Here is a 124690-nt window from a genome sequence, read left to right on the forward strand (position 1 = left end):
AGGGCATAGAGGGGATGTAACCATATGTGTATATTTGCTTACTATTTCTTTTTTTTTTTTTTTTAAAGCAGAGGCTTTAACACACTGAGCCACCCAGGCGCCCCTGCTTACTATTTCTACTATTTCACCCTGACCATAATTTCTCAACCAGACCCCAAATTGGGAGCATTGAGGTTGTTTTCCTCTAACTTTTTTTTCCTTCTATTATAAATGATACTACGTTGACATTTGATTATTTTTTTTTCCACCATGGGTTGGCCCTCTACAGAAAAACAGTTGCTCTTTGGTTTGGAGATTGGACCCCGTAGAATTCCAAGTGGCTCTTCAGAAAGAGCTTGGGTTTCTGTGTCTGTCTGACTCGTGTGTGTGTGTGTGGGGGGGGACATCTTTCTGTGGGAGGATGACCAGCAGATTGCGGGTACACAATAAATACTAAGTGATGACAAGGTTTATGTATGTTGTGTATCTGTGGTCATGCACATATCCCTGCGTTCATCCCTGTTTTTGCTCTTGCATATTGAAAGTGGGTATTGTCTTTGGGCAAAGCTCTGAATAATTCCATATATGCGCAAGTCTGTGTGTCTGTGTCTGTCCATGTAGGTGTCTCTATGCAAGATATGTACAGCTCTGGATGTGCATGTCCATGCACCCACATGGTATCTGGCCTTACGAGTGTGTATTGTACACAAATCTGCGTGTGTGTCTGGGTGTGCACGTGTAGGTTAGGCCAAGTTTCTGGGGGGGCCGTGTGTCTACATGTCTGTGCGCGCTGTGTGGATCTGTGAGGGGGTCTCTCTCCGTGTGCTTCCTTGTGCCTGGCGAGCATACTGGGCCTGGGCTGTCGTGTGAGTGTGTGCGCACGCGAAAGGAGGTGTGCCTGGCTTGCTTTCCCCCTGGGAGCACAGAGGTGCCCAGGGCGGGGTGACGCACCCTCCCCGAGCTCCCCCCCCCTCCCCCGTTCTCCTGGGAACCGGCTTGGGAGAGTGAGTGAGACCGAAAGCAGACTGCGTCAGGAACACCGGCCCCTTTTGCAACCAGCCCAGGCCCCAGGCAGTTGGTAACCGCGGCTCTCCCAGGTCAGACCTGCCCACTGTATGTGGCTGCCAGGAGACCGGGCTCCCAGCAGGGCCGCACTGTCAGCGCCCTCCTTGGGCCTGGGCCAGATCCACCACAGTGAGCACGACTCAGCCCGCCGAGGGGCCCCATGAGTCATCCTGTGGCAACAGCAGGGAGTGACTTCCTGGGCAGCGCTGGCTGTCCCCGGGAATCACGGCTTTCTGCCTCACGTTGCTGCAATGCCCAGGTGGCCTTATCTCCTCCAGGATCACCTGCTGTTCTTACAACTGAACTTCTCCTCAGCTCCAATTTTCAGATGAAAAGACCGAAGCACAGAGCCCCCTGCTTAAGGTGAAGCCCGAGCTGGGCCTTGGACCTGGGTTTCCTAACCCTGGGTCCAGGCCTCTTTCTAGGGAGCCACCTAGGGCTCTAGGTTTCCGCCCCGTTAGCTCTAGAAATGATTCTCTTAGAGGGCAGGGCGGGGAGTTGTGGTTTCTGGGACAGACTCGGTTGTCCTGGGCTGGGGAGTGGGGCAGAGGGAGACAGGGTTCGAGGTAGGATGTGGGGGAAAGATGTCAGCACTGAACCAGGCCTGCTCTCCTTGTGTAATATTTTCAAGGCTTTCTCCATTGAACAGAGGATTTGTCCCATAACTGGAATGACCATGAAATTCATTGTCAGGTTCAGGATATTTTTGAGAATGAAGGGAGCTCTATTAGTCACCTGTCCTTATGGTCACCCGACTTGTGATCCCTTTGGAAGGCAGAGCCAGCGGTTGTCATCAGCAAAGAGGGCCTTAACCCTCACCTGCACCAGTCTGCCTCTCTCCCCAGGTGTGCAGATGACTCCCTGGCCCCTTGGCAATGAGGAATGTCGGGGGGCCCCTTGGGCCCAGTGGGGGCATAGAAGTTCCCTGGGCCCCTTGAAGCTGGCGGAAAATCAGCCAGCACAGACCCCACCCAGGGACACCTGACCCACAATGGCTTCCTCCCTCAGACCTGTGGCCATGCTCTGTGGCTTCTGCCCATCTGCTTCCCCTCTCCAATACTCTGAGGCAGTTGGGGAACAAGCAGAGAGACCACTGTCCTGGTGAGACAGGGGACCCTTGGTTCCTGGGGCACCACCCCACCCCTTCCCAATGGGCCATATGCTCTGCTGACGACCCCATCTCCCATGCGCACTCCTGTTTCAGCCCCATCCCTGACTTGCTGGGCAACTTTGGGCAAATTACTGCCTTCCTCCTTGTCTGAGTTTCTCTTTGTTGTGAAGTGGGGCTAATACTTTCTGCCCCTCCCTGGCTCCCAGGGGACCTGTGGGGATAATCAAGATAATAGTGGGGAGCTGATTTGGAGGAAGCTATTGAGAATCAAGCAAGAGGTATCAGTGCTAGCCCGTGTTTACATGGGTGTGGGCCTTGGGTTCCCAGCATCCTGGGGCCTGGGACCAGCCCTGACAGCTTCTTGGCCTGGCTCCTGGCTCCTTTGTCCCACTTCCAGAGAAAGGACAAAAACTGAAGCCAGGAGTGTCATCATCTGGAGAAAATGATGTCAGAGCAAAAAGTTTGGGGCTCAGGAATACTGGCTTCGCTTTGTCCTCCACCACTGGCTGTGCGACCTTGCACCAGTCACTGCCCCTCTCTGGGCCTCAATAACTTGACTCTGACAGCCTCCCTCCACTCTGCACTCAGGGATCCCAAGTCTATAATCAGAGGCCAGCATCGTGGTTTGGGGGATAGAAAGGACCTTGTCGTCTAGTCCTTTACTTTCCGTAGACTATGATGGACTTCTCTTTGAGGGTCACAGACTGATCCTGGTCAGTCTGATGAACTCAAGTCCTACACTGGTTGCAAAAGGGATCATATGGGAGAAGGGAAGGGGGTCAGAGAAAATCCTCTAGGAAGACAACCCCAAGTGAGTTAGTGAGTCAGCTTTAGAATCTGTTGCATGCCTGCAGTGTTTGATTTGCCCTGTACCTTTGGCCTCTCCCTCCATGTTTAAAACCTGGCACAGTCCTCTCTTACTCCCACAGCTGCCTATGGAAAGTGGCTCTTTCCCCCAGTCCTCACTATACCTGCAACTGCCCCCCGCCCCCGCCCTCACCTCCACTCTCCTCCTTCCTCAGGTTTCCACCTGGCTCCTGTCCTCATTTGGCTCCTTCCCGGCCCTGCTGGCCTTTGAAACTCCTCACCTTTGAACCGCTCTCTTCCCAGTCTCCCGCCCCCCACTCCAACCACACCTCTAACCACTACTCACTCCTCTGGGTCCTCTCCCTCTAAGCAAAGGCTCTGTCTCAGGGTTCAGAGTGTTTTTCTCCCCCAGAAGTCTCCCACCCTTCCATGTCTCCTCCTCAGCCTACTCCCAAATCCAGGAGCTCAGCCTTCTCCTCTGAGCCCAAACCCTCCCAACTGGAGTGCTTGGCCCTTGCCCGGACACACCTACAGCTGGGAACTTGCAGAGCTGACCCTGTGGCCTAGAGAATACAAAACTTGTATGTTTTTGCCTTGTTCCTGGCCTTTTTATTCATTTGACAGAGAGAGCACAAGTAGGCAGAGAGGTAGACAGAGGGAGAGGGAGAAGCAGGATCCCCACTGAGCAGGGAGCCTGATATGGGCCTGGATCCCTGGACCCTGAGATCATGACCTAAGCCGAACACACACTTGTAACCGACTGGGCCACCCAGGCCCCCTATTCCTGGTCTTTGTAAATGTTCCTTCTTGCTCTTTTTTGTCTTCTTCCTACTTTATACTCATGTTATTTCATATTTTATAGAGACTTTTAAGCTGTTTTTAAATCCTTCCTCAGGAAGGCAAGGCATAAGCAAACAAAAACTAAGTAACCAACGATAAAATCAATAAAACCAGTCTCTTTCTGGTAGCTGGGGGCCCCTCATCTTCTCTATGATTCTCTCGAGACTGCCCTGCCCACACAGCCCCGTTTCTGTGGGCAGCAGTGTCACCTGCCCAGGCTCCAAGGACAGAAAACCTGCAGACTCTACTGACTCAGTTTCTCCCTTTTCATACTCCAGCCTTCAAGTCTTGCAGCCTCTCCCTTCCCTAGATCTCAGAAGCTCTCTCCTCTTTTTCTTCCCCACTGTCTCCATCCCATCACAGAGCGGCATGGTCTGAAGGTTTGTTTCTTACTGGAATATACGTGGATACTTTTTCAAACCAGTAACTTTTTATTACAAAAGCAATAGACATTTCTTATAGAAAATGTAGAAAATGCAGGCTGACCAAAGGGAAACAAAAAACACCTGTAATTTTATCAATGAGAGGGAACATTTGGCTAAATACCCTTTTTTAGTTTTGTTGTTCTAAACATATAGCCACCCCCCCCCTTTTTTTAAACTCTGCCACAAGGAGCCTCTCGATTTCTTTCTTGCTTTATTTTCTTGGTCATCTTGGTTCCGGGATTCACTGATGGAACCCCCAGATGACCCTGCAGTTGGAGGTTAGAAAAAGCAGATGTTCTGGGGGACCCTGTGGGAGAGTCTGGACCCTACCCTCCTCCCCTCCTTCCCCCCAACCTGGCCTTCTAGGGTTGGGACTATCAGATAGGGCTACTGACAGCACCCCCTCCCAAGGGGAACTGGAAAGTGCCTTCCCAGGCTGTAGTTTAGCAGCTGGGTGGGGAAGGGAGGGGTCTTGTACAATAGGGCAAACCACTCCTGATTCAGGGTTGTTTTTTTAAGTGGGCAGGGATGATTTCAGGAGAAACAACTCATTTTGTCGGTGTTTATTGGAACTGTTGGGACCAATAAATTTTAGAGAAAACTCCCCAATATTGGAAGATAGGTTGGGTTAGAGGGGATAAGATGATGCAGGTCCCAAAGTTGAATGAATGCCAGGAGTGGTGGGCTGGATGGAGGCTATGGATGGCTCAGTGTCTGCCCAGCTCAGGAGGACCCAAACTCAGTGCCCGGATTGCTGTAGGAATGTGAGCCCCAGATTGCCAGTCTCCCAAGTTTTCGCAAAAAGCTAGAAAAGCAGATTTTTAAAAAATGAATTTTCTGAATCTTTAAATGTTAGTAACTAATCAAAGAAGCTAAACCGCTGTTTGCATCAAAGCATGATTGGCTGCCAGCATGGAAATTTTCGATTAGCTTTCCTTCACATCTAACGTACTTTACACAGGTTACCCTCATTTACTTGGTGTGGCTTTTCTCCCTCTTTCCCTCTCCCATCGCGTGACCTCTAGTGATATGAACTGCTTACCTAACCACTCCTTAAAGCTGAGTTTGAATCGTTCCTTCCCCGGCTCAAATCTGTCTTCACCAACATATTTACCAATATTGCCTCTACCCACCAAGCTCCTGGCTTTCCCTCTCAGGGTTTGAGTCAAATTGAGCAGCTCGTTGGTCAAAATGAGACCCATGGTCTTCACTGCCTGGCTTTTGCTCACTATGATTTGTTGTGCCTGAAACACCCACACCCGCCTGCTCATCTCTTTTTATAACTCCTCCATGAAGCCATTTCTCAACCTCCCTCTTAATTTTCATGGCTCGACCAGCCTCCATTTTATTCAACAGCCTTTTGTTAGACACCTTGTATCACCAAGCATAGCCTGGCATGGGGGACACTGAGGTAAAATAAGTCTCCATCCCTGGGGCACTTGACTGGCTCAGAGGAGCACGTGACCCTTGATCTCATGGTCGTGAGCTCGAGCCCCGTATTGCGTCAGAGATCACGTAAATAAATTAAATTACCATTAAGAAAAAAAAAAAAAAAAAGCCCATCCCCAGCCCTGCCAGAGGAGCCTCCTCCAGATGAGGGCAGACCTACACTACCACGGGCCATGTATGCCCCAGAGCTGTACACAGCGCAGGTGAGTGGAGAGGGCAGCAATGGGCTTTGGCTGGAGAAACAGCAAACACTTTTTGAGCCTCATCACGAGGTAAGTTGAGGCTTTCTGGGGGAAAGGCATTTGAGGTAGGGGCAACAGCCTGTGCAAAGGAATGGAGATGTGAAAGTTCTGAGAAAGGGTGGAGATGGAAAAGAGGATGGCTGGGAAAGTCACCGAAAAAAGAGATTTGGGAACCAATCTGTTTCTGACAGTATTTGCATTCTTTTTGCTTGCGCTCCAGTTTAAGTTCTAGAAGAGTGGAGGCTGTGTCTCAGCTTTTGTGGTTCCACACCTGCTGCCTGCCTGGGACTGTGTACCCTTGCTCAAACGCTTTCTGCAAAACCACAGCGCCTGGTAGTGGTGAGAGTGCCCCCTAGCGGCCCCTGTGCGATCCTTCTTCCCGTTGTCCTAGCTGACCGGGCAGTCCTCCCTGCACCCCTGATCTGCACCCCGGGGAAAGCACTTTGTCTGGCATCGTCTCACCTCATCTCCACCCCTCCCTAAGAGGGGGAAGTTCCTTTCTGTCCAGCAAATAATTAAGCATTTATTTTTCGTTGATCACTGTTGGAGGCATTGGGCTACAGAATTTCATGAGTCATTCATCACCTCAGCCTTGGAGGTGCTGCAGAGATCCAAGGGATAATGGAGGTTGTCCCCAGGGCTAGGGGCACTAGAGGAACCGAAACCTTTTTGAGTCTTGAAGGATGGATGAATGGCTGGCAGAGTAGGAAGCCAAAATTCAATATCCTTTGAAATGGGGGGGACCAGAGTAATGAGACTAGCCCCTGCCATCTATCTACTACCATTTACTAAGGTCATGGAGGGGATGTGGGGTCATGGAGACCCAAGACTACAAAGATACCATCTGTTGTCTCCAGAGTTCACAACCTAGAGGGAAGACAGATAAAGAGACAGAGAGAAGGGAGCACTCTCTGCTCAGGGCGTGTCTCCCACCTGAGCGAGCGTGGGAGCCTTTGGGGAAGAACAATTCGGCCAAAAGATGAGAAAGGAGGATGTGGTCCAGCTTGAGTGCGCGACAGTTACAAGAACACAGGAGGCTCATCCTGGGGTGCTAGAAATGTTCTGCTTTTTAAAAAGATTTTGAGAGAGCGAGCAAGGGAGCATGAGGGGGGAGGGTCAAAGGGAGAAGGGGACTCCGGGCTGAGAAGGAAGCTCTATGCAGGCAGGGCTCCATCCTGGGACTCCAGGATCATGACCTGAGCTGAAGGCAGTCACTTAATCAACCGAGCCAGCCAGGCGCCCAAGGTTCTGCTTCCTGATCCGGGTGCTTGCCTCCTGGGTGCATGTGGTTATGGAAATTCATGGAGCTGTACACTTCCAGGAGTCAAATATGTACCCTTACCTGCAATCATTTGTAGCCCCCAACCTTTCACATCTTCATGTTTTAAGATTTATTTAAAGAGATCATGGGCAGGAGGGGCAGTGAGAGAGTAAGAGAGAAACCCAAGCAGACTCCATTCCAAGCTTGGAGCCTGAAGCTGGGCTCAATCCCATGACCCTGAGGTCATGACCTGAGCTGAAACCAAGAGCTGGATACCCAACTGACTGTGCCCCCCAGGTGCTCCTCCGTGTTATTTTTCTGTACAGCAATTATTATAGTCCAAAAGTATCTCTTTGGTAAGACTAGGAGCCATGTTAGGATTTGAACCCAGTCCTTAGTACCTCTAGGACCCTGGGAACTCAGCTTTGCTGAGTCAGCGTCCTGGAAAATGGGGGATAATAATAGTACCTTCCCTCATCACGGGGCTGGGTGCCAGGCAAGAACTTAAGATACATAAAGCACTTACGCAATGCTTCCTGCATGCTTATTTTGACAACATCCGATTGGAGGTGTAGGGCACATAGAAGCTCAATATATAATTTGTTGAAGAAATTAATGAAAGCATGGGTTTTTTTTTTGTTGTTGTTGTTGTTGTTTTTAACCAAACAAAAACTGGCTGAAACACAGCGGGGTGTGGGGTGGAGTACCTCAGTTAAAGGCCCCTGGGCAGGAGCTCAGAGCCTGGGGAGCAGTTACACTCCTGTGAAGAGGCCAAAACTTCTCTGGTGGTGGGGTGCAGGGGAGACAGCAGTGACCTAGGCCCCCACACCAATAGGAGTGAAGACCCAGAGCTCAACGCCATGCTCCCTCCCTGCCCCTGAGTTCCCCACTACACACAGCACTCAGGATCTGCCCCAGCAACCAAGCAGGCTTGACAGGGCTCAAACCAGGAAGACATAATGCTACCAGGCAGCACAGCAGCCTCCCTGGGCCCCCTTCTTCCATGGCCCTCTCACCTCTCCCCTCTGGTGGTCAAACTTGGCAATTCTTTCCACCCTCAGGGGCTGCGGGGCAGTTTCGGGAAGGGTGGGAAAACCTGCTAAGCAGGGCGGCCAAAGCGGGAACCCGGGAACCACGGAACCGGTTGTACAGGGCGGTCCTATTCCACCGCCTCCCCTCTTCCCCAGCAGCCCTGTCCCTCTCCTGCCCCACAGAGCAGAGGCAGCAGCCTCACAGAACCAACCATTTTATTACCCTGTGGGTGGACTGGGGCCTGTGGAAGGCTGGGGAGCGGGTGGAGGTGTGATGCCTGAGAGCCTGGGGCATGTGGGGAGGACACAGCAGTTGCTGGCTGGCCGCGCCAGGCCTCATTCTTGGAGGAAGGGAAGAGGCAGCCTCTTTCCACTCCTCTTACCCATCCCCATGACATTAAATAAACAAAAAAAGCAACTTTACAGCGCAAAATATACAGGGACGTCCTTGACCCTAGGGTCTGTGCAGAGTGGGAAGGGGAGGGCTTGGGGGACCTCCAGTTTCTGACATTACCACAGGCCCCTTCCCAATGCCACAGGGTGGGGACAGGCCACTGTGACCAAGAAACAAAACTCCAACTTCTTCTGAAATCCTAGGCAAACAGGTCCATCTGTGTGTGGGACTCGGCTCAAAGGTTTTCGGCTCCTCCTAGACCCTGGAGCTTTGTCAGGAATGGGAGGCCTAAGCTTCATTGAGATGTCTCCCAGAGGGGCTAGAGCCCTGCCTCAGAAGCAGAGTGGGCCTGGGAACCAGGCTGTAGGAGTCTGGTCCCGCAGTTTTCCCTGGCCCAGGCTTCCATCTTGGTGAGGAGGAAGCAGGGCCAGGCAAGAGCTGGAAAGAGGCTGTGAGAGCCCCAGGCTCAGAGGGGCTGGGTGGTATGGTTATAGACCAGGTGCTCCGTGTCCTCTGTGGTGGAGACCGTAGAGTTGGCAGGGGTAGGGGGCTGAGGGTGGTGGTGCTGGCGGCGGTGGCCATATCTGTGGAGGCCCTTCCTCTGGTCCTTGAAGAAGCAGTAACCCAATAGGGCTGTCACCACCACGATGCAGGTGACCAGGAGGACTGCAATGGCCACCTCCACGGAGCCTGGGGGAAGAAGGGGCATAATGGAGGCGAGCTCCCAAGGCCTGCTCAGCTCTGATGCCCACCCCCACTCTGTGCAGAAGGACCAAGTCAGATGGATGCCAGGTGTGGAATGACCTCCAGCGAATGAGCAGCTGGGTTCCATCAGGAGCTCAAAGAAAGGCCTGGAACTCTGACGGTAAACGTATGACATGCACTTTCCCATGCTTCCTTCCTCTGCTTGTGGCTATGGGCACTCTATCCCTTTAGCCAACCTCAGGATCCTTCTCAACACAGGTTTCGGCAGTCAGCACTGATCACACGGAGCTAATCCACACAGGAGGACACCCACCCGTCCATGAGAGGGCAGACCAGGGCTCACCTATGTTAGGAATGGGGCTTTCCCGCCGGAGCCCAAAAACATCCTTCTCTACAAAAGGATGAGGAGAGAAACAAGTCAATACTCAAGGCTCTGAGACTCAGCTGCTCCTCAGCGCCCCAGACCACCCACTGCCACCCTCTGCCACCCTCCGCCACCCTCATTCTGGGTACTCTGATGATGAGCCAGGACTGGCCCAGGCCTGGAGACAGAGCACAGTGCTCTAGCTGAGCCCTTTCCCGTCCCCCCACCTGAGCCCCACTGCCCAGCTCACTGGAGACACCGCGACAGGACGCAAGACACTGCTGCTCCTCCTCAAAGTTGTTCTTGTTGCCATAACAGCCACCATAGGTAAAGCGGGCACAGCGTTCACTGAAGGGGTTGTAGTACCAGCGTGGAATGTTCTCCTGGCAGAGGCCTGTGTCTGGCAGGTCCACACAGTGCCCTGGGAGGGTATAGAGCAGGCCAAGGGGTGAGCGGGTCCATGGGGGGCCTCCCTGCTGCCATTCACCAGGCTCCACAGGGTCACTGCTTCCTGCCTCATGCTGAGACGCAGGGAGGGCTTCAGGGGGCCCCAGAAACATCTGGCCCTTCTGGCAGTTTTGCCAGAAACAAGGAAGACAGATCCTGGACAACAATTTCAGGCCCAGAAATACCCTCCATTGACTTGTGTAACTTTTTTATTGTTATTTATTTATTTATTTAATTTATTTTCATTTTCTTTCAGCTTTTCCAATTGTGTCAAGGTCTTGGTTTTTCTATCCAACACTGGATGGTCTATCTTTTAACAAAGAAGGCTCAGGGTCTGAGCCCTACCGGGGCTAGGGCTAAAATTTATTAACATTTTTTTAAAGATTTTATTTATTTGACAGATAGAGATCACAAGTAGGCAGAGAGGCAGGCAGAGAGAGAGGATGGGAAGCTGGGAAGCAGGCTCCCTGCCAAGCAGAGAGCCGGATTCGGGGCTCAATCCCAGGACCCTGGGATCATGACCTGAGCTGAAGGCAGAGGCTTTAACTCATTGAGTGACCTAGGCACCCCTATTAACGTTGTTTTATTATGGTTATTTTAATAGTTCATCTCGATTTGCAGCATGTAATAGTGGCTTTCAATGTATGCTAGTGAGATGACATTTCCTTTAATACATTAAGTTTGTTTATTTATAATACATTAAGTTTAAAAAGTACTTGACTTTGGGCACCTGGTGGCTCAGTTGTTTAAGCGTCTGCCTTCGGCTGAGGTCATGATCTCGGGGTCCTGGGATTGAGCCCAGGATACTAGGATTCCTGCTTGCTCGGTAGGAAATCTGCTTTTCTCTCTCTCGCTCTCTCTGCCCCTCCTTCCTGCTCATTCTCTCTCTCCTTCTCTCAAATAAATTAACTCTTAAAAAAAACAAAGTACTTGATTTATAGGAAAAATGCTAAGTAAATCACGTCTCGGTGATATACAGGCATGGTTCAATCTCTGAAGGTGTTAAGAGGAGGACCCATGCTTGGGAAACATGGAAATGAAAAGAGCCTAGTTGCCCACCAGCTTTCTACCTGCAGGGGACAAACCCAGCAGGCCCCTCAGGCACCCTGGAGCAGTGAGGGAAGACAGCAGTGCCCGCCTCTGTCCCGACCCTGGGCACAGGGGAGAATCTCACCTTTGTCACTGCGGAAGTGGATGTTCTGGAGCTCCTCAAAGCCATTGGTGTCTGCAAAGGTGAAAGGTCAGAGGCCCAGGCCCCACAGGGGTCTCCCCCGGGGTGCAGGGTGCACAGTGCAGGCCTCCCCCACCCTGGCCCACTGCCCCTCCCTCTCCTAGGCCTCACATTTCTCACAGGTGGCCTCGTCGGAGGCATCGGGGCAGTCGGGAGTGTCGTCACACTCCAGGAAGCTGTCAATGCAACAGCCGTTGCGGCAGCGGAACTCGGCGGGGTGACAGGTGCCAGAGCACACTGGGTGGGGCAGGATGGCAATAAGGGTGAGGTCAGGCTCAAGCACAGGTCACCAGGTACCAAGAGTCCATCATCGACCTGGCCTCCTCCACCCCAACATGGCATTGTGACATGTCCCCTTCTCCCCGACTGGCACCCCCGCCCCCCCACAAGCCCTCCCGCACACAAACTGGGCAGATCCTGACAGGGTGCTGGGCAGCAAGGGGTGGGACACTTGTGGTCCTTCCACATCCTATGAGGGCAGGAATGGGCTGGGCAAAGGGAGCTGGGGCGGCGACAAAGCCATGACCTGGCCGAGGTGAGGGGAATAGGGAAAGGAGCAAAGCTCACCCGGACCGTGCCTTTCCAGTGAGGGGCCTAGAAGAAAGAAAACAGATGAGTGAGAGGAGTCAGTGCCAGGTCCTGGCAGGGATGAGCTGACAGGGGCGCCTGGAAATGGAGGACTCCCCCGCCCGCGGCCCTGACCTTCAGAGAGACCACCCATGGGGAAAGTCACCTGAGCCCCAAAGCTACCCCATAAAGGCCCACCTTGCACATCCCTGCAGGCTAGCTTGCACTCCTCTTCCCGAAGATAGTTGTTCTTATTGCCCAAGCAACCTCCGTAAACGAAACTCTTGCAGATCTGTTCTTTGGGGTCGTAGTACCAGCGGGGGAAGGAACCGCGGCAGCGGCCCACCTTGCTGGACGCGAGGCAATATTCTGGGGGGAAGGGAAATCTTGTGAGGGGCCCCATCAACAGAGAGGGCTGGCTCCACGAACGGCCTCCCTACCCCCTCCCTCACCTTCTGTCTGCTTGGGGGATAGCACAGTAACTGTGACATTGGTCATGCTCTCTGGCTGGTTGGAATGGGCCGCTGTCAGCTGGAACACGTAGGTGCCTTCCTTGAGTCCCCACAGCTTCACCTGGTCCGGCTCATTCTTCTACACACAGGAAGAGCCATAAGGCTGGGACCCCCGGATGCCGTTGGGCTGCCCCAGGTCCTCCCTGCCACACAGCCACCCCCACAGGGAGGGCATAGGGGCTTGGTATTAAAGGGATCCTTGGCTTCTATCCACCCCACCCATCTGGAAACTCAGATTGGCCTGTGGCCCTGGAAAGGGGGCCCTGGAGAGCTGAAGTGGGAGTCAGGGAGCCAGTCCAGTGTCTCACCTCTACTCTGACATCCGTGTCACCCTGTAGTAGGTACCAATCTGTGTTCTCCATGTCCTTCAGCACCAAGGGTTCCTGGGGCTGCACCTTCAAGTCTATGCCTGCCCGGACCTTGGGGATCCGGGGCGCTGAAGAGGAAGGTTAAGGTCAGGTCAACTCTCACAGAATGGACCAGAGCTCTCCTGAAGGGGGCGGGGGACAATACGGAGCCACACAGGGGCTCAGTAGCATGCATAGGGCCCAGGCAGGGGCTCACAACTAAATCAGCATCCTGCCCTCTATTTAGATGTGTCTTTGGTATACTGAAGGCATTTTTTTTTTTTTTTAAGGATTTTATTTACTTATTTGAGAGAGTGAGAGAGAGAACATGAGCAGGGGAGAAGGGGCAGAGGGAGAGGAGAAGCAGGCTTCCTGCTGAGCAAGGAACCCAACACGGGGCTCAATCCCAGGACCTGAGCTCAAGGCAGATGCTTAACTGACTGAGCCACCCAGGCGCCCCCTGAAGGCATTTTTAGTGTAAAACCTGCTTCTGGAAGCAAAATACGGAACAGCATGTGCCATCTGATCCCAAATAAGGAAAAAATATACATGAGAGAGGAGCTTATTCCCATTTTCTGTAACAACCAGGTACTTCTGCTAACTGCTTTAAAAAGTTAAAGTAAGGGGTGCCTGGGTAGCTCAGTGGGTTAAAGCCTCTGCCTTGGGCTCAGGTCATGATCCCAGGATCCTGGGATCGAGCCCCGCATCAGGCTCTCTGCTCAGCAGGGAGCCTGCTTCCTCCTCTCTCTCTGCCTGCCTCTCTGCCTGCTTGTGATCTCTGTCAAACAAATAAATAAAAATCTTAAAAAAAAAAGAAGTTAAGTAACAATATTTTTTGAAAAGCCAAGTAAGTAACACTACTACCCCTCATTTTGTTGGTCTGGATTGCTGGCTGGGAAGGCCAGCCTGGTAGAGGTCTGAAGAACAGAGTCCTTGGGCAGCAACATGGCAAGCCTTGGTGTCCCAGAGCTCACAGCCATGGGAGGAGAGTGCCTGCCTCTGGCACTGCAGATGGACTCTGCCTCCCCTTACGAGGGGTCTCCAGGGAGTCACACCCTCCCTCAGTCTGACAATGCGTGTGCCTGTGGCTTCCCCCAGTCTCAAGTTAGGGGCTTGGGAGAAACAAGATCAAAGCAGGATTCCTGCCTATACTAGGATGAATGCTGGGACCCAAACTACATATCTATGTCTAACTCCAGAACTTGTCAATGTGACTTTCTCTGGAAAAAGGGTCTTGGCAGAAGCAACAAAGTTAAGCATCTCCATATGAGATCATTTGGGTTTAGCTGCCTAGGCCGATCCGATGACACATGTCTTTATAGAAGACAGAAGAAGAGAAAACAGAGTGAAGGGAAGCCGTGTGAAGACGGAGATAGAGATGAGAGTGATGCAGCCGCAGCCAAGAACACTTGGAGCCTCCGGGAGCTGGAAGAGGCCAGGAAGGCTCCTCCCCGACGCTTCAGGGAGACCTGGGCCATGCCAACACCTGGATTCCAGACTGTTGGCCTCCCGAACTGTACTACAATAAAATTCTGTGGTTTGGGGACGCCTGAGTGGCTCAGTTGGTTGGACGACTGCCTTCGGCTCAGGTCATGATCCTGGAGTCCCGGGATTGAGTCCCGCATCAGGCTCCCAGCTCCACGGGGAGTCTGCTTCTCTCTCTGACCTTCTCCTCACTCATGCTCTCTCCCACTCTCTCTCTCTAATAAATAAATAAAATCTTTAAAAAAAAAATTCTGTGGTTTGGTTTGTAGTACTTTGTTTCAGCAGCTACAGGAAGGGAGATGCTGCCTTTGAGGGGACTCCAGTCCTGATGGGCAGATGACACTGAGCACCAGGAAGCAACATGGGAGAAAAGACCAGTCAAGATGAAGCAATGCATGGTGCGTGTCCCAGACAAGGAAGCGGACAGGCCGAGCAGGAAGAGGCCACAGGAAGTCAGAGCCCCAGTGGACAGTGGAGTAATGAGTTTCTAATTTTTTAATTTTTGTCTTTTTTTTTGGTTTGGCCGTGGGGAAGAATGTGCTGTGCTATTGATAACAGCAGAAAACGTGAGCCAGAAAAAGGAGCTGGGGTTTTGCAAGGCAGGTCTGGAGGACAAGAAAAGGCCAGCGTGGTGAGACATACCTCAAAGGGCTCTCAATGAGGAGCCAGAGCACGCAGACACAGCAGAAATGACATTCAAACATTTAAGAACTGGCGCTACAGGAAGGGAACAGCCATGGCCATGAGCAGTGGCAGGGTCCTGGAGCCCAGGGCTGCACCAGACATGGACTTCCTAGATGCATGATCGAGGTCCAGGAGTCTAGAGGAAGGGGCCCTCCTGAGCTCCAGGATACAGCAAGTGATCCCTCTGTCCTGAATTACTGCCCCCCCTTTAAAAAAAAATTATTCATTATTTGACAGAGAGTGAGAGTACAAGCAGGGAGATAGAAGGAGAGGGAGAAGCAGGATCCCCACTAAGCTGGGAGCCCGATGTGGGGCTCGACCCAGGACCCTGGGATCATGACCTGAGCTGAAGGCAGCAGACACTTAAACAACTTAAACAACTGAGCCACGCAGGTGCTCCCCCCCTCTTTAAAGATTTTATTTATTTGTCAGAGAGAAGGAGCACACCCAGGGGGAGCGGCAGAGGGAGAAGCAGACCCCCCATTGAGCAGGGAGCCCAATGTGGGAATCGATCCTAGGACCCTGGGATCGTGACCTGAGCTGAAGGCAGATGCCTGACTAACTGAGCCACCCAGGCTCCCCATCTTGAATTACTTCTCTGAAGTGAGGAGGCCAGTGAGGGGACCAGCACAGCAGTTCAGGGCACATGCAAAGGGAGTACTCGGAATTAGAGGGAATGGAAAGGAGGATGTGGTAAGAATGTCGGACAGATGCTTCCATTATCTGACAGGCACTGGCAGGTGGAAAAGAAGTCAGGACGCAGACAGAAAGGAAACCCAATCTAGAGGGAACCTGGGGGGTTCAATCAGAGAAGCTGAACTTGAGGGAGGGAAGACCACTGAGAGGAGTGACCAGCGGGCAGCAGAAGTGTGCATGCGAGCTCCAGAGAGGCCAGAGATGGAGAGAGACATGGAGCTGGGTTTACTGACAAAGCTTCCAAGAGTTTAACTTAATCTGCTGGCAACCATATCATCTACAGTAGGAACTGACAAACTTTGGCCTGCAGGCCAGATCTGGCCCACTACCGGTTATACTTCTAGATGGTTGAAAAAAATCAGAAGATTAGTATTTTTTTTAAAAGAATTTATTTATTTATTTGACAGAGAGAGAGAGAGAGAGAGATCACAAGTAGGCAGGGAGGCAGGCAGAGAGAGAGGGGGAAGCAGCCTCCCCACTGAGCAGGGAGCCTGATGCGGGGCTCGATCCCAGGACCCCGAGACCATGACCTGAGCTGAAGGCAGAGGCTTTAATCCACTGAGCCACCCAGGCGCCCCAGAAGATTAGTATTTTGTGACACGGGAAAGCACCTAAATTTCAAATGTGCGTCCATGAACTGGAATACAGCTTTACCTGTTCGGTTACATATCGTCAACGGCTGCTTTTGCATTACAAGAGAGTGGAGTGGCTGGAACAAAGATTATACGGGCCACAAAGCGTAACATAATTCCTATTTGAACCTTAACAGGAAGTTTGCTGACCCTTGATCTAAGTCACCTACGTTCCTAACCATCATGCCACAACTGCATTCTTGCCCCTTTCCAGATCAGAAAACTGACACCAGAGAGGTTCAATGACTTGCCCGGGGTCACTCAGTTTTTGAACAGAAGAGTTGGGATCTGGACCCTGGTCTATCTGACTCCATAGCTCTTTCTAAGACACCATGCTGTAAGTCACCCATCTACTTAGAAGTGTGATTGTGACTACTTTTTATAATCTCAGGGTTGTTTTTAACTTAGGCAGTACATATATAGGATAAAAAATTCAAAAAGTACAAAAGAGGGGCACCTGGGTGGCTCAGTGGGTTAAGCATCTGCCTTTGGCTTAGGTCATGATCTCAGGGTCCTGGGATGGAGCCCCGCACCCAGCTCCCTGCTCAAAGCGGAGTCGGCTTATCCCTCTGCCCCTCCCCTCCTGCTCATACTCTCTCAGATAAATAAAATCTTATTTTTTTTTAAAGATTTTATTTATTTGACAGAGAGAGACAGCCCAAGAGGGAACACAAGCAGGGGGAGTGGGAGATCCACTCATACTATTTTGTGTATGTGTTTGTGAGTATCAAGAGAGATAGTACTGAATTCAGAAGCATGCGAGATTTCTTTCATGTGTTTTCCCACAGTATGTTTTGGAAATCATTCCATAGCAACATGGAAACAATTTCCTTTTTTTTTTTTTTTAAAGATTTTATTTATTTATTTGACAGAGAGAGAGAGATCACAAGTAGGCAGAGAGGCAGGCAGAGAGAGAGGGGGAAGCAGGCTCCCCGCTGAGCAGAGAGCCCGATGTGGGGCTCGATCCCAGGACTCTGGGATCATGACCTGAGCCGAAAGCAGAGGCTTTAACCCACTGAGCCACCCAGGCGCCCCGGAAACAATTTCCTTTTATTTCTGGCTGCACAGTACTCAGTATATGAATGCACCATAACTTACAACTTAATTAACAAGTACACCGGTCTCCTCGTGATTTAGATTCTTTCTTTTTTTCTTTCTTCTCCTCTCCCTTCCCTACTAAGAACTAAACCATACTGCCTCAGGTTTATTATTATTATTAAAACAGCATTACCATATCCAATTATAGGCTGTGTTGATGGACATTTAGATGGTTTCCAATTCTTCACTGTTATAAACAGTGAGTAACTGGCTGCTAAGTTGGTTTACACACATGTAAGTATGGCCACAAGATGAATTCCTGCAAGTGGAACGTGTTGGGGGCTACGTGCATTTCCTGGGGTTGGTGGTTGTTGTTGTTGTTTTAAAGGTTTTTTTTTTTTAAGATTTTATTTATTCATTTGACAGAGATCACAAGTAGGCAGAGAAGCAGGCAGAAAGAGAGGAGGAAGCAGGCTCCCCACTGAGCAGAGAGCCCGATGTGGGGCTTGATCCCAGGACCCTGAGATTATGACCTGAGCCAAAGGCAGAGGCTTAACCCACTGAGCAACCCAGGTGTCCCCATTTACCGGGTTTTTAAAAAGTTTTTGTTTATTTATTAATTTAAGTAATCTTCACACCCAACATGGGTCCTGAACTCACCATCCTGAGATCAAGAGTCGCACACTGTTCCGACGGAGTCAGCCAAGCGCCCCCTTTTACAGTTTGGATGGATATTGTTGAACTGCCCTCTAGTAAGGCTCTACAGAGAGTTATGTCAAGCGTTGAGAGTGAATTGAAAGGAAGAAGAGAAGGTAAAAGATAAGAACGCTAGTGGGAGGCTGAGTCACAGAGATTCCTCTTTGATGAGGTAGACTCACACAGGGTGGACCCAAGGGGGAAGACAAGGACACACAGGGCCAGTGAAGGGATGGGAGGAGAGAGCTTCCACAGAAAAGCATATCAGACACAGATGTGGAGTCCTAGAAGAATGAGAAAAGGAGGCCCTGGCTTCCCGGGGATGTGGGGAAACAGAACCAGAAGAGCAGGAAAGAAAAACCCCTGTCTGGGGGCGCCTGGGTGGCTCAGTGGGTTAAGCCTTTGCTTTCCGCTCTGGTCAGATCTCAGAGTCATGGGATCAAGCCCCGCATTGGACTCTCTGCTCAGCGGGGAGCCTGCTTCCCCCCCCCTCCACCCCCACCCCCGCCTGCCTCTCTGCCTACTTGTGCTCTCTTTCTGTCAAATAAATAAATAAAATCTTAAAAAAAAAAAAAAGAGTCCAAGAGGAACAGATTCTGGGGGTGACCTCTGAGAGACAAGGCCACAGGGGTGCCTCCCTTGTTACATTCTTCAGAAAGCTGAAGACAAGACACGTGCCAGTCTCCCTAGCAGACAACAGGCTAGCCCCAGTGGACAGTGGAGTGATGCGCCAGGCCTTGGGCCAAACCAGCCACATCCACCCAGCCCCAGGCCCTGGGAGCAAGGGGCAGATGCTCCACCCTTCTACTCCCTACTTCCTACCCCCTCAAGAGGACAAAGGGCCAGAGTGGCCATAAAGCCAGCCCCTCCCCCAGCTGCCTGGCCTCAGGACGTCTCCAGGAAACAGACTCCTCCTCCTAAGCCACTCCTCCAACAGAAAGAGGGGGAGGGCAAGTGAGGGGAGTGAAGGAAAGACCAGGGTGCTCAGAGGCCAAAGGAATCTGGACTGGACTGGCCTGGCCACAGACAGGGAAAAGGGAACAAGCTAACCCACCCTGTTGAGGATTTCTCTACCCTGTGCAAGAATCAAAGGTTTAGATGCCCCGAGCCTCTGTCCACCTTGCCTGCCTTGATCCATCTGAGCCTCCAGGATGGCTTTGTCCAGCTTTTTCCCACCTCCAACCTCTAGCGAGGCTCATCTGAGAAAGGACTCCTTGATACCAAATAGCTCCCCTCCACCCCCCAGAGCTCTGCAGCGCCCTTAAAAATGGCCTGGAGCTTACACTCCGTTCACACCCTACCCAGCTTCCTCAGTGACCCAGGAAATCCCCACTCCACCCTGTGTAGTGCAAACAGGCCAGTCTGGGGCGGGGGGGGGAATGGGGGGTTTCCAAATGAGGAAGGTTGGTCTCAAGACCAGGGAGCCCCAACCAGCTCATCTCCCTGACCAGAACCCAGAGGTTTAGGTTCGGGTTCTGGAGTGGGGCTCCCATGGACCCTCTATCAGAGCAGGAAGGCACAAGCAGCTCAGGTCAATTAGTGTCATCTCCACCTACACTCTGTGCCACTTCCTTGTGGAACAGGCTCAGGCCCTGGGCCAGTGGGATTCAGGTGGCCCAGCCTGGCCCAGAGATGGTACCCACTCTCCACCTCCCCCACCTGGAATTCTCATCCCACCGTTTCTCAGAGAGCCAGGACAGCTACTGCAAGGACAGGGAGAAGAGCAGGTCCTTAACCTGAGAGAGAGACACTGGCCCAGGAAAAAGCTAGACAGTCTCTTTTTCCACTTTCCAGAACTGAGACCACCCCCAGACTGAGCACCAGCCTAGTCCTAGCCCCCAAATTGCCCAGCCTCTGCTTCTGTTATCTCCTGAGCTATTTTGGGTCAGAGTGCTGGGTTTCTACCAGAAAAGGTGGTCTTATGCAGGAAAAACAACACGGGACTTTTGAAGATCCTGCCTGGGTTGAGTCCCACGTCTCCCATATATAAGCAGTGCTATCCTGGGCTAATTATTTAACACGGGAGTCAGTTTCCTAATCTAAAAAGTGGGCTGAAGACTAATAGCACCCTTTTCAGAAGTGGCTGTCATGAGGCTGAAGTCAGAGGCTGAGTGGTACAGCCATCAGTCAACTATCAAGTGCTAACAGAGGTTATCAGCTGTGACCCATCCCTGCCCTGGAGCCCCACCTGGCCAGAGCAGCGGAAGAAAAAATGGGGAACGAAGGTCTCTGGAGGGGCCCTGATCCCAGTGCACTGCTCAGTCCCAGGAAGAAGGAAGAGCCCCCACCTTGCTCTTATCCCTGGAAGTAAACAAGGCTACCACATCCTCAGCTGGGAGAGCCCTGCCTGGCTCACCGCGTCCACACACACCTGGACAGCTGACATCCCTCCCCTACCAGGTACACATACCAGTGGGCTGACTCACAGGGCAACCCTCGTCACCCCCACCCCAGAGCCTCTGGGTACTGTGCCCACAACACCATCCCTTCCCCTTTTAGGTCAACCCCTGACCAGGCTTGTCTTTTAGCTTCTGGGGTCTGGCCCTTTCTTCCAGACCACCAAAAGGCCAACAGATGGGGACAGGGGTACAGACAGAAGCCAACCTGTCCCTGCCTGGCAGCAGAGCCGACATCTTCCCCCAGGCTCACTCAACAAGGCCTCAAGGTGCCTAGAACAGTGCTTGGCAGGGGGTGCTTACCTAGTTACCCTGCGGCCTCCAGGCAACTCACTCCCTGACTGCGCATATCACGGTCAGGAACCAGGACTGGCAAGGAGCTGCCTCCTCTCTCCCAAACACACATCCAGGAACACCAGCCCATTCAACATCCTGAATTCTGGACCCAGAGTCTGGGCTCTAGAATGTTTCCCCTCCCCACTCAGATAGCCTGGCCTTTGTTTACTGCTTGTACTGCCTACTTCTAAGGAGCAGTCGGGGCAAAAAGAGACCGTCCTCCTTACTGCTTTCTGACGCTCGCCTTCCCCAGGACTCCGTGACCAACCCCCTTTCTAAGTTTCTCCAAATCCATCCCACCCGTTTCCCTCGTCCTTACCGCCAAAACCCTGGGTCCGTAGCTCGCGGTAGGACTGGTAAACTTCCCGCGTGAGGTAGTTGATGAAGCCCTCCCTGGGCGCGAACTTGCACACGAAGTTCTGCTCGTAGAGGCAGTTCATTAGGAAGCAGGCTGCAATGGCGTCCTCCCCGCCGTCGGGCTGCAGCTCCACCAGCGCCAGGTTGCAGTTCTGGGTGGTGCAGCAGGCGCGCACGCAGTCCCAACCGCGGCGCACGGTGGGGGAGCCCAGGAAGGTGGCCCCGTTGCTGACCGAGGCCTCGGTATCGAGCACGAAGGCAGGCACCCCGGCGGTAAAGCGCTCCAGACAGGGGGTTCCCGTGGGCAGCCCGGGGGGCGCGGGCGGCGGCCCAGCCTCGGTGCCCAGGAGGTCGAGCGCGCACAGGAGCCACACGGCGACTGCTGGGACGCGGGCCTGGGAGAGGCGGGCGCAGGCCATCATCCTCCCCTGGGCCGTCGCCATCCTCCCCACGGGGGTCACCTTCACTGCGCGGGCCTGTGGGCTCCGAGGGTGCTAGCGATCTGAAAGAGGGTAGGAGACGGGGAAGGAGACACACGGGATCAGCCCGACGCTTCAAGGGAGGCGAGCCGGCCGGGAGTTAAGTCGGGCGGAGGGCCGGGGAGCACCCCGCGCCCAGGGAGTGAGGAAGGGGACGCGGACCACGTCAAGCACACTCCGGGTGAGCCCGCAGCCCGACGGACGGTCAGATGGACGGCTAAGGAGCCCACGTACCCGGACACACGCAGCAGCGCGGAACAAAGGACCAAACATGCTCCGAGCCCGCTCCGTCCCCGCCTCGCGCTCCGGGGCCGGGGTTACCTGCGCAGGTGAGTGGGGTGGGGCCCGGCCTGCCGAGGTTCCGGTCCCGGCTTCCTGCGCGGCTCGGGCTGCCGCTTCCGCCCCGGTGCCGGGTGCGCTGGGGCTCGGCCTCCTCCTCTTCAGGTTTCTGGTGAAACTGAGTCAGTGCGGCCAGGGCGGGGCGGACATTAACCCCGGCTCCGCCGGTCCCGCCCACGCCCGGTGCGCTCCGCCAGCCCAGCCCCGCCGAGCCCCGCGGAACCGCCGCCCCGCGGCCCCCGACTCTCCCGCGCGGACTGCTCCCCGCGGGGGTTCCGAGCGGCGCCCCTCCGGCCTGCTCTACGTCCGCTCCGTCGAATTCAGGCTCGAGACGGGGTCCCGCGCCCCAGAAGTGCAGCCGGATCCCCGGGGGCCCGGACGCCGCCGGGACGCTGCAGCGAGGTCGCCCACTCGGGGGTCGGGCGCTCCGCGGTGGCTGCCTCCCGCCTCCCTTTCCGGTCGGGACAGTCATTCCCAATCAGGCCTGAGGCGCTGGTGAAGGGACTGGGGGAGGAGAAACCGGGGAAAGCCCGATGCAGACGATCTGGCGGGCGTCGTCAGCCCTCGGGAAATCATTTCCATCTCGTGGCAGGAAGAGATCCCCCGAAGCTGTGGGGTTGCACCTTAGATAACTGGAATCCGGGATGCCTGTTCAGCGTCACCGCCCTAGCCAGCTCCGGGAAGCCCTCCTTTCTGCCAGAGTGAGCAACTGAGGCAATTCCCTCTTCCACGCTTCCCTGTGGGACCTGCCGTGGCTCCATTGCGTTTGAGGCCCTTCCATACCGTGTATCAAGGCTTACGTTCAGGTCTCCTTCGGAGCTGAGTCCCTGTTAGCTCACTGGTCTGCTGCCTCGTCCCCTGGAGCACAGGTTCCCTCTTCTCTCCCACGAAGAAGCTGTTCCTGGTCAAGAGCTGGCCATTCTCTTCCAGCAGAATGCCATCCTTGAAAGCTAGAGATTCCAGCTCACCAAAGTAGTTTAGATAATGACCTTCACAGAACCGTGTGCTCCTTGAAGCCGAGAGTGAAGAACTCCTCTTAAAGACTATTCCTGCAGAGCAAGACGGGTCCTATTAATGCTCTCCCAAAAAAGAGATTCCACACCTTTTCACAATGACTTAACAAACCCCACCCCGTGGAACATTCTTCCTAATTTCTCATGTAGAGCAGCTTTACCTACTAAGTCCTGTAGCCAACCTGTTATTCATTTTACTGGCTGAACTGCAACATCCCCCAGCTGCCTACCTTCTGGGTGTTGGGGTGGGAATCTGTGGTCTGTCCCCCTTCTTTGGATTTTCTGCTTTTCTCCCACTGCCCCCAGCACAGTGGACATAGGGCAAGGATGTTATGCTGGGAGTGAAGCAAATGACTGTGCAGTTACTGGGAAGAAAGGATTTTGTTGTGAGTTGATTTTTGCCTTCCCCAGTACACTATACACACAAGAATCCTAACGCAGGAGACTATTACCTATGGTAACCATATATATATATATGTGGTTATATAGATCTATATCTATATCTATCTATATATATATAGATATATAGATAGATATAGATATAGATCTATATAACCATAGATTGATCATTACATCCATCCACACCATTATGAAAACCTATATTCATCAAGCACTGACAGTGCCCAGACCCTTAGGTTCCTAAGCACTTCCCAACATTGCCTCATATACTCAGACCAAGAAAGCAGGTATTATTTTTATCCCCAATATACAGATGAACAGGCAGGTTGTGACAGGTAATGTGGCAGGGGGCAGAGTGAGGATTGACATCTAGGTAAGCCAATTCCATTGCTAAACCATGGGCTTTATAGCACTTGCAGCTTTGACTTCAGCTGGCCCTTCTGCCCTCACCACAGAATTTAACTTGCCTGAAGCAAAAAATTGATTTTCAAGTGGTGAGCAAATCACCTTGAGGTAAGACACTAACCAGCACTCTTGACAGAGATGATTACTAATGCTCACAGGAACTCTGAGAACAGTTTCCACTTTGCAGAGAAGTTCGCTAGCTCCACTGAGGTCACAGAGTAAAGAGTGGGAGGCAAGGCTGGATAGGGGTTGAGTTGGTGGGCTTATATCTCAGGCCCCTGGGTTTAGTTATCATCTGCCATTTATTCTCTGTGTGGCCTTTGGTAAGTTAGTTAGCCTCTCTGTGCTTTGGTTTCCTTGCATACAATGTGGGGCTTCATAGGTTATTATGAGGCTTAAATGAGTTAACACAGATTAAACATTTGCTACCATGAATGCCCAGTAAGTGTTACCTGCAAAAAGTAACAGAGCCAAAATTTTATTCCAAGTCTCTCTGACATCAAAAACTACACTTTCCCACTACTAGGAGTGCAGCCATCTCCCAGCTCCCCGCCCCTGCTGAGTAGCTGTGTGAAGCCATCTTCCATCCTCATCTCCAGTTGAGCTGGCTGGCAGAGACCGACTGCACCTGCCAAGCCCCGCCCAAGATGCAGAATGGTAAGTAAATTTACAGGCTGTGTTTGTTTTACACCTTTACATTTTGGGGTGGTTCGTTATGTGACAATAATAATTGAAATAGAAGGGTAATACATTTATAGACTAAATTTTAGTTCTAATTAATGATCCATAAGCAATACATTTTATAAGTTTCAGCTTGGTTTTTTGTAAAGACTTACTTATTTGAGAGAGACAGAGAGGACGTTTGTGAGTGGGGCAGTGGGGAGGTGCTGAGGGAGAGACTCTTTAAGCTGACTGACTCCCCGCGGAGCTCAGAGCCTGATGTGTGGCAGGATCCCAGGACCCTGAGATCATGACCTGAGCTGAAACCAAGAGTCAGATACTTAACTGCCTGAGCCACTCAGGTGCCCCTAAATAAAATTCCAGTTTTAATGATCTAAGTCAAAGCCCATGACTTCTCTTGATAATGCAGAACCAACAAATTTTCATCAGGAATTTTGGGGAAAGTAATGTAATTCTTAAAAAAAAAAAAAGATTTTATTTATTTATTTGACAATCAGAGATCACAGGTAGGCAGAGAGGCAGGCAGAGAGAGAGAGAGAGAGAGAGAGAGGAGGAAGCAGGCTTCCCACTGAGCAAAGAGCCCAATGTGGGGCTCGATCCCAGGACCCTGAGATCATGACCCGAGCAGAAGGCAGAGGCTTTAACTCACTGAACAACCCAGGAGCCCCAGTAATGTAATTCTTTTCAAGGTGAGGCCGCTGTCATTGGTTCAGTCTTTATTTAAAGGGACAGGTTCTCTCAGATGATGCCTAAAAGGGGCATTTTTAAAGAATTCTACTAGTTTCAGAAATGCTCTCACAATATTCCAGTGTGATAGGGGGCCTCTAAATGGCCAGCAGTGGTCCAGACCTACATCATTCATTCCTTTATGTAACCCCCTCCCCTTGAGTGTTGCTGGGCCTAGCGACTGGCTTCTGGTGAGCAGAATACAGCAAAAGTCTCGGGATGTCACTTCCTGGTTTAGACTGCAGAAAGACTGTGACTTCTTGTCTTGCTTTCCATTTTCCTCTCAGTGCCCTGGCTCTAGTGGAAGCTAGCTGTCATGTGGCGAGTAGTTCTCTAGAGAGGTCTTTGTGGCAAGGAACTAATGTCTCTGACCAACAGCCCTGACCAGGAGCTGACTTGCAGCCTTCTGAGAATCCCTGACCCAGGCGAGCCAGTTAAGCCACCTGTTACAACGGTGATAGAGTAAATACTTACTGTTGTAAGCTGTAAAATTTGGGGGTAATTTGTTACGCAGCAATATATAACTAACATTAATTAACTGAAAAAATTAGGATATCATACTATAAACAGTTTATTTGGTACAACTTTCCAAGGAGCTAATATGACCATAAATATTAAACTCCCCTAAAATTTTATACATTCTTTGTCCTTATTGTTCCACATCTAGAAATTTCTCTTAAGGAAAAAGAAAAAATCATGGAATTCTAACAAAGGAATAGCTACAAGGATGCTTAGAACAGTGTTATTTATAATGGCAAAAAATTGGTAGCAGTCAGTATATCTAATAACAGGGGATTGAGTAACTATATCATGGAATTGCTGCTAATAGAACAGGTTGAAATCCATTAGTGAATCTTAAAAACAAACTGACTTGCTGTCAGCATTTGAAAAAATAAAATGAAATCAATTTGAAAATATCAGAGGGAAAAAAACAAAAAACAAAACAGACAACAAAAAAGAAAACATCAGAGGAAAAGTAAGTTTTGCTTCATAAGAAATTTCCATTTCATGTTTGTATATGTGTACATTGTGACAGTAAATGAATTCCTTACTCTGAGTCATGGTCCAAACTTTTAAACTCTGTAGTGTCAAAAAAAGATACATATAGGGGCACCTGGGCGGCTGAGTCCCTTAAGCATAGGACTTTTGATTTTGGCTCAGGTCGTGATCTTATGTGGTAGGATTGAGTCCCACATCAGGCTCCATGTTCAGTGGGGAGTCTGCTTGAGATTCTCTCCCTCTCCCTTTGCCTACCCCCGCCCCCGGCTCACATGCACACATGTACACTCTTTCTCTCTCAAATAAATAAATCTTGAAAAAAGCTATGTACAAAACTACTTAGTGGTACAAAAAAGTATGCAAAAGATATTAAATTATCAAACAGCATGCTTATGTTACAAAATAATCTAACTTCATTAAAATTTAAAACAAGCAAAGCTCTATGAAAAATGGAAAATAAATACACCAAACATATCATTCATATTTTTCTTTTTAAATCTATATTTTAAAATTTTCTACAACAAACATGTCTTCTTTAAACTTATTTCCTGAATAATAATAATAATGGTTTTTAAAGTTTCCCTAATAACTATGTATTATGTATTAGCATTTTCTCAACTATGTTATATATGCGTAGAAAAAAGACTGAAAGGAAATTTGCCAGAATGTCAGTTAGAAGTGGTGGTTTTTATGTGGTGGGATTGTGGGGAACTTTTAATGTTTTAGAAAACTTAGAAATATTTCTAAAATGAACATGTTTTTCTTTTATAATAAAAAATTTAAAAAATAATTTAAAGTAATCTCTACATCCAACATTGAGCTTGAACTCATGATCCTAAAATCAAGAATTGCATGCTCTGCTGACTAAGCCATCCAGGCTCCCCTATAAATAAACATTTTTAATAAGAGAAGGAAAAGAAGAGGCATTTTTTTTTTTAAGATTTTATTTATTTATTTGACACAGAGAGAGAGATCACAAGCAGGTAGAGAGACAGGCAGAGAGAGAGAGGGGGAAGCAGGCTCCCTGCTGAACAGAGAGCCCAATGCGGGGCTCAATCCCAGGACCCTGAGACCATGACCTGAGCTGAAGGCAGAGGCTTAACCCACTGAGCTACCCAGGCACCCCAAGAAGAGGCATTTTTATTTTTTTAAACTTTTTTTATTTTTAAAGATTTTATTTATTTATTTGACAGACAGAGCTCACAAGCAGGCAGAGGCAGGCAGAGAGAGAGGAAGGGAAGCAGGCTCCCCGCGGAGCAGAGAGCCCGATGTGGGGCTCAATCCCAGGATCACGACCCGATCCGAAGGCAGAGGCTTTAACCCACCGAGCCACACAGGTGCCCCCAGAAGAGGCATATTTTAAAAAGATTTTATTTATTTGAGAGAGAGCACACAAGCAGGGGGAGCAGCAGAGGCAAAGGGAGAAGGAGGCCCAAGGAAGCTCCCTGCAGAGCAGGGAGCCCAATGCCAGGGCTCAATCCCAGGACCCTGGGATCATGACCTGAGTCAAAGACAGATGCTTAACCGACTGAGCCACCCAGGTGCCCCAAGGAAGATGCATTTAAGAGCAGCGTAGTTCTGATGGTGTCTGCCTGTGGCCTATTTTATCCCACCAGTGGACCTAGGTCAAGCCAGGGAGTAGGGCAGACACCCTTACCTCTGCCCAGGCCGGCACCCTCTTTGTTTGCCCATCCTGACGTGGCCCTGCGGTCTTGGTGCTTTTTTCTTTCCATGTTATCTTGGGGCATGATTCCCTTATCTTGGGCAAACTAATTGACTAATGGTGACATGCATAGGCCAGTGAGACGTGTGTGAGTGCAGAAATGGAAGAATGTTAATAAAGAGCCTTACACATACATAATGGGCATAACTCATTTGTGTGCCATTGAGGTTCACGGGGGCCATTCTGTATGCTCTTGCAAAATCTCCCCAGCCTTCAGTTTACAGATGAGGAAACAGGCTCACAAAAGCTCCATGCGTGAACCTGTCTGTGTCCCTGTATGGGCGTCTATGAAGTTTGCCTATGTTGTGTCCCCATTACATTACCAAGTTCTATTAAATAGTACCCCCTAAGTAGTTCTGCACTGACCCCTTCTCACTACTGACAATACTACCTCCCCCAGTCAAGCCCTATAGCAGTGGTCTCCTAACTGATCTCCTTCAGACTTTCTGTACCCTCTGATTCTCTATTTAACAGGCAGGGTGAGATTTTGAAAATTTAAATCTGAACGTGTCAGCCTATCCCACCACTGTTGCTCAAGATTTTGCTGTGACTCCCAATGTGCTTAGGAGAGAGACAAAATTCCTTAATGTGGATCACAGGGCCCTGTGTAGATACCTCCACCCTTTCTGCCTCATTACTGTGTTTCCCTCCCTCCTCTCTGTTATAGTCCCATTGACCTTTTAATCCTTGTATTCAACATCTCCCTCCTGCCACAGGGCCTTTGCATTTGCTCTGACTTCTGCCAGATCCACTCCTGCTGGTCCCTGTGCCTAGTTAACTCCTACTCATCCTTTAGAACTCAGTTCAAACTGTTACCACTTGCTAGGTCACATCCTCAGTAGACATTCTTATAACACCTTTTACCTTTTTTTTTTTCAGATTACTAAATACAGTTGCAGCTTTACATTTCTTTGCTTAGTTGATTAACATTGGTTTGTTTTTACACTCCACTATAAGTTCCATGAAGGTGGGGACAGAGTTTCTTTTGGATCGCCAATCCCCAGGCCCAAGCATAATGCTTCGCCTACTATAGGACCTCCTAAAATCTTTGTTATTAAGTGAATGAGTTAATGAATGAACAAAATCCATTGAGTCTTCCGATCTGGTTCCTTTTCCTGAAAGTGCTCCTGAACTCTTCACAAGACAGGAAACAGAAGACGGAGGGAATGAGAATAATAATACCTGCCCCTCACAGAGTGTAATGGTCATCAAAGTAACACCTGAGTCTACAGGCTACATTTTATCATGTATTTATTTATTTATCAAAGATTTTATTTATTTATTTATTTATTTATTTATTTTTAAAAGATTTTATTTATTTATTTGAGAGAGAGACAGTGAGAGAGAGCATGAGCAAGGAGAAGGTCAGAGAGAGAAGCAGACTCCCTGCGGAGCCGGGAGCCCGATGCGGGACTCGATCCCGGGACTCCAGGATCATGACCTGAGCCGAAGGCAGTCGTCCAACCAACTGAGCCACCCAGGCATCCCGATTTATTTATTTATTTTAAAAAGATTTTATTTATTTATTTGACAGAGAGATCACAAGTAGGCAGAGAGGCAGGCAGAGAGAGAGAGAAGCAGGCTCCCTGCTGAGCAGAGAGCCCGATGCAGGGCTCAATCCCAGGACCCTGGGATCATGACCTGAGCCGAAGGCAGAGGCTTAACCTACTGAGCCACCCAAGCACCCCTGGCACCAAGGGTTTTTGATAGGATTGCCCTCTATCCCAGGACCCTAAGATCATGACCCGAGCCAAAGGCAGAGCCTTAACCCACTGAGCCACCCAGGGGCCCCACAGATTTTATTTATTTATTTGACAGAGACACGACGAGAGAGGGAACACAAGCAGAGGGAGTGGGAGAGGGAGAAGCGGGCTTCCCAGTGGAGCAGGGAGCTCCATGTGGGGCTTGACCCTAGGACCGTGGGATATTGACCCGAGCAGAAGGCAGATGCTTAATAACTGAGGCTACATTTTAGAGGCCTCCCCACTGCTGCTCATTTCCACTCTCTTCCACAGAGGCCCAGGAACGAAACCGCTGCAGAGAAATCCCTCAGCAAGCCTTTGGCAGACAGCCTCGCCAGGAAGGCAGAGAGCGAGAAGGCAAAGAAAGGAAGGGAATGGGGGCGCCTGGGTGGCTCACTCAGTTAAGTGTCTGCCTTCAGCTCAGGTCATGATCTCAGGGTCCTGGGATGGAGCCCGGCATCAGGCTCCCTACTCTGTGGGGAGCCTGCTTCTCCCGCTCCCTCTGCCCTGCCGCTCCCCCTGCTTGTGCTCTCTCTGTCAAATAAATAAATAAAATCTTAAAACAAATTAGAAAAAAAAGGGGGAGCCTGCTTCCCCCTCTCTCTCTGTCTGCCTCTCTGCCTGCTTGTGATCTCTCGTCCTCTGTGTCAAATAAATAAATAAAATCTTTTTTTTTTTTTTAAAGGAAGGGAATGGATGTTTCTTGAGAAGGAACTCTGTTTTGGACATCATATTTACATATATTAACTCATTTAATCTTCCCCCAAAACCCTATGTGGCAAATGAGAAAATGGATTCAAAGAGGTTGTGAAATGTGAAGGTTTATAAAACTTTGCAAAACAGGGTAAAAAGCTGAGTTTGAACTCAGATCTGTCAGCCTTCCTCCACAGTCTGGGCTTTTCCAGGCTGCTTTCCTGGGGTGCAGCCCTCAAACATCTCCCCGCCTCTGTTAACTTAGATCCCCAAAGTTTTTCATCATTAAAGACTCATCTATTAGAGGCGCCTGAGTGGCTCAGTCAGTTAAGCGTCTGACTCTTGGTTTCGGCTCATGTCATGATCTCATAGAGTGTTCACCCTCTCTCTCAAATAAATAAATCTTAAAAAGAAGAAGGCTCATCTGTTGGCTATTATCTAAAGCTCTCTTTCAGGAGTCAGTGTATGATGGTTTTAGTCGATACATTGGAAACAGAAACTCAATATTTTATTTGATTTTTAAAGATTTTATTTATTTATTTGAGAGAGAGAGAAATAGCGAGAGAGAGAGCACAAGTGGTTGGGGGGAGGGAGAAGCAGGCTCCCCACAGAGCTGGGGGCCCCACATGGGGCTCACTCTCAGGACTCCAGGACCATGACCTGAGCCAAAGGAAAACACTTAACTGACTGAGCCACCAGGTACCCTGAAACTAAGCATTTTAAAGGCAACTACTGCAAGACCTAAAGAGAAATTTATAAACAAATATTGGAATGTAGAAAGTAAAGGGGGATGACAAAGTTAATTTCCCATTCTTCATAGGGAGAAGACAAGAGATACTGTCTAGAATGGACAAATATATTATACAAAGGGATAAATGGTGATTACTGGAGAATTAAAAACAGAAGCTGTTGGTGGGGTTGCTTCTGGGGAGTGGGGCTGGGGAGAGCAGAGAAACTTCCATTTTTCATTTGTCCTTCTGAACTGTTTATCTTTTTTAAAAATGACAGTGTTTCTTCTGTAACTTTTGTAAAAAGCTTTTAGAAATTTTTGTTACAGGGCACCTGGGTAGTGCAGTCAGGTGAGTGTCTGACTCTTGATTTTGACTGGGTGGTGATCTCAAGGTCCTGGGATGGAGCCCAGCATCAGGCTCCACAGTCCGCAGGGATTCTGTCGATTCTGTATTCCTTTCCCTCTGCCCCTCCTGCTCGGCCTCTTATTCTCTCTCTCTCTCTCAAAAAAAAAAAAAAAAAATTTGTTACAAAAGACTGAACAAATAAACATACGCTTCCTTTAGAATGCAAGTACTGTATGTTTAGAGGTATTAGTCTCATTACCAGGGTAAAAGGTCTGCAGGTTTCCTTTGTGTCAAGAAGGACCTGAGTCAGGGGAGGGTCATGTGATGATAAACATGGCTTCCCAAGCAGTTGCCTCTGGGGAACTCACATGGGGGACGAGCTTGATTAATTTATCTTTGCAAGCACAGGGCCAGGCTGACAGAGAAGGACCTCTTTCCTTCCATATCCATAAGGCAGCTCACAATCAGACACACCCAGACACAAGAGGGTCCTGACCTGATGAGGGCCAGAGAGAACCATTCCTCTAACTACTCTGCCCCTGCCAGTGCTCCACTCTGAGCAAGAGCGCCTACCAGTCGGGGACCCTGCTCCTGCAGGATCCATCTGACTGCAGCTCCTCAAGGCCCAGGTGGATCTAGTCCCAGGAATATGGGATGCTGAGGGCTCTCAGGTGAGTGTGACTCCGGTCCTGTTCTACAACTGGCCATAGAGCACCGATCAGAGCCCTGCACCCCTCAGGACCTGAGCGTCCCTTCTTCCTCCCAAGGCATGGCACGTTCTTGACCATTGCTTATCTGAGGTTGAAATCACTTTGGGCTCCATTAGCTGCAAAAAGGAGGGCTGGGGCACAGCTCGGGCATGCCACTCAGTGGCAGCAAGGAGCCAGGAGATGGGCATTCCCAGCACCAGAGAAAGTCCTATTGATCTTTGACCCTCCGCCCTTCCCGGAGCCTTGGCCCTCCCTCTTTCCCCCTTCCTTTCTTCCCTGCTGGCCTCTCCCTCTGTTCAGCTCCTCACTTCCCTGGCACCCCTGCTCTGACCGGCAGTTTTTCCCAGGTCCTGGCTCACGCCAGTCCTTCCATGCTGTCCTCAAGCCCTGCTTCCTGCACATCTCCCAACCCCGATGGGGAGAACTCCAGTAAGAAGGTCCACTGGACTTCTGGGAGGAGGAGGACGTCATCCACAGACTTAGAGTCAAAGTCCTACGCCGACCCCTCCAAAGTGTCCAGGTCCCGGAGACCCAGCCGGCTGACGGTGAAGTATGACCGGGGGCAGCTCCAGCGCTGGCTGGAGATGGAGCAGTGGGTGGACGCGAAAGTTCAGGAGCTCTTCCAGGTGAGAGACACGGTGCCGTGGGTAGGGGGAGGACACTGGGTGCCAGGGAGAGAGCCTGCCGGGAGACGGCAGGAGGAGCTGGAGAGCCAATGTGAGATGCTCCCATAGAGAGAAAGTGTCTCCCAACAACTGACAATAGATTTGCAGTCCGGAAATCTGCCTCCCTCTGGTCTGGGCTCTGCCTCTAATGCTCTTCAAAAAATCTTTGCCAGGTTGTTTTAATATCCCTGAGACTAAGTTTCCTAATCTATAAAATGAGCCTGTCAATGCCTGTTGTATCTTCTTTGTGGGACATTTTGAAGCTCCAGTGAAACAGAAGAGCTATTTTTATTTATTTTCTGTCTTCCTCTCATCCTCAAAACATCTACATGTCAAGAGCTGCATTGTCTAGCACTCTAGCTATCAGCCATGTGTGGCCATTGGCCTTCAAATTAATAAAATTAAATAAAATGCCAAGTTCAGTCTCTCATTCACACTGGCCACATTTCAAGTGCCCCATAGTCCCACATGGCTAGTGGCTGCCATCTTGTCAGCACGGATAGAGAAACATTTCCGTCCTCTCAAAGTGAACAGCACTAGACTAGAATAAGTCCTCAGCCCTGGCTCTGACTGACTCCCCTCAACTCCCCCTGAAGAAAGGACAGGTCTCTGCCCCTTGTCACGAGACAGTGGCACTTTCTTCCTTAGGTAACTAAAACTCAGGACCCTAGAGTAGTCACCACTGCTGTTTCAATAACGACAGTAACGTTCTGAACACTGAACTCTGTTAGGCACAGTGCCTCATGTAGGTCCTCCCCACTCCTCCCTCAGGTAGACAGGCTTACCATGGAGGAAATGGAAGCTTAGAGATGTTGAGTAACAAAGGAGCCCAAGGTCACACGACTAGGAAACCAAGAGACCAGGAGCTGCAGCTGGGGCTCTGCCTATAGAGTCGGGGCACTTAGGGGAGCAGCTTAGTGGTTCTCCACCCATGAAGTACTTCAGAAAAAAACTTATGACCTGACTGCACCCCAACTGACTAAATCTATTAGGGTGGGGCCCAGACATTTGCCTTTTTTTTTTTTTTTTTTTGCTCCAGTTAATTCTAGTATGTGGCTTGCTGAGAACCACTGAACCAAACCAGAGCCCAGGAGTCTTCCTCTACATACCCTGGTCTTTCTTTCTCCTCCTTCTTGACTCTGTTCCTATCTTTTCCTTTCGGGGCAGGGGCTCGTCATTCTTTCAGATAAGGGCTGTGCTGCGGTTGGGGTGGAGAAGAATGATCCACATAGCCCAGGCTGTCTTGGGAAGCTCACTGGGTCATGTGTTGGTGTGGTCCACGTGTCCACCATGTCCCCTGCAGCATCCTGGGCTCCCTCGTGCAGGGGAGGGAGATGCCCTGGAGCTGGGAGCAGGAGAGGCACACTTTCTCCACCTGCTTCTGCTTAGCCTCCATTGCCCTTCTATCCTGCGAGCACCCTCCCTCCTTGGATCAGTTTCAGTTTCAGATTGTTATGCACTTGCATAAAAAGGCTCATATTTCAGACACCTCAGAGCAAATTTTTCTAGGCATCAGAGAAAGATACTAGACAAAGAATCTCGTTTTGTAAGATCAATGGACGTGGGGAGGGCTGCACAATAATGAGCTCATAACGCTGGAAAACAGGATATGTGGGAGGACCACTCCCAGGCAATGACCGAAATAAAATACCTGGCCTGCGGTTGCCATGGCAATTGTCCAAAGGTGCTAGGTGGCAGTTCCTCTCCCAATCCCTGCTGTTTTCAGCAGGAAGCAGCCAAGTGGCTGTGGAAGCCCCAGGTGGCTGGTCATCTTGGGATAGATTGAGGCAACTGTGTGTCTGTCACAGAGTGACCATCACAGAGCCTGTCTCCGTGCAGCGGGCTCTGCTCAACATACCCACCTTGGAGAGCCCTGTGGGTTCCAGGCATGCATTACTGCTTGTTCACTTTGGTTTAATGAGATCCAACTTTACTTTGATGGAGGCCCCCCCTTCTCACTGAGTTTAAAAGCTGCTTTGGAGTCTTCAGAGGAACCAAGTCTGGGTTCAACAAAACAGACTTGGGGCTCTAGTGCTCCTATTGTCCAGAGGTGGAGTGTGGATTTGGCTTCTTTTTTCTTTTTTTTTTTTTTAATTTAATTTTTTTTTAAAGATTTTATTTATTTATTTGACAGAGAGAGATCACAAGTAGACAGAGAGGCAGGCAGAGAGAGGGAGGGAAGCAGGCTCCCAGCTGAGCAGAGAGCCCGATGTGGGACTCGATCCCAGGACCCTGGGATCATGACCTGAGCCGAAGGCAGCAGCTTAACCCACTGAGCCACCCAGGCGCCCTGGATTTGGCTTCTAAGCAAGGCTATAAACACTCATAAGTTTCTCCTATTTTAAGGAGACTCTTTTTTTTTTAATTTTTAAATTTTATTTTAAAGTTTTTTTTTGTTTATTCATTTGACAGAGATCACAAGTAGGCAGAGAGGCAGGCATAGAGAGAGGGGAAAGCAGGCTTCCCGCTGAGAAGAGAGCCCGATGCGATGCGGGGCTCAATCCCAGGATCCTGAGATCATGACCTGAGCTGAAGGCAGAGGCTTAACCCACTGAGCCACCCAGGTGCCCATATTTTAAGGAGACTCTTGCTCAACAATTCACCCCCTCCTCAGTTCTTACCCCTAATTTCATGTCTCCTTTAGGACACGACTTCTTAAAGGATTTGTCCACACTCCCACTTACCTTTCCCTTTCCTATCACTATTCAAACCACTGGAACCTGTCTTCTGTTCCCACCATTCTATTGAGAGCTCTTGCCAAGGTCACCGATCACTGTCTTGGGGCACATCTAATGTACACATCAGCACAGTACACTGTTGACCACCCCAGAGTTTTGAAAACATTCCTGTATCTTCTATGACACTATCTTTTTCTGGTGGCAGCTGGCATTTTGATGTAGCCCTTCTGATGTGGTGACATCTTAAGAAACAATCTGTTAGACTTCCAACCTTAAAAAAGTATTGTTAACGAATATGTGAAATGACACTTGTGAGCTCCTTCCTGGGCCTTACTCCACTGCTGGTTCCCATGGCAGAGAGGTCAGGAGGAAGGGGACTGAGGATGGAGTGAAGGTGAGAACGGAGTCAAGTCCGGCAGCATCTGGCAGGAAACCCCTTCATGAAACATCAAGTCACAGGTTTACCACACTTGTTCAGCCCAGCAAGTGTTGTTTGACATTTAGGGAAGGAATATTTGGATCATGATATCAGCCCATATTCTCAACTCCAGAGACTCTCAGTAATATATACTACCTTATATCCAAAATATGTGTGGATAATATCTCAGGTGGTATGAAAAGGTTTTTTGGGGGTCCAGACTTGTACTTTTTTAGAGGTAGAATTCTAGTAATTGGAAGGCAGCTTTACTATTCAGCTGCCCCCCTCCCCACCACGTTCTGGGATTCCAGATGAATATATGTGAGACCACTCAGTATCACACCACAGGTCATCAAGGCTCTGTTCTCTTCTTCCTCCCCAACCTCTCAAGGTTTTTTTCTTTCTGTGTTTCTTTTTTTTTAAGATTTTGTTTATTTGTTTGTTTGTTTGTTTGTTTTGCTAAAGAGAGAGCACAAGTAGGCAGAGCAGCAGGGAGAGGGAGAGGTAGGCTTCCCACTGAGCAGAGAGCCCGATGTGGGGCTCAGTCCCAGGACCCTGAGATCATGACCTGAGCCAAAGGCAGCCACTTAATCAACTGAGCCACTGCAGGCACCCCATCTTTCTGTGTTTCATCTTGGCTAGTTTCTATCACTGTATCTTTAGGTTGAACTGATTCTTTTTTTGGCAACGTCCAAATATGCTGTTAACTCCATTCAGTAAATTTTTCATTGAAAATATTTCATCTTTCAGGGCACCTGGCTGGCTCAGTCGGTAGAGCATGTGACTCTTGATCTCCAGGTTGTGAGTTCAAGGCCCACGCTGCATGTAGAGATTACTTAAAAATAAAATCTTTACAAAAATATTGTATTTTTCATCTCTGGATATTCCATTTGGCTTTTTTCCTCATATATTTCATTTTTCTCATTACTGTGTTTGTGTTTTCCTCATCTGCTAATTCCACCATTTGTCATTTCTGGGTCAGCTTCTATTAGCTGATTTTTCTCCTCTTTATAGGTCACATTTCCTGCTTCTGGTATGACTAGTGATTTTGGTTTGTATACTGGACATTTTATGAGTTTTATGTTACTGGGTAACTAGATTTTTTTTTTCTTCCTTTAAAGCATTGGCCCTTGTTCTAATAGGTGGTTTAGTTACTTGTGGCTCAGTTTGATCCTTCTGAAGCTTGTTTTTAAGTTATGTTGAGTCTAGAGTAGCTTTTAATCTAGAGAATAATTTAACCCCCAGTAAGGGCTCTACTGAATTCCTGCACAATCAGTGATGACCATCCACTCTGGCTGGGTGGAACTTGATTTGCCTCCCAGTTCTGTGTGAGAGCTGTTTGTCTCTAGACCTTTGGTGCCTCACACTGCCTGGCCTCTTGAGGGTTTACCTTATGAATGTGCATCTTGTGTTCAGGAAAGACTCAAGAGGACCCTTATGCAGATCTCTGGAGGTCTCTTTCTTCATAACTCCCTCCTCTTCACGGCTGTGTCTAGCAACCTCTAGCCACCTCAACCCTGAGCTCTGATCTCCGTCACATTAATATAGCAAGACCACTGTGCTCTGCTTGAGGCCTCCCTCTCTGCTCTGTGGTCAGGAAATTGCCTCTAGGAATAAATACAGGGCAGTTACAGAGTTTGCCTCTTCTGTTTCCTTTCTCTCTCAGGTAGCCGTGAAGAACCTGTTGTCCAATGACTGAAAACACTGTTCATATATTTTTGTCTAGTTTAGTGGTTACTTATGTTGGGAGAATAAATACAGCCTCTGTTACTCCATCATTTCCAGAAATATAAATAATCTGGTTAACTCTTATTCAGCTTTCAGGTCTTGGATTAGAAGTTACTTCCTCTAGGAAGTCTTCCTGAACCCTAGGCTTGGCTATGTTCCCCTTCTGTGTGTTCTTGAAGTATCTCATCAGAGTGCCTATCACTCTGTATTATTATTATTTTTGAAAGATTTTGTTTATTTATTTATTTTTAAAAGATTTTATTTACTTATTTGACAGACAGAGATCACAAGTAGCCGGAGAGGCAGGCAGAGAGAGAGAGAGAGAGAGAGAGAGAGCAGGGAAGCAGGCTCCCTGCTGAGCAGAGAACCCGATGTGGGGCTCAATCCCAAGACCGTGAGATCATGACCTGAGCCGAAGGCAGAGGCTTAACCTACTGAACCACCCAGGCGCCCCTATCACTCTGTATTATAACTGCCATTTCACTTGTCTGTATCCTCCAGGAGACTGTAAGCTTTTCAAGGGCTTGTGTCTGTCTTGCATTATGGCCTTAGTACTTACTACAATACATAGAGGATAGCATGCACTCAGTAAATATGCATTAAATGAATGAAGGCTGAACCAGATGAGCTAGAAACTAAGAAAGCAAAAAGGAAAGTCGAGAGCTTAGGGTGAAAGAGCTAACTTAGAACCCTAGCACTGTTTATTTTAAAAAGGCATGGAAGGACCGAAACTGTTCACCATGGTTACCTGTTGGCAGTTGGAGGAATGAGAGGACAGGTGAGGCTTCTTTTTCTTTTTTCTTTCCTTTTTAAAAAAATCCACTTTCTTGAGGTGTAACTGACAGAGAATAAAATCTGAAGTGTACATTGGGATGCACTTTGCCATACATAACACTACCCCAATCAAGATATGGAAATTTCCATCATCCAAAGAGTTACCCCTAATAACCATTTTTTTAAAAAGGGATTTTATTTATTTATTTGAGAGAGAGAGAGTGAAAGAGATCACAAGCAGGGAGAGAGGCAGAAGGAGAAGCAGACTCCCCACTGAGTAGGGAGCCAGCCCTACATGGGACTCGATCCTAGGACCCGGGGATCATGGCCTGAGTGGAAGGCAAAACTGACTAAGCTACCCAGGTTGCTGCTCTCCCAAATAACCTTTAAACAAATTATACACGTTAGTTACTTTTTGTATCTATTTCTATTGTATCTCTTCCACTGCCTCTAACATGTGGACTTTTGGAGCATAGGATCTTTGTTTTGTTCACTGAAGTTCCCAAGTTCATGGTACCATGTTAATAGTAGTCAAAAAAGATTTTAAATGATTAAGTAATCAAGAGGAAAAGGTGAAATTATCAAACCTTTAGAAAACAGGGGCGCCTGGGTGGCTCAGTTGGTTAAGCCTCTGCCTTCGGCTCAGGTCATGATCTCAGGGTCCTGGGATCGAGCCCCTCATCGGACTCTCTGCTCAGCGGGGAGCCTGCTTTCTCCTCTCTCTCTGCCTACCTCTCTGCCTACTTCTCTGCCTACTTGTGATCTCTGTCTGTCAAATAAATAAATAAAATCTTAAAAACAAAACAAACAAAAAAACCTTTAGAAAACATAAAGGTGAATATCAAATATTTATTCAAATCAGTGTGAGAAGAACTCGCTAAGCATTAAGAGAAGAAGCAGCTGGGGAGGAGGTGGAAAAGGAGCAGCAAAATTTCTTTTCACTGGAAAAGACCATTAGTTACATTCAGCTATATAAACATGTATTTCCCCAACCCCTTCTCCACACATAAATTGTATTTCCAGGGGCACCTGGGTAGCTCAGGCAGTTAAACCTCAGATTCTTTTTTTTTTTTTTAAAGACTTTATTTATTTATTTGACAGAGCGATCACAAGTAGGCAGAGAAGCAGGCAGAGAGAGAGGAAGAAGCAGGCAGAGAGAGAGGAGGAAGCAGTCTCCCCGCTGAGCAGAGAGCCCGACACGGAACTGGATCCCAGGACCCTGGGATCATGACCTGAGCTGAAGGCAGAGGCTTTAACCCACCAAGCCACCCAGGCGCCCCAAGCCTTAGATTCTTGATTTTGGTTTAGGTCATGATCTTAGGGTTGTGAGATCGAGCGCCTTGTTGGACTCTGCACTCACCAGGGAGTTTGCTTGAGATTCTGTCTCTCCCCTTGCTTCTCCCTCTGCCTGTACTCTCTCTCTCTCAATAAGTACATAAAGAAATAAATAAACATTTTAAAAATTCTTAAAAACAACAAATGGTATTTCCATCATATGTGAAATGAATCCTAGGGCTAATCTGAATTTAATTTTATTTTTATTATTTTTTAAGATTTTATTTATTTACTTGACAGAGATCTCAAGAAGGCAGAGAGGCAGGCAGAGAGAGAAGGGGGAAGCAGGCTCCCCGCTGAGCAGAGAGCCCGATGCGGGGCTCCATGTGGGGCTCGATGCGGGGCTCGATGTGGGGCTCAATCCCAGGACCCTGGTATCATGACCTGAGCCGAAGGCAGAGGCTTTAACCCACTGAGCCACCCAGGTGCCCCGCTAATCTGAATTAAAAAAAAAAGACTTCTTGAGGCACCTGAATGGCTCAGTCAGTTGTTGGGCATCTGCCTTCAGCTCTTGTCATGGTCCTGGTGTCCTAGGACACCTGTCCCTTCCTTTGGGCTCCCTGCTCCATGGGAAGCCTACTTCTCCCTCTCCCAGCCCCCGCTTGTGTTCCCTCTCTCACTGTCCGTTAATTATATAAATAAAATCTTTTAAAAAAATAATAATTAAAAATAATAATTAAAGGGGCACCTTCGTGGCTCAGTGGGTTAAGGCCTCTGCCTTCGACTCAGGTCATGATTCCAGGGTCCTGGCATTGAGCCCCACATCGGGCTCTCTGTTCATCAGGGAGCCTGCTTCCCCCCACCTCTCTGCCTGCCTCTCTGCCTATTTGTGGTCTCTGTCTGTCAAATAAACAAATGAAATCTTAAAAAAAATAATAAGAATTAAAAAAGACTCCTTAGTGGGTGCCTGGGTGGCTCAGTGGGTTAAGCCGCTGCCTTCGGCTCAGGTCATGATCTCAGGGTCCTGGGATCGAGTCCCGCATCGGGCTCTCTGCTCAGCAGGGAGACTGCTTCCCTCTCTCTCTCTCTCTCTCTGCCTGCCTCTCTGCCTACTTGTGATCTCTCTCTGTGAAATGAATAAATAAAATCTTGAAAAAAAAAAAAAAAAAAAGACTCCTTAGTGAGAAAAAATGAACAACCTATTAGAAAATGAATAAGGCAGCAGTTCTTGAAGCCTATTCTGGTGACCCTTTCAGACGGTTCATGGTTATTTTTGTAATAACGCTGAGGTGTCAGTTGCCTTTTTCACTATGTTGACATTTGCACTGATACTGCAAAAACAGTGGTGGCCCTTAGCGTGAATTCAGAAAGTGGCAGTGGGGCAACTGGCTGGTTCTGTTGGAGGAGCACGTGACTTTTGATCTTGGGGTTGTGCGTTTGAGCCCCACATTGGGTGGAGAGATTACCTAAATAAATACACTTCAAAATAAGAAGGAAAGTGGCACCCACCTGTACAAATGTTACAGGAATTTTTATTCCCTTACTGCCCACAGTTCTTGGTCATAGTGCTTCGAAGAATGAAGACAAAGATCAAAGAGTGGTGGGCAGCAAGGCAAAGTTTATTGAGCAATAATAGTACAAAGCTCCCAAACAGGGAGGGGACCCAAGAGGGTTGCTGTTTTGGTGTTCAAACCTGGGAGTTTTTATAAGCTCTTTGCAGAACTTTCTGGAACCTCCTGAGTGTGGGGCCTCTGTGGACTGACTGCTGAGGTGTGCCAGTGAGGGCTTTGATCATGCTCCCGTCTACCTATTGGGTTATTGTTCATGTGTTGATGGTCTTTTTGGGCTGACCTTTGGAAACTAATTGCTTCAACTTGTGACAGTGACAAATGTCTTATGGTTGTTTTGCTTCAGGATGTTTTGCAAATGTCACTTCTGCAGAGGCTGCTAGACAGGATGCTATTGTGGTCTTGTCTAAGTGGTAAAACAGGAGACTAGTGCAGTTCTGTCTTAGCTGTCCCGGCACCCTAATTGTCCAACTAACCCCTAACACTAGTGTCACATTCTTTACAACTGTGTCACTTTCACTTAAGAAAATCCTTGAGGAAGCAATAAATCACTAAGTTTATTAGAACTTGGCCATTGAATTCACATCTTTTTTTTTTTAATAGACTTAATTTTTAGTGCAGTTTTAGGTTACAGGGAGATTGAGCAGAAAGTATAGAGTTCCCATATTCCCTGGGCCCCCACATATGCACAGCCTCCCCCACTATCAACATCCCCACTAGAGCAGTACACTGATAAAATCAGTGAAGCTACATTGACACATCAAAATCACCCAAAGTCCATAGCTTATATTAGGGTTCACTTTTGGTGGTGTACATTCAAGGGTTTGGACAAATATGTAAGGGCATGTATCTACCATTGATAGTATCGTACAGAGTATTTTCTCTGCCCTAAAAATCCTCTGTGCTCCGCCTGTTCATCCCACTTTCCCCCTTAATCCCACTGATCTTTTTACTGTCTTGACAGTTTTGCATTTTCCAGAATGTTGTATAGTTGGAATCATATAGTACGTATGACTGGCCAATTTCAGATTGGCTTCTTTCACTTATTCTGTGTGTTTATGGTTCATTTAGGTCTTTTCATTGCTTGACAGCTCATTTCTTTTAGTGCTGGACAATACTCCATTGTCTGGGATGTGCACAGTTGATTTATCCGTTTACCGACTGAGGGACAGATTGGTTTCTTCCAAGTTTTGGCAATTATAAGTAAGCACCTTTTTGTGCAGATATGTTTCCAGCTCACATGGGTAGATATTAAGGAGTTTGATCACTAGATCATATAGTAAGAGTATATTTAGTTTTGTAAGAAACTGCCAAAATGTCTTCCAAAGTGGCTGTACCATTTGGCATTACCACCAGTAACAAATGAAGGTTCCTGTCATTCCATATCCTCACCAGCATTCGGATTTGGATTTTTTGCCAATTTGGTAGGTATGTAGTATCTCTCATTGTTGTCTTAATTTGCAATTTCCTAATCACATAGGATGTTGAGCAATTCTTATGCGATTTGCCATCCATCCACATATCTTCTTTGGTGAGGTATCTGTTCAGATCTTTGGCCCACTTTTCAACTGGGTGGTTTCTTTCTTATTGTTGAGTTTCAAGAATTCTTTGTCTTTTTTTTTCCAAAGATTTTATTTATTTGACACAGAGAGAGAGACTGCAAGTAGGCAGAGAGGCAGACAGAGAGAGAGAGAGGGGGGAAAGCAGGCTCCCCACTGAGCAGAGAGCCTGATGCGGGGCTCGATCCCAGGACCCTGAGATCATGACCTGAGCCGAAGGCAGAGGCTTAACCCACTGAGCCATCCAGGCGCCCCTCTTTGTCTCTTGAACCGTAGTCCTTTATCAGATACATCCTCTGCGAATATTTTTCTCCCAGTCTATGGATTGTCATCTCATTTTCTTTTTTTGATTTTTAAGGTTTTATTTATTTGACTGAGAGAGAGATCACAAGTAGGCAGAGAGGCAGGCAGAGTGGGGCGGGGAAGCAGGCTCCCCACTGAGCAGAGAGCCCGATGCGGAGCTCGATGCCGGGACCCTGAGATCACGACCTGACCTGCAGGCAGAGGCTTAACCCACTAGCCACCCAGGTGCCCCTGTCATCTCATTTTCTTAAGCTTCTTTCATTTTTAATTTTATAAACTCTGTATTGATTCAATTATTTCACTGATTGTAGTAACTTTTAAAGATAGCTTTATTGAGATAGGATTCACAGGCCATACAGTTCACCCACTGAAAGTGTGTACTTTCAATAGTTTTAAGTTATCTTCAGGGTTATACAACCACAATTGAATTTTGGGACATTTTATCATCCCAGAAAGAAACCCTGTGCCAATTAGCAGCCACACTTCCTTCCTTACCATCACCACTCCCAGCCCAAGGCAACCGCTAACCTACTTTGTGTCTCCATGGATTTACCTATTCTGGACATTTCATACAAATTATGTCCATATAACATATGGACTTTCGTAACTGGCTACTTTCACTAACAAAATGTTTTCAAGATTCATCTATGTTGTAGCATGAATCCATGCTTTGTACCTTTTATTGCTGAGTAACTTTGTATGGCTACATGATATTTTATTTATCCATTCTTTGGTTGATGGAGATATGTGTTGTTTTCACCTTTTGGCTATTATGAATAACAGTGCTATGAATATTCACGTGCAGACATTTGTGTGGACAAGTCATTTCTCTCGGGGGTAGATCTAGGAATGGGATTGCCGGGTCAGATGATAACTCTATATTTAACATTTTAAAGACCTGCCGAACTGTTTTCCAAGGCAGCTGTACCATTTTATATCCTTACCAATGATATGCCTAACTTTTGAAATTAAACAGGCGTTTTAATTTTTTTAATTTTTTTTAAATTTTTAATGTTTTGAAAGATTTTATTTATTTATTTGCCAGAGAGAAAGATCACAAGCAGGCAGAGAGGCAGGCAGAGAGAGAGAAAGCAGGCTCCCCGCTGTGCAGAGAGCCCGATGCGGGGCTCAATCCCAGGACCTGAGATCATGACCTGAGCCCCAGGCAGAGGCTTTACCCACTGAGCCACCCAGGCGTCCCTAAACAGGCGGTTTTAAAATATTTTATTTATTTGAGAGAGAGAAAAAATGGCACAGAGGGAGAGTGATAGCCAGAAGCAGACTCCCTGTCGAGCAGAGCCCAATGTGGGACTCGATCCCAGGACACTGAGATCGTGATCTGAGCTAATGGCAGATGCTTAACTGAGCCACCCAGGTGCCCAAAGAGGCACTCTTTTTAAAGAACCCAACTCTGTTTCAGATGGAAGATAGTAGGACCTCAGTAAGTGTTGAATGGAAGAATGAATGGGTGGTTTGAGGAAGGTGAGGAAATGGACTGAAAATGGCAAGCAGGGTATGAGATGGAGGAACCCCTGACAGTGACTTTCACTCCAGCACCAGCTGGCCAGGCCCCTCTGAACTCCGTGTGATTCCCAAACAGGATCAACCCACTCCTTCTGAGTCTGAGATTGACCTGGAGGCTCTCTTGGAACTATCCACAGAGGAACAGAAGACTCACTTGGAGGTAGAAAGTGGGGCTGGGCTTAGAGTGGGAGGAACCCAGGAAGCCAGGTTTTGCCTTCTTGAGTGGCATGGGGAGAACCAATTCAGAGGGGAGGATTCCTGGGAGGGCTGAGTGGAGGCCTGTGGGAAAGTGCTATGGTCGGGGACCCACTCTTTGCTCTCTTCCACCTAGGCTATTCTCCGAAACTGCCCCCGCCCCACAGAGGTAAGGGATGTTCTGCAGGTCTGGGGTAAGAGGGACCCAGAGGGGAGGCAGCTAATGAAGAGGAGTGTTTGAAAGCCCAATGTTCTTTTCCTCTTCCCCAGCTCTGGAGACCCTCTCTGGGGTTGGGGGAGATTATGGAGAGCAGTGTGTTGGGTGGGTGTGACCCCATGCTTTGATCTTAACAGTGTTTCTCTCTTAGCCTTTTATCTCTGAGCTGCTCAGTGAACTCAAGAAACTCCGGAGACTCAGTCGGCCTCAGAAATAAGCCTTGTGAGACTACCTTCAGCAGCCTCAGCATGCCAAGCTGTCCCTGAACCTTTGAATCCTGGGCTGAAAGGACACAGGTGATAGCCCCGTGGGACAGACAAGGAACGTGGAAGATGAGGAGGGACTTTGGATATTCCTAGTGTATGTGCAGTCATAGCTGGGCTTTCTGGAAGCCGTTCATGGCTGTTGCCTGGTACTTTCCTTGGCAGCCAAGTGGATAAAGCTTTTGGGAGTCCCAGCTGAATGGAGTGTGCAGCATATCTTTCCTGAGGGGCGGGGAGGGGAGGGTAAAGTGATATACCAGGGGGCCAGCATCCTGAGCCACCAGGCTCTATCCATACCTCCTCCGTCCATCTACCCAAGTTGGCCTTGAGCATTCAGAGATCACAGTTCTGCTTTAGAGCCCATGATCTAGCAAGGGCTGGAGGCCAAAGAGGGCACGAGACTAGGACACACAGCATTCTGCATCACTGACAACAGGAGCCCAAGTGGCAAATACTAGCTCTGAATCCCAGAGGAGAGGTAACAGGTAAAACCTAGCAGGGTCTGGGGACATCAGGGAAGGCTTAACCTTCCTGTCCCCCTAAATGAGTCAGGAGGCATCAGGCCGAGGACTATCTTGAGCAGGCTCCAGCCAGCAGCAGAAAGAGAAAAAGCAGGAAATAAGCAGACAGGTACAAAGAGTTACAGGCTGAGAGGCCAGGAGCTCAAGAGCATGTTGCTGGAAAGCTACTGGGTCTGAATGGCTGGCTGGCAGGTTGGGACAGGAGCCCGGGGAGGTGGCATCATTTGGGAGTAAGGCAGAAAGCAGGGTAGGCATTCAGTGTCTGTGCCTGCACCACCTGAGTACAAGGGAAGTTGAGGGATCCAAGATGTTGGGGCTTGGGGGCTACTCTGGGGTGCCCAGAGCAAGATGCACAGTTCAGATCAGTTGAACGAGTATCCATTGCCTACTTCATATGCGGCCTCCAGGGTGGATGGGACTGTTTCTGCCTGGAGAAGCCTGCAGGATGGTCCCACCTTTTTTCGTACTCCACAGGACTGCACTTTTTTTTTTTTTAAAGATTTTATTTATTTATTTGACAGAGAGAGAAATCACAAGTAGGCAGAGCAGTAGGCAGAGAGAGAGGGGGAAGCAGGATCCCTGCTGAGCAGAGAGCCCGATGTGGGGCTCGATCCCAGGACCCTGAGATCATGACCTGAGCCGAAGGCAGAGGCTTAACCCGCTGAGCCACCCAGGCGCCTCCAGGACTGCACTTTGAGTGGAAATCCTGCTCTTGCCACCTCTCCAGGGGCTGAGGCTCAGAACCCACAGGGTTCTAAAGAGAAGAGGTGCTGGGCCCAAGACATCAACATTTTTTATTAGATCCACTAAGTACCAGGGAAGGGTCCTGGGCCCTTGAGCAAGTTTCAAGGCTCATCGCCCTTAGATTCAGTCTCGTCTTTTCCCTACCACGCCTCACTCCCAGTCCAGGCCCGGCCGGTGGCGGGCTCCTGACTTCTGCCTTCCTTCTGGCTTCCCCCAGTTACCATCTTGAATGGAGAATGCTTCCTTCTTCCGGGGACACTGAGGCTCAGGAAGGGGCATATCCAGGAACAGGCTAGCCTGACTCACTCTCCCATGGGGCACCCCGAGGCTGGGCCCAGGGGTGGGCGCACCAGCCTGCACCACTGCCAGTGGGCTTGCCTGCCTGGTTTCCTCAGTGCTCTCGGCCTGTGCGAGGTGGGCAGTAGGGAGATGTCTGGTGCTCTTTAATTTCAAAGGCATCGTGGCCTTCCCTGCGGAGCAGAGAGAGACAGGTCAGGGATCACGGGTAGCCCTCGACGTCTCCCAGTGCAACAGAACATTCCAGCCGTACTCACCGGAAGCAGCGGGCGCAGTAGAGGTCCCCATCACAGCCAGCACAGCGCAAGGTGGCGTCCTCATTGCAGATGCAGCACCAGGGGAGCTCCTCATCCTCAGCTTCGAGCCGGGCGGCCATGGCCTGGGCCTGCCAGGACCAAAGAGGGATGGGGGAAAGAAGGAAGGTGTGTGGGAGACTGCTGCAGAAGCGGCTGGCCAGTCAGGGAGGGAGGCTGTGGTGGCGGCCGGAGTGGGGGTGCTTTTCTCACCTCAGGCTCTGCCCTGCAGGACTGGGCCGGGGCTCGGAGAGTGGGCTCCACAGGGATGTTAAAGCCACTTGCCTCATCCAGGGCAGCTTCTTCGGTGAGCTGTGGGCAGAGCGAATAGGTACAGCTCCCTGTTCCAGGACTAGACCCTGACTCTTTTCCACAAGAGGATTTCTGTGCTCTGTGGCCTTAGCTTCTCAACCCATCTCCCTTTATCTTTTGCCGGTGGCGGTTGATATCCTATATCCAGGGGCCAGTAGGCAGGTCTGGGTCACAGAGACAGAGGGGGCCCCAGGGAGAACCGGAGCTGCAGACTGGCCACTCAGCAGAGAGCAGAGGCAGGGTGAATGGGGCCAGGTGGGGGGCTGGGGCAGTGAGACAGGGACAGGACAAGGGCTGGTCAGGTGGGTCAGGCAGGGCCCACCTGCTGCAGGACTCTCCGGATGGCTGTCTCCTCGTCCTCCTCATCGTCACTGTCTGGGAGGTGATAGTCCTGGAGGGTCACTTGAAGAAGGAACGACAGGAGAGGACAAGTAACATGGAGAGAGTTCGCCTGAGGAGCTGTACTTTTGCCCCCCAGGAGCTGGTTTGCTTTCCAGTGGCACTTGTTCCAGAGCTAGGCAGCCTCTATCGCCACTGATCAGATCCTGCCCTTCCATGCCCCACCCTGCAGGGCTGGGGGACGGGAACAGAAAACTTTGCATCTGAAGGGACTGGGGGTTCCAGGCCCCTGATGGCTCCTATGTACTCCTTTTCTACTCTTTCTCCCCAGTACCTTCCTTGAGGCTCTGGGCAGAGCTCAATAGACCCCTGGGCACAGGAATTCCCAGTATCTGACCCAGCATGGCCGGAAGTCATCATTTTGTAGAGGGTGGCGTGGGGGTGTGTGTGTTGGGGTTGGGGGGCCTGCTTGATGGACATGAGTGAGCTGCTGCTTCCCAGCCTCTACCTTTATCAGGGTCTTCGCCCCGCAGCACAGCCAGGCGCTTGGCGAGGGCCAGGATCCTCTCCTGCCTCGTGTTCTCTTCCCGCAGCTCGACTGCTGCCTCAGCCAGCAGCCTGCTCTTCTCTTCCAGGGACCAGGTGGTCTGCCCCTTGGAATTAGTGCTCTGGCCCCCTGGGCCACGTTGGTTGAGGTCATTCTGGACAGAGGCAGCTGGGAGGAGAGAAGCAGTCAGGGAGGTAGTCATTCCAAGATCTCTCATCAGAAGCCAATGAGCCTGTTTCTCAACTTCTTTTTTTAAAAACCATAGATTACCAGCTTTTTGCTCAGTATTAGCTCCTGTGGTTTATATTACCAATAAAATCAATCTTTCCTCCATTTTTCCAAATGTAAAATACTAGTAATCCTTGAAATGTTTTTTTTCCAATTATATCCATCCCCACTCCTGGTATTTTTACATGTTGGCCAAAAAGATGAGGATATGGAAACGCTAAGCTACTCAGCCAGTTTCCTGCCTTACAGGCTGGCATGAGTATTTCCAGAGGGCAGCAGAGAGGACATGAGAGAGGATGTGCTTTTCTGTGGTAGGAGGCAGGAAGAATTCTAACCGAGTGGGTGTGGCCCTGGCACTGTCCCCTTGAGCTCAGCGTTTCAGAGCAAGAGGTTCAAAATCAGACAGCTTTGAGCTCAAGTCCCAGCGCTGCCACGTAATACCTGTGACCTCAGTCAAGTTCCTTAAGCTCACCAGGCCTTCGTTTTGTTTATAAAATATGGATAATAAGAGTATGTATAAGATTGTGGAGGCTATTCAATGAGATTATGTCTCTAAAGCAGAGCTTCTCAATCTTAGTTCACTGCTATTTTGGACAGGACAATTCTGTTGTGGGGCCTGTCCCAGGCACTTTATGGATGTTGGGCAGTATCCCTAGCCTTTGCTTGCTAGGTGCCAGTGGCACCCTCTAAGCTGTGACCAGAGGGTCTCCAGATAATCATCCCTGGGAAATCATCCCTGGTTAAGAACTCCTGCTCTGAAGCATTTGGAATGTTTTCCAATAGGATTTTTTATAATAACAGAAATGTTCCATATCATTGTATTTGTGCTGCCCAAGATTGTCGTTCAATAGCATTTGAAATGTGGCTGGTACCACGGAGGAACTGAGTTTTAAATTTCATTTAATTATTATTAGTGTTTGTTTGTTTTTTTTTAAAGTAGGCTTCATGTGCAGTGTGGAGCCTGATGCAGGGTTCACACTCACAACCCTGAGATCAAGATCTAAACTGAGATCAAGAGTCAGATGCTTAACTGACTGAGCCACCCATGTGCCCCCAATTTCACTGAATTTTAATTAAATTTAAGTAGACTATTCCTCATCCTTATCATCATAATCTTCATTGCAGAGAACATTTGCTGACCACTTACTATGAACCAGGAGGGGTGTTAAGTGCTTATTAGATTAGCTCACTTAATTCTTGTGATTTCCCCATGAGGTGGGTTTTATTACATATACTTCCATTTTATAGATGAGGCTAGTGAGACTTAGGTCATATAACTTTCCCAGGGTCACAGAGCTAGTTTAAGTGGTAGAATAAGAAATCACCCTCTGATTTGAAAGCCCACACACTCATCTGCGAGGCTTACACTGGCTCCTGTTTGAATAAACCATAATTTACAATGTTGATTGTTCTCTGATTTATATGTGTGTCCCAGAGGGTGGGCAGCAGAGCCCATCCTACTTGGGGAAAGAGTAGGGGGCAGGTCCCTGGGGGACCCAGGTGGAGAAGTTACCTGGGCCTCCTTGTTGACAGCTCTCATCAATAGCCACTTGTGCTGCCAGCTCTGTCAGCAGATCCTGTGCCTGCTGGGCTTGGGTTCTGGTGTCTGGTGTCTGATGTGCCTGCTCAGAGGAAGGAACTTCAGTGGGGAGCAGGGCAGGGGGAAAAGCAACGCCGTAAGGCACAGAACAGTCTAGGTTAGGGGTGGATGCTGACGTTTCCAAAGCTCAGGGAAAGGGGACTAATCCAGGGCCCACATAATAGAGTAGATCTGGCCATTCTTTCCTGTCCCACCCCATCATGCTGCTTGTCCCTGGTTCCTTGGCCTCGAAGCAGGCCTAAGGATCATGAGGTTGGGGTGGGTAGGTTTTGCCAACTTCTACGAAGTACATAAGCATACATGTGTCTGGGCTTCAGCAAGGTCCTTATCCTAGGACCCCTGTACCCCCCAAGAACTCACAAGCTGGGGGATCTGAGAAGGTGGAACTCTGCCCTGCAGTGCAGCAAGCCGTGCCTCCATTTCTTGGGTGGAAGGGATGGAACCCCGGGGTTCATCCCTCAGCGCAGCTAGCCTGGCCTCTATCTCCGCCTGTGAGGCCACTGACTCTGAAAGCGGTAGGGAGAAGCCCTGTAAGATCCCGAGGAATCCTAGTCCCAGGAGGTCTGGATGGTTCTTTTAGGTCACCCGGTCTGCCCCCACTCACTGGGCTTGTTCTGTTGGCGGAGCCGTGCTAGGCGCTCAGCGATTACTTGGTCTTGATGGATCAGTCCCTGGCTCTGGGGAGTGCTGGGCTTCTGCTTGGCTTCCAAGGCAGCCACACGCCTGGTAGGGTATGAGATATGAGAATTGAAGATTGAAGAATGCAGAAGGGAGGGGTGAAGGCACCCACTCACCATTTCCCATTCAAATCACTTCTAGGCATCCAGGGAGGACTCCAGTGGACAATATTCTGTGGGCCTCATTCATGTCACCCTGCAGCCCAATCCAGCTGACCAATCGGAGGGTCTGACTGAGAGGACAAGGTCTACCAAGAAATGTTTTTGGGGTGAGGGCTGAGAAGCTACTGTCTGAGCCCAAAAGGGCATCAGGAGGCTGAGATATGACATTCTCTTGAACCTGTGCTCATTTGATCTAGAGGGTGGGAAGAGAGTCCTGCCCTATGGCTCCTTTGTCTTTTTCCCATCCCTATTTGTCTCTGTCTGTTCAGCACTTACTTCTTATAGTTCTGAGGTGGTGACCACTTGGAAGCATTGGCAGGAGATGACCCTCTATAGGGAAGAAATCTGGTATCAGAAGTCCCGCCATCTGCCAGTCAATGCCTCCCACCCAAACACTTCTGGAGCTGATCTCTAGCCACAGAGCACAAAGCTGTGTGGGCTGGCCAGCTGATTGGTACCATGCTTGGCTAAACCCTTGCCCATGTCAACTTCTCACCTGGTCAGGACCTCGTGGCACTGCTTGCAGACTTTCTGTTGGGTATTCCCAGTCCGAGGCACCACTGCACTGAAGCTAAGGCAGCCAGAACAGAAGGCCCGGCCACAGTTCTTACAGCCATACTAGAAGAAACACGAAGTAGGAGGTTCCATCTCTCACCCTCCCCTGTAGGCTCCTCCCTGTGACTCTCCAAGCACACAGAGAGGGAAGGCACTGAAGTTGTGACAACTGCTGGGAGGAGGATGAGCAGTGGGGCCCCTAAGGCCTGGGCAGAGAGAGGGGTGGATTCAAATCAAATTAAATAAAGCTTTATGCAAAATTCAAATCAAATAAAGCTTTATGCAAAATTCCCATGCTTTCTACTCTTGTCTTCAATTCCCTGATGATGGGGTGTAGAAAACAAACAAGAAAAACTTCATGCTGCAAGTCACTAACTCTTCAACAAAGGAGTATCAGAGAGTATAGAGTCCCTGCCTTCTCTGCCTCAGCAGAGATGAAGGGTGGCTTGGCTTCAGTATGGGATAACAATAGTCTCTATTTATTAAGCACATACTCTGTGCCAGGCACTAAATTCAGTACTTAATATTCATCATCTGATATAATCCATATAATTTATACACACTACTTTACTTAATCCTGATGACCACCATTATTATTCCTATCTTAGATGGGGTCAGAGGGGTTACATGACTTGTCCAAACCAAGCTCATTCCATGAATGAGACAGCAGAGCTCAAATCTGAACCCTGACCACCCTGATTCCAAAACCCAGATTTCTAAGTGTTACACAGATCTGCATTCCTACTGCTATTCATTCTTCCAATCTGGTTTCTATCTCCTGGTCACAAGTGGGCAGAGGAAGCCTATAGTTTACCTGGAGAACTTAGGGGCCGGTGCAGAGAACGAGACTTTCCCGTGGTGCTCCGGGAGCAGAAGGAAGGGCAGTAATTTAACTCAAGAAACCTGGGAAGGGCAGGCTGCATGACGGTGAAGGTTTCAGAGCAAAGGGAGTGACAGGCATAGTGTGATGGGTGGTCACAGGATAGTAACTAAGACTGGGCTGCGGAGGAGCAGGATGGAGGGAAGGAAATAGCTGCATATTAGACTTGGTGGACAGGAAAGCCTACCTTTCTAGAAAGGACAGGAGCGTGCTCTACGTTTTATAGGGCACTTTCACCTCCAGCACCTCTCTGGACCTTCATGTCAACCCCGAAAGCGAGGGAGCGTTAAGCCCATTTTACAGAAATGGAAACTGAGGTTCAGTGACTTCATCAAAACCACACAGCTGGAAAAGGGCCATAAAACCAAGTCTACGGACTTCAAGTCCTGTGCTTTTCCTCCACTCCACATCCTCCCTGGCCCTCTAGCCCGCGGGGAGAAGACTCGCCTCCTTCTTGAAGAGGGTAAACTTCACAGCGCAGCCGTAGCACCTACTCTCCATTCCGGTGGCCGGCGAAGCACCACAGGTTCCACAGAGCTGAGAGATCGCTCCGCGAGGTCCCGGGACCCTCCGAGTTTCACTAAGCTCCGCCCCCGTCCCACGCCCCCTCGCGCGGGCTTGCTGCGGCCTCCCGCAGCAAAATCGCGTTCGGCCACTCTATCCGGAGAGTGGCCGCGGCAGGCGCGGTGGCTGCTGGGAGGCGTAGTTCATTCGCGGCTCCTCCCTTCCCTCAGAGACAGTCAAGCCTGATCCAGAACACATTTCCCGGGGGCTAAGCGCCACTCAACCGGTTTCCGGTGACGGTCCTGGGGGAAATCCCTACGCACGCTTAGGCTCTTGGGAGTTGTAGTACGAATCCAGTCAGGGTTGGAACCATGGCGGTGGCCAAGGAACTCTTACAGATGGACCTGTATGCGCTGCTAGGTATCGAGGAGAAAGCGGTGGACAAAGAGGTGAGAACCGTGGCGAGGAGGGCCGAATCCGACTGGCCTGGTGGCCCTTTCTCTCCTGGCGCCTCGCCATCGCTGGCAGCCGCTTTACAGGTTCCGGCGGGCCCTAGGCGGGGAATGAGGGACGGCCCGACAGCCTCAGAAGGTGGTTTCCCAGACGTTTCCTGGATGGTCTGACAGCCTCACGAGGAGTTGGGGTACCCAGAAGGGAGGCTTCTAGCGCTGGGTACGGTGCTCTCCCTCTGGCCTTTGCCTAGGAGAGGTAGCTGGGTGAGCCTGAGAGGGAACCCTAGTCCCCTCCCTGCGCCTGCGCAGTGTCAGCCTCTGAGTCCACTTTTGCCTTTTCTCCGTTGAGCTACTTCTTACGGTCACCCCCTGAAGGCTGACTTAACTCCGCTTAAGCCTAGGGCTGAAAAAAGACCTGTCTCAAGGCTCCTGCCCTCCCTTGCCATCCCTTTCTTGGCAGTGTGACCTGTGATTCTGCCATCTGTTTTCCAGCCCAGCCCATTGTTGCCCTCTGAAAATGTGCTAGTGAGCTCAAAGCGGGAGGATCAGAAGAGTAAAGCGAGAGGGCCTGAAGTTCCACGGGAAGGTGTTGATAAAGGTGCCAGGAAGTGGGATTCTAACTGATCAAGCTGTAATTAGGATTTGTGTTATTATCCCCTGGATAACGGTGGAGGTTGTAGCAATGTAGGAAAGGGAGGCGAATAATTCATCAGATGAAAGTTAATGCCTTCGAATGTCCCTATACTTCATGAGCTGTGTGAGCTTGTGAGAAGAGGAAGCTCTGGGCAAGATCAGTAGGGTTCTGGGGGAAGAGATGCTGTCAGCCTGCACATCACTGTCTCCTGCAGCTGCAGCTGAAATCAGAAGTTGGCCATTGATGTGTACAGAGCACCAAAAGCATTCTGCTAGACCTGTCTCATAACTCTTAAAATTTAATATTAATAATGCCTAACATCTATATAGTGCTTCCTATGTGCTGGGCACTATTCTGAATGCTCTGCATTTGTAAACTGTTTAATATGTACTTCATAAATAGTGAGAAATTATTTTGGACATTTTGCATCAAATCCTGCCTGTGTGTTGGAACCCTGAAATCGAGAACTCGGAGGAAGGAGGTTGGGAGCTGTTGATGTGTCTATCACTCAGAGGTGGGGGTGGGTAGATGAGCTGCTACTAAGGGAGTTGGGTGAGGCCATTGTCTAGACAAGAGACCAAGGTCTAAGCAGGCCAGTATCCAGTTTTCACTCAAAAGAGGTAAGGAATATGTGAGAAGGTGGTTTATAAAGGGTAAAAGGTGCTGTTCCTACTTGTCAGTAGGCGAGGCACAACTATAAAATAATGGAGAACATAGTAAATTCCTTAAGAGGATATATAAATGGCCAGTAAGTACTTGAAAAGATATTTAGTACCACTAATCATTAGGTAAATACAAGGCAAAACCACAATAAGATACCACTTTACACCCATTACAATGGCTATTACTAAAAAAAACAACCAACCAAACACAGAAAGTTACAGGTGTGGACAAAGATGTGGAGAAATTGGAATGCTTGTGCATTGTTGGTGGTGGATGCATCTGCTGTGGAAAAGTGTGTTGAGTCCTCAAAAAAATTAAACACAGAATTATCATACAATTCAGCAGTTTCGCGTCTGTGTATATACCCACAAGAATTGAAAGAGACTTAAATAGATATTTGTACACCCATGTTCATAGTGGCGTTATTCATAATAAGTAAAAGGTGGAAGCAACCCATTGTCCACCATTTCTTATGTGAGTTTCCTTTTATATGAGGTTCTTTGAGTAGTCAGATTCTTGAGATAGAAAGTAGAATGGTGGTTGCCGCAGGCTGGAAGGTGGAGGTGGAATGAGGAATTAATGTTTAACTGCTACAGAGTTTCGGTTTTACAGGATGTAAAAAGTTCTGGAGACTAATTGCAGTATTGGTTACATGCTAATGTGAATGTGCTTAATGCCACAGAACTGTACACTTAAAAGTGGTTAAAATGGTGGAGGGCCTGGGTGGCTCAGTTGGTTAAACATGTGACTTTTGATTTCTGCTCAGGTTGTGATCTCAGGGTTGTGAGATGGAGCCCCACATACGGGCTTTGTGCTGGTCGTGGAGCTTGCTTAAGATTCTCTCTCCCCCTCTCCCTCCAACCTTACCCTTCTTTTTTTTTTTTTTTAAAGATTTTATTTATTCATTTGACAGAGAGAGAGATAACAAGCAGGCAGGGAGGCAGGCAGAGAGAGAGGAGGAAGCAGGCCCCCCCGCGGAGCAGAGAGCCCGATGCGGGGCTCAATCCCAGGACCCTGGGATCATGACCTGAGCCGAAGGCAGAGGCTTTAACCCACTGAGCCACCCAGGTGCCCACAACCTCACCCTTCTGCACTTGAGTCCTCTCTCACTACAAAAAAAAAAAAAGAAAGAAAATTTAAAAATGGCTAAAATCGTAACTTTTATGTTATGTATATATATTTTTTTAAGATTTTTATTTTACCTTTTATTCATCTATTTGACAGACAGAGATCATAAGTAGGCAGAGAGGCAGGCAGAGAGAAAGAGGAAGGGAAGCAGGCTCCCTGCTGAGCAGAGAGCCCGATGTGGGGCTCGTTCCCAGGACCCTGGGATCATGACCTGAGCTGAAGGCAGAGGCTTTAACTCACTGAGCCACCCATGCGCCCCATATATATTTTTTTTCTTTAAAATATTTCTTATTCTTTTTTTTTTTTTATAAACATATAATATATTTTTATCCCCAGGGGTACAGGTCTGTGAATTGCCAGGTTTACACACTTCACAGCACCATATTTTATTTTTTTAATTAAAAAATTTTAAATTAAAAAATTAAAATATTTTATTTTTTAAATTAAAATTTTTTTATTTTTTAATTAAAAATAAAATATTTTATTTTTAAAATTAAAACATTTATGTGTGTACACACACACACATATATATTTTTTTTAGAGAGAGAGAGAGAAGGAGAGGATGAGCTGCAAGGGGAGGGGCAGAAAGAAGGAGAGAGAGAATCCCAAGCATGCTCCATGCTTGCCTGACGCAGGGCTCAGTGTCATGACCCTGAGATCATGACCTGAGCCAAAGTCAAGAGTCAGAGGCTCAACTGACTGAGCCACCCAGGTACCCCTGTTATATATATTTTATGATGAAAACAACCAACTAATCAAACCAAACCAAAACCAGCACAAAGAAGATTGTTTGACAAAGACCATATTTGGCCTCCTAAAATTTTTGGCCTTTTACAGAAAAAGTTTGCCTACCCCTATTAGAGGTAGGGGCAAGGGCAGCTCCACCTTTCTGCACATGAAACTTCCCCCTCTGCCATCGTCCTGGTGTAACAAACCTAGGAGGCCCAGAAGTGGGCTAAACACCACCATTGGTGGAAATTTAGAGGCTCAGCAATTCCTAGGTAGAGATTTTTGTTCCCATTCCAGCCTCAGAGGAGATAGGCAGGTATTATCTCTTATATAATAATATCTTCTTCTAGAAAAGCCTTGAATTAAAGACCTAGATTTGGTGTGGAAGTGCTCCTGGGGAGAGGATCATGCCCTGGGAATTCACTTCCTTGCTAGAACCCGAAGCAGTGAGCCCCTTATTTTTACCTGCGCATGGGCACGTGCCTGTGTGTGTGCCTGTGTGCATGCGTGCTCCCCCTATCCACTTACGCACTCACTCAGTCTCTGTTGGAGCAGGGCTCTGTCCTGGGAAAGGCCCCCATCTTCTCTGCCAAGATGAAGAGTACATCATGATTAATGCCATTTGGAAACCTTCAAGAGATTCTGAATTAGTCTCAGGAATTACCTGGGTGACTGCAGTGGCCTTCTGGCCCTTTTTCTAGTTCTGTCTTGCCACCTTAAGCCTCTTCACACAGCAGCCAGAGTGAGCCTTTAAAAATGTGAATCAGGGGCGTCTGGATGGCTCTGCCTTCCACTCAGGTCATGATCCCGGGGTCCTGGGATTGAGCCCCAGCAGGGAGCCTACTTCTCTCTTTCCCTCCCACCTACGCCGCTGTACTTGTGCTCCTTCTCTGTCTCCCTTTCTCTCAAATAAATCTTAAAAAAAAAGAAAGAAAGAAAACCTGAAGGCCTTCCCTGGCCTGTAGGGCTCATGTTACCTTTCCTTCATGTTCCCTGTTATCCTTCCCTTGCTCACTAAGCTCTTGCCATCTCAGTCCTCCCGTGACTTTTTAAAAATTGTGCTGAAATATGCATAACATAAAATTTACCATCTTAACCCTTTTTGAGTGCACAATTCCAGTGGCATTAAGTACATACCCATTGTACAACAGTCACCATTGTCCATCTCCAGAACTTTTCCATCATCCCACACTGAAATTCCATAGCATTAAACATTAACTCCCCATTCCCTTCTCTACTATTCTACTTCTTTTCTCTGTGAACTTGACTATTCTATGTACCTCATGTAAGTGAATTTACAAATATCATATCTTTGTTCTTTTGTGTCTGGCTTTTTTTGCTTAACAGTTTTCTCAAGTTTCAACCATGTTGTTGCATTTATCAGTATTTCCTTCCTTTTTATTTAAATATGTACATATTTTTAAAATTTTATTTATTTATTTTTAAGATTTTATTTATGTATTTGTCAGAGAGAGAGAGAGCACAAATAGGGGAATGGCAGGCAGAAGGAGAGAAGCAGGTTCTCCACTGAGCAAGGAGCCCGATGTTGGACATCCCAAGATTTTATTTTTTTAAGTAATCTCTACACCGAGCATGGGGCTGGAACTCAACAACCCTGAGATCAAGAGATGCATGCTCTGCTGACTGAGCCAGCCAGGCGTCCCCCCATCTTTCTAAGTTTGAATAATATTTCAATGAATGTATATGCCACATCAACACATTTCATTTATCCATTCATCTGTTGACAGACATTGGATGATTTCTACCTTTTGACTATTGTGAATAACGCTCCTGTGAACATAAGTATATAAATATTAAAGTCTTGCTTTCAGGGCATCTGGGTGGCTCAGTGGGTTAAGCATCTGCCTTCGGCTCAGGTCATGATCCCAGGGTCCTGGAAAAGAGCCCCACATCGGGCTCCCTGCTCAGTGGAGAGCCTGCTTCTCCCTCTGCCTCTGCCTCTCTCTCTGTCTCTCATGAGTAAATAAATAAAATCTTTAAAAAAAAAAAAAGTCTTGGGGCACCTGGGTGGCTCAGTGGGTTAAGCCTCTGCCTTTGGCTCGGATCATGATCTCAGGGTCCTGGGATCAAGCCCCACATCGGGCTCTCTGCTCAGCAGGGAGCCTGCTTCCCTCTCTCTCTCTGCCTGCCTCTCTGCCTACTTGTGATCTCTCTCTCTGTCAAATAAATAAATAAAATCTTAAAAAAAAAAAAAGTCTTGCTTTCAATTCTTTTGGATCTATACCCATAAGTGGAATTGCTGGATCATATGATAACTCGATGTATAATGTTTTGGGGAAACTCCATACTGCCTTCCACAACAGCCACACTATTGCACATTCCCACCAGCGGTGCACAAGGGCTCCAATTTCTCTACATCCTCCACAACACTTGTTATTGTCTCTTTTTTGGGGGGTAATACCTTTCCTACTGGGTGTGAAATGGGCCTCCAGGGATTTTTTTTTCAAACTCCCTTAACACAGTCTTGCTTTAGGGCCTTTATACCTGTAAATCCTTCTGCTTAGAACATTCTCTGGCAGTTGTATATCTGTATCTCACGTGTGCACCTTATTCAGATCACTCTTCAAATATAACACCCTCAGAGAGCCTTTCCTGACCACCAATTTAAATTAGGTATCCCACACCCTTACGTTGCTATATATACTTATTTATTTTTTCTTTAAAGATTTTATTTATTTATCTGACAGACAGAGATCACAAGTAGGCAGAGAGGCAGACAGAGAGAGAGGAGAAAGCAGGCTCCCCACGGAGAAGAGAGCCAGATGCGAGGCTCGATCCCAGGACCCTGGGACCATGACCCGAGCTGAAGGCAGAGGCTTTAACCCACTGAGCCACCCAGGCGCCCCTCAAATAAATAAATCTTTTAAAAAAATAAAAATAAATATAACTTAAAAAGCTCTGGAAAAAAATTCTTTTTTAGAAATAATTTTTTCCTTTTTTTAAAGATTTATTTATTTATTTATTTGACAGAGAGAGAGACACACACACACACACACACACACACAGTGAGAGAAAGAACATAAGCAGGGGGACTGGGAGAGGGAGAAGCAGGCTTCCTGCTGAGCAGGGAGCCCGATGTGGGGCTCAATCCCATGACGCTGGGATCGTGACCTGAGCCGAAGGCAGATGCTTAACGCCTAAGCCACCGAGGCGCCCCTGAAAATAAATTTTTAAAAGTAATCTGTACATCCAACATGGAGCTCAAACCGACAACCCTGAGATCCAGAGCTGAATGCTCTACCGACTGGCCAGCTAGGCACCCCTGAAATCTTTTCCGAGGTGGTCTTTCAGAGAGGTAGTACCAACTTATACTCTCACCACTTGGGAGAATTGCCCGTCTCTCTGCTTGCAGCCCTCGCCCCACTCTTCCGTGCTATGTGCTCCATGCCCTGCCCCAGAACATTGGACCTTTATCAAATCAAACTTTACAGTGTTCTCCCGGTTTCTTTTTGGTTTCCTTTCTTGTTCTCCACGTGTGTTTCCGAGGAGCGTGGAAACATTCCCCACAAACATCTGATTCCACACACTTTTATTAAGTGTCAGCCTGAGTCTGGTGCTAGGGATACAGATGTGAAGAGAGCAGTCCCTGTAGCGTTGCCCCATCTTGCCTGTTTCCACCTTCTCCATCCCTTGTTCCTAAGGCCCATCATTTTGGAACTCAGAGGTTAAAATTGATGATTCTAGAAGTTGATGCTTTCTAATCAGATGATGATTCCTTAGAGAGTGTAACTTGATATAGAAAGTAACAATTTTTCTAACCAATCTTAACAAGGAAGGTCAAGAATTGTTGTTATATCTACCATGTGTCGAAGGTGGATGGAAATTATAATACAGAGCATCAAGCAATGTTGAGAATTGTAAATGTGCTTTAATCACCACCTTTGTACTTACTGGCAGTGATAGTTAGGAAAGTGGACTTTGACTCCAAAGTCATTATAAGTCATTGACTCCATAACTTACCTAGTTGTGACCTTGATCAAATATTTTACCTCTGTGTGCCTTGGCTTCCCTGTCTGCAAAATGGGAATGATGGCAATCCCTTCCTGCCAGCATTATTATGAGGCTTGATCCAGGTCAAGCATTTAACATGGCACCTGGCCAGAGGGAACACTCACTATATGTTCGCTCTTGCATTGCCCTTCCACCTTCCTTACACTGTAAGCACTAAAGTCAAATACACATTTACCACAACTCGTGTCTAAGGGTGCCCCCCACCCCTTAGCCCTTCCACTCATTCCAGTCCTGACAGGCCAGTGCTTGGCTCAGTGATTCTTGCAGCAGTCCGGGTAGAAAGGACGTGGGGAATCAGGTAAAACAAAACTGAGGATCAGCAGAGTCCACTCTTCAGTTCAGATCTACAGGAGAGTGGAATATATCACCAAGGACAAGGTATCATGTGGCATCCTGGGGTTTAGAGCTGAATAAGACATCAGTTTGCTTTCTGCCGGCTCACTTAGTATAGTGAACAATGGATGTTGAGGTAGAATGAAAGAGGTTCCATTAAAGTATTTAAGGAAAATGCGGGAATCGAGAAGGTATGAGTCATACAATGGCAGGATCAGGGAAGACTTCCCTGAAGAGGTGTTTTTGTGCAAGACCTTGAGGAGAGAAAAGAATATACACAGCAGGGATCTTCACAGTCATTGACTCTCTTCGTTTTGTAGATGGGAGGATTCAGGTCCAAAGAAGTTATGGAACTTGCTTGACATCACCCAGAGAGTAAGCATCAGACCCAGACTGGTGCCCCTGTTTAATATTCTTCCCACTTCTGTACAGCTGGCACATGTCTTTGTTGTCTGTTATAGCCTTACCTTTCATTTGAAGCCCTTTGAAGGGTATGTAACTCACTGTATCTTGGCAAGTAGTACTTGATGAAGCCAGGTGCTTGAAAATGCATTTTGATGAACTCTTTCAAGACTCAGATTTTAAGTCTGTTTACCAGGAAAACTACTAAGGACACTTAATATCGACATTTTCAGGAAAAGATGTTAAATTATAGCATGTAAGTTATTTTAAGGAAAAGACTATTTTTCTTGTATGCTAGCTAATACCTTTATTTAAACTCCATATTTCTGTTATACTCTAGAAGGGGATACACCAACATTCTTTCTTCCAGAATTAAGAGGAGTCTTTGAGAACAGAGGATAGAGAAGGGCTTCAGGGAACAGGAGCATGTAGGTATAGAAGTCAAAATGCCTGGCATGACAAGAAATGGGGCAATTGCCTAGGGAGTGTTGAAGATATGGCAGGAGATCAATCTGAAAAATGTGGTACCCTTGGACCTCTAGGCGTCACAGTGGTTAGACTTGATTCTGTGGGCATCTGGGAACCATTTCTGGATTTGAGGTGTTCCTGACTCAGTCTACTGTCTTCAACAGGAGGCTTTCCCAAAGCCTCTTACTTCCAGACCAAGGCTTTGAGGCCTTGAGGTTGGGCACTGAGCCTGGTTTCTCTTGATGGCAGTCACTCGTTCACTAATGACTAGCACTGGGCCATCCTGGGAGTAGAGCCCAAGTCTTCCCAGCATCTCTCTGATGGTTAACTGACTCCTGGGTTTTGTTGTCTGGCTGGAGCTCTGGATTTTTGAAGTTACTTGGCTGCCTGTTAAGTCAAAAGGAATGATTCATACGTGTTTATAAGCTGCAAGTTACTCATTAGCATTCGAGATAATACCTCACATTCATATGACACCAGAGTGCTTTCACATAAATTACCTCATTTGATGTGATCTTCAAGACAGGCCTGTGAGATAGGCAAGGACTATTAGGTCCAATTTATAGATGAGAAAAGTAAGACTCAAAAGTTTAATTGATTTGCCCAGCCTAAGGTAGCTAATAAATGCAGAGTGCTTGCCCAAACCCCAATTTACCACTTCTCTTTCAGAACTTTCTTCATGACCCACACTTCAGGAGTGATTAGGGCAATAAGAGATGGGTCTGTGAGCCCCAGAGAACCTCATGACTCCGTCTGTGACACAAGGAGGTTTGCCTCTGAGAAAAGCTGCCCAGCCCGGGTAAACTTGTCAGTAAATACTGGCAAGTATTAAGCTGATCTAGACAGCCTGAGGGAGTACTTTAAAATGTGTGTTCAAACTACCACAGTGCAGTTTTCATTTCAGCTAAGGCAGCATTCAAAATATGCTGCATCCAGGGATGCCTGGCTGGCTCAGTTCATAGAGCGTGGGACTCTTGATCTCGGGGTCATAAGTTTGAGCCCCACATTGGGTGTAAAGATTATTTAAAAGTAAATCTTAAACAAAAAGAGGTGCCTGGGTGGCCCAGTGGGGAGTCTGCTTCAAATTCTCTGTCTCTGCCCCTCCTGAGAGAAAGAGAAAGAGAGAGAGAGGGCAAGCTGGGAAAAGGCAGAGGAAGGGGAGAGAATCTCAAGCAGACTCTCTGCCCAGTGTGGAGCCTGACTTAGGCTTGATCCTGGGACTCTGAGATCATGATCTGAGCCGCAACCAAGAGTCAGATGCTGAGCTTACCCAGGCACCCTGATAAATAAATCTTAAAAAACAAAAACAAAGTAGTCTCCATCTCTATAGTTGCTTTCCCAATTTTTGCTCTTCCTGAGTACTGTTATCTAGTTATTATTATTTTCTTTAAATTGACTCACTTATTTCTACTAAGATAAATTTTTTATGGGGAAAAAAGAAATGAATGAGATGTTGGAAATACCAAGGCCTAGAGAGGAGGAGTTCTCACCCTGAAAAATGGCAGAGATGGGGCAGAGAGAACAGCTTTGGGGCTGGGGACCCAAGTCTCCAGAGGTTGAGGGTGACCGAAGGCAGTGGGGGAAAAGTGTAGAGCAGCCAGATCCAAGACATCTGGCAGATGTGAGGGGGTAAGAGTCTACAACGCAAAGATTTTGGAGTCTGCGCCTGACACAGGGATCCTTAGGGTAAGGATGGGAGGGCGTTGGTGGGGCTGTAGATGGGGCTCCAGGTGGGTGGCTGGTTTGGGGAAGTGGGCTGAGAAGAATGGCAAGGCAGGGGTTAAGGCCCAGGAGGGAGTGCTGGGAGGGCTAAAGAAACGGGGGAACCCATAGACAAGAGCCTGAGGGATGTAAGGAGCTGAAGAGTGATCACACGGATGGTTCAAGAACCTAGATCCAAAGGTGGCATAAGGGCACCATTTGGGGAGAGAAGCAAGTCAGGCCCTGTGCCCAGTCCCAGTTGTTCTAGGCTGTATAGGTCACTGAGTCTGGGTGATGGGCCATGGTTAGCAACCTGAGAAAGATAGTGACGTGAGGTCTGAGTTCCCCCAGAATCATCTCAGTACCACTAGCTGGCTCACATTTGGGAGCATAGACCTGAGAGGGCTGGTGTTGGGGGGCAGCTGGCACCCTGCTGGTAACGAGCCTTAGGAGCAGGGCAGTTTCTGTAGTGAGCAGGAACTTAGGGATTCCTCAGCAGTGCTGTCGCAGGTTGGGCCACAGGCTGTCAGGAAGGAAAATGCTCAGTATGTCAGGCAGAGGAGACTTCTGCCAAAGTGCCCAGGGCTCTATGGATTACTTCCTGCTTGTGACACCAGGCAGTCGCTTAACCTCTGGTGTTCCAGCTGGGGCAGGGATGCAGAGATGATGTCTGCCTCGCCGAGTCTTGGGGAGAAATTAAATTACTGCCTGGGCCGTGATCACTGACTGTTCTCCTTCCTGCACCCAGACGTGATAATGGTCTTCTAGCTGATTCACCCGTATGGTTTGTTCTTTTAGTACCTGTTGTCACACAGAGTGGTCTCCTTATCTGTCTTCTGGATCTGAGTCTGGCTTTTGAGAACTGGGCTTAATTACCTGTACCACTTACTTACCTGGTTCCAGGTTTTATTATAAGAAGGGACAGCAGCCTTTAAAAGAAAGTAATGATCTCTTCTTTGTAGGGCACCTTTCTTTTAAGTTAATGATGACTATTTTACCTTTATGGGACCCCTTAGCGCCTCACTTTTTTTGAGTGAGTCAGGAGTTCATTCCCCTCAAGAGGCGAAACTGGAGTCCGGTGGATTGTCAGAGGCCCTGCTGTGTCCCTGGCACAAAGCCCAGTGGAGATGGTGGGAGACCCACTTCCCAACCTACTCCCCTGCTCTGGGCTCAGGTTGCTACAAGTGGTAGAACCAGTTATGGAGCCTCTGGGAAAGGCTGGGTGGCAGGTGATTCATGATTCATTCTTCCCCTCTGTGATGTGAGTTCTGGGGGATAACATTTAGTTCCCATTGTGGTTCTGACAGTCTACTCTAGTGATTTTTTTCCCCCTTTTCAGACTTGGTTTCTCAAGAGTCGGGGTTCGCAAGGTGGAAGGGAAAATTGTGAAATAGTAGTACGGTGTCCCAGGGTCAGGACAGCACTTACTTCTACTCCTCCATGGCCCTGAAGTAACTGACAGAGTTGAGGCTTTCTCCTCGTGTTTTGGTTGAGAGCAAATGGATGTTTGGCCCTTTCATTCAATAGGCATTTATTGTGTGCCTACTGAGTGCCAGGTCCTGTTCATTGCTCTGTTCTAGGCCTTGGGGATAAACAAAACTTCCTGCCCCATAAAGCACATTCCCTTTTCTGTAAGGGAAACCCCCATCCTTTCCTATCCCTGTGGGCTCTCATTTGAGGATAAATATAACAATTGTAAAATGAAAAAAAAATTTAAGATTTTATTAATTTATTTAAGAGAAAGCATGCATGAGCAGGGGGGAGGGGCAGAGGGAGAGGGACAAGCAGATTCCCTGCTGATCATGGAGTCCAACACAGGGCTGGATCCCAGGACCCTGAGATCATGACCTGAGCCAAAATCAGACATTTAACCAACTAAGCCGCCCAGGCACCCCTGAAAAAATAAGTGCTTTTAATGAAAAAAAAATTTTTTTTAATTTAAAAAATTGTAAAATTATTTTAAAAGGACCAAAACAGTTGGGGCACCTGCCTGGTTCATTCAGTATAGCATGTAACTCTCCATGTTAGGGTTGTGAGTTCGAGTTCCACATGGGGAGATTACTTAAAAATTAAAAATCTTATAAAAAAGAAAAAAATAAAAGAACCAAAACAGTTTATCTGTTTTTCGAGACCAAACCAGAAAAGAAACAGTGGATTAGAGGCATTTTGAGGGAAGTGCTGGCATTTGGCACCGACTAGTAGAGACTGACTAGGGAAGAGATGGGAAAACTATAGAAAGACTGGAGTGATCTTAATCATTGCCTCTTAGGGAAGCATAGGACAAGCCTGACTCTCTGCCTTCAGTGGTGCCTGAATGTGTTGCTCTATTCAGTAGTTTATGTTCTGGATGATCATCTAGAGACATGGAAGTCAGACTAAACTCAGGTAGTGTCCTAGGATGGAGAAAGGGAGTGATGAGGCAATAGCTTCTTAGAAAAATGTCAGGAGAAAGACTACACTTGTGCAAATTGGAATTTAAAGTCCTCCTGGAGCTTCTATTCATCTGAGATCTTTGTCTTTCTGAAATTGGGCCTTGGAGACAACCTGGTCTTCTGAAAAACTATGGTCTGTGCAGGGGACACTGGGTAGGAAGCCAGTCAACTGTCACCTGGTTCCTCCCCTCTGTGAAGTCTCAAGAAATGCAAATGAATGTTTCCAAGTGCTAGGGAGGCCAGGGACTTAGGGGCGACCCACAGGTAAAGAACGAAAACTGCAAGTGTTAAGTCAATCCAGTAGCCTTTGGCAACATCTTCTTCTTTTTTAAAAAAATATTTTATTTTATTTTCTTAGAGCGAGTGTGGGGCAGAAGGAGAGAAGGAGAGAGAAAATCCTAAGCAGGCTCCATGCCCAGCACCGTGCCCAACTGGGGGCTCCATCTCACCACTAAGGCTGAGATCATCACCTGAGCTGAAATCAAGAGTTAGAAGCTTAACTGTGTGAGCCACCCAGGTGCCCCTAAAGATTTTATTTTTAAGTAATCTCTACACCCAGCATGGGGCTCAAACCACAACCCTGAGATGAACAGTCACTCTCCACAGGCTGAGCCAGCCAGGTGCCCCAGCCTTTGGCAACATCCTGAGGTGGCTTCAGCCCTGCCTGAGTGATCCGGGACTTGCAGACTCGGTTTCGTGGAGGTTGGGTGGGATTAGAGTCCTAGCTTTACCCCATACCATTGCAAATAGGGTCTCTCTGTTTCTTCTGAAAGCCCTTCTTCCTTCCCAACTTTATCATAGTTAAGGAACATATTTGCATCTTTCTGCCCTGAATCCAGCCTCCTGAGCTGCTAACAAGGCAGGATTATTTCATGAACAATATTGACACCGGAAGCTTTTTCAAAGTCCTGCTTCAGGATAGTTGTGTTGATATGATGAGAAATTCTTTAGGCAGCAGTCACTTTGGAACGCTGGGCAAAGCTGGGAATCCAGTTTGTAACACAAAACACCAAACTCCAGGCCAGCTGGTTCAAAGTCAAAACTGGCCTTCCAGGCTAAAACCCAGGAATGGGCCCTGCCCAGAGTAGGCTTAACCACTAAAAATAGTAACAACTAGTTAATCAGGACAGACACACTTGACTAGCATTCCTAGGCCAGCTGGGTTTTGGTTCATAGCCACTCTTAGAAGATCTCAGGCTACCTGCGCTGCCCTCTACTCTTTGAATGAGACAATTTTAGAGCCTCTGGGGGCTAACCAGGGATTGTACTTTAGAACCACACCCCCAGCAGACTTGAAGCCAGCCCTCTCCATCTTGAGAATTCAAATTGGGCTGACCTGGCCCACTGTGGACTCACATCCATCCCTGGAATTGCTGTCAGCTTGGCATCATTCTGGGCTGGTGTCACAATTTACCTCCCTCCCAGAATTGGATAGGCAAGAGGTTTGGGACTTACATTGAGTGCTGAGTTTTTGGCAGTTACTTCATGTGGACTCTTTTTTGTTTGGGGTTTTATTTTAAATCCTCACAACTATCCGTGTATAGGGATACTTTCCTCATACTGTAGATGAAGAAGCTAAGGCTGAGTGAGGTTCAGCAATTTGTCCAAAGTCATGCTAGTAGTATACAGAAGATTCAAAATTTAAAAATACATCTGTTGGATTCCAGAACTTTCTCTCTTTCAGTGAACTATGCTGCTTTCTAGCTTAGAATAGTAGAAAGAAGCAGAACATCCCTGCTCTTTTTAAATTGAGATATAATTGACATATAGTATTACATTAACATAATGACTTGATACATGTGTACATTGTAAGATGTACAACACATCTACATTGATCTAGTTAACATCCATCACCACACATAGTTACACATTTTTTTTTCTTATGTAAGAACTTTTAAGATCTCTTTAGCAAATTTCAGGTATACAATACAGTATCATTAAATACTGTCAGCACACTATACTTTACATCCCCATGACTTATTTATTTTATAACTGGAAATTTGCACCTTTTGAGCCCCTTTACCCATTTCACCCACCTCCCACCTCTGGCAACCACGGATCTGTTCTCCAAATTTATGAGTTTGTGTTTTTTGTTTGTTTTTACATCCACACCTAAGGGAGATCACACAGTATTTGTCTGTCTGACTCATTTCACTCAGCATGATGCCCTCAAGGTCCATCCATGTTGTCACATTGGCAAACTTCCCTTATTTATGGCTGAATAATATTCCTGTGTGTGTGTGTACACACCACGTTTTCTTTTTCTATCCATCAGGTTGTTTCCATGTCTTGGTTATTGTAAGTAATGCTGCAATGTTTTTATGTCCTTTGGAGAAATACCCAAAAGCAGGATTGCTATGTCATGTGGTAGTTGTATTTTCAATTTTTTGAGGAACTTCCATACTGTTTTCCACAGGGACTACACCAGTTTGCATTCGCACCGACAGAGCATGAGGGTTCCCTTTCTCCACATCCTCGCCAATACTTGTTATTTTTAGTCTTTTTGAGAACAGCCATTCTAACAGGTGTGAGGTGATATCTTATTGTGATTTCGATTTGCATTTCCCTGACGGTAAGTGATGTTGAGCAGCCCTTGGCCACCAGTATGTCTTTTTTGGCAAAATGTTATTCAGGTCCTCTGCCCATTTTTTTTTTTAAAGGTTTTATTTATTGACAGAGATCACAAGTAGGCAGAGAGGCAGGCAGAGAGAGAGAGAGAGAGAGAGAGAGAGGAGGAAGCAGGCTCCCTGCTGAGCAGAGAGCCCGATGTGGGACTCGATCCCAGGACCCTGGAATCATGACCTGAGCCGAAGGCAGAGGCTTTAACCCACTGAGCCACCCAGGCGTCCCTCCTCTGCCCATTTTTAAAATTAGATTGTTTTTGTCTTTTTGCTATTGAATTGTATGAGTTCTTTTTTATATCTTGAATATTAACCCCTTGTCAGATCTATGATTTGCCAATATTTTCTCCTATTTGATAGGTTGCCTTTTCATTTTGTGGATGGTTTCCTTTGCAGAAGCTTTTTAGTCTGATGTAGTCCCACTTGTTTATTTTTGCTTCTGTTGCTTTTGCTTTTGGTGTCAAATCCAAACAATCATTGCCAATACTGATGTCAAGGCACTTACCACCTATGTTTTCTTCTAGGAGTTTTATGGTTTCAAGTCTTACATTCAAGTCTTTAATCCATTTTGAGTTGATTTTTGTGTATGGTGTAAGGTAGGGATCCAGTTTCATTCTTCTGTATGTGGCTGTCCAGTGTTACCATTTATTGAAGAGACTATCTTTTCCCCGTTATATATTCTAGGCTCCTCTGTCATAAATTAATTGACCATGGGTTTTATTTGTGGGCTCTCTACTCTTCTGTTCCATTGATTGACATGTCCGTTTTTATGCTTATACCATACTCTCTTGATTACTATAACTTTGTAATATAGTTTGAAATCAGGAAGTGTGATTCTTCCACCATTGTTCTTCTTTTCCAAGATTACTTTGACTATTTGGGGTCTTTTGTGGTTCCTACAAATTTTAGGATTTTTAGGGGCACCTGGGTGGCTCAGTGAGTTAGGCCTCTGCCTTTAGCTCGGGTCATGATCTCAGGGTCCTGGGATCGAGCCCCGCGTGGGGCTCTCTGCTCAGCTGGGAGCCTGCTTCCCCCCCTTGCTCTCTGCCTGCCTCTCTGCCTATTTGTGATCTCTCTCTGTCAAATAAATAAATAAAATCTTAAAAAAAAAATTTTAGGATTTAAAAAAAAATCTATTTCTATGAAAAATGCCATTGGAATTCTGATAGGGATTGCACTGAATCTGCAGATTACTTTGGGTGCTAAGGACATTTTAACAATATTAATTCTTCCAGTCCATAAACACAGAATATCTTTCCATTTATTTGTGTTATCTTCAATTTCTTTCATCAGTGTCTAACAGTTTTTAGCATATAATTCTTTCACCTCCTTGGTTAAATGTATTCCTAGGCATTTTATTCTTTTTGATGCAATTGTAAGTGGAACTGTTCTCTTAATTGTTCTTTCTTTAAAAAAAAAAAAAAGATTTTATTTATTTATTTGAGAGAGAGCGCACAGGCAGAGGGCAGCGGGAGAGGGACAAACAGACTTCTTGCTGAGCAGGGAGCCCAATGTGGGACTCGATCCCAGGACTCTGGGATCATGACCTGAGCGGAAGGCAGATGCATAACCGACTGAGTCACCCAGGCACCCCCTTAATTTCTCCTTCTGAGAGTTCATTTTTAGTGTATAGAAGTGCATACATTTTTGTATATTGATTTTGTGTCCTACAACTTTACCTAGTTCATTTATTCCAACAGGTTTTTGGTGGGATCTTTAGGGTTTCTTGTTTCTTTCTTTCTTTCTTCTTTTTATTTTTATTTTTTTAAGATTTTTAAAATTTATTTGACAGAGATCACAAGTAGGTAGAGAGGCAGGCAGAGAGAGAGGAGGAAGCAGGCTACCCACCAAGCAGAGAGCCCGATGTGGGGCTCAATCCCAGGACCCTGGGACCCGAGCCAAAGGCAGAGGCTTTAACCCACTGAGCACCCAGGCGCCCCTCTTTTTTTTTTTTTTTTTCCCCAAGATTTTATTTATTTGATGAGAAAGAGACAGCCAGAGAGGGAACACAAGCAGGGGGACTGGGAGAGGGAGAAGCAGGTTCCCTACAGAGCAGCCCGATGTGGGGCTCGATCCCAGGACCCCGGGATCATGACCTGAGCCAAAGGCAGATGCTTAACTGACTAAGCCACCCAGGTGCTCTGGGTTTCCTGTTTCTTAAAGTAGGTACTTATTACTATGATCCTCCTCCTTCTTCTTTTTCTTCTTCTTCTTCTTCATCTGGGAGTTTTATTTTGCTTTTGTTTTTGAAAGGTAGTTTTGCAGGATAGAAGATTTTTAGTTGGCTTTTTGTGTTTTCTGTTCAGCACTTTGAATATATCATCCCACTGTTTCTGGACTCCTTTTTAATTTTTTTTTCCTAATAAGACATCTGCTGTTAATCTTAATGGGTTTACCTTGTAAGTGATGATTTCTCTTGCTGCTCTCAAGATTTTCTTTCTGATGTAGGCCCTCAGAATTTTTACTATGATGTGTCAGGGTATGGATCTCTTCCTATGTATAGTACTTGGAATTCTTTGATCTTCCTGGATGTGTAGATTAACATTTTTAGAAAATTTTAGTCATGATTTCTTTGAGTATATTTTCTACTCCCTTTTTTGGCCTCATCTATTAGTCATATTATTACTTGTAGGTTGGTGTCTTTAAAGGTGTTTCACATTTTTTGGACACTGTTCATTTTACGTCATTCTTTTTTCTCTCTGTTCTTAGCATTGCATAACCTCTGTTTTCTTTCTTTTTTTTTTAATTATCTGCAATGATTTTTTTTTTTTTGTTAACATATAATGTATTATTTGTTTCAGGGGTACAGGTCTGTGATTCATCAGTCTTACACAATTCATAGCGCTCACCATAGCACATACCCTCCCCAATGTCTATCATCCAGCCACCCCATCCCTCCCACCCGTCTCTACTCCAGCAACCCTCAGTTTGTTTTCTGACATTAAGAGTCTCTAATGGTTTGTCCCTCTTTCTGGTTTCATCTTGTTTCATCCCCCCCACCCTTCTCTTATGATCCTCTGTCTTGTTTCTCAAATTCCTCACATCAGTGAGATCATGTGATAATTGACTTTCTCTGATTGACTTATTTTACTAAGCATAATATCCTCTAGTTCCATCCACATTGTTGTAAATGACAGGGTTTTTTGATGGCTGCTTAATATTCCATTGTGTGTGTGTGTGTGTGTGTGTGTGTGTACACATTTTCTTTAGCCATTCATCTGTTGATGGACATCTAGGTGTGAGCTTCCTTCTTATAACTGCTTTTTCTGCATCCCGTTAGTTTCGGTATATTGTATTTCCATTGTCATTTGTCTGAAGGTATTTTTTTATTTCTATTTTTTTAAAAGATTTTATTTATTTATTTGACAGAGAGAGAGAGATCACAAGTAGGCAGAGGCCGGCAGATGGAGAGGGAGAAGCAGGCTCCCCACTGAGCAGAGAGCCTGATGTGGGGCTTGATCCCAGGACCCTGAGATCATGACCTGAGCCGAAGGCGGAGGCTTAATCCACTGAGCCACCCAGGGGCCCCTATTTCTTTCTTTTTTTTTTTTAATTTTATTTATTTATTTGACAGAGAGATCACAAGTAGGCAGAGAGGCAGGCAGAGGGAGAGGGAGAAGCAGGCTCCCTGCTGACCAGAGAGCCCGATGTGGGGCTCGATCCCAGGACCCCGAGATCATGACCTGAACGGAAGGCAGAGGCTTTAACCCACTGAGCCACCCAGGCGGCCCAGGCGCCCCTATTTCTATTTTGATTTCTACTTTGACCTATTTGTTGTTCAGTGGCATGTCTTTTTTTTTTTTTTTTTTAAGATTTTTATTTATTTATTTAACAGAGAGCTAGAGAGCGAGCACAAGTGGGCAGAGCAGCAGGCAGAGGAAGGAGGGAAGCAGGCTCTCTGCCGAGCAGGGAGCCCAATGCAGGGCTCCATTCTAGGACCCTGGGATCATGACCTGAGATGAGGGCAGCTGCTTAACTGGCTGGGCCACCCAGGCTCCTCAGTAGCATGTCATTTAATCTCCACATATTTGTGGATTTTCCAATTTTCTTCCTCTAGTTGATTTCCAGTTTTATACCACTATGGTCAGAAAAGATACTTGATGTGATTTCAGTCTTTAAATTTTTTTTTTTTTTAATTTGAGAGAGAGTGTGTGAGTGAGGGGAGTGGCAGATGAAAAGGGATGAGGGAAGCAGATTCCCTTTTGAGTCCCGGAGCCCCACACAGGGCTTGATCCCACAACCTGAGATCATGACCTGAGTTGAAACCAAGTCAGACTCTACCACCTGAGCCACCCTCAATCTCTTAAAATTTATTAAGACTTGTTTTGGGGTCTAACATATAATCTATCCCGGAGAGTGTTCTATGTGTGCTAGAGAAGAATGTATATTCTTTTGCTTTGGATGGAATATTCTGTATATCTGTTAAACCCATCTGGTCTAGGGTGCCTGGGTGGCTCAGTTGGTTAAGCCACTGCCTTCGGCTCAGGTCATGATCCTGGAGTCCTGAGATGGAGTCCCATATGGTGCTTCCCCTGCTCTGCAGGGAGGCTGTTTCTCCCTCTCCCTCTGCCTCTCTCCCTGCTTGTGCTCTCTCTCTCTGTCAAATAAATAAATAAAATCTTTTTAAAAATCCATCTGGTCTAATGTGTCATTTAAGGTTGATACTTCCTTTTTTTTTTAATTTTTTTTGAAGATTTTATTTATTTATTTGACAGAGAGAGAGAGATCACAAGTAGGCAGAGAGACAGGCAGAGAGAGGAGGAAGCAGGCTCCCTGCCGAGCAGAGAGCCCGATGCGGGGCTCGGTCCCAGGACCCTGAGATCATGACCTGAACAGAAGGCAGAGGCTTTAACCCACTGAGCCACCTAGGCACCCCCAACCTTTTAAAAAGATCTTTATGTATTTATTTGACCAAGAGAGAGAATACAAGCAGGAGTGGGAGATGGAGAAGCAGGCCCCATGCTGAGCAGGGAGCTATATGTGGGGCTTGATCCCAGTACCCTGGAATCATGACCTGAGCCAAAGGCAGACGCTTAACAACTGAGCCACCCAGGCACTCCAAGGTTGATGCTTCCTTATTGTTTTTCTGTTTGGGATCTATCAGTTGATGAAAGTGGGGTATTAAAGTCCCCTGCTATTATTTTATTTGCTTTACGTATTCACATGCTCCTATGTTAGATATGTAATATTTACAAATATATCTTCTTGATGGATTGACTCCTTTATTATTATATAATGACTGTTGCCTCTTTGTCTTAAAGTTTATATTGTCTAAGTATAGCTATCTCAGCTTTGTTTAGCTATCTCAGCTTTGTTTTTTGGTTGTGTGGAATATCTTTTTCCATCCCCCCCCTTTTTTTTTTTAATATTTTATTTATTTATTTGACAGAGAGAGATCACAAGTAGATGGGAGAGGCAGGCAGAGAGAGAGAGAGGGAAGCAGGCTCCCCGCTGAGCAGAGAGCCCGATGTGGGACTCGATCCCAGGACCCTGAGATCATGACCTGAGCCGAAGGCAGCGGCTTAACCCACTGAGCCACCCAGGTGCCCCATCCCCCCCCTTTTTAAAAGATTTTATTTATTCATTTGAGAGAGAGACAGGGCACACAAGCAGGGGGGTGGCAGGGGGAGAGGCAGGGGGAGAGGCAGAGGGAGAGGGAGAAGCAGGCTCCCAGCTGAGCAGGGAGCCCAATTTGATGTGGGGCTTAATCCCAGGACCCCAGGATTATGACCTGAGCCAAAGGCAGACACCTAACCGACTGAGCCACCCAGGTGCCCCAAATCACACATAACTTATGAATCACATTAATTTTCTTATGTTTTCATTATCATTCCTGAGTAACTTTGTCATTCTTTAACCTTTGTTTTCTCCTGTTCTTGGTCCAGTGTGCATTTTTTACCTGTATGTATGTTCTCACTCCCCAGCATTTCTTCATCCCAGGTCTGTGCATTAAAACTTGTTTGTGTGACGGGTGTCTGGCTGGCTCAGTCAGTAGAGCATGTGACTCTAGATTTCGAGTCATGAGTTCAAGTCCCATGTTGGGTGTGGAGCCTACTTTAAAAAACAAAAATTCAAAAAAACCCCAACAACCCTGTTTGTATGAATTTATTCTTTTCCTACTCTTCTTCCATTACTCTTCTTTGGTTGAAGTTTCTTTAGGTTTTTTGTTTTTGTTTTTTAAGAGGCATCTGGGTGGCTCAGTCAGTTAAGTGTCTGCCTTTTGGTCCTGGGATCCAGTCCCACATTGGGCTCCCTGCTCTGCGGGGAGTCTGCTTCTCCCTCTGCCTCTGTCTCACTCTCTGTATCTCATGAATAAATAAATAAAATCTTAAAAAAAAAGATTTTATTTTTAAGCAATCGAGACCCAACATGGGTCTCGAACCTACAACTCAGAGATCAAGACTTGCATGCTTCACTGACTGACCCAGCCAGGTCCCCTGGTTGAAGTTTTCTATTGCCCAATATAGCCTTTGATAAAAACATTTTTATTTCCATCCTTTATTGCAACGTGTCCCTCTTTTTTCATGTCCTTTTCTGTTCTCAGTACCTTTCCCTCATTAAAGCAAAACTTTTTTTTTAAGATTTCCTTTCCTTTTTTTTTTCTTTTAAGATTTTATTTATTTAGAGAGAGAGATTGAGAGAGAGAGAGAGCATAAGTGGAGGGTTAGAGGGAGAAGCAGACTCCCTGCACTTATCCTGGGACTCCAGGATCATGACCTGAGCCGAAGGCAGTTGTTTAACTAACTGAGCCACCCGGGTGCCCCAACTGCCTTTTTTTTTTTTTTTTTAAGATTTTATTTTTAACTCATCTCCACACCTAACATGGAGTTCAGACTCACAACCCAAAGATCAAGAGTCTCAGCTCTATGGACTGAGCCAGCCAGGTGCCTCAAAAGTGAAACTCTTATATTTCTCCTAAGCTGGTCTGGCACTCTAAGAGAAGTCAGGCTCTTTTACACCCTCTGTCTTGAATGTCCTTTCCAGCTCTCTGCTGGGAGAGCTACTCACCTTTCAGAACCAGCTCGCTCTTGCCCATCTGGGAGCCTGTAGGGCTAAAATTAGGCACTCCCTTCTCTGTGTTTTCATCCTTTTATTATTATTATTATTTTATTTTATTATATTTTATTTCATCATGATAAGTGTACTCTTTAATCCCCATCCCCTATTTTCCCTTTCCCGCACTCACCTCCCCCTGGTAACCATCGGTTTGTTCTTTATAGGTAAGAGTCTGTTTCTTGGTTTGTCTCTCTCTCTTTTTTTTCCTCCCCTTGTTTTTTTTCTTTGCTTGTTTTATTTCTTAAGTACCACATATGAGTGAGATCAGATGATATTTGTCTTCTCTGACTGACTTATTTTGCTCATCATTATACTCTCTGGCTCTGTCCACATTGTTCCAAATGGCAAAATATAGCTGAAAAATATATATCTATTGCACATCTACTTTATCCATTCATCAGTCAGTGGGCACTTGGGCTGCTTCCATAGTTTGGCTATTGTAAATAATGCTTCAGTACACATTGGAGTGCATGTATCCCTTTGAATTAGTATTTATGTATTTTCAGGATAAATACATAGTAGTGAGATTTCTAGATCTAGGGTAATTCTATTTTTAATTTTTGGAGGAAATTCCAATGGCTGCACCAATTTGTATTCTTTTTTTTTTTTAAATTTTTTTTTTAAGATTTTATTTATTTATTTGACAGAGAGAGATCACAAGTAGTTGGAGAGGCAGGCAGAGAGAGAGAGAGAGGGAAACGGGCTCCCTGCTGAGCAGAGAGCCCGATGTGGGACTCGATCCCAGGACCCTGAGATCATGACCTGAGCTGAAGGCAGCGGCTTAACCCACTGAGCCACCCAGGTGCCCCACCAATTTGTATTCTTACCAACAGTGCATGAGGGTTCCTTTTTAACTGCATCCGTGCCCAACGCTTGTTTCTTGAAGTTTTTTTTTTTTTCTTTTTAAGTGAGCTCTATACCCAGTGTGCGATTGAACTCATGACCCTGAGATCAAGAGTTGCATGCTTGAGCAAGTGGGTGACTCAGTCAGTTAAGTGTCTGCTTTAGGCTCAGGTCATGATCCTAGGGTCCTGGAATTGAGTCCCGGATCAGATTGGGCTCCCCGCTCTGCAGGGAGTCTGCTTCTGCCTCTGCCCCTACCCCCTGCTCATGCTCTCTCTCTCATGTGCTCTCCCTCTCTCTCAAATAAATAAATAAATAGAAACTTTAAAAAACAAACAAACAAAATGGAGTTGCATGCTCTATGGATTGAGCCAGCCAGGTACCCTGTTTCTTGTGTTTTTTATTTTAGTCAGGTGTGAGGTGGTGTCTCATTATAGTTTTGATTTGCATATAGATGAGTGATGTTGAACATCATTTCATGTGTCTCCTTTGGAGATATGTCCATTCGTGTCTTCTGCCCATTTTTTAACTGGATTATTTGTATTTTGGGTGTTGAGTCGTGTAAGTTCTTTAGTATTTTGGATACTAATCTTTTATCAGATATGTCATTTGCAAATATCTTCTCCTGTTCAGTAGATTGTCTTTTAGTTTTGTTGTTTCCTTTACTGTGAAGAAGCTTTTTATTTTGATACAGTCACAATAGTTTATTTTTGCTTTTATTTCCCTTGCCTCAGGAGACATATCTTGAAAAATGCTGCTGCAGCTGATGTCAGAGAGATTATTGCCTGTGCTCTTGAAGGATTTTTATGGTTTCAAGTCTCACATTTAGGTCTTCAATCCATTTTGAGCGTTTTGGGTATGGTGAATGAAAGTGCTCCAGTTTCATTCTTTTACATGTGGCCATTTGTTGAAAAGACTGTCTTTTTCCCATTGTGTATTTATCCCTTCTTTGTCAAAGATTAATTGACCAGGTAACTGGATTTATTTCTGGGTTTTCATTCTCATGGACCACTCTTGTTTTTTTTGTTTTTTTTTTTTAAGATTTTATTTTTTTTTGACAGAGGGAGACACAGTGAGAGAGGGAACAGAAGCAGAGGGAGTGGGAGAGGGAGAAGCAGGCTCTCCACTGAGCCAGGAACCCAATGCGGGGCTCAATCCCAGGATCCTGGGATCATTACCCAAGCTGAAGGCAGACGCTTAACAGCTGAGCCACTCAGGTGCCCCTCATGGACCACTCTTATGGCATCACACACAATAATGTCATTCATTGTTTTCATGACCATCTTCCTTGCTAAGCAGTGTCCTTCCTCTTCAATATCAGGGAAATACCTGATTTTTTCTATATCCCGACTCCAGTTCAGCCTTTTTATTCCTAGATATTCCATTAGTGGACCCAGGAGGTGGGGTAGATTCAGTACTGTACTTAAGGGCTCTCAGAGAGCTCTCCTCCTACCCTTAGATACCCCTCCTTGGGCATGAATACCACATCCTGACCTTGACCTTCTGGCCTTACCTCTCTTCTTGCTAATAACCAGCTAGTGCCTGAGACTGGCAATTTTTTCTGATAGGATCTTGAAATACAGAATGATCAGTCCCTTATACCTTTGGAGGATGGTTTGGAAATTGAGGTCCAGGCCAGGCCTTGAGGGAGTCGGGGGGCCAGGATACATCAATTTGATTAGGGCAGTTGTATGTATGTATGTATGTATCTATGTATTTTTAAGATTTTTTTATTTGTTTGACAGAGAGAGAGAGCACAGCAGGGGGAGTGGTTGACAGAGTGAGAGGGAGAAGCAGGCTTTCTGCTGAGCAGGAGCCCGATATAGGGCTTAATCCCAGAATCTTGGGATCATGACCTTTGGGAAGGCAGATGCGCAACCAACAGAGCCACCCAGGCACCCCAGGGCAGTTGTATTTAGCTGTAAATTTGCGGAGTGTGGAGCTGGAAGGGCAGAGTTAAGACAGGGTCAGGGTCCATGCAGATGGAGGTAACCTAGGTCTAGTTATACTGTTGGTTCAAAAAAAAAAATCTGATGACACTGTTACAGACATTTGTCAAAGGAACACATTCTGGAAAGAGACTTGATAAAGAAGCAAATTGATATATATATAGATAGATTAATTTCATATTATTACATAATTAATTTTTTTCAGTTAGAACAAGTTGTTTTCCTATTTAAGTAAAACAAAAATAAGTTTTTTGTTTCCATGTCCCCTTTTTTATAGTTTTGCAGCAGAATGCCCAATATGAAACATAATTACAAATACTCAGCTATGCACAAGAGAATAGTCCTTAAGTACCAATGGAGACATGATTCTTTTTAAATAAATGCCTAAACACAACTCAGGTCCCATAGGCACCTGGACTCTAAGGTCTGTGTAGCAAAATGAAACAAAACAAAACAAAAAACCAGTTTTTTTATATAGAACATCCAAAACGAATTATAAAACACACAACAGTGCTTAATATCTTAATATCTTAATAAATACTTCATTCCTTTAGAATAAAGTCTATAGGGGCACCTGGGTGGCTCAGTGGGTGAAAGCCTCTGCCTTCGGCTCAGGTCATGATCCCAGTGTCCTGGGATCGAGCCCCGCATCGGGCTCTCTGCTCAGCGGGGAGCCTGCTTCCTCCTCTCTCTCTCTCTCTGACTGCCTCTCAGCCTATCTCTATCTGTCAAATAAATAAGTAAAATCTTTAAAAAAAAAAAAAAGAATAAAGTCCATAAAGCATTCTCTCAAAAAAAAAAAAAAAAAGGATGAATGTGCCATCCATGCTCCTTCTTTTTTTTTTTCTTTTTTTTTTTTTAAGATTTTATTTATTTCTTTGTCAGAAAGAGAGAGAGAGAGAGCCCAAGAAGAGGGAGAAGGATGACAGAGGTAGAGGGAGAGGGAGGCAGGGGGAGAAGCAGACTCCATGGCTGAATAGGGAGCCCGAAATGGGACTCGAGCCTAGGACCCTGGGGATCCTGACCTGAGCTGAAGGCAGATGCTTAACCGACTGAGCCACCCGAGTGACCTCAGACAGAACATGTTCTGTCTCTCTTGCTTTTTTACTGCTCCTTCTTGCCTCTTTTCACCCTTCACTGTCTGTTTCAGGTTTATAAAAGTGAACATATAATACTTTTAAATAGCCCCATGATACAAAAGAAACTGTCTTCCACAAAATGCCCCAACATCGGTAGCCACAGCCCTCATCCTGGTACTGAGGAAGTCCAATCTGAGGGCGGGCAGCTTTCACGTTGAGGTGACACACACCTTCTTCTCCCTGCCTCTTCCTTTCACCCGTCTCAGAGAGAGAGGTGTGGGAGAGAGGCAAGAAACAAAACCCCAAAGAGCCCTATTTGCTGGCATAGTCAAGGATGAAGGTTTAAAAGGATACCCACTATCCAGTTAATGCTGGAACTTGAAGAGAGGGCTGGGGGACTGGGGAAAGAACATTAGTATTGTTTTACTTATTGAAAAAAAAAACAACAAACAACAAATACAGGACCCTAATATATAAAGAATATATAATAAAGGCGTAGTTTTAAATGAAAAAGAAATGAAGCCAGGGGTACAGTGGAGGAGGCAAAAGAAAGAGGGAGAAAAGATGAATGATAAGGGGCTGAAAGAGTAAAGATGATATTTCAAATGTAAACTGTATATAAAACTATCACCTCTTCTCTAATTAATTTTTTAATAGTGAAATCAGAGCCGGATGTTATTTTTTAATGGTGAAAAGCTAGATTGGGTTGGGGAGGACAGCACGTGGGCCAGGTGAGCACAGGTAGACGATTGGGAAAGAGTGTAGGAAGGCACACATTCACCCTGGCTGATCCTGTCCTGGAGTGGAATCTGTCTCCTGGGTTGAGCCAGGTGCGCCCTGAGCGCCCGATGGGTGTTGTCGCCCTGGCCGTGAAGATGTAGTGCCCGCCATGGCCCGGTAGGTGGCAGCACATCCCAGAGGTCCGAGGTGGTAGTGGAGTGAGGCACCCGGCCACCGCCCTGCCTTGCTGGCGCTGGCTGCTTGCCTCTGGACGTCCTTACTTAGCAACTTTGGGTAGAAGTATTTATTGGTTTCCTCTGAGAAACCTAGAAAGCCAGTTGGCTTAGCTAGTTGAGGAAGTTCTGAAGCTCCTCCTCGCAGGAGGTTTGAGTGGCAGGGTAGGGTGTGCAGGGAGAAGTGAGGGCAAGGTCTCAGGATCTGGAGGCAGATTCTGGGATTCCGTGCTTTGCCTTGCCTTTAAAACAGTGGAGCTGGCTATGTATGAGAGAGAATTTTGGCGGCTCTGTTTCTTTATTTTTACTAACCTAAGAAATAATACTTTTTTTCCTTTTAATTCAGAGATACAAGATAAAAACCAAAGATGGACCATAACTAAGATAACCGCTATTGATTATAAAAAAATGATATTAAAATAAGACCTGTTTAAGGTTTGAAAATTTGAACTACAGAAAAGTATAAAATAAGAAGTAAATGGGGGTGCCTGGGTGGCTCAGTCAGTGGTGTGTGTAACTCTTGATCTCACAGTTGTAGGTTTGAGCACCATGTTGGATGTAGAGATTACTTAAAAATAAAATCTTTTGGGGTTCCTGGGTGGCTCACTTGGTTAAGTGTCTGACTCTTCAGCCCAGGTCTTGATCTCAGGGTTATGAGTTCAAGCCCCGAACTGGGGTCCATGCTGTGCTGGGCAGGAGCCTACTTAAACAAACAAACAAACAAACAAACAAACAAAGAAAAACACAGGGGTGCCTGGGTGGCTCAGTGTGTTAAGCCTCTGCCTTCAGCTCAGGTCATGATCTCAGGGTCCTGGGACCGAGCCCCACATGGGGCTCTCTGCTTAGTGGGGAGCCTGCTTCCTGTCCCCTCTCTCTCTGCCTGCCTTTCAGCCTACTTGTGATCTGTCTGTCAAATAAATAAAATCTTTAAAAAAAACAAAAAACAAACAAAAAACCCACAACTTTGTTATTCCCCGCAAAGATGTATTTATTTATTTGACAGAGAGATAGCACAAGTAGGCAGAGCAGCAGGCAGAGGCAGAGGGAGAAGCAGGCTCCCCATTGATCAGGAACCGCCCCCCAATACAGGGCATGAATCCAGGACTCTGGGATCATGACCTGAGCCGAAGGCAGCTGCTTAATCGACTGAGCCACCCAGGTACCCCCCCAAGACCCCCAACTTTTAAAAAATAAATAAATACTAGTGCAGTGGACATTTTTGTATGCTTGCTTTGAGATACTTGTACAAGTCCAAATTCCTAGGGGTGATCAGAGGGCAAATACATTTTAAAACTTGTATGGCTGGCTGTAAAGAAACCCACTGCACCAGTAGCCCTTCTCTGCGGGGACACTGGTGCCTAGCAGGAAGTAGGCCCAGCTTCCCTGCTGTAGGACAGCAGTCAGCTCCCTCCATGGCTTTCGCCTTCCCCACTGCAAATCTCCCCAGAGGTTGTGAGGTGAGTGTTCCCATGTGGGAGCCTCTAGCCTTTCTTATAGCGTGGGGGAGCACTCCATGGAGTCCCTTTATCGCTCTAGTGAGATTTTCCTGTCTGTCCTGGGGTGAGAGAATGAATAACCACTTTGTCTGGCTCTTCCAGGTAAAGAAGGCATATAGGCAGAAGGCCCTCTCCTGCCACCCAGACAAAAACCCGGATAATCCCAGAGCAGGTGAGACTCTCCCAGGTGTGGGAAGGTGAGACCTGCTCACCAGGACATGGTGTCTCCCCCGTCTCGCTCCCGTGGGTGCGCTGGGGAGTGCTTGCACGTGCAGGCAGCCCTAAGCCTGCACTTTGCATTTGGGGGCGTCTGGTCAGTTGCCTGTGCACCCCCCTTCCTTTGCTGGTCCATCCTCTGCTGACACCTGCCTTCCTGCCAGCCTGTGGCTTCTCTGAGGTGCTTTTCTGAAGGAGCACACTGTCATCAAGCCCAACTTCATTTTCTCCTCTCTCTTTTTTGATATGTATTTTAGCTGAGCTCTTCCACCAGCTTTCTCAGGCCTTGGAGGTACTGACCGATGCTGCAGCCAGGGTAAGCTCATCCTCCTCCAGCTGCCTCATCCCTGTGGTATGAGCCCACTGTGGCACCTCGGCCTCAGTCCCCTGTACTCTGCCCAGTAGCCCAGTCCTTGTGGCCCTAGCCTGAGGCCTGATTGCCAGGCTGCCTCCTGATGGCCCTGGGACTGCACAGCTGTGCTCTGGGCTAGTCCTCCAGCTGAGTGCTCCTCGGTGTTCCTTTCTCCTGCCAGGCTGCATACGACAAGGTCAGGAAAGCCAAGAAGCAGGCAGCGGAGAGGACCCAGAAACTTGATGAGAGAAGGAAGAAAGTGAAGCTTGGTAGGTGACATCGTGGTGCTGGGTGGCCTTTGGTTTCCCTGGGCCATTTTCACACAGCCCTTCACCTTTCTTCCTGGAACCATGATTCTAGCACCTCCGAACTTTTTGGCTCCAGCTCTGGGCACAGCCTTTCTCTCAGGGGTGGGTCCTGAAGGACACTCTTAGGAATAACAGCAGTGACTAGATTTACTACCGGCTAGCATTGTGACAGATGCTTTCCAGCCTCCTGTAATTACGACAACTATCCAAGGAGGTGGGTATTACCAAACCCATTTTTTATAGATAAAGAAGCTAAGGTACCAAAAAGGTAAGAACTCACTGAAGCTGGGATTTAATCCCACTCGGTAAGAGTGAAGCCTGTGTTCCTGATCACTGTGCCATCCTGGATCTTTCCGTGTGTCCCAGCCTCATGTCTGCACGGAGCTTTCACTCTGTGGAGTCCCCTCAGAAGGATCCAAATAGGCCCAGGCATTCTTTTTTAAAATTTTTTAATAAACAGTTTTATTATAGTGTATTTTGAATATCATCTACCCATTTCAAGTGTACGATTCAATGATTTTGAGGAAATTTCCCAAATGGTACGACTGTGACTGTAAATCAGCTTTAGAACATTTTTATCACGCAGTAAGATTGTTCCAGGTGGTCTTTACCCAATTTTTCTCCCCTTCTTCTTGCCCATTTGACATCCATATATTTAATATGTACATCTACCATCCCGGTTCTTCCATCTTGCTATCAAAAACAAACAAAAAAACCTGGTGATTCTAGGTAAGTAAAGTGCCCAGAGAAGAGAGCCATGAGTGCCAGGCTGGAGAGGAGGGTTTGTCACAGCAGCTGGCCTGGCCTAGGGCCACAGGCAGGTTTCTCTTGGAAGGTGGAAAGGGCTCCAGGACATGGGGTGATGTCTTCACATGGACTCTGCCATCGCTGTAGGAGCCACCAGAGTCTAGTCCCAAGTGAGGCTTGGTAAATGTGGGCTGAGAGGGAGGTAGAGGAGACGGTGGGGCTTCGATCTCTGTGGTGGGAGAAGCGTCAGCACCAAGGCTGAGGTCAGGCTGTGGTGCCAAACCACAGGAGCAGGCCAGCAACTCCACCCTCGGCATCCCTGCCACATGGCCCTGGGCTGCTGACCTAAGCAGCCGCCCACACCCTGTTCACTGATCGGAGAACCAGCTTGGTCAGCGGGAGCTGATTTAACTCTTGCAGACTCCGGCCACTCGGCTGGAGCCTATACTTCATCTGTGCTTTGACTTTTCTCGATGAAGACTAACTTGGGAGCACATGGGGCTGGAGCGAGGGGGAGAGCTACTCTGTGGTTTCACCCTCCATGAGACTTTGGGTGGGCTGCAGCCATGTAGAAACTGCTTAGACCAGACACTGGGTCACTCAACTCTCATGCCCAGACCTGGAGGCCCGAGAGCGGCAGGCCCAGGCCCACGGCAGTGAGGAGGAGGAGGAGAGCAGGAGCACCAGGACACTGGAGCAGGAGGTGCGTCTGGGTGTGTTAGCCCAAACCCATCTGCAGGAAAAGGAGGAGGGTGGGCCTGGGTGGCTTTCATGGCTGTGGACGGCCCTGTTCCTCCATGGGGTCCGGGTAATCTGTCCAACCCGCAGGTTGCTGGGCCCTAGCTTGCAGGTGGAGCCTCCCAGGGACCCTTACAAGGTCAGCCAGCCTGGAATTGGTTCTGCACAGAATTGTCACTCCCCCCAACCCCGCTCTGCAGATCGAACGCCTTCGAGAAGAGGGCTCCCGGCAGCTGGAGGAGCAGCAGAAGCTGATCCAGGAGCAGATACGCCAGGAGCGGGAGCAGAGGTTGAGAGGTAAGCATCCCTCACATCCCCCGACATCCCCTCTGAGGCAGATACCCAGAGGGGCCGCACGGGCTGTTTGGTGGAGTTGCTCTGGAGGTTTCCACCTGCTTGGAGCCCTGGGGGCACCTGACTCAGACATACACCACCTGTCCCTTCTTCCCACCACTTCTCTGGGGCCTATTTGTTTTCATTCTGCCTGAAATCTGCTGGCCCTGTTTGAGTCCTAAGCAGAGCTGACTCTATTTTAGAGCAGTTCGGTAGAGGAAAGGTTCTGGGATACTTTGTTTCAGTAAAACTATGCCTTTGTTGGTAAAGTGCTAACCGTGGCCTTCAGCTTGGCAGACCGCCCCTGAGGTAGCAGCTCCTCTGGGTGCGGGTGGGATTGCCTCTACTTCCCCCCCTGAAGCTCATCAGCAGGGCAGATAGTGCCCTTGGTAAGGAGTGACTTTTTATAGGTCCTTCAGGCTCTGGGTTGTGTCTCCTTTAGAGAACCTGCTGCCTCCCTCCTATTCTACCTTGCTAATTTTCCCAAATTTTTTAGGAAAGGCAGAAAGTCCTGAAGGCAGAGGAACCCCTAAGCTAAAGGTGAGCCCTGTGGGACCCATGAGCCACTGCACAGTACCCCTTATCAACAAGAACAGATTCTTCTGGGGGCTCTAGGGGTTCTGGCAGGGATGCTAGGTCTCTGGGAGCCAGCACCACCCGCCAGGTCCTTCCATCCTCCTGCTGCCTAGGGATCAGATCAGCCTCTCGGAGCTCACCCTGAAAAGCCCTCTTAGCCCTGGCAATTGCCGGGCAGCGCTCCCCAGAAACCCTGGAAGGGGAGCATCTCATGGGGGTGGAAGTGTGGTCTCAGGTGAGCAGGCCACCCTGCCTGTCCGTTTGCAAGAGAAACACATTTTTGCAGGGTCACTCCCTAGATGACAAGTGCCTAGAAGACCATCAAGGTGTCGCTCCACCCATTAAGCTCAGGTGCTGGCACTGTTCAGGCCGAGGTCAGAGTTTAATGGTGGTGCCCATTGCTGTCCTTGCAGCTAAAATGGAAATGCAAGAAGGAAGATGAGTCAAAAGGCGGCTACTCCAGAGATGTCCTCTTACAGCTTTTCCAGAAGGTCTGCCCTGCCACCTTCCCTCTTTCCCATCACTTCTGCCTGCACCTCAGCCAAAACCCCGAGTCTCCATGCCTAAACTTCCCTTAACATCTCTGCCAGCCTTTTTTTGCTGTCTCACAGACCACAGGGCAGCCCAGAGGTTTTCTCCACCAGCGGCCGTCTGGTTCTTGTGTTGCCATGTGCCCTCCAGCCTCGTGTCGCCTTCCCTGCCCAGCTCTGGACCTTGCCATCTGGAGTGTGTGGGGAGAGACAGGGTGGGAAGGTGGCACAGAAGCCCCATCCCCTTTCCCACCTTTGGTGACAGTCTGAATCTTCAGTCCTTTGTCCAGGTCTCCTTTCCTGGCTTTCCTTTGCTACCACATCGCAGCAAAAATCTCCTTTCTTTCCCATCTCTGATCCCTCTCTGGGAATTTAGCAACAAAGCATTATCGGCCCGCCAAAAATGCCCCGGCAGGCCTCAGGCCAACCCAGACTTGTCTTGCTCCCAAAGGCTGAGCCATGCTTACTGGGACCCCCTTGTCCTTACAGTATGGAGAGGTGCTCAACCTGGTGCTTTCTAGTAAGAAGGCTGGCACTGCTGTGGTAGAGTTCGCAACCATCAAGGCTGCGGTGAGTGCTAGGGGAGGCTTTGGGGGGCCATGGTGGCCCCACTATTTCAGAGTAGGAGCCAGTATTGTGGGCCTTCTGAGCTTAGGTATCCACACTCCCAGAAGCCCCCCACCCCCCACCAATTCCTGGGAGTAGAGGCACAGCAAGTGAAGATAAGGGAGAGCAGAGACCGACTCTGTTTCCTGCTTCACACCCTCTATCCTCTACCCTCCTGTGGGAGCTGGCATCCCTCCAGGCATGCTTTGCCTCTCTCCCCACTCCCCAGTTAGAAGGCTCATACCTCCTCACTCACCCATGAGGAAGGTTAAAGCTTCAGCCCATCATTGTGTGAGGGTTGCTTGGTTTTGTCTGGAGGATGACAGTGCTGGTTCTGGTTCTTTCTGCTGGTGTAGAGAGAGCCACTTTATGGCTGATTGGAGCCACGGGACCAGGACTGGGTACTGTGTTTGGCAGGAGCTGGCTGTCCAGAATGAAGTGGGCCTGGTTGATAACCCTCTGAAGATTTCCTGGTTGGAGGGACGACCGCAGTGTGGGAGAGACCCCAGCCACTCAGGACTGTCACAGGTAAGGAACCACACCTCCGTCAGCTGGGTCTGCCCAGGGTTTGTGGGACCTTTTCCTGTCTGGGCTCTGCTTGGGGCCCTTTCCTCCCAAATCCAGGTTGTCAGGAGCAGAGTGAGACTGGCAGTTTTGCCAGCCTGAACAGGACTAGGATTCTGTCCTGACTCTTTCTGTCTGAGTGCTAGGACCCCAGCCCACACAGAATACTTAGACCTTACTTTCCCGCCACAACCCCGTGTCTGGCTGGGGCTCCCACCTTCACCCTGAGGGGCTTTTCTGGCCCCCAGGCTGCTTGGTTGTTGTGTGAAGCCCTGGGCGCTTTGACTACCTGGTGCCGCAGGCAGCTTGAACGCCCTCTTGTCCCCCGCCTCTCCCACTGGCTCCGGTTCCCGGGTTGTCTGGGGCTGCCTGGGGCAGGGGCCAATGGGCAGGAGGAAGTCTCCTCAGCACCAGCACTGGCGCCTCTGCCGGTCCCGGGGCGCTGCCTGCACGGATGCCTTGTGGTGTGGCACAGATCTGGCGCTGGCTCTCAGCCTTCCAGCTTCGTGAGGGTTTCTGTTCGCCACCTGCACACACCTGGCCCTTGTTACACTGGCCCACTTTGGCAGGACAGAGAGCCTTTGGGCCCAGAGCTGTCCCTTCCCTGAAATGGCCCATGGATCTGTTGGGAGCCTCAGGCTGCCGTGCTCACAGCCCGATCCGTGGGGGAGAGGGTCCCTAGGGTCCGCAGGGCTTTGCTCTCATTGCCTCAGCCTGCTCACCTGTGTGCTCTCAGCTGGCTGGGAGACGGGAAGCTCCCTGGGAGTGTGGCCCAGGACCCGGACAGAGGAGAAAGATGAACGGTCAGGAGCCCTTCCTTAGAGACCTCATTCCCCACTGTTAAGTCCCAGCATTTCACAGCCCCAGAGGACACTGTAGGCCATGTTACAAAGAACTTTATTCATTTTCTCCTGCATCCAGAGGGGAGCCTTTGAACTCCGCAAGTCCGCACAGAGGAGGGAAGAGGGAGGCTGTCGGTATGGGTATGGAAGCAGTGTGCGTCAGAGCTTCCTCTCCCCCTCTGCCAGGCTTGGAGAGGCCTGGAGTGTCAGAACCATGAGGCCAGCCCGTCTGAGTTCTGGTTGCAAGTCTTCTGGCCAGGCCATGAGACGGGGGCAGTAGCACAGCCCTTGGCCTTGACCAGTGGGCCGGCCCTGGGTAGCAGGCCCCCAATCGTCAGGGGGTTTGGGCAAGGCAGAGCTCCTCAATCCTGGTGGAGGATTCTGGAGACCTGCTGAGCTGCTTTACAGTAACAGCCACGAGCTTCATGTCCATCCCCGATCCAGTTCTCCTATGCTCTTGGGGCAGAAAGGGAAATCTGCCATTGTTCCTGCTACATTTCCCAACGGTTCCCATCACTAAAATTCTGGGAACTGCCCCAAGCACCCCTTTGCAGGCTGTGCCTGTGCCTTTGGCTGCCATTCCCTATAGCCTCCTTCCTTGGGCACCAGGCGTGCTCTGGACAGCTACCTTGGCAGCTTGTCTTGTCCCTTTTTGGCAAGTGATTTGTTTGCCCTTCCCCCTGAGTTGTACTGTGCACCTCTACCTGCCTGTCTCTTCCTACTCTGCCAGCCCCTCCCCTCTCCTGTAGGTCCTGTTTGTCCCCCTACCTGCACCGGGCACTCATGGCTTCCAGGCCATGGCCGAGACCCAAACTGCCTGCTAGGGCTTTCTCCAGTGATGTTCATGTTCAGCCAGCACTGTCCAAAGTGGTAGCCATTCATCACGTGTGGCTGCTGAACATTTGAAATGTGGCTAGTGCAGCCATAGAACTAAATTCTTAATTTTACTTAATTTCAATTTGAACAGTCACACATAGTGCGGGGGACCCATTTTGCCTCACCCTATCCTGTGATGCCTCTCTGTTAACAGTGGCTTCTGAGGGGCCGGTGCAGGACACCTGTCTGACCCGCGCAGTCTGCATGTCCTCCACTCCCCCGGACTCACCCCTTGTGCTGTCCTCCTCCTCTGCTGGCCTCTGCCCTGTTCCTGTGGTTACAGGCGTGGCCTCCCTTGCCCAGCCCGGCCAACTGCCTTCAGGGCTCCTGCCACCAAGTGCCCCCTCATAGCACTTCCAGCTTGCTTCTGTGCCTCCGCTCCCAGGTGATGTGGAGGACTTCAGGACCTGGAGGGCAGGCAGGACCCTGGATTTCTATCCCTAATTCTCCTGAATCTGCAGCTGTACCCTCCTTCCAGGCTTCCGGCTCTTCCAGTGACCCCACCTCTGCCCACCCACACCCCATTCAGAAGCTAGGTTCGTTCGGAAATTGCTCCCTCAGTATCTGTAGAACTTCCTCAAGAAGTGAAATCCCCAAGTCCACTTTGAAGGAGAAGAAGGGATCACTGAGGTCTGGAGCAGGTGTCCCCTGGAAGGGGGGAGTGTCCAGAAGGTCATTGTCAGAGTAGTGGTGGAGGGTGCCCGCCAGTGAGAGCGCAGAGGGCAGGGTGGCCGAGTAGGCGGGCGGGGGCTCCAGGATGTTGGGGCAGCTGGAGCTCTCTCGGTAGAGGCGGGGAGGCTTGGGCGGGGCCAGCAGGGTGGCCCGGGGCTGCTCATCCCCCCACAGAGGCAGGCGCCGGCCATCTGGCCGCCCTCTCAACTCCCGGATGACTTCTCGGTTGCTGTACTCCTCGTGGTCCCCGCCAGCTGTGCTCGCCTGGCTGAGCACGCTGCCCTGTCGCCGGAGTCGCTGTGGCCGCCCCAGGCTCAGTCGCTTGAAGAAGGAGGCATTGCGGAAGGAGCCTTTCCGCCAGGTCTCCATGGCATGCAGGGGAGCCAGCAGACAAGCAGCCCAGTTCAAGAGTAGCTAGTCACCATGGGGTCCCTGCTGGAGCAGTGACTGGCTAGAGCGGTGGGGACAGCCCTGGCTAGAAGCACAGACTTTTGGCCAGCATCTTGGACGGCAGCAAGAGGTCCTGGGACGAGGGTGCTTTTGTCCGGGAGAGCCCAGAGGTGGGAGTTCCTGGCAACAGGAGTTTCCCAGAGGGATAGGCTTGGCCTGGTTACTTGATCGGACAGTGGGAAAAAACCCCAGGAGGAAGAAGCAGCACTTACTGGAGTCGGAGGGCGGGCAGCCCCACCTGAGGTGCCAATGATGGATGTTGCGGTGCTGGAGCAGCCTGGGCTGCTTCCCCAGGGGCCTCCGCTCTGGGTGGGCCCGAGCTCGCCTTGCCTTCCCGTCCCCTGCACTTGGCCTCTCCGCCGCAGCGCCCGGACTCTGATGAGTGGCTTGGCTGTTTGTGCCGGTGCGTGGCAGTGGGGATTGTTGTTTTCAGGTGACTCAGTCAGGTGGGAAGCCAGGTTTCATGCTCTTAGGTAATTGCAGCATCTGCGGGCTGGGATTGGGCCAGCCATGGCCAACACCCCCGGGCACTGGGGAGCTTTGGATTCCCCTGAGGACTCTGGGGGCAGCCCTGCTTTGTGTGTCACCACTGTTGCTTCCTTTTCCCCCTGCAGCCTCTCTGCCTGGGGCCCTAACCCCCTTCAGCCCCCCAAGTGTCTGCGAGGGAGGGGCCCCAGGAGGGTGGGTATTAATTGAAAGGCAGGCATGTGGAACAGTTGTTGGGGAAGGAAGAGAGACCTGTCACTAGTGTGGGTGACTCAGTCCTGGGGCCTGGTGACAGGCCCTCATTAGCCAAGCCTGCAGGTACGAGGGGGAAGAGGCAGAGGGTGTGTTAACGGGAAGCAGCCCCATGCCTATAAAGGGCTGGCCCCTCCCTCGGCTGGGCTCAGGGCATGCCAGGGTGCCTCTGAGGTTTGCTCTGCAGGGCAGACTTATCTTGGAAAGGGGGGAGCTGCTCTCCATCGGCCTGACACCCAGTCTGGCAGTTTCTCATCTTCCTGGATTTACTCCCATAGCCTCAGGGCAGGAGGGAGCAGTTGAGGGCCAACGTCCTGCTGCCTCTGGTCCTGCCTTGCTCCAGTCCTTTCTCTTGGGTCACCTGCACCTGCTTTGGGGTCCCCCCTGTGTGGAAAGGGCTGAGCCACACAGGGCTGCCTTGAAGTGTCAGCTGGGCCAGGTTCGTTAGGTGGGCCTGGCTGGGAGGGCTCCTGTTCTCCGAGATGCCACAGCCTGGGACAGACAAGGAGGCTGGAACGGTCAGAGAATTGGCGGGGGTGGGGGGGGGGGCTGGGCTGAGTCACGCTTCCTGGTTCTGTATAGCCCTAACCTCAAACCAGTTGGCCATGGTCTGGCATCTTAACCCAGGTCACTTCCTTCATATTCCCCAGGTCACTGACCACTGAACCTCCCCTGGCTTATTAGTGAGCGAGCACTCGCTGGGTCTGCCGCAGGACAGGCTCTGCAGTTGGCTGTGTCCACACCCCCTGGCCTGGCTCACTGTGTGCCAGCTCAGGTGGGCCTCACGCTTCACATAGCTTTAGCTATACTGATGGAAGAAGTGCTTTGGTTCCCGCGGTAGACCCTATGGCGGTGTGGGGTTGGAGGGGGTGGGAGGATCGGAGCTCCATCGCAGAGCTGCCTCTTGGGCCCACAACACTGGCGCGTTGGGTTGGTTGTTTATTAGTCTTTTGATTATTGACATATAGCACTCCTTACTCCCCCGCACTGTGCTGGCAAGATCATAAAAGAAAAAGGCACGGGCCCTGTCCTCCAGCAGGCCTGGTATGTATTTTTAGGAGGGGAGTGGCCTCATGCGTGTTTCTCTCTCCTTCCAGTGCGGGGGCTGACAGAGGCTGGGTCTAGGGCAGGGCTCTGCGCTCTCGTGTCCAGACAGGAGCCGCACTGTGCACCGCGGGGAGGTGGGCAGCCGGGAGGGGGTGGTGGTCTCGCAGAGCCCAGGGCATTTCTGTCCCTCTGAGTGTCCTCACTGGAAACCTGTGAGAAGCAGGAGCCACAGGAGGCGGAAAGAAGTGTCAAATAGGGCGGGGAGTCAATGAAGGGTGACGGCCTGGCCTGGCGGGCGCATGGAGTGATTCAGTCCGAGATGGAGCAGGGTGGAAGGCCTGGGGGGCGGGGACTGATAGCTGCTCCGGATGGAGGGGAGGAGGGCCCGCTGAGAAGTATGGGGCCTCCTCACTCCCTGACTCAGGACTAGTTCTGCCTAGGCCAGCCCTCCAAGTCTGGAATGTGGGGCTGTGCCCTGCTGCCCTGACCAACGTCCCCTGGTTGCCCCCTGCCCCCCAGGGCTCAGTGCTGTCGGAGAGGGACTATGAGAGCCTCGTCATGATGCGCATGCGCCAGGCAGCGGAGCGGCAACAGCTGATCGCCCAGATGCAGCGGGAGGACGAGGTGGGGCAGCCCACGTAGTCTTCTAACTGCAGCCCACTCACCCACAGGCCCCTTCTTGAACGTCACCAATAAACCTTTCTTTTTTTTCTTTTAATTGTTTTTTTTTTTTTTTTTTTTTTTTTTACAAGAATCTACCTCTATTGCATATGTAGGCGTAGGGTGCTGGCCCGACCAAGCGCGTCCCTTGTTCCTGGACTCTGCCCGAGAGGGTTCCACTCAGGCCTGGCTCTCCCTCCCCGGGAGTGAGCCGACCCCCAGGGAGGGGCTCCGCGCAGTGAGAGTCAGTGGGCCAGCAGAACAGAGGAGCAAGCACTCGACACAGGCCTTTATTGGCTTGGACCAGGTACTTAGGACCCTCCCACCCAGTCCTGGGCTGTGCTCCTTGGGGGCTCCCAGTTCCTGGCCAGGGACAGCCTGGCTCTTTCGGGCCCCTCAGCCTGCGCACAGAACACGGCCTTCTCCAGGGCTCTCGGCCAGGCCAAAAAGCTGGAGGGGCAGCTGGGAGCACCAGGGCAAGGGCCCTGCCCTCTCACCCCATCCTCTGGGGCTGAGGCAGGTTTCAGAAAAGGCCATTCACAGCCCAGTGGTGCCTGGCTAAGGAAAATGACAATTTGGGAAGAGAGGGGCCAGGCGGTGAGTGAATGGGGACTCAGGATCAGGGCCGGTGGCATCCACTCAAAAAAGGGGTGCTCTGTGTGCTCCTCAGTGTGAGAGGGTCACTCCTTATGCAGGCACCACACCAGTGTCTGGCCCACCCCTGTCATGCTCAGCACACGGAAGCCCCTGCGTTCCAGTTTGTCCAGCACTATGCGAGGAGGATCGCTGACAAAGTACTCATAACTGTGAAGAGAAGGGGGAGAGGAGACAGCGTCAGAGGGCATGCAGCACCAATTCCCCGCACAGGTGTCTGCTGATGATGAGGCTGGGTCAGGAATCCTTGTCCTGACGGATACTTGCTGGGTGCCTTCTAGTGCCAGGCTAAGTGCACACTCCCTGCCGCCTCCCCCGCCAAGCACTGGGCTTGCATATCTTGTTCCTTCCTCCCAACAACCTAAGGAAGGGACCATGATTGCTCCCATTTTATAAACAAGAAATCTTGGAGGGGTTGGGTAGCTTTCCAAATGTCATTGGGATCGCAGAACCCACGTTAGTCTGACGATAGCCCCATGTGCACGGGGCCACTGTGCTATTCAGGAGGAATGGCCTGTTCTCTCCAGGGTGCCCCCCAGGGCTCTGCCCCCTCTTGCTGCCCTGCCTGTCCCATGGTCCTGGAGCAGTAGGTTGACCCCTAATAGCTCCTGGCTCTGGATGCTGCTCCCTGGGACAGGGAATGCTGGCCGTCCCTTCTTTCAGGGCTGATTGACTGTGAAGTGTTGTCAGTCAGATAAAGGGCTCAAGCCCCAAGCTGGGCATCTGGAGGCAAATGCCTCCTGGTAAAGGAATGGGGTTGGGTTCAGCTCGCCAACCCTGACCCAAGGGGCTGGGGCCAGCTTGCCTCCTTTCTCCCCTCTTTGAACTGGGACTCATTCTTGCAGCATTTCTCGTGAGCTCCAAGCCTGTGGAGCTGGTGTGAAGAACGTCAGGGGAAGTGGCCAAGTCCCCAGGCAGCAGCCGAGCTGAAAGTAGGACCCAGGCTGCCTGCTGCCTATTTGTAGAGTTTAGCTTTCTTACTCAGCCAGCCGGAGAGAAACCTTTCTCTCTGTGCCGGTCTTTGTCTCAATGGGGTCCAGCTCTGAGATGAAAGGGCAGGGCAAGGAGCAGTCCACTTACGGAGTCCTCTACACAGCTGGACTCTGTCCTGGGGTTTCCTTGTGAAGGGAGGGCCAGTGAGAAAACTTTCGGAGCAAGCTGGGGGGCTGTGGTAAAGCCACAGGCAGGACTGACCCCACAGAGGACAGAACCCCATGATGCAGGCAGGGCCTCTGAGGCTGGGCACTGGCATCGTCCCTGGGCTTGGCTGTGTAAAAGAAACAGACAGTGCTTGGGGGCCTGCAGGGAGAAGATCCTTAAGAATGCCGCTACTTACAAGTTGTTTCCCAAGGCACTTCTCTTGGAGGCCCCCAGATACTGCATCAGCTCTGGATCTGAGTGTTCATCGCCCACCATGGTAGGGCCCACCTCCTGCAAGACAAGCCACAAGGGCTGCTTGGCTGGCTGCCAGGGAGAGGGAGAAGGGCTCTCTGCCCTTCCTCCCCTGCCTGCTGGCCCTGAGCCAGTTCAGGGCTGGACAGGGTGCTGAGGAACACAGGGGGCTGAGCGTGAGCTGGGAAAGGGTGGAGCCCTCAGTGATCAGGCCAGGCAGTGTGAGGCGTCCCTAGCCCTTCCAAGCCAAGCTGGTCATTGCCCGCCTCCTGGCAACTTCCTGCCAGGCATCACTACCCGTGTTTGTGTGTCTCAGAATCACCTGGAAAACAAACGAAAACCAGTCCACACAAAAACTGGTACGGGAGTGTTCATCGCAGCGTTATTCACAAGACCCAAAAAGGGGGAGACAGCCTAAGTGTTTGTCATCTGACAATCGGATGAACTGATGGAGCCACACAGTGGGATCGTACCCAGCAAAACAGAGGAATGGGTAAGTACCCGTGCCCCCTACAATACAGATGAACTTTGAAAATGCACAAGTGAAAGAAGCCAAACATGGAAGTAATTAGTGGTTACCTAGGGCTGGGGCCTCAGGTGCAGTGAAGAGTGACCCCTAAGATACAGGGCATGGGTACAGGGTGTCTTTTCAAGGGAATGGAAATGTTTTAAAATTGATTATAGTGGGGGCGCCTGGGTGGCTCAGTGGGTTAAGCCGCTGCCTTCGGCTCGGGTCATGATCTCAGGATCCTGGGATCGAGCCCCGCGTCCGGCTCTCTGCTCAGCAGGGAGCCTGCTTCCTCCTCTCTCTCTGCCTGCCTCTCTGCCTGCTTTGTGATCTCTCTCTGTCAAATAAATAAATAAAATCTTTAAAAAAAAAATTGATTATAGTGATGGCTGCACAACTCTTGAGTATGCTTTTAAAAATAAGGAATTGTACACTTTAAATTGGTGTGTTCTTTGAGATGTATGCTATATATCAGTAAAGCTGTCATATAATATATAATTATATATATACACATATATGTGTGTGTGTGTATATATATATTTTTTAAAGATTTTATTTATTTATTTGACAGAGATCACAAGTAGGCAGAGAGACAGGCAGAGAGAGAGGGGGAAGCAGGCTCCTTGCTGAGCAGAGAACCCGATGTGGGGCTCAATCCCAGGACCCTGGGATCATGACCTGAGCCGAAAGCAGAGGCTTTAACCCACTGAGCCACCCAGGCGCCCCTATATATATATTTTTTTTTAATCCTGAAGAGCACTGAATTCCCCAGCCCCAGGCGTAGAGAGTATTTGGGGAGGTCTGGGAAGGGGCCCAGGAGTGCACATTTTAACTGCCCAAGTAACTGGTTCTCTAGGGCACTTCCAGGACCTCACCTGTCCCACGGCAACCCCACCATCCGCACCCGCTGTCTCTATCTCAGGGGACCTGTGCATGCGCTGATGGAGTGGGAAAGAACGGAGGTGCCGGCTGGGCTGCCCAGTTGAATCATTCTGAAGTTAAAAGGGGATTCCTGCGGCGACCAGGACAGTCTTGGATGAGGAAATCGTACCCAGAGAAAGGGGCATCACTTCTGACTCCGGAATGGTCTCCCCACCTCTAACCACAGGTCCTGTCTCCCTTCTTTCTCTCCTAAAGGTTTTCTGGAAGTGCCCGAGTGTGCTGTTAGTAGCTGTGGATGGGCCAGGCCCTTGGCATAAGTGTTTTAGTGTCTTAGCGCGTCGTTTTCTTTCCCAAACCTCTTTTCCCCAAAGTATTTCCACTCCCACCCCCCACCCACGAGCAACCCCAACCCCAACCCCAACCCCTGCCGAGTCGCTCTCTGTAGGGCAGTGGGTGCTGTACACGTTGAGGCCAGGGCTTCCTGGCTTCCTTGGGTGGGCAGTAGCACAGGAACCTCAAGGACCCTGAGCTCACTCCGCCGGCGGGGACGCACGCACCCTACCCCCTTCGCGTGCCGGCCAGAACGTCCCGACCCCCGCGTTCCCGGCTGAGTCCGCTCCCCAGCCCCCAACCTGCGGCCCGAGGGGGCGTGTCCCGGGCGGCTTCCGGGTCCAGTCACTGGCGGGCGCTGCCCGAGAGGGAGGCGCCAAGGTGCAGTGGAAGCTCCCTCTTTCCCCGCCTGGCCCCAACCAACTCCGTCCCAACTCGCAGGGCGCGGGTACTCACGATGCGGATCTGGGTGCTAATGAGCACGTAGGGCATGGTGAGCGCGTCCCGGCCGGGCTCCCACCCAGGGCTTTGGGCTCGGCGCCGACGCCAGCCTCTCGAGCTCCGGGACTGCGCCTGCCGCCCAGAGTCCAGTTACTCCAGCTCTGGCCTCGGGCGGTGCCAATCCCGGGGCGCCCAGCCCGTGACTGCCGCGGCCGGCCAATCGGGAGCGGGCACTCGTGACACGCCCTCGCACTTGATGATTCGGTCCGCCTCCTGCCCTCGGGGCCGTGCTCTGGGACTTTGTTGTGGGATGTTGGCGCGCACCCGCTGCCTGGAGTGGGGGGTGGTCTAGCGGGCTAGGAGGGCTGCGGCGGGGCGTGCTGTAAAGAGTGCGTGTTGACCGTGCGCCCGCTTTCTGCAACATCTTGGGCACTAGGTTCCAAAGTCCTGCTGGTCCCCGTCCGGTCGAAGCAGAGCAGGGAGGAATCCGGGACTCTCCCAAAAGGTCCCTCCCAAGCTCAAGCCCTCCCCACCCAGGGACGCTTCGAAAGCTCTTAGTGGATCCTCACTTCTGGTCCCCAGGACACATTCTCCGGGGACTGCGTCAGCCCACGGGAGACAGGGGTGGGACGCTTGTGGCTACAGCTAGAATAACCACTTCGTGTGCACCGCGCCTTTTCGCCTCCCTGACTGTAATTCCTAGTGCAGCGGCCGAACCTTGCATTTCTGTGCTCCCATAAGTAAATCTATAGAGGAACCTCATGAGCGTTTGGCTGTGTGTCAGTCCCCGAGCGATTTAAACCGATGGAATCTGGCCCCCACTTCGGAGAGCTTCCCGCAAAGCTGGAGAGATGCAGCGCACGCGCGCAAAATCACAAGGCAACAATTGAGGCAAAAAGAAACTACATTCCCGGACACCAGCCCCCGATTAGAGGGCAGCAAGTGCACTCGGTGTGTCCACGCCCTCATCTCGGTGTTTCAAAATCTGAAAACTCAAAAGATTCTCTTCCCGCCTTGTGATTGGTTCTCTAAAAAACAAAGCCAAAACAAAACAAAAAATAGCCTGTAAACTTCTCTGGCCCTTGAACAATCTTCTTGTCCCCGAAGGGCCCTTACGGGCCTGCTCTGTGTCTCCAGCAGCTTGACAGATGTGGAGAGCACTGGAAGGGAAACAGGCAGTTGTAATCCTAAAGGACTCTTTCAGGTCTGTTGACTATTCTGTACTCCCTCTGTCTATTCTCCACCTCCAAGACTAACAATTTAGCTGGAGAGAGAAGATCCTCATGTCTAACGAAGGAGTCGTTAAAAGATTAATACTCAGGCCATATAAAGAACTCCTACGAATCAACAAGAAAAAGATAAATCAATAGAAAAAACATGGGCGAATGACTTGAATAGGCACTTTCAAAAGAGGGAATGGAAATGGCCGGTAAACCGATAACATGATGTCCAATATCACTAGAAATTCCAGAAATGCAAATCAAACTGTATTTTATTTTCTATTTTAAAGACTCATTTATTTTGGGGGGCCTGGGTGGCTCAGTGGGTTAAAGCCTCTGCCTTCAGCTCGGGTCATGATCTCAGGGTCCTGGGATCAAGCCCCACATCCGGCTCTCTGCTCAGCAGGGAGCCTGCTTCTCCCTCTCCCTCTGCCTGCCACTCTGCCTACTTGTGATCTCTGTCTCTCAAATGAATAAATAAAATCTTTAAAAAAAAAGTGGAGTAAGTTTTTGGTTGATTGATACAACAGAAACTGCATAGCCATAAAAAATGCAAAGTGCACAAGTAAATTTGGAAAAATAGAGAATAATTCTACTTACAGCTCACAACTTGCCAAACTAAATAATACATTGTTTGGGGATAAAAACATAAGGTTAATTACACATCAATAAAAAATATGTGGTAAAATTATAAAGAAGAGTAAGGGAATGATAAATGTAATATTTAGGGCAGTGTTCACCTCTGAGAGAAGTGAAAGGCACTAACTAGGTAGGGACAGCCATGCTGGAGTCTTAGAAGGCAAAAGTGATGTTCTCTTTCTCACACTAGTACCTGGATGCTCAGGGTTATACATGTCTTCAATCCTTATTGTATTATAAATACCCTTTTGTAGCTATTAAATATTTAATAATAACAATTTTTAAAAAATATTTTTTATTTATTTGACAGAGATCACAAGTAGGCGCAGAGGCAGGCAGAGAGAGAGAGGGGGAAGCAGGCTCTCCGCTGAGCAGAGAGCCCGATGTGGGGCTCGATCCCAGGACCCCGAGACCATGACCTGAGCCGAAGGCAGAGGCTTAACCCACTGAGCCACCCAGGTGCCCCAATAATAACAATTTAAAGAAAATATTTTATTTGACAGAAATCACAAGCAGGTAGAGAGGCAGGCAGAGAGAGAGGGGGAAGTAGGCTCCCTGCTGAGCAGAGAGCCTGATTCAGGGCTCAATCCCAGGACCTTGAGTTCATGGCCTGAGCTGAAGGCAGAGGCTTTAACCCACTGAGCCAGCCAGGCGCCCCAATAAGAACAATTTTTTTAAGTGTCAACTACCTTAGTGGTCAGACACAGGGGGTAATGCCACCATCCCAAGGCATTTGACTATGTTGCCTGTCTTGGAAGAGCAAGGTGGGTAGATGAAGTTGGCCTATTTGGAGCAGAGATGAGAGCAGGAATCTGGGGGCTGCTGCTCTCCTCTCTCAGGCTGGGCTGGGGCGAAGAGGAGATGGGAAGGCAGTGCCATCTTAGATGGCCAGGGCTTTGTTACATTTGCAAAACTGGTCTGCAGATGCCACAGAAGATAGAAAGCTCCATCCAGAATCCCCCACCCCGCTGCTGAGTGCTCTGGCAGCCACGTGCCCACCAGATAACATCTTTAATATCCAGAGGGAAATGAATTCCCCTGCTTGGTCTGCCCATCTGGCCTTGCCTCTTGCCACAATCCGTTTATCTGGCAGATCTTCCTCCCCTGCAGGAAGAGAAGAAATTGTTCTTCCACAAGTCAGTTTTTCATCATGAAGGCATTGTCTGGGTGGTGGGGCCTGGGCACTGGTTATTCCTTCTTTCCTTCCTCCCTCCATATTCAGCTTCTGTGGGTCGCTTCTGCACTGGAGTTCAGGGAATATGGAGATGAATTCAGCATGAATCCCAACCTGGAAGAGTGAACACACTAGTGGGGTAGCCAGACTAGAAAGCAGATATTGATGTAACCAAGTGTAGTGGAAGTAACCAAGCCTCAGGAGCAAAGAAAAATTAAAAGATTAAGCCCACCAAGGTGGTAGTCTGAAAAGGTTCCCCAAAAGAAATGACTTTTTATTCTCTCCAAAAATTAATATTGTCTTACTACTGAAGATACACATGCTTATCTCAGAAAAATGAGAAAAAATTAGGGGAAAAGTATATTAAAAGCACTCTTTTCTTACCACCAAGACAATTATAGTTCATGTTTTTCAGAAGATACCAGTTGAACTGAATCATTAGAAATGAACAGGAGAGATATTGGTAAATTTCTATTCCTTAAACTATGGGGTAGGAACCTGTTGCCTTTAAGTTATTCCTTACAATGTACATTACATTAAATGTACTCTCTCTCTTTTTTTTTTTTTTAATTTATTTGACAGACAGAAATCACAAGCAGGCAGAGAGGCAGGCAGAGAGGAGGAAGCAGGCTCCCTGCTGAGCAGAGAGCCTGATGCGAGGCTCGATCCCAGGACCCTGAGATCATGACCCGAGCCGAAGGCAGAGGCTTTAACCCACTGAGCCACCCAGGCGCCCCTAAATGTACTCTCTTATTTGTAAAATATCTCACAATTAAAAGGTAAATAGGGGTGCCTGGGTGGCTCAGTGGGTTAAGCCTGAGCTTAAGTGGGTTAAGCTGAGCAGAGAGCCTGCTTCCCTCTCTCTTTCTCTCTCTCTCTCTGCCTGCCTCTCTGACTGCTTGTGATCTCTCTGTCAAATAAATAAATAAAATCTTTAAAAGGTAAATAAATATAATATCTAGACAAGGATTTAAGGAGGACTCATTTAGATAATTTACCTGTCACTAAACGAAATTTTAACTTGAGAGAAATGTTGGTGGTAAAACTGGAATCATAGTCCTGTATTTTCAGTTTTTAAAATTATAAGAAGTTGCATAAAATCTCAAAAGTTTAAAGTGGAATTACAAAAATCAATGGGCCATGGTGGTGTTAACTTTAAAAATAAAACTGCCAGGGGCGCCTGGGTGGCTCAGTCATTAAGCATCTGCCTTGGGCTCAGGTCATGACCCCAGGATCCTGGGATCCATCCCTGCATCAGGCTTCCTGTTCCATGGGAAGCCTGCTTCTCCCTCTCCCACTCCCTCTGCTTGTGTTCCCTCTCTTACTTCGTCTCTCTCTGTCAAATAAATAAATAAAATCTTTTAAAAAAATAAAGATTTTATTTATTTATTTGACAGACAGAGATCACATGTAGGCAGAGGCAGGAAGAGAGAGAGGGGGAAGCAGGGCTCGCAGGACCCTGGGATCATGACCTGAGCTGAAGGCAGAAGCTTTAACCCACTGAGCCCCCCAGGTGCCCCATAAATAAAATCTTAAAAAAAAAAAACAACTGCCAATTGTTTTACCAACAAAAACATAGGTTTATTCAGGGATAGCAGAGGTTTGTAATCCAGGACAAGAAAGCTACAGCAAAACCAGAGGCAAGTTCAACAAACAAAGGAGAGAAATGTTATTTTACGGAAAAGAAGGAGGAAGTTGGGAGGAGTTGTTTTGAACATCAATCCACTGGAGAGTAGCAAGAGTTAAAGGTGAGGATGGTTTTTCATAGGCTGAGTTGCAGGGGCAGCTGATTTATTTCAGGGGATGCAATGTACATCTTTTTCTGTGGGAGCCTGTCATTTATGATTCTCTACAGTTGAGATTCTTCTGTTAGGGGTCTGTAATTGACAATTCTTCCTGTAACTGACATTGAGTGGTATGGTTGCCCCTTGGTTTCCCTTTATTAATTTTCACAACGGGCACAGAAATCCTGAAGAATATAGATTTTAAAAAAAACGAAATGGTATCTGAACCAATTTAAGCAATTAGAGACGAACTCAAGTTTTAGCCTCACCCAAGTGCTTAAAATTTAGAGGAATGAATTTCATTTACATTCTGGAAATGAAAAAGCAGTTTATAATTCTGTTCTTGACCGAGGTATTACAGATAATGTAAGGTTTAAGATTTTTTTTTTAGTGCTGAGATTTGTCTCTGTTAGGTGAAAACTGGCCCTGGTGACTCCGGGACCTCTTGAAGGTAACCAATTTATTTATTTATCTGGTCTAATTTGAACTGCCAAGGGTGCTACTGTCTTGTGCTCAGTAAATGATTCTAGTAAAACTGCATAAGCAAATCAAGCCGAAATCAAATAGTGTCAAGGAAAGGTGGGGAGGGGGTGGTGTTTTCCAGAAGGACAACGGGTTATTATTCTAGGCAGAAGCGACAGCAGACGCAAAGGGAGAAAGACGTTCGTGAACAGCAGGAAACCTGGTGTGACTGGAGGGAAATGGAACCTCATCTGGCCAGCAGGGGTACTGGGGAAGCATCAGACCCAGAAGTCTCCCAGCGTTCCTCCTCCCCACCTCCCTTCTCCCTCCTGGGTTCCCCTCTCCCGCTCCCTGCTGGCACCGCCCCCTGGGAAAAGCTTGGGCGGAAACGGAACCTCGGGCGGTCAACTCACTGCGCCTTCCCAACAGCGCGCGGGTCCGCTGGCGCGGCTTGATGACGTCACGCTCATTGACAGCGTGAGGCGGCGGCCGTGAGGGCTGCTTCCTTGGTTGTGAGCGGTCGGTAAGGGTCTGAGCCGGTCTGCTGCTGGGCCGGGTCGTCTTCCGAGGGCGCTGGCGGGATGGCCTGGAGTTTGCAGCCGGGGCGGGGGGTTCGTTGTCTGCAGTGTCGTGGGGTTGGGGGCGGGGGTTGGAGGCCCAGAAACCTGACTCTGAGATCAGGGCTGCGGGTGTGCTGGAGGGGCGCCTGCGCCCAAGCTGGGTGAGAGGCACGTAGTCGGGCACAGGGATCTGGCGGAAACTTTAGGATCCGGATTGGGGTGAGGATGGGGTGGGGGTGGAAGGACCACGCTCACGAATTTCTCTCCCCTTGTCCCCGGCCGCCCGCTCCCGGTGGTTCACGTGGGCTGCAGGTGCAGCATGTCTAGGCTGGGGGTCTTGGGCGGCGCCCAGGCCGGGTTGGGACTGTTGCTGGGCACCGCCGCGGGCCTTGGATTCCTGTGTGCGCTTTACAGCCAGCGGTGGAAGCGGACCCGGCGCCATGGCCACAGTCAAAGCCTACCTAACTCCCTGGGCTACACGCAGACCTCAGAGCCAGGACGCCAGGGTACGTCCCAGCCGGTCCCCTGAGGCCACAGTCGTGGCTGACGGATGGGCCTAGGGTCCGGGCTGCCTTTAGTAGAGCCGATGGGACGGGACAACGGAAGGGGTGCCTGAGAGTTTCACTTTTCTGTAAAGTTTACTGTGCCTTTTCTTGTAATCCCAGAAAAGCGTATTGTGAAAAGGCTGTTTAGCTTTAACTCTTAGTTCAGGCCGCAATAGTGCTACGTATTTTTTTTTAAGATTTTATTTATTTATTTGACAGAGCGATCACAAGTAGGCAGAGAGGCAGGCAGAGAGAGAGGAGGAAGCAGGCTCCCTGCTGAGCAGAGAGTCCAATGTGGGGCTCGATCCCAGAATCCTGGGATCATGACCTGAGCCAAAGGCAGAGGCTTTAACCCACTGAGCCACCCAGGTGCCCGCTAGGTATGTTTTAAAGGCACTTGCTTAGTGTTGGGTAAAGGATTTAGTAAGTAGAGAAAAGAGTCCAAAATAAGGCAAAAGGGAAAACTAATCTTAGGGGAATTAAGTCTTCAGGCTTATGTATGTATTAAATTATGTATTAGACTTTGAAGGGGAACGTGGAGACTATCCAAGTTTGTTGTTTGTTTTTTAATCCTTAGGAGAAAATTGAGAGTCTATGTAACTTTACTCAGGGTGTCACAGAGCAGTTAAGTGGTAGGATTGGGCCTGGTCACCTGGTCCAGAACTTGCACAGCATAGACGTGGGAGTGCATGTTTTGTAATTGAGGCTGAATGTTGCTGGAAGCCAGCCACAGCTGAAATGGGTAGTGCTTTTGTTTTGAAAACTTTGACCTTAAGTTGTTTGAGCAAAGCATCTAAGGCTGGTTCAAACCGCTCTCCTCAGGTGTGTGTAATGGAGAGGCATGGAGATCATGTCACCCTATGTTAATTGGGAATAAGTGTTTCTCTGATTACCAAATGCCGGATGGATTGGAAAAGTTAGTTTTAGAAGTCTTCAAAGAGTTATCCGTGTTGGTTGCAGCTGTTTGTCAGCATTTTATAACATGTTGGTAACCTAGTATTGCAAGAGTGCTTGTCTGTCTTTTCCTTGTGGCTTATTTGTAATTTCTTAGCAGTAGGTGTTTGGAGAAAAAGGTGATGTTCCCAGAGATCTTTCTTTCTTCTTAAAAGTTTTTTTTTTTTTTTTTTTTTTAAGTTTTAAGTAATCTCTGCACCCAACTCGAACTCAGTGATCCCAAGATCAGGAATCTCATTCTCTACCAGCTGATTCAGCCGGGTGCCCCCCAGAGCTCTTTCTTGCTCTATATTCCTGAATAATATCGGGTGTGTGCTGTAATCCAGCCTAGACTCTCACTAGACGTCCTTGAACACATTTATGTTTGCCTGCTCTGTGGGTCCTGCCTTCCTGGTTTCTCTACTGTTTTTACATTTTCCAGTCCAATGGCCTTGGGGAGCTGCTATTTTATTAGCATTTATTGTTGGAATTTACCCAGAGCTCCAATGAGGGCTCAGGAATGGTGTTTTTCCCATGGGGTGTGGGTGGGCTTTTCTCTTAGTAACTGTTCCTTTCTCTTTGCCCTTCTCTGATGATACTACATGAAGTCCTTGAGAGGATCAGAGTTTCTTTTGCTCTTTGTGAAGTGAAGGCCCAGAATTTGAGCTCCATTTTAGTTCTGCAGTGTGGCTGGTATTGACTGCCTCGTATTTGGGAACTAGATAGACTGGTAAAGGATTTTGTTTTCCTTTTGCAGCGCAGGTGTCCTGCCTTCTAGGTACTGTGTTCTTTTTTTTGTTTGTTTTTTGTTTTTTTAAGATTTTATTTATTTGACAGAGATCACAAGCGGGCAGAGAGGCAGGCAGAGACAGAGGAGGAAGCAGGCTCCCTGCTGAGCAGAGAGCCCGATGTGGGACTCGATCCCAGGACCCTGAGATCATGGCCTGAGCTGAAGACAGAGGCTTAACCCACTGAGCCACGCAGGCGACCAGTACTGTGTTCTTGCCAGCATTTTACGTTACCTGCCGTGGGGTGCGGTACTGCTGAAGACTCCGGCAGGAAAGCTCCTGTGGACAGAGGGGGCTCTTATGTAGAGACTGGGATCTTTTTTTTTTTTTTTCTTTGAATAGTTACTCGACTTGTTAACAGGACTTAGCTGTGAACATTTCCTGTCTGAGTCTCAAGGGTTTTGTTAAACTGAGCTCCAGTGAGAAGCAGGTGTTCTTAAATTCCAGGTCGAAGATCTCTTCCTCACCCTGTCCCCTGAGCGTCACTGTGTGCTGTCCTTCCTTCAGTGAGGCCTTTGCGGGCAGGCCCCGGGGAGGCTGGAGATGCTGCGGTGCTGGCCAGCCTTCCGCAAGAAGGGCAGGAGGAGGTGCTGGAGCGCCTGGACTTCGTGCTGACCGGGTTGGCGGCTCTGCGGCGCGAGGTAGAGGAGCTGCGGAGCAGCCTGCAGGGCCTGGCCAGCCAGATCGTTGGGGAGGTCCGGTGAGTGATGCAGCCTTCCATCCCACTGCCCTCGGGCCCTCAGCTGCTCTCAGCCCCTGCAGCTTGCTCAGCCGAGCTGTGTCCTGGCCTTTGCTGCCATCTCAGAGGCAGAAGCCAGTTGTATAGCTCCTCACATAACTGGCCGGGAAGCTGTATGCTTCGTACCTTGCCTTCTTCCATAACTTCCATGGTGCTTTTGGGCCCCCCTCCTTTTGGTCTGTTGTAGCCGCTGACATCCTTTATGCTGACTTAGCTGGGCTGCCCGTGCGGGCTGGGCCCGGAGCTGTCCTTCTTGTTCTTCTGAGAGTAGAAACCCAGGATTTTCTGTGTTTGGCTCCTTACTGAGCACCATTAGTGAGAGGTTCCTTTGTGGAGGGAAACGACGGGCTGGCTGGGACCTAATGGCACCCTCTCTAAAGGGACCCGCCTTTCAGATCCCACATGGAAGAGAGCCAGAGAGTGGCTCGGCGGCGAAGGTTCCCGTTTGCCCGGGAGAGGAGTGACTCTACTGGGTCCAGCTCTGTCTACTTCACAGCCACCTCGGGAGCCACATTCACAGATGCTGAGAGTGAAGGCGGGTGAGTCCTTTCTCCTGGAGGCAGTTATGACTTCGGCCAGGTGACCTTTTGTAAAAGTGCTTTTTATCTATGGAAAATTCACACTGAGCTGCTGTCAGTAATCTTGGGCACAAGGTAAGGATATAAACGAATAAAATAAGGAATAGGTAAAACAAGAAAAACCATCCGCCTTATGTCACTCGGGCAAATGAGATATTAACAGTGCTTTTTGCTTACATCTGTCATTTTCCTCGGAGCTGGTTTTTTATGTAGCCATAATTTTTATTTTCATATTTCCTATAATGTTAGTTGAGCATTTGGCTGTGTTATCACAAGAACTTTATAACTGTTGTTTCACGATGTTATTTCCTTCACTCAGTGGCGGAGCCAGGTTTCCAGAGCCCTCTGAGCTCTAACTGTGCTCCCCTCTCCTGGAAGCTCCTCTCTTCCCCCATGGGAGGCTTGCTCGTGCTCCCTTGCCATCCTCACAGGTGGGAGCTGACTGTCTTGAACACGTAGTAGCCCAGCAGCTCTGCCCGTAGGCCTTACTGTGCACCGGGACAGCAGGCAGGAGTCTGGTGGACAGCCTCTAAACATGCTCAGGCTAAGGGCTTTTTGATTTTAAGTCACTAGTGCCATTTTGAAACTTTGGTCTCAAGGATGGAGTCTGAATGAATTATCTGTCATTGGCAGCCTCTGCCCTTGTCTGCTGCTAGCTCCTCTGTGAGGTCTCGAGGCTGACCTTTTCCTCCCCAAGGAGAAGATTGGGACAGAAGCACTGGTTCATCTGTAAACATGCCTACAGCCATTCAGGGTGACCTTTGCAGCAATGTCCTTCTTCTTCTTCTTCTTTTTTTTTTCCTAAGATCTTATTTATTTATTTGACACAGAGACAGCGAGAGAAGGAACACAAGAGAGGGAGAAGCAGGCCTTCTGCTGAGCTGGGAGCCTGATGTGGGGCTCGATCCCAGGACCCTGGGGTTATGACCCGAGCTGAAGGCAGACACTTTTTTTTTTTTTTTTTTTTTAAGATTTTATTTATTTATTTGACAGAGGGAGCACAAGTAGGCAGAGAGGCGGTGGGGTGGGGGCAGGGATGATAGAAAGCAGGCTTCCTGCTGAGCAGAGTGCCCAATGCGGGGCTCAATCCCAGGACCCTGAAACCATGCCTGATCCGAAGGCAGAAGCTTAACCCACTGAGCCACCCAGGCGCCCCCCCCCCCCCCGAAGGCAGACACTTAACTATTGAGTCACCCAGGTATCCTAGCAATGTCCTTTAGCTGAAACACTTTATGATGGGAACTATTGTTTATTTTTCCTCTGGCAGACACCATGCCAAGCACTTTAGAGCCATTTCCTCACCTAATCCTCCCAGGGATCCTAGGAAGTAGGTGCTGCTCTTCTTCCTTTTCTGACAGAGAGGCTTTTCTGCTCAGCGAGGCTCGATGCCTTGCCCAGAGTTACACAGCTATTAAGTGCAGGCTCAGCGGTGCTCATCCGCAGGGGTTAGGGGGTCTGTGATCTATGGCATGGCTTGGTTGTCGGGGCACGGAAAGGCCTTTACGGGAAGACCTAGCCCATGGAGCCCTTGGGAGTTCTTCCCATGGACTGAGGGCTGCCACAGCTCACGGCCCAGGGAAGATATACCCATGGCAGTATGATCTGTTCAGTACATCTTAAGAAATTTCAGCCTCGTTCTGTTTGGGACAATATACTGTCCTGCCTCTCTCTTCTCATTTGGTTTCCTAGGAAAATGGAGAATAACAGTTCGCTCTTTTTCCATATTCCTGCCATTGGGCATCTGTCCTGGGTTTGATTATTGGTTGCCCAGGCTCCTCTTGCACAAGCCGTCTCAGTAAGAGCTCTAGTCCTCCCTTTGTGACTGCTGTTGTCGGAGTTCTCTGATCCCTGTTACCTACATTGTCAAGGGCAAAAATGGAATTTGTATTTGGCATATCTGGAATATCTGGACTGAAGAGAAGGACAAAGTAATTGGTAGTGGGCCCTGAGACTTAAGGAGCATTTGTATGCAACCCATTCAAGCAGGTCACTTGGGTGGGAAACTTAATGTTTTTAAGAGGGTAGAACAGGAGAGGTCACAGCTCTGCCCAAAGTGATGTAGAACTCAGGGCCTTCAATGATGATTTCAAGAAGTTGTACAAGGGGCGCCTGGGTGGCTCAGTCGGTTGAGTGACCGAGTCTTGATTCTGGCTCTGGTCATGATCTCAGGGCAGTGGGACTGAGTCTGGGGTAGGGCTCCGTGCTCAGCGGGGAGTCTGCTCAGATTGTCTCCCTCTCCCTTTGCCCCTCCCCCTGCTTGCCTGTGCACATGCGCTCACTCGCTCTTTCTCCCTCTCCAGTAAATAAATCTTAAGAAAGAAAGAAAGTTGTACAAAGTTTGGGCAACAGTGAGAGCCAGAGGATTTAACCCGGAAGCTTATGGGAGCTTCACTGCTTGAGGTGCTCACTGGGGCTGTGAAGGCCCTAAGGGCAAGGACAGGCTTATCAGCCACCTGATGGGATGAGAGGAAAGGTGGCTTTCTTAATTACGAGCAGACTCAGCCCAAGACTGATCTGGAGGCATGTAGGAGCTGCTGGTGTGGTATGTGGTGCAAGACTCCGGTTTAGCTGGCGCTCTCTGGGGCAGTGCCTATGGTGAATAATTCTTTTTGTCATGGTCACTGCCATATAGGTCAAGGGGGAATTTGGGGAGGAGACCAAACTCTGGAATGGCTTTGAACTTGTGGGAATACTTCTTTGAGGGATGAAAAACTAAGAACATTGAATAGCCTACTCCACCGAAAGCTGTATTCCCTTTTCTTCCGCATAAAATAGCAACTTTGAGCTCCTAGGGGACTGACTGAATATGGCAGAGGCAGAGTCACTTTGTGGGTCCACAGGCTTTTTCCCTGAATATTGTACCAAACGTAACTTTACTTCTCTCCTGGTCAAAACCCAGCTTGCCTTCAAACACCAGCTCCTCCAGCAAGCCTTCCCGGGCATCCCAGCCAAAAAGATTGCCTGCAACCTCACTGCCACTCCCTCTTGGGCATTTATTACCTCATTTAGGTTGGTCTTATCTTCCCCACCACTGAGGGTCTCCCTTGCCTGGTTGTCTTTGAATGCTTTAGCTCAGCCCCTCTAATGGGGCTTAGGAGGAGTCAAAAGAAGGAAACTTAATTATCGGAAGGGGATATGTGTGTAACTGAGTCCTTGATCACTGACTTGTGGGCTCTCCTCAAGGGGTAGAGTCGGGCGTCTCTGGCCTCCTTGCTCCGAAGGAGCCATGGGTTCTCTACCGTATGTGGGAACAATGTGTCTCACCCAAGGATACAGCTCCGAAGAGCCTTTTTAGAGGTCCCTGCCAGTCCCTGGCAGGTGTCAAAAGCCGTAAGGCATGTTAAACAAAAGGGACCATCTTTGCTCTGGTGGGTTTCTCCACGGGCTGGATTGGTGGTCTGACATGTGGGAGAGCATGATGTGAACATAGGGTCGCAGCCCATGTTGCTGTGGAAGGCCTGGAAGCTCATAGGACTGATGTCTGTGCTGAGGCAGCAGGTGTCTGGCCGCCCACTGCATGGCAGCCAGTGGGGTGCAGGTTAGCAAGGCAGAGCTCCCTGAAGTGGGGCTGAGGTGCCAAAAAGGCCTCCTCACTGTTCAGCCTCACTGGGGTCTCCCTGCCTCACTGGCTCCACCAGCTCTTAACTCTGTGGGTGGCCCCGGAGTCCTTCCTGATCACTCCTATTCCTCAGCCACGTGAGCTCCCGGGAGAGAGACTGCTGATTGCTATGCACTAGAAGTGATCAGAGCAAGGGTCCCTCCCCGGGAGACTCCTGATTTGAACTCCCCATTGGAGGGAGTTCAGGCAATGGTGTCTCCCTTTCCTTCTAACAATAGGGTACAAGACTCTGTCTCCTTACCCCATATTAACCCATTTATCCATCATGCCTTTGGTCTGGCTGGGCTGAGTAGAGGCGCTGGTAGACTCTGATTTGATTTTCTCATTTGGGCAGGTTATTGTCCAAGGCTTCAGAATTGGTTGGGAGTCTGTCTAGGCTGCCTCTGTGTGGTCTTGTTCATCACTACTCAGGTTGGTTGTAAAACCTCTGCCACTTTTCCTGTGCCTCTAATTTTTAATGTTTCTGGTGCTCGTTGCTAGAGGGGAAGGAACTTGGATAACATCTTAAAAAACAAGGCATAGCTAAGGTCACTACCCTACAGGTTCCTGGAGCCCTTTTTTAGATGAGTCTGGAAGCTCCTCTGTGAAGCAGCGGCACAGACTGGGAACTCGGTCTGTTTGCTTACTTGGTACCTTCTGGGTGGAGCCCGTCTCCTTGTTGTGTGTGGCTTTCTGGCCTACCACTTGCAGCCGGACTGGACACTGTCTTGCCCTGTCTTTGTAGGTGCCTTTCTCAGCTCTTCTTCAGGTCTGTTTTGTGCCAGCTCAGTATCCTGTCCCTGTCTTTCATTCTAGGATGGAGGAAGGCCTATCCCTAAGTGACCCTAAGATCTTCCCTGTGCTTCAGAACGTTCTGGCTCTGATAGAAGCTACTTTTCCTTCACTCAAGTCTGGAGGCTTCTCTGGTGTCTGCTTCTGGACCCTGGAAGTCTGACCTTGTCCTTTGCTCAGTTTTTGTCTGATTCAGTTGGCAGTTAGGGAGAACACCCTAATGAGCCCCCGGTGAAGGGTGAGATCCAACAAACGCGGCCTCCCCTTCAGTGAGTGCATCAAGGTAGGGGGTTCCAGGGACACACCTCTGGCTTGTGGCGGCCCCAGAAAAATCTTCGCAGGCACTTCTGTTTCCATCTTTCTCCTCTCCTGATTCCAGGTGCAAAGTGGCCTTTCCCCACCCCAGGAACCGCAGCAAGTTCCTAAGGTTTCCAAGGGCTACTCCTATTGTGGTTTAGGTTTGTTTGCTGACTTAGGACAGAGGTGTACCGAGAATGGAGAAAGAAGATGTAGATATTTGGGCTGCCCGTGGCCTTGGAGGCTGGCACCCACCCATGTTGTTTCTGGCGGTGCTTTTGGCTGATAAGGCAAAAATGACCGACACACCCTTAGCCTGGTGAGCCGCCCAGCTCAGGAGATCAGCTCCACTTACATAATGGTTTTTATCTTAAGTATTTCTTTCTTTTTTACTTAAAAGAATATATGCTCGCTAAAGCAATCATACGTAATGTTAAAAAATAGAAAAACTTCCTTTAATTCTTCTACCATGAGATCTATTAGCAACATTTTGGTAAATTCCTTTCTAGGCTTCTTTCTAGCCGCCTGTTTTTTTCTGATTATCTGGCCGACTTGATAGCTTGTGGGGGGGCAGGGAATCATCTCATATTGACCCCTGACTGCCCCAGTGCCCCCAGCTGGTCACTTTCCCTCTGGGATCATTTTGCCAGTCTGTGGTTCCCATAGGAAGCTTTCTCTGCCCCTATGTGGTAGAAATGGTTTTTACTTGGTGCTCCGGACAGCAGGAGTCCCTCTTTGTGGGTGGGAGACAGCCCTAGAGCTCTGAGGCAAAATAAACTCCATTGGAGTTCCTGTGTGGCTCGGTGGGTTAAGCCTTTGCCTTCAGCTCAGGTCATGATCTCAGGGTCCTGGGATCAATCCCCTCAACAGGCTCTCTGCTCAGCGGGGAGCCTGCTCCACCCCCCACACCCCGCCTGCCTGTCAAATAAAATCTTAAAAAAAAAAAAAAAAAAAAGAATCTCCCTTGACCCTGTCACTTCTGTTTCTCTGCCCCAGTTATACCACAGCCAATGCTGAGTCTGACTATGAGCGGGACTCTGACAGAGAAAGTGATGATGGGGAAGATGAAGTGAGCTGTGAGACTGTGAAGATCGGGAGAAGGGACTCTCTGGACCTGGAGCTGGAGGTGGCATCAGGCCCAGTGGCCGGAGCCCTGGACACTGCAGGCTCCCTGGGCCTGGAGGATGTGCTGCCCCTCCTGCAGCAGGCGGATGAGCTGCACCAGGGTGGCGAGCAGGACAGGCGGGAGGGCTTCCAGCTGCTGCTCAACAACAAGCTGGCGGTAAGGCTCCAGCGTCCTGTCTGCCCTCCCTGGCCCCACAAGCCCTGGGAGTCGGGGAAGGCCGGTGTCGCTTACAAGCCTGCCGGAGGCCATAGGAAGGGAAAGGGGGGGGGGTGAGCTGGCTGCTTCTGCTCGCATCCCCCAGGCTTGCATGTCCTGTGGGCCTGGGTGTACCGCCTGCCCCAAGCCGCCTCCCCACAGCCCTCTGCCTCCTGGAGAACTGTTGCAAAAGAGCTCTACCACTCACAGGGGAGAGAAGTGTGGAAAGAACTGGAATATTTTTTTCCTCTTCTATTTCCCTTGTGGCAGAGCCTAAGCTGCTTGCCCTACTTGAAGTTTCCATCACGAGTGACAAGTGTGGAGGTCACTCAACCACAGTTCCCTTTTCTGGTTCACTGCAAGGATTTATGCACACCCAGGTATAAATGTCCCAGAGTTAGAATGTTTCCTTTTCTTGGGAAATGTGAGAATTCACATTTTTCATTGTGTCAGCCAGACTCATTGTGTCGCATTTCGTGTTGGAGTTGAGCTTTGCTCCTCACAGTGTGCCCTCACTCAGAGGCTTCTGCAAGCTTCTGGGCAGAGATGACGGATCACCGACCGGTTAGCTAACTGCGGGTGGGGGTGTGTCAGGGCGGAGGGCTGTGCATAAGGCTGGCCTGACGTCTGTGTATAACACACTAGCTTGGAAACTAAAACCTAGGGCTTGGGTAGAAGGCCAGAGCCCCAGTTCTCTGCAGCTGAAGAAGAGGGGTCTCATCCCTCCCTCTGTTTGGTCTACAGTACGGAAGCCGGCAGGACTTTCTCTGGCGCCTGGCCCGGGCCTATAGTGACATGTGTGAGCTCACTGAAGAGGTGAGCGAGAAGAAGTCCTATGCCCTAAATGGTAAGTGCTGACAGATTCCTGATGGGAAGGTGACTGATTCTGGGGCTGAGCTGGTCCATCTGTTTGGGGCTCAGGGGAACCACCAAGATAATAGGCTGTCAGGGTAGTGGTGGCTCAGTTATTCACTGGGGACAAACTCGGGTTCCCAGGGACTTCTGCTTCCTTTTTTAGACAGTGGTCACTGCTTCCCTGCACATTGTGATTAATACCGGGGCAGATGTTTTTAGGGGTTGCTGTAGCATACTTGGATAATTGTTCTCACTCCCCACCTGCAGGAGAGGGCAAAGCCTGTTTTCTTAATCTGAAGGTTTTTTTTTTTTTTTTTTTTTTCTGCTGCTTGGGAATCTGGTTTGAGTTATGGAGCCTTTGAGGCAGGTGTTCTCTGAGAGTATCAACAGACTGGTGAGAGCCTGTGAGCGGCAGTTTGGAAGAATGCTGCTAGCTTAGGAGTCCTTGGGATCTACTTAAAAACTGTTGCCAAAGTCTGTGTCCTGGCGGATAGGGTGCATATGAATGATGCCAAGCTCAGGGCTTGTCCCTATCTGTCATGTCACTGAGAATCCTGGGACTTTGAAAAATGACTGGTTTTGAGGGGAAGATGGGTCCTGCCTACCCACACACAAGTCGGGTACTGTCCGTGGGCTTCTAGGTCTTGTGGTTCAGTTAGATACCTAAAGTTAACTTTCCAAAGTGGATATGTCTACCTCCTCACTTAGAAACATCGAATCTTTGCTAATGTAGAATCTGACAATACCTCAAGGTCATTGTTTCAAGCATTTGTAGAATTGTCAATATAGAAAGAACAGGTCAGTTGAGTTGAGTGTTTATTGAGGCAAATCATCAGAAAAATCTCCAGGTTTTAACAGAAGGTGCTTAATTACTTTTTGCTTCTTTCTTTTCAAAAGTTTCTGTGTTCTCTCCTAAATTTGAGGTAAGGATTCTGATGAGCTTTTGGGCTGGTATTTGGACTCCTTGGTACCAACAAGAATCTTTCCTTTCCTTTTGATTGTTGATCTTTTTTTTTTTTTTTCCTAAAGATTTTATTTATTTTAGAGAGCATGAGCAGGGTTGTGGGGGGGTGGGGAGGAGAGAGGGAAATGTGGAGTCCAGCATGGGACTTGATCTCACCACCCTGAGATCATGAGCCAAAAACCGAGTTGAAGCTTAACCCCAGCACCCCCATTGATCATCACTTATTAGTACAGTGGCCAGCATGAAACCTAAAGGTGGAGGTAGGGTGATGGTTACAGCAGCCATTGTCAGTGCTCTGGTCTGATCTGCAGAGCTTGGACCCCCTGTGCAAGTCTGCTCCTGCTGAACGACAGATGGAGCAGCCTTGGAAGCCCTAGAATTTGGCTTTTTAGGACCATCCTTCATGGTCCTTTCCATTTTGTTCTATCTCTAAAAGTTGGAGCACCAAGAGGCAGTCATCCTGTGGGATCTTATGTGGTATCTTTTTACTCCTCTGTCTAGCTTGGCAGGAAAGAATGCTCAGCTCTTACTTTCTAGTAAGATAGCGGATTTTTTTCTTTGCCCACTTCAGAGCACTGAGAGACAATGTCCCTCACTGATGGGGCCATACACAGTCATTGTTTAAAAAGGGGAGGTTAAGCTGCAGGGGGTGGAGAGGGGGTTGGCAATGGTGTTTCTCATCAGCCAACTTAAAAATGTATTTGTTGGATATACAACATCTTACTGTTGTTACTATCATTTAAACACAAGGAAACCTTTCACATCAGCCAGCCTATCACCTCAACCCATTACTTTTGCCCCATCTTCTCCACATTCCCTTTGAAGTGCTCTCCATTTTAATCAAAGAAGTCCCATTTGGCAGTGTGCTCTTTTCTCCAGTATTGTAGGCATGATGTTCCTCAGCTAGAAGGCTCCAGACTACGTGACCGCATAGGAGATCCTTGTCAAGAGCTTTCATGTGTGTAGGCCTTGATTTGTCAGTCTTGGTGCTTAGGAAACTAAATGAATGTCATTTCTGGTCAGACATTCGGCTCTAGTGAGGAGTTCTGGCATAGAGATGTGATTGTTTTTAGATCACAGTCTTCTGAGAATTTGATCAAAAGGCAAGGTAGACCCTCTCCTCAATAAAATACACATGCACCTAAATTTTTATACAACTTCAGAGGGATTCATGGACACCCTAAAGCATGCCTATACCCACCTAGGATAAGGTCTCTTTGGGACAGTTTGATTGCCATTGGGTTCTTTTTTTTTTTTTTTTTTTTAAAGATTTCATTTATTTATTTGGCAGAGAGAGATCACAAGTAGGCAGAGAGGCAAGCAGAGAGAGAGGAGGACGCAGGTCCCTGCTCCCTGCTGAGCAGGGAGCCCGATGAGGGGCTCGATCCCAGGACCTGGGATCATGACCTGAGCCGAATGCAGAGGCTTTAACCCACTGAGCCACCCAGGCGCCCCGGCCTCTTGGTTTTGGCTCAAGTCATGACCTCAGGGTTGTGAGGTCGAGCTCCACATGGGGCTCTCTGCTCAGAACGTTCTCTGCTTGAGATTCTCTCTCCCAGCCCCCAATGCTTAAAAAAACCGCAAAACCCCAACAACTTTGAACACATCAGGTGGGTGTTATAAAAAGAAGGTAATTGGGCAGTTGACGACAGAGATAGGGAAAAGAGTGAGGTAAAGCAGAAGTTATCCCTGGGAAGCTATTTGTAGCTTTTTATTCTGCTCAAATTCAAAATTATTCCAGACAAATCCAGGTTGGGTAGGGATTGGCAAGGGCTAGAGCAGTCATTCTTGCCACAGCCCCTCATGTCGAAGTCTGCATGGGAGCCCTTATGAACTCAGAATCACCTTTGTCCCTACAGGAAAAGAAGAAGCGGAGGCTGCCCTGGAGAAGGGGGATGAGAATGCTGAATGTCACCAGTGGTAAGAAACCCCTGCAGAGTCCTGTAACAAGCTAGCATGAGTTACAGTGGAAGAGAGCCATTTCTCTGCGTGAGGAAACAGAAGAGGGAGCTCTGGCCTTTATTATCATACGGCTGGGCCTAATCCAAACCAGGGACCCAGGGGAGTTTTCACTGGAAAGTGCTCTGGGAGTGAGGCAAGGGGGAATTCGAAGATTTGCTGTTGTTGGGGCTTAGCGAAATGCGTAGGTTTTTAAGAGTCATCCTTGCTACAAAATGTGTGGGTTCTTGGCTCTTCAGGGAGGGTGGCTCCCATGTCTTGCACAAGCTCTTTTTTCCCCTGACTGCAGTCCCTGGCTGGTGGTAGACCTTGGCTTCTTTGCTTGGCTTGCATGAGTTAAAATGAATGTGAGCTCAACCCCAGGAAGTTTAGTTTATTACCTTACAAAAACATCATCCCTGCTTTTGTTGTCTCATGAGAGGCAAAGTTCTGCCAACTTCCATGGGTTAAGGCCAACTCATGTCCTGGGGCCTGGTTCCAGCACCTCAGTTTTTTTTTTTTTTTTTTAAGATTTTATTTATTTGTCAGAGAGAGAGAGAGAGAGCAAGCACAGGCAGGCAGAGGCAGAGGGAGAAGCAGGCTCCCTGCCGAGCAAGGAGCCCAATGCGGGACTCGATCCCAGGACGCTGGGATCATGACCTGAGCCGAAGGCAGCTGCTTAACCAACTGAGCCACCCGGGCGTCCCCAACACCTCAGTTTTATTGAAAATTCCCTTCTCACCTCTCCTTTGTTTTCCATATTTCTGTCCTAAGATTGTCTCTGCAAGAGCTCTTCTCAGAGGCCAGGTCATTGCCACTTCTCTGGATTTCCTTGGGGCTCCTGGACGCCCAAGGATGGAAACTGGTCTTACACTTTATTCTTGAGGAGTGGCTTTTTGGAGGAAATATGGAAACGAGCCTCTGGAAGTGTTAGATAGAAATCCCTCCCTGCCGCCCCAGTATTTGTTGAATATATGAAAAAGCACCTTGGGTCTCTAGACACTCATTTAATGTCAGCTGTGCTTCTAGAAACAATGGTGGGGGGATAGGGTAGTGAGGCCTTTGTTTTTGAAGACAGAAGATGGGAAGCTGGGGGTTTTGTTCCCCATGGAAGGAAGGATGTGGACTTTCTTCCTCTGCTTCTCTTGGTTCCCAAATTAACATTAGAATTTCGTAGAGTATCTATCCCATCCCAGTTTGTCCTGGAGTATAGCTTCCCAAGGACATGCCTGTATGCTTTTAAAGCCAATGAGACCTTTTAGTGTCTGCTCCGGAGATAAGAACCAATGTACTTAGGTCCCTTACATTTTGAAGCTGATTATTAGAGATCTGCTTTTTAAGTTTTTATGACCCCTAATGGTTATTTATAGGGGGAAACTTGTGGAGACTTGGACTGAGACACTGCCTAAATGTTAAGTATGAGAAGTTGACTGGTGGACCCCATTTTTTTGTACCTAGCATACTTTGGAGAATTGTGAGCCTACCACTGTTTGCTAAAGAATGTGAACTAGGACGTGAAAAGAGGAATTTTGTACATACAGAGATGCTGTTTTCAGCTTTACTTGGGTTGGGGGCAGTGGATGGGAAGCCCATTCCTTGTCCCCGAGCTTGCTGCGGCTTTCCCCCTTAGGTACGCGGTGCTCTGTGGTCAGCTGGCTGAGCATGAGAGCATCCAGAGGCGCATCCAGAGTGGCTTTAGCTTCAAGGTGAGGAAAGGCTTCTCTTCCTTCCCTGGTGCTGCTCTAGTCCAGATTCCCTGCTCTTCCCTTGCTCCTTGCAAAGCGTGTTCCTATAGTCTCTACGACTTGTTCTTCTTCCTTTAGCAACTCTGATGTCAATTTATATTTACATTTCCCCCCTCAGGAGCATGTGGACAAAGCCATTGCTCTCCAGCCAGAAAACCCTATGGCTCACTTTCTCCTCGGCAGGTGGTGCTACCAGGTAAGGTGCCTTCTGGGGCACCTGGGTGGCTCAGGTGGTAGAACTCCCTACTCTTGGTTCTGGCTTAGGTTGTGATCTCGGGGTCGTGAGACTGAGCCTCTGTCAGGCTCCAAGCTCAGCAGGGAATCTGCTTGAGAGTCTCTTTCCCTCTGCCCCCCTGCCCTCTTCAGTTTTCTCTCTCTCAAAAACAAAAAGACCACGTTTTTTTTTATTCTCACTTGGATCTTTTGGTGGCAGGTCTCTCACCTGAGCTGGCTAGAAAAAAAAACTGCCGCAGCTTTGTTTGAAAGCCCTCTCAGTGCCACTGTGCAGGATGCCCTCCAAAGCTTCCTGAAGGTATTGGGAAAGAAGGGAGGGATTTCTGGTAGGTTGCAATTTTAGGCTTGCCTGTTGAAGGAGAAAGTCAGAACCACCTGGACAGCTTATAAAAATAGAGTTCCCCAGGCCAAGACTGGAAAGCTCTATTTAATAAACTTCAGCCTGACTTGAATTTGGTAATTCCCTGAAATGCCTTGTTTCCTTTTCTAGGCTGAAGAACTACAGCCAGGATTTTCTAAAGCAGGGAGGGTATATATTTCCAAGGTAAACTCAACTGCTTTTTTCAACGTAGATGAAATTACATGTTGATACATAATGGGAAGTCCTGAAAGTTCAGTTTCCTGGTGGCGTTTCTCCCAGGTTTTCACTGTTGTCTCTTCTCAGTGCTACAGAGAACTAGGAAAAAACTCTGAAGCTAGACAATGGATGAAGTTAGCCCTGGAGCTGCCAGATGTCACCAATGAGGTAATACTTTGAAGAGCTTCTCTAATACTAGGTTCCATTATTGAATCATTTGAACTTTTCCAGGGAAGAAAATCTTCCCTTGAGGTTTTATTTTCCCTATAAAAGAGAGTTTACACTTTTGCATGTAGTCGTCTTTGTATATATCTCACCTTGGGGAGGAGGCAGATTTCATAGGCTGCAAGCTATCCTGGGAAGGTCGGTTAAAGACTGATAACAGAGCTCAGAAGTTATCAGTGGTTTGGGAGTTGGCTTAGATTTTTGAGGCCTAGTCTTTCTTGTCTCCCTAGGATTCGGCTTTCCAGAAGGACTTGGAAGAATTGGAAATAATTTTAAGAGAATAATCACATTTCAGTGGCCTTCATGACTTGAGGGAGACTGCCCTGCTTAGATCATCAGGAATCTAAGACTGCTTAAGTGATGGTCCTGACTCCTGGGTCTGACTGGTATCCATAACCATTCCCCAGTTTCTTTCCCACTGCCTACTGGTTAATTTATTCTAATCCCTTATTTTATCTGAAATTGGGGAAGTACTTAAGGCCTGGATTTCTATAGTTGTCTTAAGTGAATTCTTGAAAAATCAAGAGTTTTTATATATATATATATAGCACTGACGGCTGCCTTCAGCCTACTGATGAGGTGGGTGAACTTCAAAGAGCTCTAAGAACAAAACACAGAACTTGTACTCACTAATCTTTTCTATTAATATTTAAAACCAAACTATATTGTTCTTATACCCTATCAGGGTAAAAGGAAAGGTCAGGGCAGCCCATGGATATTGCCCTCTTATCTATCATGTGGATTCTAACTGTATTCCTGGGCTGAGGAGCTGGACCACTGTACTTCCAGAGTCCCGGCAGCTTTTGGAAGGACACCAGTGCATAAGGCTTAGGAGACTGTGAAACAATGATCTTAAGGAGTTGCCTGGAATATATTTTGGTATAAACCTGAAATAAACCAAATTTGACTATATTCCCCTATGTTTGCCATCCGCTCCTTTCTTGCTTGACATTTCTGTAATTGTTTTCTACTACTGAAACTACTGCAGACAAACAGAAAAATAGCACCAAAAAGTTTAAACTCTTGGGTTTTTAGTTATGTACAACACAGAGAGCTTCTTTTAGCCTAACAAGGCCTATTCCAACTGTTTTACTCTTAAGGGCCAACAGCACAAAGCGTAATCTCACCTGATAAACTAATTCACCTACAAGAATAATTGAGGTAAGTTTATAGGACTGAAGGACTGACATGCTTTTATATAAGAACCAAGCTTCCATTCCAGATTCTGTCACCCTGGCTTACTCTACCATCCCAGGTTTGTTATGTGGTATAGAAATGAAAGACAAGACTGGAGAGGTACTCCATTCTTTAAGCAAAGCTGCATTAAATTGACTGTCTTCCTATCTCCCTAAATACAGTAGGATCAACACAGCAACAGCAGAGATTTTCTGTGCCTTTCCTCCCAGTACTAGCTGCCAGGCCCTCTGAATTTCAAAGAGCTGGTTAAAAGCCATCCTGAGTAGAAGTCTGAAAGAGAAGAGGAGGACGATCTTAAATTCCTAAAGTAGAATAATCCGGACAAATAATCAGGGCTCTACAACATAAGACTCATAAAGGCCACTGGAAAGTCATGGGATATTCACCTTGTAATAGTCTCTAATTAGCCTGAAGGATAATTATCAACTGAATATATGACTTCCCTTTAAAATTTTCAATTTTAAAGCAATAGAAACTGATCACTCAGTGCCAAAAGTTATTTTGAAGGTCCTATCTTGAAATATTCAGCTTATACAAGAACGACTCCTGTAAACAGCACAAATAACTGCTTTATTAGCAGCTCTACACTAAATCTACTTAAAGAGCCCCTAAATGCTTAAGATTCCAAAATTATCTTGAGTTAACTCTTGGCAATTAAAAACCCAAGCAAGCAAACAGCTGGATGGCTGGTGTTCCAGTAGGCCTGCCCCATAGCCCTTAACTAAAAAATTCTTACATAAGATAATTCAGGCAAACTAACTTAAACTGTTTCTGACTGACGAGAGTTTTATCGGCAGAAAAGAACCACTTTCTTTGCCACACAGGCATTTCAACACTATTCGAACAGTGAGAGAAGAATCCAGTCTCCCCAGCTTATGTCTGCAAGAAAACTAAAGATTGTCCAGTAGACAACCATTACTCCCGAGTCAACCCCAAGGCACTATGTCAAAGGTATTCCTTTACTGCCCTTGAAATAATTCACAAATTAATACACTCCAGACAGAATAAACATTTCAGATCAGTTTGTGACTACTGACCTTGTCTCCTGTTTACACCATCAGAAAAGCTGATACAATAGCTGTTTTTCCAGAAGCCCTTTTCTGGCAGTCAAAACAGGAAGAGGCCTATGAAGAACCCCAGGGAGCAGTCCTCTCCATCAGGCTATAGCACTTAAGGTTTATCACAGGAAAAACCTCAATGTTTCAGTCTTTGGCATCTCCCACTCCATCTGCATTGATGGCAAACATAGCTTCAGCTTCAGGAAGACAGGGAGAGTCGTAGATTTTGCAGATTCTGGTTTCCCCTCTTCCTTTCCTCAGATACAGTCTGACCAAAAAAACCGACAAAGTTACAGTTTAAAAATCTTTGTCTTATTTATAGTAGCTCTAGATTTTTTTCAGACCTATATACTTCCTAGGACTCTGGGGAATCTTTCTGTATTCCTTAGGGGCATTTCCAACTTGGAGGAATCCACTCATACCCTGCTTCCAACTTTAGTGGATTTTTCATATTTGAAACAATTACTTTCTTAATAATGAGGGAGAGGCATATCCTTCATATTCAGTCTTGCATATCTGAGGGCTTTTAATTCCTTTATAAACTGAAAGCAAACATATGCACGAATTAGAGCATGACAATTAACGTTTAACAATGACTCCTGTGGTAGCATTGACTGGATTTAAATGGAAATTCAGATCTTCATGTCCACTTCAGTTAATATGACATTCTAAGACAAAGTCACCTATCCGTTCACTTTACCTGGTTGTTGAAGCATGAGCAATGATATTTCCTCCAATAGGTTTTTTAGGATCTGCAGCAAACATGGCTGCTCCATCCACTTGGGCTACCACCTGGTTGGTGATTACCACCGCCACACCAAACTGATGGAGAAAGGATAAATGTCATTTTTTGTGGCCATTCAAAGGACCTTACTGCTGCCACCCCTTCCCCCAAAGTAATGAATGATTAATACACCTCTTCCTATCTGGGAAACCAGGCCCTGATGTTCTGGCCTCCCAGTGAGGCCCCTGAAAATTAGGCATTCTCTGTCCCTATACACCTTACCTCATCAGCAAGTCGCAGAAGCATTCGCAGAAACCTGGCCAAGTGCATCTGCCTGGCTGAAAGCTCCCCTCGACCTGAATAGTCCGTTCTGTACAGGGCAGTGGCACTGTCTACAATGAGCAGCGCATACCTACAGGGAACAAGGACTCTATGAAGCTCATTTCGAGCCCGTGTCAGATTATGCTCCCTTCCTCACTACCTTAAACTTTCATATTCAGCTATACTCGTATATAAATGTTTTATTATTTATTTTAAAAAGATTTTTATTTTATTTATTTGACAGAGATCACAAGCAGGCAGAGAGGCAGGCAGAGAGAGGGGGGGAAGCAGGCTGCCTGCTGAGCAGAGAACCCGATTCAGGGTTTGATCCCAGGACCCTGGCAGAGGCTTTAACCTGCTGAGCCACCCAGGCGCCCCTGTAAATGTTTTATTAAAACAATTTTTACAGGGATGCCTGGGTGGCTCAGTTGGTTAAGCGACTGCCTTCGGCTCGGGTCATGACCCTGGAGTCCTGGGATTGAGTCGCGCATGAGCAGGGAGCCCGCTTCTCCCTCTGACCCTCCCACTTCTCATGCTCTCTCTCAAATAAATAAATCTTTAAAAAATATATATTAAAAAACAAAACAAAATGATTTTTACAACATTCTTGTCTGAGGCACTACATAAGTTTCCAATAAGTTCAAGTGAATTATGGCTTCATTTCTTTTTTTTTTTAAGATTTTATTTATTTATTTGACAGAGATCACAAGCAGGCAGAGAGGCAGGCAGAGAGAGAGGAGGAAGCAGGCCCCCCGCTGAGCAGAGAGCCCGATGCGGGGCTCGATCCCAGGACTCTGAGATCATGACCTGAGCCGAAGGCATCGGCTTAACCCACTGAGCCACCCAGGCGCCCCATTATGGCTTCATTTCTTAATGATTTGACCTGAACCACAATGCAACAGTGTCAAACTAGAACTAAAACTTAAATCTCCCCATTTCTAATTCAAGTTACTATCAATTTGGCCAAATAGCCTATATAAGATTCAGGGTAATGGGTCTGGGCCATACTCTGTGTCTTCTACTGAGCACATACCTAGATTCCACCATCATGGCCGATGCTTGATAAAGGAGCTGGGTCTGGTGGTCTGTGTTGAACCCTCGAGCATATGCTACATTATCCAGGACATCACTGCCAGAGAGGCCATATCTAGAAGAAAACAGAACGTTTTTAGACTGCAAAGAAAACTTAGATTGGAAATTAATAGTAAAGAGATTGCCTGATTAGGTAAGAAGTGTCAAGGTTAAAGAATATTAATTCCCTTTTTATTAGAAGTCCAGGCAAACTAGAGAGAGATGACTGCAGTAACTCCTTTGGGGTAGATCAACGGGACTTCAGGATAAATCAAATTTAGTCTCTCAGGACTCCTGATCCAAAACGAATTTCCAAATCATGTTCCAAGTACTCCCCTGGAAAAACCAATGCAACATGACAGAACTGGAACTGAAACAAAATTAACAAATCAAAGATCAATTAAATTCATATAAATTGTTGTTATAGAGGAATAAAACCTTTTTCTTTCTTTTTTTTTTTTTTTGAAGAGAGGGAGAGAGTAGGAGTGGGGGGCAGAGGGAGAGAATCTACAGCAGGCCCTGTAGCCAACACAGAGCCAGATGTGGGATTCAATCTCATGACCCTGAGATTATGACGTGAGCTGAAATCAAGAGTTGGATGCTTCACCACATGAGCCACCTAGGCACCCCTAGGAATAAAAGCTTCTAAACAACCACTCAAGGGGCGCCTGGGTGGCTCAATGGGTTAAGCCTCTGCCTTCAGCTCGGGTCATGATTTCAGAGTCCTGGGATCGAGCCCCCCATCGGGCTCTCTGCTCAGCAGGGAGCCTGTTTCCCCCTATTCTGCCTACTTGTGATTTCTGTCAAATAAATAAATAAAATCTTTTTTTTTTAAGTACAAATTCCTTGAGGGAAAGACTAGGCCTCTCTTACCTAGCACTTTTTTTAATACCTAAATTCTGAGTTAATGATACTGAATACAGCTTTTATCCACAACCCAAACAAGAAGACAATCATATCACTTTATAATTCAAATTTTTATATTAATGTTAACCTAAAATCATTATAGTCCAAAAGTATACCAACTCCCTAACGTTACAGTTCAAAAAAGAATCTGTTTAAGCAAAATCAAGGCATTCTTTGGGAACCCTAAGTCTCAATGTTTATGATTCCATCAGTCTTTTACAGAAGCAAGTCTATTATATGTGGAGACTCTGATCTTTACAAAAGCATACATTGCATTAAACCTATTCTTCTGGGATTTAGCTTTAGCTAATAGCATTCCTCTGGTTTTTCCTCCTAGAAAGCATAGAATCACAAAGAAATATTCTATCCTAGCACTTGGATAGAACACTGCAATAAGCTAACCCTCAGTATCAGGAGATCCCATTCTAACCAAGTACATTTTCCAACATCATAAAATGTATTTTTCATATCAGCCACAGTCTTTGTGCTTTTCTTAGCCACTTCACCTGCTGTTTTGGCCACCATCAACACAAGTAGAAGTTTAGCTTTAGCATTAAGTGGATTGATGATCATGAATTATTAAGTCTGGGCATAAAGATAAAGAGAATAAGGATAGAGGTTTACTTTGGAATCTTGACCAAACATAGATCGGGGATAAGGAGAAAAAAAACTTCCGTATCTATCTATCTATCTATCTATCTATATATATATTTTTAAAAGATTTTATTTATTTATTTGACAGACGGAGATCACAAGTAGGCAGAGAGGCAGGCTGAGAGAGAGAGGGAGAAGCAGGCTTCCCGCTGGGCAGAAAGCCCGATGTGGGGCTCGATCCCAGAACCCTGAGATCATGACCCGAGCTGAAGGCAGAGGCTTTAACCCACTGAACCACCCAGGTGCCCCAAAACTTCCATATTTAAATCATTGCTGTAAGAAAAAGATTCAAGGGGCACCTGGGTGGCTCAGTGGGTTAAGCCTCTGCTTTCGGCTCAGGTCATGGTCTCAGGGTGCTGGGATTGAGCCCCGCATCGGGCTCTCTGCTCTGCAGGGAGCCTGCTTCCCCCTCTCTCTCTGCCTGCCTCTCTGCCTACTTGTGATATCTCT

General features: G+C 48.3%; 8 protein-coding genes across 18 annotated transcripts in view; 3 read left to right on the top strand and 5 right to left on the bottom strand.

Moving 5' to 3' along the window:
- Positions 1-8670: 8670 nt before the first annotated feature.
- Positions 8671-21558, bottom strand: SPINT1 (serine peptidase inhibitor, Kunitz type 1). Its single transcript, XM_032856813.1, has 10 exons — positions 21060-21558; positions 12739-12866; positions 12371-12509; positions 12117-12287; positions 11919-11945; positions 11463-11588; positions 11295-11345; positions 9924-10094; positions 9653-9700; positions 8671-9294 (listed from the first exon to the last, which is right to left on the bottom strand). The coding sequence occupies exons 1-10, from the start codon at positions 21538-21540 to the stop codon at positions 9071-9073; spliced, it is 1566 nt and encodes a 521-aa protein (XP_032712704.1). The 5' UTR covers positions 21541-21558; the 3' UTR covers positions 8671-9070.
- Positions 21559-21799: 241 nt separating this feature from the next.
- PPP1R14D (protein phosphatase 1 regulatory inhibitor subunit 14D) lies at positions 21800-45443 on the top strand. 8 transcript variants are annotated; one of them, XM_032856818.1, is made up of 6 exons: positions 21800-21905; positions 24259-24389; positions 32430-32708; positions 44651-44734; positions 44906-44938; positions 45138-45443. In XM_032856818.1, exons 2-6 carry the CDS (start codon positions 24387-24389, stop codon positions 45201-45203), a joined length of 465 nt encoding a protein of 154 aa, XP_032712709.1. In that variant the 5' UTR covers positions 21800-21905; positions 24259-24386; the 3' UTR covers positions 45204-45443. The 8 variants fall into 8 exon arrangements, with proteins under 8 accessions (XP_032712709.1, XP_032712706.1, XP_032712710.1 ...); XM_032856815.1 differs by lacking the exon at positions 21800-21905 and adding an exon at positions 22388-23314; XM_032856819.1 differs by lacking the exon at positions 21800-21905 and adding an exon at positions 22388-22616.
- Positions 45444-46545: 1102 nt separating this feature from the next.
- On the bottom strand, positions 46546-53003 carry ZFYVE19 (zinc finger FYVE-type containing 19). The gene is made up of 11 exons (XM_032856823.1): positions 52852-53003; positions 51466-51587; positions 51246-51299; positions 50735-50853; positions 50491-50636; positions 50044-50152; positions 48264-48470; positions 47739-47818; positions 47318-47416; positions 47069-47196; positions 46546-46984 (listed from the first exon to the last, which is right to left on the bottom strand). The coding sequence occupies exons 1-11, from the start codon at positions 52903-52905 to the stop codon at positions 46906-46908; spliced, it is 1197 nt and encodes a 398-aa protein (XP_032712714.1). The 5' UTR covers positions 52906-53003; the 3' UTR covers positions 46546-46905.
- Positions 53004-53231: 228 nt separating this feature from the next.
- Positions 53232-94768, top strand: DNAJC17 (DnaJ heat shock protein family (Hsp40) member C17). Of its 3 annotated transcripts, none has more exons than XM_032856825.1 (11): positions 53232-53357; positions 81982-82051; positions 82353-82411; positions 82629-82716; positions 84120-84205; positions 84441-84537; positions 85070-85113; positions 85563-85640; positions 86169-86249; positions 86703-86813; positions 94497-94768. In XM_032856825.1, exons 1-11 carry the CDS (start codon positions 53280-53282, stop codon positions 94596-94598), a joined length of 894 nt encoding a protein of 297 aa, XP_032712716.1. In that variant the 5' UTR covers positions 53232-53279; the 3' UTR covers positions 94599-94768. The 3 variants fall into 3 exon arrangements, with proteins under 3 accessions (XP_032712716.1, XP_032712717.1, XP_032712715.1); XM_032856824.1 differs by lacking the exon at positions 94497-94768 and adding an exon at positions 91994-92192 and having other exon boundaries at positions 53233-53357; XM_032856826.1 differs by lacking the exons at positions 86703-86813; positions 94497-94768 and adding an exon at positions 91994-92192.
- CUNH15orf62 (chromosome unknown C15orf62 homolog) lies at positions 88680-90736 on the bottom strand. Its single transcript, XM_032856827.1, has one exon. The coding sequence runs from the start codon at positions 89606-89608 to the stop codon at positions 89093-89095; it is 516 nt and encodes a 171-aa protein (XP_032712718.1). The 5' UTR covers positions 89609-90736; the 3' UTR covers positions 88680-89092.
- Positions 92405-96524, bottom strand: GCHFR (GTP cyclohydrolase I feedback regulator). The gene is made up of 3 exons (XM_032856828.1): positions 96357-96524; positions 94125-94219; positions 92405-92938 (listed from the first exon to the last, which is right to left on the bottom strand). Exons 1-3 carry the CDS (start codon positions 96390-96392, stop codon positions 92815-92817), a joined length of 255 nt encoding a protein of 84 aa, XP_032712719.1. The 5' UTR covers positions 96393-96524; the 3' UTR covers positions 92405-92814.
- Positions 96525-102078: 5554 nt separating this feature from the next.
- On the top strand, positions 102079-119221 carry RMDN3 (regulator of microtubule dynamics 3). Of its 2 annotated transcripts, XM_032856830.1 has the most exons (14): positions 102079-102143; positions 102493-102686; positions 104954-105146; positions 105581-105724; positions 111447-111732; positions 112516-112618; positions 115450-115510; positions 116899-116940; positions 117159-117234; positions 117392-117469; positions 117707-117805; positions 117998-118051; positions 118172-118252; positions 118540-119221. In XM_032856830.1, the coding sequence occupies exons 2-14, from the start codon at positions 102500-102502 to the stop codon at positions 118591-118593; spliced, it is 1458 nt and encodes a 485-aa protein (XP_032712721.1). In that variant the 5' UTR covers positions 102079-102143; positions 102493-102499; the 3' UTR covers positions 118594-119221. The 2 variants fall into 2 exon arrangements, with proteins under 2 accessions (XP_032712721.1, XP_032712722.1); XM_032856831.1 differs by lacking the exon at positions 116899-116940.
- Positions 119222-120513: 1292 nt separating this feature from the next.
- The window catches only part of RAD51 (RAD51 recombinase), a 34253-nt gene continuing 30076 nt past the window's right edge, over positions 120514-124690 (bottom strand). The window contains exons 7-10 of the mRNA XM_032856832.1: positions 122643-122756; positions 121571-121700; positions 121265-121386; positions 120514-120832 (exon numbers count right to left, since the gene is read on the bottom strand). Of these exons, the coding sequence (XP_032712723.1) occupies positions 120709-120832; positions 121265-121386; positions 121571-121700; positions 122643-122756 (490 nt within the window). The 3' untranslated portion in view covers positions 120514-120708. The remainder of the gene's footprint in view (positions 120833-121264; positions 121387-121570; positions 121701-122642; positions 122757-124690) is intronic.

This window comes from Lontra canadensis, unplaced genomic scaffold (assembly GCF_010015895.1).
Source record: "Lontra canadensis isolate GAN:19392208 unplaced genomic scaffold, GSC_riverotter_1.0 scaffold12, whole genome shotgun sequence".
In the NCBI taxonomy this organism is placed as follows: domain Eukaryota; kingdom Metazoa; phylum Chordata; class Mammalia; order Carnivora; family Mustelidae; genus Lontra; species Lontra canadensis.

What these genes read in the sequence shown, in the direction of transcription:
- SPINT1 (XM_032856813.1), bottom strand. Translation starts at nt 21,540, where the DNA reads ATGGCGACGGCCCAGGGGAGGATGATGGCCTGCGCCCGCCTCTCCCAG. An exon ending in CGAGGCCACCTGTGAGAAAT is followed by an intron (nt 11,346 to 11,462) that starts GTGAGGCCTAGG and finishes TCACCTTTGCAG; the next exon opens with ACACCAATGGCTTTGAGGAG. An exon ending in GTCCTGTCGCGGTGTCTCCA is followed by an intron (nt 9,701 to 9,923) that starts GTGAGCTGGGCA and finishes ATCCTTTTGTAG; the next exon opens with AGAAGGATGTTTTTGGGCTC.
- PPP1R14D (XM_032856818.1), top strand. An exon ending in AAGTTCAGGAGCTCTTCCAG is followed by an intron (nt 32,709 to 44,650) that starts GTGAGAGACACG and finishes ATTCCCAAACAG; the next exon opens with GATCAACCCACTCCTTCTGA. An exon ending in ACTGCCCCCGCCCCACAGAG is followed by an intron (nt 44,939 to 45,137) that starts GTAAGGGATGTT and finishes TTTCTCTCTTAG; the next exon opens with CCTTTTATCTCTGAGCTGCT.
- ZFYVE19 (XM_032856823.1), bottom strand. Translation starts at nt 52,905, where the DNA reads ATGGAGAGTAGGTGCTACGGCTGCGCTGTGAAGTTTACCCTCTTCAAG. An exon ending in TGCCACGAGGTCCTGACCAG is followed by an intron (nt 51,300 to 51,465) that starts GTGAGAAGTTGA and finishes TCTTCCCTATAG; the next exon opens with AGGGTCATCTCCTGCCAATG. An exon ending in CTTCTCAGATCCCCCAGCTT is followed by an intron (nt 50,153 to 50,490) that starts GTGAGTTCTTGG and finishes TCCTCTGAGCAG; the next exon opens with GCACATCAGACACCAGACAC.
- DNAJC17 (XM_032856824.1), top strand. Translation starts at nt 53,280, where the DNA reads ATGGCGGTGGCCAAGGAACTCTTACAGATGGACCTGTATGCGCTGCTA. An exon ending in GCGGGAGCAGAGGTTGAGAG is followed by an intron (nt 84,538 to 85,069) that starts GTAAGCATCCCT and finishes CAAATTTTTTAG; the next exon opens with GAAAGGCAGAAAGTCCTGAA. An exon ending in GCCACTCAGGACTGTCACAG is followed by an intron (nt 86,814 to 91,993) that starts GTAAGGAACCAC and finishes CCTGCCCCCCAG; the next exon opens with GGCTCAGTGCTGTCGGAGAG.
- CUNH15orf62 (XM_032856827.1), bottom strand. Translation starts at nt 89,608, where the DNA reads ATGGAGACCTGGCGGAAAGGCTCCTTCCGCAATGCCTCCTTCTTCAAG.
- GCHFR (XM_032856828.1), bottom strand. Translation starts at nt 96,392, where the DNA reads ATGCCCTACGTGCTCATTAGCACCCAGATCCGCATC. An exon ending in TTAGCACCCAGATCCGCATC is followed by an intron (nt 94,220 to 96,356) that starts GTGAGTACCCGC and finishes CTTGTCTTGCAG; the next exon opens with GAGGTGGGCCCTACCATGGT. An exon ending in AGTGCCTTGGGAAACAACTT is followed by an intron (nt 92,939 to 94,124) that starts GTAAGTAGCGGC and finishes TTCTCTTCACAG; the next exon opens with TTATGAGTACTTTGTCAGCG.
- RMDN3 (XM_032856830.1), top strand. Translation starts at nt 102,500, where the DNA reads ATGTCTAGGCTGGGGGTCTTGGGCGGCGCCCAGGCCGGGTTGGGACTG. An exon ending in CCCTCCAAAGCTTCCTGAAG is followed by an intron (nt 117,806 to 117,997) that starts GTATTGGGAAAG and finishes TTCCTTTTCTAG; the next exon opens with GCTGAAGAACTACAGCCAGG. An exon ending in TGCCAGATGTCACCAATGAG is followed by an intron (nt 118,253 to 118,539) that starts GTAATACTTTGA and finishes TTGTCTCCCTAG; the next exon opens with GATTCGGCTTTCCAGAAGGA.